The 144,179-nt window shown below is 39.4% G+C and overlaps 3 protein-coding genes across 6 annotated transcripts; 1 reads left to right on the top strand and 2 right to left on the bottom strand.

Moving 5' to 3' along the window:
* Positions 1–43,560: 43,560 nt before the first annotated feature.
* Positions 43,561–80,410, bottom strand: HTR7 (5-hydroxytryptamine receptor 7). Of its 2 annotated transcripts, XM_074830052.1 has the most exons (3): positions 79,791–80,410; positions 53,018–53,764; positions 43,561–43,665 (listed from the first exon to the last, which is right to left on the bottom strand). In XM_074830052.1, exons 1-3 carry the CDS (start codon positions 80,315–80,317, stop codon positions 43,629–43,631), a joined length of 1,311 nt encoding a protein of 436 aa, XP_074686153.1. In that variant the 5' UTR covers positions 80,318–80,410; the 3' UTR covers positions 43,561–43,628. The 2 variants fall into 2 exon arrangements, with proteins under 2 accessions (XP_074686153.1, XP_074686154.1); XM_074830053.1 differs by lacking the exon at positions 43,561–43,665 and having other exon boundaries at positions 53,014–53,764.
* Positions 80,411–87,057: 6,647 nt separating this feature from the next.
* RPP30 (ribonuclease P/MRP subunit p30) lies at positions 87,058–106,009 on the top strand. 3 transcript variants are annotated; one of them, XM_074830907.1, is made up of 11 exons: positions 87,058–87,187; positions 88,162–88,217; positions 88,535–88,591; positions 88,961–89,035; positions 89,582–89,653; positions 96,087–96,176; positions 98,290–98,406; positions 101,934–101,963; positions 102,390–102,427; positions 103,497–103,615; positions 105,554–106,009. In XM_074830907.1, the coding sequence occupies exons 1-11, from the start codon at positions 87,106–87,108 to the stop codon at positions 105,661–105,663; spliced, it is 846 nt and encodes a 281-aa protein (XP_074687008.1). In that variant the 5' UTR covers positions 87,058–87,105; the 3' UTR covers positions 105,664–106,009. The 3 variants fall into 3 exon arrangements, with proteins under 3 accessions (XP_074687008.1, XP_074687009.1, XP_074687010.1); XM_074830908.1 differs by having other exon boundaries at positions 103,536–103,615; XM_074830909.1 differs by lacking the exons at positions 103,497–103,615; positions 105,554–106,009 and having other exon boundaries at positions 102,310–102,421.
* A 3,122-nt stretch (positions 106,010–109,131) lies between these two features.
* Positions 109,132–117,324, bottom strand: ANKRD1 (ankyrin repeat domain 1). Its single transcript, XM_074830906.1, has 9 exons — positions 116,896–117,324; positions 115,099–115,278; positions 113,177–113,314; positions 112,979–113,086; positions 112,211–112,309; positions 110,987–111,085; positions 110,744–110,842; positions 110,480–110,578; positions 109,132–109,257 (listed from the first exon to the last, which is right to left on the bottom strand). Exons 1-9 carry the CDS (start codon positions 116,920–116,922, stop codon positions 109,147–109,149), a joined length of 960 nt encoding a protein of 319 aa, XP_074687007.1. The 5' UTR covers positions 116,923–117,324; the 3' UTR covers positions 109,132–109,146.
* Between the last annotated feature and the right edge of the window lie 26,855 nt (positions 117,325–144,179).

The raw sequence follows: 144,179 nt of genomic DNA on the forward strand, positions 1-144,179 counted from the left end.
CTTTGAGTACTCTTATTTTCCAGACGGGATTAGAAACTGAGGGAGGTACATTGAGGAGTATGGGGTTTTTTGAGAAAGAAAATTTCAGTTATATTGTGCTGCTGCTGTGTCAATGTTGCTCTGTCAAGAAAATGCAGAAGAAATTATTATAAACTACTTACTGAAAGAATTTTTCCTTCCTCACTTTTCACTAAGGGCTTTTTTAAAGTAATAAATTCAGGATAAAATGGCTTTGTGCATTCTGATGCAGGATTTATCACAAAATGTGTATTACATAGATTGGTACTCTTATCAGTAGCTCCATGTAGTACAGGAGTACAGAAAGAAACTGTCTAAGGAGAGCTAGTCAAAAACCAGACTCCTATTCTTCTTACTGACATATGATAATGTGATATAGTAGAATAGGAAGCTATTATCTATTTTTATAGTATTTAAAAATTATTAGAAATCACTAACTAGTTCTGATCAAAACATTTAGTCTTCCAGATCTACTTGGGCTGCAATAAAAGTAATATGGCTGCTTTAAAGTAATGTGGAAGAACCTAAAGGAAGCTTAATTTCCAATAGTCTAGTTGCAGCAGCGTAGAGATTCAGCACAGGTTCTTTCTCCACCAAAGGAATTATTATTTCAACATGAATCCAAGCTGTGAGCTATGAGGATTGCCTGTAGAGTAGATTAAATTTCAGCCACAAATTTTAGACAACAGATGAACTGTTCTGGTTTTACTCTAGAAATAAGAAGACTTTGCATTGTTGGGCTCCATGTAAAGCTAAAAAGAGATGGAGGAATTTTCTGAATAGTCCTATTTCTTCCCTAGGACATACAATTTTGTTTATGATGTACCACGTCACTGAAATGCTCGATTGCCTTTATTTGGTGAGACTTGCTGAATTGGCCGATAAGTTGTATGCCAAGTTTCATGTGTAAGAGCAATAGAGGAGAGCTATCCATCATGTACAGATGGTGTGGTTTTCTGTACTACTGCCATTAAACATTCAATAGTTTTCCAAAGGCAACTGGACGCAGATTTTATTACAAGTTTCTTAGAGCTCTTTCGGATATAAGGTTAGAAGAAGAAGAAGCTGCTGAAGCTGCAGCAGAGAAATTATAGCTTATTTAAGACAATCCAAGTTTCAGGGGAAAAAAAATAACATAATTGGACCCTGTGAAGTGAAGCCTGACATAAATGTCTAGATTGCCAACATAGATACAATGCAAAGGACCAACTTCTATCAGGAACCAGTTGAAAAGGGAAGCTTTGTGCATGTTTTAGTCCTAATACCAGGATTTTCTCAGCTGAAATAATCTAGAAAGACTCTAAAAATTATACTGATTCTTCTGTGTTACAGAGCGTGTGAATCATACTCCCAGGCTGCTTAGAGCACTCCGCTGTCTAATGTTTAACCAAGATGGAAGATTATCTAAGGCACTACCAGATGAGAATAAGGGTACTAATAGCTGGGCATCTTTCAGACTTATAAGATGCTACATTTCTTGAATCAGAGTTGAATTTCTATACAGAAAATAATAAAAAATCCAAAGCATTTAAAGGTGACAGTTTGTATGTTCCTGGCGGTTTCACTGGTTATAAATACCATTGTTTTGGAAAATATTGTCTGGGAAATGAGTGAGGAATTCTGAAATGAATTATTCTACCCATGTGGCACTTGTTTTGGTCTCTTCTGAAGAAATCCATGTATTAAACAAAAGGAAAAAAAATTATGGGGAGGAAAAAGAAGACAGGAATTAATTTGAGATCCAGATGAAGCTAGTTGGCCCCAGTGGAATAAAATAAGTAAGCAGTAAGTAAAATGCTTATGCAAGCTTTTCAGAGCTCATTACTTGCCTAAAGACACTTGAGTACTCTGAAAATCCCCCTAGTTCTTTGTCTACATCTTTAGGCAGCTAATGAGCCCTGAAAAGTCAATGTTTTATAAGGATGCATGAGAAAGAGAAACACCGTAACAGTCAGCACATGTAAAGTGCATGTGGAAAACATAATGGGAGATGTTTTAAATTAAATTTGTCCAGAATAAGTTGTGATCAAGTGCAATTCTACTAAGCAATCCTAGCATGATGCATTCTACTCAAGAGCTTATTTAAGACAATATTTTAGTGATAGAGATTTGTTTTAGTATGGATAATGAAGAGAATAAATTTATTATACTGTGCATAACTTCAGAAGCAAATGCTTGTTAAAACCGTGTTTAGTAGATAGTTAATAATGGTTGGGACTTATGTGAGCCTTTTTGAAAAGTGGCGAGAAAACAAACTAATACTTGCTGCCCATAAATTCCTGCTGTCATAACAACTTTATAGTAACTGTTTTGTAATATCCTGTCTTGCACCTCAGCATCCCTAATGCTCAAATTTATTCCTAATAAAGTAATTTTCCCCCACTGAATTTGCATTCTGCATTAAGATTAGCTGATATCTTTAGCATGCTTTACATCTAAGTATTCGACAGAATGATCTGCTTTTAATTCATCCCTATGACATTTTAAGTAGTACAATTAATGTTTTAAAAAACTACACAGGCCTTGAATACTGCCTAGAATAGTGAAACTTGTCTCATTCAATAGAAAAAACCATAAATACCCACAGAAGAACTTCTTCTATTACAACATAAACCAGGAATATTAACCTATAAATATGTTGTGACTGTTTCCAGAAAAAAAATAAAAATAAACTGTGCTAGTTATAGGTGTTATTACTCCCAACTTCCATGTTTCTGGCTTCCAGCCAGTTAGGGAACAGCAGAAATGTGGAGTATTCTGGCACAATGGGTATTTTTTGCTACCTCTATTTCAGCAGATACAAACCATTACTGAACTGAATGTGCTGCTATAGTGCAAGTGGGGAGGAGAAATAATTGAAATCAGAAATGCAGCAACAAGCCTAGGTTATTATGTAGGGTTTGTATTGCTGGTTGATGACTGTAAATGCCCAGAGCAAAACTGGCAAATGTTATTAAGTTCTTTTATTTACTTAGTTTTCTGATGGTTGGTCTTTTCCGAAGTGACTGGCAAACCATTGATGTCTATGCATTGCTCATTTGGTACGGTTGATAAGATCCAGATGCACCAAAGCTCCTTAAATTCTCATTGAAAGATTTAAGAAGAAAGGAAAACCATCCAGAAAGGAGTTTTTTCATTTGCGTTTTTTTCACTACATTAATTTTGAAACTGCTTTCTATTCTACTTTCTACTTGCTATTTATTCCAAAATCTCAGCTCAGGTCCAATCCTCAGCTCAGCAAATACCATTCATGGCACTTGGCATTCCTCAAAATATCTTCCCTTAAAATGTAGCCTTTGCATGTTCTCATTCAGCAAAGCTACCTTTCTGCTGCCCCGATACCCATCTTCATAGCAGAGCAGCCAAGAAGTTCAAACGATTCCACCATTTATCTTCAACTTGATGATGGAGACTTCAGTACAGCTTTTCTGCATAACCATAATTTAATACAGTGTTTCCACAGACATACACCTTAGCTACAGTACTGATTTTGCCAGGCAGCACTGTGAACGTCTTGGAAAGACATAGACGGAAATGGAGCACAGAAATATCTGAAATGAGCCAAAGAAACAATTGTTAAGGGTTGTTGGACAGGACGCTCAGCCAATGTAATTTCTGATTTGTGTTTTAGACTCTGCTGAGACAGCAGAGTCTACTGCTCCGATTTTAAGTTGCAAAATGACATGAAATTTTAGCTGGAACAGATTTTCAATTGTGTTGATAGAGGCTTTCATTTATCCAGTTGACTAATGAACAACGATACACCTCATAGGTGGGGCATTCTTGTGTCATTCAACTTAAGTTTTACTTTGTATTGTATTTCACCTTTTTCCTTGTAATTTGATTTCCTTATTTTTTTCTTTTGGCTTATAATTCTCCTCTCTCCTATGTGCATAGTTACTTTGTTCCCCCATCTGTATTTGTTGTTCAATTACCAAAACATAGCTGAAGACTTCAAGTGAATGGAATTTTCAGAAATAGTTTATTCCTTTAATTTTAGTTGGGGGGTTGGAACTGACTAAGAAATCATAAATAAAAACAAGTATTTCAAATATTCTACTGTTAGTTATTTACAAAAGATTACACTGTATTCATGTCTTCCTGACACTTGTATGAACAACAATCTGATTTTTACTCCCATGCTACATTTTTAACTGTGGGTTTAATAGGACCTGTTTTATCACTTCTTCCTTTGGTGTGGCCACTGTCCGGATATAATGTTCTTTACTTGTTGTGTTCCAACTCAGTTTATTTTCTGCTTTTATTTCCAGTCTTTCTAGGTCAAATTATTTTCTTCAATGATAACCTTACCCTCACACTTACCCAACATTTCCCCACCTGTTAAAGTAACTCTTCCCTGCATATTATGAATGTTAAGGTATCTAGCATGTATTTTTAGCTATTAGTTGTCTGTTAATTTTTATTTTTGATCCAGTTGTATGTGTTTCTAAAGCAACAAAAGTTTATTTTAAGGTTAAGATTTCATTATATGCTAGGAAGATTATGTGTAGCAGCTGGAAATTGTTCATAAAAGATTAGAGAGATGCAAATTAACATGTTAAACCACACTTCTGCTGCCTGCACTCTCAGCAATACTAGGCAACTGCCCTGTCTCTAACTTGGGAGAAAAATAATCATAATGGCACCCTCATTCTTTAAGCCAGGGCAACAAACAACATTTTATTAGTTCTCCATCTTTATGCCTGATGGATGCTTTAGGCCATTTCTGCCTCTTTTGCAGTGTTTCAAATCACCAGAGGAGTATCAAAGAGATAGGATGCAACAGGGAATTGTTCCTGCTATATCAAGTGTTTGACTGGAATTTAGATAGATTTACCTTATCCATCTCCTCTTCCCCCTGTGTCCCCTGATTCTCTCAAAAATAAGAAATAGGGTTGTTTAAAGGATATGTTTTTAGAAAATTGGATTGATGGTTCCATCGTCTTCAAAATATTTCATCTTCTCTGAATATTTAATTTGGTATTTTACTGGAATTTTACTAATGGTATTTTATTAATTTCTTTGCCTTCAAGTACCTGCTACTTTTTTGTTTTTCTGTGATTTAAAAATATAATTGTGTTAACATTACTCTTGTAAATCAATTCCTTTGATATGCTAAATTACTTCTCCATTCTTGACTGCTTGCATAAATTGACATTAGCATCATCTTGTTTTTATCATTATTCTTGTATTTCCTGTCTTCACAGTTTTATTTATGATACTTCCAGGATATTCTACAAAAAGTTTTAATAATTTGGTAATGTTAACATGTTCATTATCATGTTCTCCTCCCTTATCATCAGAAACATGCTTTTCTCATCTATTTTTCCCTGGCTTTTTTTGGATCTAATTTTGAACTTTTTAAATTGTAGGATTTTATTGCCACCTCCTCTTGAAGGATTTCCCCCTCACACCACCACCACCATCAAATTTAATACACTACGTGTTCTTGGTTGGTCACTTCCTCTATTTCCTACGTCTGTAATTTGCTAGCTGTTTAATTCTCATATCCTTTTTGAAGATGTGTCCTTTCTGAAGACACATACGTTGCTGTTTATTTGTTGCTTCCTTTCTTTTTGGAAGAACATTGGCAAGATTTGAGCTATTTTTCAGTTTCTTAAGTTTTCTTTCATTCATCTAACATGTATTTCTCCTGTGTCATCTTCCGTAGTTAATTTCTTCCCTTCTAAAACGTCCCCCTTGTAAAAAACAAAAACACCAAAAAACCCCCCCAAAAACCCCAAAAACCAAAAAAAAAACCCCAACAACAATAAAAACCCAAAAAAGTCAAAACAGCCATTTTGTTTAATGCTTATTTCATCAAATAGACACTTTTGTTCATATTCTACACATAGGCATACTTTGCACTCTGCTTCATGTGAAATAAAACTTTATTCATAGAACTAATGAATAAGAGTTAGTTTTGATTGAGTCTAGCTTGCCCAGTCCTGTCAAGGCTGAAGTGTTTCTAGACATACATGCCTAGGAATAAAGCTTAAGTGTAAATGAGAATGCTGAAAGTTTAAAAGCCTCTTCTGATTTTGATGGAAATGAAACTGGCATATTCAAGTTTGCAATGTTGGAGTGGTGTGACCTAAATCCGTCTTCTAGATAGTAAAGCTTTTTGTGGCATTATATCCGAGCTTCTGCTTGAAAAGGTGAAAGTTAAGCATTTGATCAACATACACATTCTTCTGCTTTTCTGTTGTTTTAGGTGACCTTCAGTGTACAATGTAGCTGATATTCCAGATTAAATTATCTTATTTTCAGAATTCCTCTCCGCTTTGTAAAACCATGGCTATTTCCCTTTCTACTCACAACAGGATGTTAATTCTTTGACTGTAGTTTGCACTCCCCTATGTTGGCTTTTTAATCTCCTGTTGAACTAGTTGCTCCCTTGATTTATTTATTCACTTAAACACTTAAGTGTTACTGAGGGATTTCAAGATTTTTTTCTGCGGGAAACTGGGAGACAACTGGTTCTGAAAATTGCAATAGTTGCCGCTCTTTGAATTTAAGGGTACAATAACCTGACTTTCAACTTGGAGCCTCCAGGGGTCAAATTCCATGTTTGATGTTAGCTTCTTTGATAATTGGCATCTTCAATTGTATAAATATTTCCTGCTATCATCAGGTTTATAGATGTGAGTTCTGGTGGATTTGTGTCTTTAGATATTTCCTTTTTCCTAGGTAGGCAAGCAAATTATACTCTTTTCAGGAATGTTTACAATAAAGTTCGTGTATATGATCTCCAGTTGTTATCTTAGTTGGGCGACTAAAAGCTCGGTTCCCAAGTATACTCTATAAGGGTTGGTGTGATAGAAACTGTTGAAAAAAGATTTTAGTTAGGTGAACTTGGTCATTCAGGTCAGACATCTGCAAGTACTGGATTGTTCCTGAAGTTTTACATGCCCCACTGATACTACGCCTATTCCACTGCATAATATGTTTTTATGTTGATATTCAACTAAAACTTTCCTGATGCAAATTTAATACCCAACCAAGTGATATGTTTCAGATATTATTGACTCATTCCCAATTCATGCAATATACTTCATATAGCTATATCTGCATCAATAAATATAGTCTTATTCTTCCATAAACAGTTTTTTTAGTAGTGATATACATTGTAGTGAGAAAAACCAGTATTTTCATACTGGAAAGCTAGTTGTGTTCGTCATCTCTTCTTTCTTTTCAGTTCTTGGGACAAATACCACCTAGTAAAACTGAAAAGAATAAAATACCACCCCCTTCACCCCACGTTTTTTCTTAACATGGTTGTTGATGACATCTCTGACATCATTATTACGAATGTTAATAGCAGGAGAACAGGTGGTTTATTTCATATCTAAAAATACCACTACTACATTACACAGCACATATGTCAAACTGTTACACTGAGAGGAAGTTTCTTGCTATGATGGTCAGTGTTCTCCTTCCTAATTTAATAATGCCTTTCCAAAGAGCACTTATTCCACTCTTCTGTTATGGGAATAAGACTCATCAGAAGACCTATAGCTAAACTGTTCCGCACTGAACTCGGTGGAAATTTTATCATTTATGATGATGAAATAATCCCATTAAAGTTAAGGGTAACAACTGTTTCTCAGCTATCCTCAAAAATAATGTATTAACAAAAATGAAAGTTTTCTGAAGCTGTTCTTTAGTTCTTAGATGAATTCTGACCTTACAAGAATTCTGTGCTGGTCCCTCTGAGACCATTGTATTGTCCAAGAATGCTTCCTACAGAAACAACAAGGTCCCACTTCAGGCATGTCACTGTTTTATTGGATTTATCTCCAATCATTTTAGAGAAAAGAATTAATTCAGCAGTGGATTTTGAACAGGGAAAACTGTGGCCTGTGTTATATGGAAGATTGAACAAGATCTGTATTATTATTATTTTAGCTTTAAAGCCTTTAGACCTATAGAATGTATTTAAACGCTTGTTATAACTTAAATAATGCTTAAGCCTGCAATTTATCTTTGCTATGGGTGCTATGCAGAAAGTCATCGTGTGATCTTATTTACTAATGTTGCAGTATATAATAACAGTGAGCATAGTAGTGGTTCATTCATTGACATGGTTCATGCCCTTCAGGCTTGTCATTGTGAATGCATTATTGTACTGATGCACAGCAAAAAGGAGGCATTCCCTGTCAGGTAACACCAGGAGAAAACGATCCCTCTCTGTTCGTGTTTAAACAGTATTTCAGGATAATGTAGCATGTGAGCTACATCCTCATTCCACTGAACAATGATAAAATATGAGAAATAATTATTACAACAAATTTTCAAATGTCTTAGGGCCAGTGATAGTCACATGGATCTAAATCCATGTACTATTTAATTTAGGTAGGTAATTAAGGGGTGAAGCATTATGAAAGCCACAAAGAAAACTAAGCAAAAGTACTAGATATGAATACAAGCAGGCTCAGTGTTGCTAAGATAGAAAGTAATAAATATTTTAGAAAGATCCTATAATGGTCAGAGAATTAGTTTCTGACTGTCAAGTTTCAGGCATGTGACCAAGAAATTACTATTTTTTTTGTAGCCTCATTTCCAGCTCTGTTGATTTCTCCCAGCTTTGGTTAAAGAATTGGTGTATTTACCTCATAACCACCATAGCAAAAATTATCAGAATTATGTTTTCTGCCCCCAGAAGTACTCATTCTTCTGATGAAGAATGAGCAGTCATATAGCAAGTAGCTAGTACATTCTTGATATTTTCAATATCGGATGCTGTTCTAAGGTGACTTGAGAACCATGGATTCTAAAATACTTTAAACCAGCTCATAAATTGTCATTAAGACAACAGTATGCTCATGTTACTGCTAGGTTTTCTGGGAATTCTGCTGAAATTGTGAATATTTTAAAATACATTAAGAGCCTCTGAACAACAGTGTATGACAATTCAATTAAGTGCAATGCTGATTTCTAATTAATATTTAATTAGAAACTGAATGTAGATTGGGAAAAGAGTGGCTTCTTTTACTAATTACAAAACAATGTTTGCTACTTTCAATTAGCATGGTGGTTTGTAATCATCTACTGTGATGTATATTTTTGATGAGGTAAGTGGGGGCCTTGTGTAGTTAAAAATTTAAGACTTGAGAGGAAAACTACCAGCAGTTAACGTGCAATATTTGTCTGCACTTAACTTAGGTGAACTAGGCTGTTCTCTCTCAGACCTGCAGGATTCTTCCCTGTGCAGACCTAGTGCCTGTGTAACAGCTATAGTCCCATCTGAGCCTGGCCCTTATAGCAACAGCTTTCCTTCAGAAGACACTATAGTACCTGGGAGCAGAAACGCTTGCTTTGGCACGGACATACAGATCCAGCCTCAAGGAATTTGATGTGCCCAGTATGTCAAACCTGTAGCTGTTTCTGTCCAGCAAGTCCAGGAGAAGGAACTTTGGGTGCTTCTCCTCACCATGCAGAGTACTCTGAGGATGAAGAGGAATTGGGTATCTGAGAACCGTGGATGTGTAGAAATTAATCTCTCTATTGGTATGTCTCAGACTTGATAGAACTATTGAACTAATTGAACTAATATTGAACAAATGAAGCATGTCTGATCATTTGGCAGTGGGGATTCAACCCAGTGACTTAGGTATGTAAGCAATGCAAATGCTGTTCAGATTTCAGCCTGGTGAGGAGTACCTTGTATCAATGAAGCAACTACAAGAATGATTAGAAATTAGTTTTCTAGCCTGAACAGGTAATAAAAAAACCCTCAAAATCAGCTGCTGAGAAAGTCTGATATAGCTGTCATAATCCATGAAATTAGAAATTTTAGAGTACTGTTTAATTTTGTTATACTTGTTAAAACTTTCTGGTTTTAGTATGCCTCAGAGATTTATGTGCAAGAAACTTTACAGAGTTAGATATTAATGTTTCTCAATATATTACTCAAAGACAAGTTTTTTAACTTTGCTTATTTAATATCTGACATGTAAATCTGGAAGAAAACAAGATGAAAACTTCATGATGATAAAAGGCAACTAAAGGTCTGAAATTCATCCATAGAAGCACCGCTCATTTTTACTACTTTGCATTTGCCAGCTCTGCATCAGGTTTCTCTAGGAAAAGCTAGAAAATTGTAATCTTGGTGGTCTCTTCATAGAAAGATATTAACAGATATTCTACAAAGCTCTTTTTAAAAATACATACGTAGAATGTGAGAATGACTTTTGGAGATATCTATTTCATTTAATTGTTGATAACGTACAGTGGATAATAACTGCAAATATGCATTCAGTCTTCCAGATGGTCTTTGAGGTTCTGACCCTTCAGTGAGCTTTGGCAATAGCCAAGGGCAGCTGTGATGAAGGTACAAAGCCTTTGTGGGCTTCTGGCTGAAATCCTGTGCCTCTTCAAGCCCAAACATCCTGTTTGTTCTTACTTCTCAGCTCTAGCCCCCTTTGAGGTTCTAGTGTGGAGGGCCTATTGGCCACAGGTGGCAAAGGATTTATGAATATCAGTTATTTGACTTGTAAAGGAGATCTAGTAAACCTGCTGGAACTTTCTTCTTGCCCTCATCTACCTCAAGAACATTTTGAAGAGGCAGAAGGTAAAGAAGGAAAACTTCACTAACATACAGTCTTCAGATTTACTGAAGAAATTACATCAGAGCAATCACACACATCCCCTTTCTTCCTAGGGATGTGTTTTCCCTTTCAGCTGATGCACTCATTGCACTGCTTTTATCTGTTAATTAAAAAGCAGTGTTTCAGCTCAGTTTCCACAAAGTACATGGGTGTTTTAGAACATGTTCTTCACAGTGAACGATGCCTTGCAAGCTAAGGGAATGTAACATTTTCTAGGGACCGTGGATTACTTGCTGCTGTTTTAAAGGGATTTGTGAGGCTTGGTTATTTTCTGAAGAATAGCTGAGAAAATTCCAAAAGCTTTTGTGAAGGAAATATGTTAATGATAACATTAGTATTTAATGCAATTTCTTAGAAGGTATTCACCAAAACCAGGAAATGTCACTGAGTAATTCTATTTATCCTTCATCTGCTAAATCCTATAAAAAAGCTCAGGTATAATTTCTAACTATGGAGGGGAGAAAAAACCTAAATTTTAAATCCCCCTTTCTTTTTTTAAAGAAACCATAATTTTGACTAATGCAGAATCAAAGAAGGACTCCTATTTAATTTGTCCTATGGCTTGTAGTGTGCAATACCTGTAATCTAAAGGTTATTTTATTGCCCACAGTACAGTTAAAATTCAATTTTCAAACTGCCTGTTCCTTTAGAGATATTAACTTGCCCTTGTCAGTTTTTCATTAAAGAAATGTCTGTGCCTCAAAATGATTTGTGGTCAACTCATGTCAGGAAATTGTCATGAGGTATATGAAGAGACCGTTAATCCATAGTACATTTTTAAATTTTATACCCAAACACTAAGAACTGGATGTAGGTCACGATTAGCCATATTTCTTTTCTATTTTATTCTGCTGTAGAAAACTGATAAATATAATATTAAATCTGGTGTATTATTGGTATCATTTTTGGCTGTTATGGGACAGAATGTAAATCCTGTTTTAATAACTAACAGCATTTTGAAAGGCATCAGAACCTTAAATAAATCATTTGAAACTGTAATCCAAACTAAATTGTTCTGTTAGAGTCTTGTGCTGTTAATGCTTAAGTTGACCTTAAGCTGAAACATCAATGGCTACTGACAGTTATGTGCATAAACCCTTAAAGGAAACAAGTTTTAGGGAAGTTAATGGTCTTCTGAAGCTGAGTTAGCTGAGAATTTGCAGTATGATTTAAAAAACCAATGTCAGGAATATGTTGATACTGAATTTGCTCTCTAAGCAAATGGGGTCCTGACTCTTCTCTCAGTTACTTTGGATCAGATCAGGAATGACTGTAGCTCCTTTGAAGATTTGAAGGTGAATTTCCCAATGCGGAGGCTGTCGCCCTAAGGTGTTTAGTACATGCAGGTGAGTTGACCTATAAGCAATATGGCCCATGGATGAAACACTAACTCCACTTCCAACAGTGCTAGGTGGTCCTAGACCAGCTCACGTTCAAGTGTGGATGATTGTGGGATGGCTGCTGTGCAGTTCAGGCTGTTGATCCTAATGAGGGTTTGTCAATGGCACTGCAAAACTTGGACTGTGCAGAACAAAATGCATTGTTGCTCTTGCTTGTTTTTAAGGTAATAGGTGATGAGAACAGACTGAGCTGAATTTATTCTGACCGTGATGAAAACAAGGAAAACATTGAAAGCTTTCTCTAACACTGATGATGGGTGCTATGGTGGCCACAGAGCTCATACCCTTGAAACTCAGATAGTCACTCCAAAGAGCTGGTGTGCCACTTAAGTACTTGTCACAAAGCAGTAATCAGGTCAATGGTGCGAAGGGATCTTCAAGCAGCCTTACTGGAGGCTCCTGCTTCCAGCCTTGGAATTGGGAGTCTAAAAGTTAGGTAAACCTCTTGTGTGCTAAGTCTTCAACTTGCCTGGAATGAGACTTTTCCACAAACACATTTTGAAAATAAACTTTTAGGTCACACAAGTACTACTGAAATTGTCCTCTATATTTAGAGTGAAAATATGGATGAAATTTTAATTTTTTTTATTAACCTTATGATATTTTAAAAATATCCTGGCACTAAAAATATCTGAATTCTTAACTATACCAGAGATGAGAGACTTGGGCAGTTAGAGTTTTATTAAATGGTAAGATGCAGCAGTGGAAATCATGTTGTGAATTCAGTTCATGAGCAAAGAAGCCATTTACTCTTTTCCTTGCTTATGAAGAGATAATTGCATTACTAATGTACTGAGCCGTATGATTTAGTAATAATATACTTACCTCTTTCATACAACAGCTTCATCAGTAGATCACAAATCACTTTACAAAGGAAGTAAATATAATTACCCTCATTTTATGCCACAAACTCTGTAAAGAAACACAGAAACTCCATGAAGAAATATTGTGCTGTAATTGTACTTAATTATAATAAAATTAATGTTATTATCAACTTTGTATTCATAAACCATCATAGTTGCTGACAGAACTAAGAATCTTATGATTTTTTTTTTAATAACCACAGAAACCAGAATTCAGGTTTCAATTTTGAATACTTTGTTTCTCTTTATTCAAACCTATTTCTACCTAATTATTTTAGCTGTATTCTCGAAGGTGGTAGTTAGGGTTCTCATAAGATTTTTGTCTGAAACTGAGGTTTCTGTGCAAGTAAAATAGGTGATATTAAGAACAAGATGATAAAGCAGAGTATAGGATTTCCATTTCATTTCAAATTTCAATATATCAAAATGCTGACATTTCCACTTCATTTTTTTTTTTTTTAGATTGAGAAATGCAAGTCCTACTATGTACCTATGTTATCCTCTCACTGTTATAAAGCACCTTGCAGTTTGTTTAGAGAGGAATATGCATTGCATTGTGAGATGATAAAGCCCTAGAACCTGAGCCCCCCAAAAAAATAAAGTCCCAATCTGCAACTGCCATAAAATACTGTGCTAATAAGATGCTGATTCATTCTTCTTTTTAAATCATTCAAAATACAATGTTTTGGGGAAGTTCAAAAAATAATAAAATATTCTACTTCAATTTCAGGCAAACCCAAAGTAATAATTTCATTGACCAAATTCTTTTCCTGTTCCTTAATTTTTCTCTCTTCCTTCTTTCTTATGATCTCAGTGTCCCCCTAAGACAATATGATGAGTTCAGGAATTTGATCTCGCTCACCTGTAAAAGCAGTACTGTTAGAGAGCATATCACAGCTACTGAAACTGAACTGGAGCAGGGAAATATTTTCTTATTTGAAAACTTGCATAGTTTTCCAATAAACTGCTCAATATCTGCTTCACCTAGGACATTTCAGCAAAGCTTTCTAATTCGTAGGGAGAGAAATCTTAACTTCATTTTGGAATCTAGACATCTTTTCTTAAAATTTTTTCATTAACACTGAAATACAGTTTTCCAACCGACCAACATTTTGGCCCAGTATTTCTAATAGGAATTGAGAATATGATATAGAGAGGTTGATCTGAAAAGTATGGTGAAATAGCAGATACAGTTGTATCTGGAACTGTGTGCAAATATAATCTCCAATTCTGTTCCTTGAAAAGATTTGCAGTTTTAATATCACTGCTGAAAGAATAATCTGAGCTGTTGAGATTTTTAAAATCAATGCATACTTCTGAGCTCCAGTGGATACTTTTACTTTGGAGTTCCATTTAACTATTCATTTCCTTAATTTATGTTCTTGAGTTCTGTAAATACCTGACAAATTAATTACACTAATATTTAGCAACTTGCACGTGTTTATAAAACCCAGCTTGTTTGCAGTTTGTTTTTCCAAATTACAATGTGTAACGGTAAAAATTTTCAGATTGGAGATAGGACTAGTCTGTTTTCTTAGGAGAGAAGGGAACTGATTAACTGAATTTTTGAGATCAGATTCTTTGTAGTGATCTTCACTCTGTTGTACAATTAATCCAAGGAACCAGATAGAAATTACAATCTAAATATAATAAAAATACTGTTTCTATGGCTCTGGGGACAATTAAACACGGGAATGGCTTGCCTGAGAAAGATAGAGAATCCTCATCATTTGGGGCTTTTAAGAACAAGATACACAAAAAATCTGTTTGGAACAAGGCAAGTAGAATTTGTGCAATAATTTGCTAGTGCTGCCTGCAATTCTGTAATTATGTGATGCAGTGACTAATAGATCATTAGAAGTAGCTAAAAACTAGTTGTTCAGTAAAAGTAAAGCAGTTTTTGCTTCACATAAAGACAAGAATATGTTCATTCCTTCCACAAATTACAGTGAAATAAATTACACTTTCCTAGCAGTATTAGTAACTAGTTTATTTTTTTCTTCTTTTTACAGCAAAAAGTACTGTAGTTCCTTATTTCTTCAAATGCTGAACCCTAAATTTCATGCTTTAATCAAAAGTAATACAGGCATTTGCAATTTTCTGTGAAGAAAAATCTCTTCTGTAATAGTTTGTTCTGCTGACATTTTGGTGGAAGTTGTTCTGTATTAGATTTATAATACATGGAAGACGCAAATTGATACAGCTCATAATAGGCAACACAGAAAATTGTAGGAAAGATCAACGTGTGATACACTTAATGACAGCCTTTATGGCAGTGTGTCCTTAATTTATTTTTTTTCTCCTTCCTTTCAGCATCATGCAACATGCATAGCTGTGCTGGTGTGTTGGTTTTGTACTTGAAACAGACTGCCTGGCTCAGGAGGAATCAGTGTATTAGCAGCTGCTACACAGCATCCAGCTGCCTGGTGCTAGTGGTTAAAAGCAGTTGAATTTTACGAGTGGGTGCAGAAAATCTGAGTGTAATGTGCTTGTTAGCTGTTAAACTCTGCCCTTTGGTGCCTTTGTGCCCTGCGATGCCAAATGGTATGATTCCTGGTACGCAAAAGCTAGAAGGTGAACTAGAAGCAGTCAGAAATGGTCTTCTTCAGTGTATTTCTTATGTGAGAAAATTAGCATCTCCACTTATTAGTACACTGAACCACCCATTCAAAACAGCTTTTACTGAAAATCTATTTGAGTCATACCATAATATCCTTTAATTAATGTACGTAACCAAAGTTATTGTTAGCAACCATCAGAAAATGCACAGCTCAGTTGCAACGTAGAAATTGAGGAATTGAACCAATGTACAGGGCCCTACTGTAAACCAAAGAGATGACAGGGAGATATATATCTCTCTATTATATATAATATGAACGCCATGGAGGAAGAAAGGAAGTGGCTTCTTCTGCCTTTTAAAAGACAATAGGCAGTAAAATTGGATGCTGGGAATGATTCAGTGCATGTGTTAGAGTGTGTGTGGGGAAGTCTGTAATTATGAATAGATTGACAGTTGTGTGCACAGTAATTCTGTTCTGATAGATAGCCAGAGTGCTAATAGTGGTGGGCTTACATGAAGAAATGCATGAAGAACAGGCCAAGAAAACCTTCTTTTCCTGGATCTGATCCCTGCAACCAGGCAAGCTTTGTGAGTTACTTCCTAAAATTAAAGCATTCACTGAATCAATTTATTTCTCCAATGGTTCTAGAATGTTTTCATTTCTTTTAAAATTAATTAATTAGTCTCTTCCAATATCAGTTACGTGACTAATTTTTAATGTATATCCTATAGAATATATCCAGGGATGAACTTTCAAGGCTTATGAATTGCTGGGCCAGAATTGGCAACACTGGTATACAGTTCTTTCATTTGGCCACAAAATCTTTATATCCTAGTTGTCACCAGTTTAAAGAGATTATTTAAAAGCAGTCAATTGGCCTTTAAATGCCTTCAGAGATCCCACATAATTACACAGATGCCAAGCTCTACCCACAGGCAATCTGCAAAATTTCCTAGTGCTCATAAATTGCCTTCATCTAGACTAAAAAAGAAACTATTATCCTTGTTAATGTATCTGATTTTAAAATGACCTGGATCTCATGATAAATCAGTTTTAACTTCCCTTCTTTGTTAATCTTTAAAATAGTAAAATTTATGAAATGTTTAAGATCTTAAATTAAAAGCATTTATCCATTAAGGTAATTTATTAAGAATGGAAGTCAACATTATATTACAGGTGTCTATCAGCTGAGAAGGACTTCTTGGGCAATGAGGAGGGCAGTAAAGACACATTATGTCAAGTGACTTCATTAGGTTTGTACAGAACAGATGGGCTCTTCTATTACAGGAATATCTGGGGAGAATGTTTTGAAACCTCCTGTAAGAACGCTTAGTCTGAATTTCCTGTTTCTTGTTTTGTGTTAATACCATCCTACTTGCTTGCTTTATAAGATGCATGGGTCAGATGTTGTCACATTTACTGTTATTTTAGAAGTCCCTTCTCTTTTATCCTCCACCTAAATGAGCAATGACTGTCCCTAACAGTAAGGAGAGTTTAAATGATGCAAGTCTATGGCTAATTAGTGAAGAGTGGAGCTTGATCCTCATCCCCAAAGCATGCAGGACTGAAAAAGGAAATAGAGAAGGTATTTGACACAGTGTGTGAGAAGTGTGGGAAAGGCTTCTGCACTAGTATAAATACAGAAGCACATAAACGCATGTACAGTTGTAAACACTAAGTACTCTATACTGTAGCTACAGAAGGGAAGGCTCCATGTCAGACCCCTATAGGTCACATTTTCCACACATGAATGTATCTGGCTTGCTAAGCAACTGTGTTGTTTACATTTATAGTAGCACTAGCACAAATCATACCACACCTATTTAATTTATCATTGTTAAATAAAAGCATTAAAGGACTGCATATTGCTTGCTGTGCTTTGGGTTCTGAGATTTTCTTCCCAAATGATGAGTTGGGGTTTTTTTTTAATAAAAAAACCCACAAAATAGATCTGGAGGAAATTCCAAAGCCAAAAGCAGGGGTAAATATGCAGATGACCATTGATGAGAAAATGCAGAACATTTGTCAAGAGGAGAAAGAACCTGACTCTCTAAGTCATCAGGTAACATGCACACTAGGTCTCTAAGTAGTTCAATTTCTATTCTGAAGAACTAAATTAAAGCTGTGGATATCTACGTCACATCCTACATTAAAATAACCACATACAACAGGTGTTCATCTTAATCTAGGAGCCAGAAGAATCCAAGTTTTCTGGGTTTGTGGTGTTACTCTTACCCTGAAAAAGACCAGTGTTGACTTGCCTGTGAAACCTGAGCTGTCTTCTTAACCACCTTCAAGGTTTCACATAGTCATCAGTTTGTGAATAAGCAGAAGCTTGATGCTGCTACTATGTGCCATTACTGGCGAATGCAAATCTCTAGCTATCAGCCTTGACTATTTCACCAGTACTAGCCACGTAGCTAAACAGTAAAATTAAGAATATAACCTGCTTTAAAAGAAAAAATCTAATTGTCAGTTGAGCCATTTAGAAGAAATTAATCATAAAAATGTTTTTAAAAGCTATAATAATGTTGTTATCTTAAACTGATAAGAACAGGAAGGAAAAATGCTAACCAGTAGCAACTTAATGTGGGAATAAAAGACGTATCACAAATATGAGCTGAAAAGGCACCACTTATTTCTAGTGATTTAGTGTATACGTATAGTACGCTCTATGAGAGAATAGGAAGGGAAAATAGTCACTATATGTTTGTTCAGTTGAGAGCTTCAAGTTGTTGAAAGGAATGATGCAACTAGTATATTATTTCATAAATCTAAACCAGGATTAGATTTTTTCAGCACTTCAGTATTTTTAAAAATCCTCTCATGATAATTTTTAAATGTTCTCTTGTATCCACTTCCTCACTGTGGGATTTATTTAGTCACCTATTTATATGTAGGATTAAAAGAGCTGAGAATTATATGCCCAAAATAACACATAAACCCATGGTTTATGCTTTTTTTGTAATCTTTTTTCCAAGAGCTGGACTCCCTGTGGCTGTAGGCTGTCAAACAGGCAGGCGTTCAGATTGCTCAACATGTTCTGGCTGATTCTCAAGAGCTGTGTTAAGGCTCTGCTGATTCATGGGCCTTTGAAGGGTTTACATCTTGGAAAAAGACAGATCTGCTCTTTGGGTTTGGGGGATGTTGGATTTGTTTGGCTGTTTTTTGTGACTATGAATGTGTGCCTGTTCTTTCCTAACAAGTGGATATAATCTCCAAATATGTGGCATGTCTCAGGACCACAGCAAGACTTTGTTCTGCTCGTTCATCTGAAGTTGCTCTATACTGATCTTTGGATTAGGCTAAAGGAGTTTTCTTTGGTCCAGTCTTTCACCTGAGAGCAAGATTTCAGCCTGATGATTCACTGTGATTTCAGCCATGAGCCAGTGAGTCTCAATGCCCAATCTATTACCAGCCTGAAAAAGAAACATACATCTTTTCTTTTTTCTCTTCTTTGCAGGTTGTCTACATGAGTCTCTATAAGTATTTGGGATTGGCAAAACTTGTAGTTTTGGAAGCAGTACAAATACTTTCAGTTCAACATTTCTATAATTTGCGGGAAGTAAAGCTTGGATTTGTAACTTACTTTCCCCACCCCTCTCCCCCCCAACCACAGAATAAATAAAGACAATAAAACATTTTGCATTTTCTAAGACTGAAGGCTACTAATCTTGCCCTATGCCTTCAAAAGTATAGGCAGTCAAGAGATGCAAACAAACTCCAAATCATTTTCTGAGTTGGCATAGCCTCATGACTTAGTTATAAAACAGTGAATCTGGAATTCGAAACAGGCTAAGCTGTCTGCTTCTGGAAGAGCTCTGTTCATTTCCTTGACTTGCTTTGGTATAAAAGTATTCTTGTTTTCTGATCTTACGGATTATAAACTGTGTAGGCTGCCAACTCAATGCACAATAGCAAAAATTGTCCATTAACCTGCATTAGCTGGAGGCTCTCTGGCAGCCAAAAGGAGCGTAGGAAAACTGATAGAATTTCTAAGAGTTTGGGTGAATTTTTAACACAGACAAAAATCATAGAAAACAGAGGGAATTAAGTGATTTAGGATTGTTTTGAAAGACTTGGATGTTGTTGATGTGTAATATTGTTACAGATTAGCATTTCTGCAGTTGTCTACCACGTGGAATGATTGCTTGAGCCTATTCCTGTAAACAGTTCTTTAAGCTCAGTTTAAAATAACATTTTTGCCATTTCTTACATAAATGTATGGTTTCCTCTTTTACTGCTGCCCACAAGGACATCTGATTATCAGTGTTCACTGCGATCTCTGTGGGAATAAAATCACAACTAACATTGTGCTCTGAATAAGCTCATTCGCTTGATTACTGTCTTTGACTTCTGATTGCAAATGAGCTTGTAACAATAAAGCCATACAAAAGAAATGAGAAAAATGTCAGGGCCAGATCCAGCAGTCCCTCCTGAGGACTGCAGGATTGACAGAATACTCAGTACAGCTGATGAAATGAGAAAAATAATACCTCATCTTTGAGCTCTGAGCTATAAACCTTTCTACTTAGCAGAGCTCACATTTACAAGGATTGTTTGTTAAAGCATCCTGTATCTCTGTGCTGTCTCTCAAATGCAGCTTAATCACATTTATTTACTTAATATTTTAGAAAGAGAAGTTCTGAATGTTAGAGAAAACTGATATGTTGTCTTTTATTTGACAGTTTAGTATATTGCAAAGGACACTGCATTTCATGGAAAGCTGACCTGGGCATGTCAATGAGTGCCTCTGAGTGCCAATTTAATGCTTCTGTAAGTGAAACTTTTCTAGTGCGGTGTTCTGATTCATCAATAGCAATTCCAGCCATGTCTCATCTAACTCTCCCTCTTTCCCCTTCCCAAATCAAATCACCTTGCAAGCCATTAACATTTTTACTTGATTTTTGAAATCTTTTAAGTGGACAGTGTGGTTCTCAGCTACTGCAAATCTTTCTATGTACCATTCCCAGAAAATGCCTTAATGTTCACTGATAGAATTGGGCTTCTCTCATAATAATATGGCAATAGCTTCTTCCTTCTCGCCTCCTTATTGCAAAATCCATTAATGTGGCATTTAGAGAGCTTAGATGTAGGAAAGAGAAGTTCAATTCTTATATAAATCAAAGAAAATTAAACTCCCTTCTTACAACATGTGAGAAGACTGTGCTAATATACTAGGTTACATACCATAGTAAGGGTGGGAGCACATCCTTTCTTCACTTTTACCTGTTCTCTTGTGCAGAAAATGATTCAATGGACAGAAAGTGCAGTCAAGTCAGATCAGAACGTTATAGACCAGCAGTTAGGGCATTCACCTTGGGGAGAAGAGCCCATGGTTCCAGTTCCTTCTTTGAGTACTTTTTTAGAAATTAACCGAAACATTCCTACAATAGAAACCATAAACTAGCACTCCTCTTCTGAAAGAGTGCCCGAACCTAGCAAGCTTCAGAGCTGTTTGCCATCATTTTCTGGTTCCACACAGGCATGCAACAAAGCATATCTATGTTTCCATAACTGGAAAACAGTTAAATGGGGTAAGATGAACAGGTTAAAACTCTATTTACATACTACATGTCATTTTGTATTAAGGCAATTTAAATTATTCTCGAGAATAGTTACGATGCTTGTCTTCTGATATCTGAGGACTTTTTTTTAAAACTTATGACTTCGTTTTGCAGTTTTGCAGACAAGAAAGTTATTTCTTTGCAGATTACTTGTTATTTCTGAAAGCATTTATTTTGAAAGTACGTTATTTTCAGTGCCAGCTTCTTAGATTCCACAGATAATGATTTAGATCAAAAGCTTCTTTAATTGTTTTGCATCGAATTTGTGTGTTTTGAGGGCTGATACTCATTCATAGACACTGCACCTATTTTGCTGTACAGGCAAGATGCCTTTAAAGGCATTTTGAGAAGCTGCAATTTTAGGTTAGAATAGTAGAATTGCTAGGCCTTCTCTATTAAAGAAATGTAGCTTTTTAATGTTGATCTAAGAAGTGCTCACATACTTTGAACAGATTATCTGATTGATTTTTTTTTTTAATTATTTGTTTGAATTAAGATATTTTCATCCAAAGAAGGTTGCTTGATAAACTTTTTGGCAATTATTTAAAAATAGAATTATTTGGTAGGATATATTCCATAGTCTGTGTTTGAAGGCAAAAAGATGATGAGCACATCTGCAAAAGTAGGAAGACAGTTTCTTAAATAGGCTTTTACTTTTTGTCCAGACATTCCTGAAGTTTCTAATTCTCATTTTGTTCCATTAATATTTTATTTTGATAATGTGTGTTATTTTGGTTTGTCCTGAGGCCAAAGTTGAAGTACTGTCACCTGGGCAAACTACTCCAGGGATGATTTAGAAATCTTTACAAAATCATACTAATTGCAGGATGATAAATTAATGAAGCTCCTCAACATTTATTCACTTGGAATAATTCCCAGATAATAACATATAGTAAAATGGGTCATTTTGCTAGAATAATTTTCTTTTGCTGAGCAGAAAAATAAATTAATGTAGGTGCTTACTGCTGGAGTATCTTTAACATAATAGTATAGATCACTGTGAATCCTGTAAATGAGCTTTGTTTTGAAAGTTCGGTGATTCGCAGGCACCATTTGAAGTCAGTCTTTCTGCAAAGACCAGAGGTCTCTAAGATAAGCAGTCTGCTGTGTGCAAAAAGCATGTTCAAACTATATATGACTCACTGTAGGTATGTTCAATACCCATAGGCCGTATAGCGGTTCCCATTTTGTACATGAGTCATAATAAAGAAGCACAAAAGGAAAACAAATTATTCAATTGCAGCCTTTTCATATTAACTTTCATTGCTATTGTTAACAAATTATTCAGTCTAATGATATGTATGCAAATAGAGGTGGAATTTAGAATTATACACGCTCAGAAGGACTATGCTTGCTTAAGTGATTAGACTTCATCTGAATTTCCTGAGTATGAAGATGAAGTCCAAACGACTTGGGTCCTCTCAGTTTCAGCATTTCCTGGTTAAATACACAACAATACAAGTACAGATGGTAGCCTCCCTTAAACAGCCTAGTTTAAGGGAAGTCTTCTGCACAGTGAAAGGGAAACCAGTTGCAGCTCCCTTGTAGTGGATTCCTATGTAGCATGCAGGGGACCTCCAGTAAGTGGAGAGCTATTTCTGTGTAGTGCTGGTCAAACATACCTTTAACTGTTATTTTTCTGGCTATCTTTCTTTCACAACAAGTGCTTCTTATTGTACATGCAAAAGGCTCCTCTGATTCTGTAAGTGTGCTGAGGTAATGCCTCGTAGGAATTGTATTTTACTTTCCTCATGACTAGGGGCTTTTTATGGCCCATGTAGCTGACATGCCTAGATAGACATTCCCAGAACTGTCATGATTCCCTCACCATGTGCATGGAAACATAACCTGGATAAAGATTTGGCACCCTCAGGACAAGAGCAGAAGGCACTCAGCTGTGTTACTTGGGAAGTACCACAGCAACATTTCTGAATTTGAATGTTTAAAGAAACAGAAGTGATCTTAAGGAATCATGGAGAAGAGCAGAAGACAGCTCTTACTCCTTCCTGCCAGGCTTAACGCATATCATGTGTTCTCCTTACATTTAGATTATGGAAAGCGGCTGGGGGGACACATGGAACAGAGCTTCCTTCTGCTCCTGTGGTTAGTAGGTGATGGAGAGGCTGCTGGTTGGCACTAACCCAATCTAGAACTGTGTTAGACAGAAAGAAGTGTATGGTTTGTTATCTGTCCTCTGCTGTGCTGAGAGAAGCTTGGGGCATTGGAATATGTGGTCCTGGTTTCAGAATGAACTGCTAGGAAAAGGGTGTAAAGGGGAAAATTTTACATTTGTGGACTGTTGTAAAGCACATGGGGATTTTTTTATTAGTGTTATGTATATTCTCTATTTTTTTCTCATATGGAATAAGTAAGTGCAAAGTTAATTACTCTTGCCTTTGTAACTTTCTCCCATGAGTCATTGTCTCTATTTTTGCCTTTTCCAGAAGTCTAATTATTTTGCAACTGTTTTTTTTTCCCCAGTTGTATTTCTTTGCATGTTCTATCCTAGCTTTGCAGTGTAGCTCTGATATATTAAACAAATGTATGCTCTAAGCATTGTGTCAAAGCTTGATGTGAGTACTTGACAAATAATCAACATTTTGTTACATTTTACATGGATCTAAAACAGAGGAACAGCCATGTGATTCCCAGTCACTGACTTTCCCAATTACTCACAATTTTTACCTCCCAAAGGAGGGGTTATCAAGGTTGGCTGAACAGAGCAGGACAAAACTAGCACTTGGTATGTCTCAAATTTCTCAACTGTTTTATCCATACAGGAGGAATTGTTGAGTTGGGAACAGAAGTGTTCCTTTACTTTTAAAATCAAAGCTGTAGCATGTTACCTACTTGCAGTCTTAATAACGTACCTTCATCAGATGGAAGCCAGCAATGTGTTCTACACTGAAACACCATGGTTTATCCACTTTAATCATATAGCAGCAGGGTCAGATTGTGCCTGAAAGTGCTCTCCAATTAAAAGAACCAGGAGGATTTTAAATAAAACCTGATATTCTTCTGAAAGCTGTGTCAGCATCAGAATAGCAACAGTTGGACTCTTTCCATCTGTACTTTTTGTTGCTGGATTAATTTTAGATGTTCTGCATATAGATTATACATAAAAATGTTATTTTCCTGGTTTTGTTGCTGCAATTAACTCCACAGTAAGTAACTCTTCTGGGACTTCATGGTCCTGCACGCAAGCCAGCTCTGACAGAACTTAGTCCTGGGAACAGGAAAGGAAGACAAATACTGAAACCTAAAAAGTATCTATACATGCGTGGAAAAAAGACATTCGTGATTCTAAAGCAACCTGTGGCTGGGAACAGGAGAGGCAGCCACCATCGTGGCTGCTGTGCTTTGTCCAGAGCTGGGCATTGTAAATGATGTGCAGGACATCCCTTCCTTCAATTGGGTGGGGCTCATGAAATTATCACACTCTGAAACTCAATTTAATTAAGATGCAAGGAGCAAATCTAGTTTAATTTGTTATACTTTATCCCTCAAATATTTTTTAATGACTTTTGCAAAGATAATAGAAACAGAAACTGATGGTTACATGGCAAAAATATATCCTCTGATAACTGTGGCCTAGTTTTTCTATGTAGATTTCCTCTGTTTTACAGCTGCTGTTTGTTTAAATAGTAATGCTGGGTCTATTGCCATTTACATTAGTCAGAAATTCCTTTATCACTGAAAATACAGCTAACAGGGAAATAGGACGTTTATTTTCTTTTAATTGGAAAAGTTGAAATCTTACTTTAGAAAGAAAAGCACCCTTTGGTGATAATGTTCACAGGAAGTTGTATAAATGAAGCCAAAGAAAGCAATATAGCCTTTTTAAACTTGGAAGCTTTTCTAGCACTGCACTATTCTTGTAAAATATGTACCCATGAAGAATAAATACTACTGATTTTTTTTTTTTTAAGGCACTTAATTAAACTTTTTTATGCATGGCCCTTTTTATTTTTAAAATGAGCTTTTACTGACGGTGACAAGAATGAACAATTTAAAGTTGTTGTTTAATTAGTGGACTAACATTAGTGTTAAAAATCTCCTTGAGTTGACTGCAGGGTGAGATTCTTCTCCTAAATATGACAGTGTGCTGTGTCCTTCTCTTAGGCACCGGTATGGGTTTTGTATGATTTCTGTGTTTCTAAAGACAAAAATGGAGATAAAACACACAGAAAGGAGTTTGTCCTTGAAAAATTACGGTATCCTTTGCTCCAACTGATGGAACTCAAAGGCAATGAGTTTAGGGTCGTTTCTTTTCCCCCTTTTTTACTCCCAGGTGGGAAACGGGATGGCTTATTCTTGTACTACTTTCTGAAACATTAAATGATGTTTACTGTGTATGCCACAGCAGAACTGCAGCAAAACAACTGGAATGAAGAGCAGACCCATGAACAAGCGTGGGAGAGGGACATAGATATTTGTCAATGCAGGTACAGGCTATGGGCGAGGGAGGTGTGCATCTACAGCACTTTGGGAGGAGGTTATTTCAGACATTTCATCAGCAAAAGTTAACACTTTGTAAAGTTGAGAGAGAGAGCAATTCAGAGTAAAAAATATGAGAATGAATGCCACATAGAAATGTTTGCTTTGGAGTTGTGTGAGACAGTGAGAGCTGATCTAACCACTCAATCCGTTGGCAGAAGGGAGGTTCTAGACCTTGCTGGATCCTGCACTCAAACAGTTCAATGACTGACTCCGTCGCAAGCCATCAACTTCCCTTGGACAGCCACACATGGAGGCAGGCTCTTCCTCCGGGCCAGGCTGGCCCTCAGCTGGCTGTTGCTGCCACTTGCAGCAAGTCCCAGCAAGCACTGGAGGGTGGCTGTGGTGCAGGGTGGGCTCTGGCTAAGAGAGGCAGGAGGGAGAAGGGGAACCCTGCGCTTGGGCAGTAACAAGCTCTTGGATCAGCTCAGCCATCTTTTGTAACTTCTTTCTAAGGTTTACTGAGCCTCTTGAAACAGAGAAATGATAAATTCTTTTTAGACAAGTAATTCCTGTGCAGAGTTTGAGGTGTGGTTGATTCAATGGATAATGCAGCTATCCACATATAGAAGGACCAAATGAGGAGGGAAAATTTGTTAACTGACTTAATTTTTGCACTGAGCAGTGTAAATTTCCCTAATAAGGGAGTCTTGTGGGAAAACAAGGGGAAAAAACCTATTTCTCCTCCTTTGAATTAGCTGTATATAATTTTGGGTCCTCTTCCAGACCTTTGTGTCCATTCAGCATCACATCCATTGCAGGCACACTTTATTTTTCTACTTATGCTTGTCATATTCTGGTGCCATCAATTCATATTGGCGTTTCAGCATAAATAGTCAGTATAGGACAGAAGAATCATGAGAAAGAGTTAAGTTTTAGTACACCTGATAAAATTTTTATTCTGTGCAACTTTTTCTCTGTATCTAAAATTCTTATTTTAAATCTAAATTTTAATTAAACATTGTAAAAAGGAACTTAAAGCCTGCTTTGCAAGGTAGCTATGCATTGAGCTGAATAACAATGAGTGGAGATAAACATTAAAGTAGTCTTTCTTTAGTGTTTCCTGTTAATGAATGCTAATGTGTCTCTTCATGCACTGTAGCATCTACAGTTGCGTCTACATGCCTTTTTGGAGCAAAGTACACATCAAAGTGGTAGTTATATGTTAAATGACAGGTGGAATAGTAATATATATTTATCATTTGCTTTCTATATAGGTTTTTTTCAAAGAAAATTAAGTTTTATGTTATGCAAATTGTAAAGTAAGGCCTGTGTCCTCATAATGAATCCTCCACTACTGCTTAAACAACACAGAATGCAGCTTTTCCTCTTGTGCTCCCCAGCTGCTTTATTAAGGATGAGGGCTGTTTGTGTAAAGCCGTTGCAAATTTAGACCCCACAGATTTCAGCTCATGCAGGACGAGATGAATGTATGAACAATGTGGTACCATTCCTACAAATACTGGGAGTAGCCAAATGTTTGTCTAGAAATCCTCATTACTCATGTTTGCAAGGTTAAATGTGTGTTTATAATACGGAATATACTGGCAATATGACATTGCAAATGCTGTAATTTTATAGGTTGCTTTCTCCATAACAAGAATCCCATATATCATAGCGTATGTCCCTACAAATGATGACTACCAATTGGTCACGTAAGGAATATTAGCATATGTTGGGGAACACCCACAGTTTCCTGGATAAGTCAGATTTTATCAGTAGGATTAATCTAGAGTGGGTAAAACATTAATGCCCAGAAGTACAGTTTGAGAGTGTTGATTATATAGGAGAGCAAGCCTTCAGTTGTCTAAGTATGCTGAAGGCTGAGTTATGGAAAATAGAAACTGATATCTTATATAATTAGACTCATTTACGTAGAAAAATTAGAAGTACAAATTGATGAAAAGTGAGCTAATGAAGAACAGCTTTGTTCTTCCTCCATTTCATTTGTTCTGTCACACTAAAATTGTTTTCCCATCTCCTTGCTGGTGCTCTGCTCTTCTCCCCAGGACACAACCTGGGCTGTCCTGTGACTCTGTGATATTGTTGTTCCAGTTTAATGGCCACCAGTTCACCTTTTGCATTGGGGCAGCATGATGAGTGTTTTAGCACTAGACTTTTGATCTTTAAAGAGAGCATCTATTTCTTCATAAGTGGACACAGAGTCCCTGAGGGAAGAAAATGAGGCACAGATTTCACCTAGCATTTTTCATGGTTGTGCTCTAAGCTGCTCCTTGCATTGCCACAGGAGATCAATCTAACAACCTCATCTTCTTGTTAAGTAGTAAATGACAGGGTTTCATCTCTACAATGTGTGTAGGTGAGCTAAGTGTAAGAGACTTCAAGTGTGTTTCTGAGGGAGCTCTTCTTGAGCAGAAGAAACATCAGGAGAAAAATCATAAAGTTTCTACTATGAGAAAAGCCAAGGGGTGAAGCTGATGAGTGGTCAATAAAGATGAAGGATGCTGCCATGGCAATGTTAAGATGACCATCACAATGGGATACTCAGTTACAACTTGGATGGACTAAATGATACAAGGTCTTAATGGGCAATGAGAAGACTTGCAGAGGCAAAAGGATAATCAGCACAGGTATTAAATGAAGGAGTGTAGAGGATCTACAAAAATCGTTTCAGTGGCATTGTATTGATTAGAGAGAAAAAAGCTGTTAGAGTCAAGGTTTAAAAAAAAAGGTACTTACCTTATGCTTAAACTTTTAAGCATAATATGTTGAGATCTTGGAGATATGAGTGGAATGACAGAAAGGATGATGAAGTCTTTTGAGATATCTAGGTAAACAAAATGAGCAAAATCTGGAAAAAGCCTAAAAATGAAGATCGAGAGGGATTGTCGAAGTTATGAATTAAGTGGAGAGCAGTTTAGAAATTCCAGGACTATTATAAAATATTTGTGAAAATAGTGAGATTTTTCTTCATCTGAACTGGTGCAGTTGGGTCACAAAATGCCCAGAGTCCATTCATGACATGTAGGCTCATTATCAGAAGAATTTTTTCTCTAAATCTGCACTTGTGACACTTATAAATTAATTTATTTGAAAGAACTAAAGGCTGTTTAGCTGAACTAATCACCTATCAGTGAAATATTAAGACTGCTGTGAGAAGAGAGGCTGTAGCTTACAAAATCAAACAAAAATTTGTTTGATTCAGTTTATCTGAAATACTTTATCTGAGGTTATTTAATTTCAGTGCATGCAGACTGACTTTGAACATATCTAATTGTGAAACATTTTTGGAAAGGTGACAATAGTAATGCATCACGTTGTCACCTTGGTTAGAAATTATTTCTCTGCAGAAATGCAAAAATCAGTTTCCCAATCATGGTTATCTCATCTTGACAGCTAGCACTATCAGTGCAAAGTAAGTTATGTCACTTGATGGTCACTCCTGCCTAAATGGCTAAATGGACATGTGGACTTCTTTGCTTTTATAATTTCCTTCATGTCTTCCTGTTTGTATATCCATTATTGTTAGATATTTGCAAAATATTTAAGACTATCACCTTTATATAATCATGCTGTTAGGATTCATGTATATGATTAAGTTCACTTTTTTTATATTGTATTTTAAATTTTTAGTTTAACTGGAGGTTAAATTATGTACAGGAATGTTACACTGCAGGTTGAATGAAAAACCTGAATAACTTAACAGTTTAAATTACAAAAAGGAAGCTTTTCTAGAGTGAACTGATATATGCAAAAAGATAACAGATAAATAAAAATATTAAAAATTATAAAAATAAACAAAAATATTTATATAAAAATATTTTTTAAAATTACTTCCTAAAAATCCACTGGTCTAGGATCAAAGCTCAAAAAAGTACATCATTAAACTGACAGTCACTCTCTTTCCCCATCTCCCATCAATACCCTTGTTACGGACACTCTGGAAGTGTAGATACTGGAAGTGCTTCTTGGAACAGAAATAGCTGCCAAACTGTTTTTTTCTCAGTTATGGTCTCACACTAATGCTTTTATTTTTATTTATGCATTTGAAATAGGATCCTCAAAGAAAATATCAAGCAAAGAGAAGTTGTCTTAGATACAGCCATATTAAATTCTTCTCTCCTTCCTCATTTTTGCCTCTGTTTCATCAGACCACTTGAGCTCCACTTAGTCTTACTGATTTGAATGAGACTGACACATGATTAAATGTGTGCTTATATGCTTTGCTCACTAATGAGGGAATTAAATGTATGTGTAAATAGTTTACTGAAGCAGAACAATGTTCTTTGCTTGCCTTTCAAATATGGGAGTGTGTATATATATATTCATATCTCTAGATATGCGCACATATGTAAATACACACATGCACAATACCACTCAGGTGCCTAGTCAGAAGAGCAATAAATGCAATCAAAAATTTCCCAGAGCCAAGTTGTCTCAGGACTGGAGTTGTACCTCACCAGGCCTTTGCAGCACTTTCCACTATGTAAAAGTGCTGCATGCCAGACCCTCTAGAGAGGAAAATTTCATAAGACTTCCTCTATCAGTCAAGCCTAATAGCAATATTGGATGAAAATTCAAAATACAGTGAGTTCTGTTGTTGCCTAGATTTTGTGGCCGTGGAAGGCACTATAATAATGGTGTCAAACTTTGCTGTGTTTGAAGCGGTAATCAGATCTCATCTCATCCTCAGGTAGATTTATTTGATGCCCAATACCTAAAGGTACTCAGTAGTCATTAGAAAATATAGGGGAGGTCCCTGGCAAGCCTGCTGTCTCCATTTTGGGAAGGACTGCAATTTTACTTTAGTTCTTTTACCTCTATATCTCCAGGTTCCTGGTGCTCTGCATCGATCTACATCATACCTTTTGCATCATTAATTTTGCCATTCTGGTTTCACCGTATGCTCCTATTTTTCAACCATAGTAATTTTTTAGTGTCCTCGTTTTAGTTCGGCTGCACTTGTTTCCTTACTTCCATCATGAGTTATAATCTTCTGTGCACATTCTTTAATTTCAAGCCTCACTTACTGTAGCCCATTGATCAATCATATATGGTACCTAAAGTACAAGCTGTAGCATACATACAGCCATCTGTAAGGCCCTATAGCATTAATATTGAAGGATTTATTACACCTTGGTAGTCTATACTGTTAACTAAATGAAGGAGGTGAATTTGATATTCAGCTTATGCCATGTTCTCTTGTTCTGTTTTACTCCAGGTGTTGCTTATTTTTCAAGAGTCCTTCAAAGTTAAGGAACCCGATGGATTTGTTTTTCTCAAATTATGTCCATGTGGACACAGCTCTGTATATATAACCCCTGAGCAGCTATGTGCAGTAACTCGGTAGAAGGAGTAAGGCACTGCTCAGCCTAGTTGAGGAGGCAGCTGAAGCTGTCCAGGAGGAGCACTGGCTTGTGCTGCGGCAGGTGAGCATGCTGGCATGGCTTTACTGTGCTACTAGTACGTGCCTTGCCAAGCAGGAATGTCGTGTTTGAGTTTTAATTGCTCGGTGATGTGTGTTGTGAGCATCTTCACAATGAACTCATTTGATTTCGCACAGATTCTCATAAAGAAAAGATTTTCTAGAAACTACTTGGTGTATTTATTATTTGCAACCTCTCTCTTTACCTGCTTTTCCCAGTCTGACCCCTTCTGCACATCTAGCCAGTCAGGAGGCATGGCACTTGGGCTGACAGTGAAGTTTGAATCTGGAATTGTCATCAAAAAAGCCCAAGAATGTGCTAAGCTGAAGGACCAACAGCCAAAGACACAACAAGCTCAATACGAGAGAAGGTGAATGATGATTTTGTTTTGTGATAATGTGCTAGAAAAGCATTTGATGTAATTGCAGTTTTGATGCAAGGAGATCTTTTTGACTGTAAGAAAAAAAGACTTAGTAATTAAGCTTGGAGATGCAAGGGGTTTGAAAATTAACCTGTAGATATTAATTTATCTATGCTAACCAGGAATTGAAGTACCCGTTATTAATGTTACTTCCTGCACCTTCACTAACAAATAACAAATAATTACCCGTTATTGAAAAATAGTTTCATAATGTGATATGAAACAGTGGAGTTAAGAAAACACCAAATGCATGTGTTAACAAACTAACCCTTTCAAAAACTGTTTTTCCAGAATGCCATTCATCCCTAAACGGAATAATTAAGAACCTTGTAGAAAATTTAATATGGTGTCATCCTTCAAAGTAACTTGTGCTATTATTGCATACCTACATTGGAGATCCTGATTTATTGCTGACATAAATTAGAAGGCTTAAGCGTAAGGCCACAGGACCCTTCTTTTGTTCCAGTAGTGCAGAAACTGCTGGAATATAGTCTTATCAGTCTGCATGGCTCTGTATTTTACTTTCAATAACAGTGGAGAGTACTGAGGCAGGTTTTGATTTATCTCTGAATTTTTTGAGTTCTACTGATTTATGTACAAATTCCATATTTTCCATTCTATTATAAATATGAAGTTTTTTGCCCCCAGGGGATGTTTCATGCAGGCAACTGAGTTTAGGTTTAACATAGCCCTCATTCACAAACTACTGCTTCCTTTGTAATGTATAACATGACTCTGTTAAATAGATGAAATCAGTGGGGGATTCATTTATGCTAGTTGTATGGCAAAAAAACAGTGAGGTAATTTGTCTGTCAGCCTCAACAGGCTGTTATATCCTAAACAACGCCTGAAACAAAAGAATGATGATGGAGTGAATCCTTTGTCTGAAACCTGCAGTGTCAGGTAAGAACATGTATTATGTAGGAACGTTCCTTTAAAATTCAAGAAATTACAATTTTATCAGTGACAGCCTGTGGTATATGTTTACTGCCACTTTCCATTACTGAGAGTCATATTATTGAGTTAGTTGAAACCTCAAAATACAAATCTGACACCACAATATTTTTAACTGCCCGGCCAGCTTTTGGTAAATATGATCTCAGAGACGATGCCCTGTTTTGAGTGTTCTCAGTTTAATTCACTGTAAAACCATGAAAAGTTCTCCTATTTGAATCCATGGAGAAAGTGTGCAATTAATTGTTACAGATGGGTTCTGAAACACTGAAGGACAGAGGGACCAGGAAACCATTAATTCAGCTCATTAAATACAGATCCTATTACCACAGGTTAATAAATGTTTTGAAATACAAAACACTTATAATCCTTTCTCCTTTGTGTTACATAACAAAACAATTATAAAATGGTGTTTTTCTTCAAGCTCATTAAATTTCAGTTTCCATTCTAGAACAGTTTGACATATAACACCATTTAAAACAGCTTTAATCTGTAGCTCAGATCTGTTTAATAAGAAATGTCATTCACCTGTTAGAAAACTTAAATTTTAAGACTCTGAATACATGTGCATTAAACTATACAACTTCTTGAACATTTACATCTTAACCTTTTGGTCAGCAAAGGCAAGTATCAAGTTTAAAGTAAAGGCTATATTTATCTGTGAATCTGTACGTGTCAATAATGTCTAATTCATGAGACTTAATTACTCCTTTTGGAAGACAGCAGAAAGTAGAAATGCAAAGACTAAAACTGATCTTTAAATCCAAGAGTTTTTCCTTGCTGGTTTAAAACTTAAGTAAAAAGGTGATTTAAGAATTTCAGTTCAACAGTAATGCACAACCACTAAAAATTGGTTTAACCGATAATTTTTAGAATCTTTTTAAAGAGGAAGTGAACTTTCAAAAGTATAATTTTTTTTGTGCTGAAACATCATCATGGTAGATCAAAGGAAGTGTAGGAGAAGAAACTTTCCTATTGTATGGTCCTTTGTGACCTTTCATAGCCAACATAAACCAAAACTTGCTAATGGCTGCTGACATGATGTACAAGATATAGGGATGCAGAGAGATGCACCCGGACTCAGGTATGCAACCCATAGCATATTTTATCAATTACAGGCCCATCATCTTGAGCTACTTATGTGCTGAAAAAAATCCATAATAAAAAAAAAAAGGGAAAAAAGCTTTCTGTAAGAGGGAGAAAATGATTCCTACATCTTATAGTAAACAACAACTACATCTCCTAGTAAACAACAACTGGAACAAGTTTGTTTCATGGGTCCTTGTGGATTCAAATTAGCAAGCCAGCAGATGTATTTGTAAGGCACCAGCAAAAGACACAGCTGTTTGTTTCCACTATAATTCACAAAAGGTTGATGTGCTCTAGTTTCTTTCAAAGCCTTTGTAAGCCAAGAAGTAAAATTCTGTACTACAAATTTAAAGATTGAAATATTTATCAAATGTCAGCTGGAGGACAGAGATACCTGTATGAATTTGTATTCCAAGTAATCTCAGTACCATTTTCTCAAATAAAGGCTTAATCTTTCTTTTCACTGTGTTTTATCAGAACTAGTCAGTCTTTTCTGCTACTGTTCACTAAACCATAGTTTAGGCTCTACAGACTGTAACTTGCAGATAAGAGTTTGAAGTCTAAATAGAAAAAGGTATATCTGTGTGAGTTGCAGTTTGTGGAACTATAGCAGATAAAGAGAAATACAGTTTTGGAGCTCATTCAGGTTATTTTTCTTCTAGGTATGCATTTTGCAACATGCTGTGCTGTGTAACCAGCTAATTACGTAGGCCAATTCATGGAAATGGAGAAAATTCAATCTATTTACAGGGTCTTCTATGTGATAATTTAACAAACTAAACAATGTTTTTTCACCCTGTCAATTATCTGGGGCAGTTCTAAAGGGAGTATTTTAAAGGCTATAGTGTTCCTTCACGGAAACAGAATAATTTTGAATAACATTTTTAAATGTGCTTTGATGTAAAAGCTTTTATGCTTACAGTCTGAAGATTTTTCACCCAGAACAGTCATATTGGAGCAGAAAAATAAGAGGCTGCATATTGTAAAAGTTGCTGTTAATTCTCAAGTTTTCAATATTATATTCTGATATTTTTGGAACTGTTATCTAGGCTTACCCTGCCAAATCCAAGCTTATACTATGTTAAATATTAATGTATGATATGTAGCAAGTACTTTGTTAGCTTCAGTTATGCTCTGTGAAAGTATTTTTGCCACATAAATTTTTGTGGATAGCTAGGAATCAGGAATAAATTCACTAGGACAAATCCAAATAATGGAGCTTGCCCAATTTCTGTTATGACTTTCAAATGCTGAGTGTTAGGATGCAGAACATTCTTCATAAGGCCTCACTGAAGCAAGTAATATCAAATCAGTATTAATGTAATGGCTGAATAAGTGTTTCTGGTCCAAAGCCCTCCCTGTAAGTTATATTTTTCAGGTTGTGCTTAGTGGTTATTCATAACACCTACTCAGTTTTTCATTAATGGGCAAAATATCAGGAGTTTCTTATTAAAGTCTTGTGAAGTTTCAGCCATCACTTAGATGTGAGGGAACTTCACTTTTGCATTTTGAGAGTGTATTTGTAAATCAGAGCAGATTTATGCTGTATTACACAATCAGAGTGCAATCATAAGGTCTAAGCCCTCTCTAAACTGGGCTTCCTTTTTGGGCTCCCTCTTTGGGTTTATTTGGCCTGCCTTCCTTTGCTACAGCACATTCACTTCCCACTCTGCCTTTTTTTAGAGGGAAATTAGCTGTCCTGTATTTTCATAAAGTGTATAGGATGAAGAAATCCCCATCTTGCTGAGGTAAAATTGAATTAATAACTAATCTTAAGTAAGATCATCTTTAAAATAATTGCATGGCTACTTTTTCATGGCAAATGTCATCTGCTGATGAAGGTCAAAGAGACAGTGATTGAATTGCACTGTAAGGGAAGATGTCCCAGCTTATAGGCTCTGGCTTTCTAGTGGCAAGGTCAGTCAGGGTATTTGGGTTGGTCTGGAAAAGAGGGCCTTGGGGATGCAAAGAGAACTTAGAAGTAAAGCATAGCAATAAATTTATATATAAATTAGGGTTTCCAGGAGAGACCTAAAAGATAGTAGACTTGGATAAGAAACATCAACATTTTACAGGGTTAGAAAATGACCTTGCAAAAACACATTGAGAAACATTGTGAAGTAATGACCTGTTAGGACAGTCAATTTTTGGAGTGGAATATACGCATCCACATAGGATGAAATTATATGAGGAAAGGCATTTATTTTCAACTGTTGGCATGCTCTGAGATGCAGAGTAATGTGTGCAGAAACAAATAGCTGCTGATTTTCTCAGCATGATTTTGAATAAATTAATTTTCTCAGTTTTTAAGTGAATAATCAATAATAGATCAAAATATCCATAATGGATCAAAACTTTTGTATCCAGTGAGTACTTTATATGAAGATCTAGTGAACATATAGTATTAAAGCCTTTGAAAAGTAAATATGAACTAGTAATTCAAGCAGCAAGATGAACATAAAATTAAAGGCTTTAGATAAATGACTTAAATAGACACATTGGCTGATTTTGGTTTTCATCTTACAGAAGGTCACTATCTATATGCAAATTACCAGTAACACTGGGGATTTTTCTTATTTACCATAACTCCAAAATGCATCAGAACAAAGGGATTACTACTGTTGCTAATAGAAACATGTCTTCAAGTACACAGAAATGAAAAGTTGCAAATGGAGGTTTAAGTCACTCTCTGGTTAGCTGTATTAATGAATATAATCATTCACTGTAAAATAACATTTTTATTCCTGTGCTAGCTGCACAGTGGCTCTATACATTTAATAATTTTCATTACATCTTAGTCGATCCGCAGAGAGAACAGTATATGTTTTCTTTTAGTTAATTAAAGCTAGTAATATAGTATCCATGACTTCATCCCCATGTTTGTGCCAGCATACTGTGAAAATAATTGTACCAAATCCAATGTAGGACTTAACTGTTTAGGTGCCTGATGCCCAAAACAAAATGCCAATGCCTGTGTTGGGTATGCAAGCTTCGTCTGCAGTGTCTGAGGAGGGGCTGGGGGTCTCAGGGTGGGATCTGAGAGCAATAAATCTTCCCTCAACTAGCCAGTATAATACTCTGTGTTATACTTGAAACTACTCTCTGGAACTGGCCTGTGTTCTTGCTTACTGTGTTTTGGGTTCATACCTAGAGATGGGCATATATGCTCTTTTATTTCAAGGATCTCAGTAAGGCGCTCTATTTTCATTGAAAGGGCAGTTATATTGTGGGCATTTTATAGAAAAAAGTGTTTTTAAGACTTGCTATGGACAGTGATCCTAAGATCACCCTAAGATAGGTGATCCTCAGTTGTCTTTTGACAAAGCACCGAATTATCACGGTCTTCTGACTTTGTGGTGGAATGATTTCCCTTTCTGCTATTGAACTAATGCTATTTTATGGAGAAAAGCATTTGAGATCTGTGGGCCAAAGACAATCTCTAGAGGTTTGATTCTGTAAGATGGAGTGCTGAAGCTCATCTGGGAAACAGTAAACTTGAGTCATGATTTCTGCTCCTAGAACTTTATTCACAGCTTTGACTGTACTTTTGCAATACATCCACTGGATAAAAACTCCTTAAATGTAAATTAACATCTTAGGTAGTAGGCTACGGAGTCATATACCCTTTCAGTTCTGTTTTGGTCCAATTAACATTGAATTACTTTCTGTGAAGGGTCTTTATGAGAAGGGACAGACAATGCTTCTGTCACTCTGAATAGCCTGCTGGCTGGAGCACTCTGGGAGTAAGGAGGTTTGGATTTGATGTGAGCATTGATGACAGATTTTCCATGTGCTGAGTAAGTGCTTTGACCATTCAATAAGAAACACTACGACTGTCACGACCATCTCTAAAAGGATGTGTAGAGCTCTGGTTCTGGTGGGTGCACAGTCCGTGTTCTCAGTTTGTGCTCTTTGGATTGGCAACTTGGGCAATCTTTGGCAGGATCTCCTGTTCCTATGGGCTGGTTCTGGCTCTGCAGTTCTCTGGCTGAGGAGCAGACTTCTGTTACTTGCAGGAGCTTATAGTCAAACAGAGAAGTGGCTGTTTAGAGATGACCGTGTTGTGGTGGAAGATAGGAGGGGTTTTATTGGACCACAGTTCTAGAAATATTTAATTCAATCCCACAAAACTTTTCCTTTAGGGTAAGTTTTTATTAGATATACTGTATTTCTATTCAAAAATTACTGTTTGTTGGACCTATCTGTGGTAAAACTAGAGCTTGGTTTCACTTTGTTATCACACTCAAATTTGAAAGCAAACTTTTCCAGTGTGGGAGGTCTTAGTGATTTGAAACAGGCAGCATCTTTTCTACTGTTTTTCTCTTTACTTTCTTCTTGTCCTTGCTGCCCTTTTCAAGAAACTGATCACTTTCCATATCTTAATCTTCACAACATTTTAGATGAGAGATAAGCTTGTAGTTGGGCATTTTTCTCCAATGATTCATCTATATATCATGATAATGAATAAAATAATTTTATTTAGCTAATTGATATACAGTTGTAAGTTGTTATTAAAATTTAGTTTCCTACTAGTAACTACTCCTCAGAAATCATATTTTATTCAATCTGTAAATGTATTGCACCATTCATAGTGCTATTATACCTGTGACATTGTAATAGCAAGAGTGAAAATCAAATCAACAAACAAATCAACATTCTGCTGACAGAATAAGAGCAGTAAATGTTAAACTAACGAATATAGAGTGGCCATATGTAAATGGCCTAGGAGAGCAGGGAAGTTCTTGGCATTTCTTGCTTTAAGCATAGATCAACCTAAGTTTCACCATGTGAAGGAAACTTACACAGGTCATCTGCCCTGGCTGTAACTGCATCTGAAATTGTTTAAGAAGGGCTTCATATTCTTCCTAAAAATTAAGTAATGGTTAATAGATGTCCAGCTTGGCAAGAATAAGTTTGTGCTTTGGGGGGCAGACACGTGCCCTGTGGTGTGCTCCAGAGCTGAGCAGAGCAGGAGGCATGTTGGCGTATGTCCCAGCTCTCTCAGTGCCCACAGACCCTGCTCCCCTTCCCATGGACACAGCAGGGGTAACAGTGTTGTGTTGGGGAGGAAATATGCACTCAAGTTTTGTGGTACACACCCTGGATATAAAAAGTAATCAAATGATCATATGTGGCTGTCTCATTTATTGGTTCATTTTGATTCAACTGGAAATAATTTCTGCATCTTTGAGTAAATACCCAAGTTTGATAAGTGGTATTTTTAACAAAAGAATTCAGGTAGATAGTCAACTGTAGGAGAAGGTGTTGGCTAAAGAAATAAGCATTGATACAACAGAGGAAAAAAGAAGAAAACACTTGCATAAACAAAACATATTATAAAACGTCTGAATATTATTTTCTGTGGATGTCTCAAGATGGATGCTTTCTGTGCATTGAACAGGTCATCTGAGGCATAATATAGATGTCACGTATGTACTCTAAAAGTCTGGTTTATCTGAAGTATGTTTGGGTTGAGGCGTCGTAGATTAGTGTTTCCTAGCCTGTGACCTTTGAACTATCAGTAAAAGTTCTGAAAGTGGTCTGCAATTATGGGAAAAAATATTTGAAGGAAAAGGACAAAACTATATAGTATTCATATATGCACCCCTGCAAGGAAACAAATAAAATAGCTGTGGATAAAAGAAAGATACAAACATTTAAAAGTTTGTGTTTGTAAATGAAAATTATTTTGACTACACTAGCCAAGGTCTGGATTTTTTTAAAAGAAATGTTAGGTCATCCATTTCTAATAAACAAGACTAATGTTAGAGGATTTCCTAGACAATATGCTATATGACTTCTTTAAATAGAACCAGAAGCAAATCCATATTTAGATTATGTTATTCAAGAAGTTGAACAAAATATCCTTTCTGGTCTGAGCAACCTTCTCTGGAATGAAACGCAACTAAATTTTTTTGAGTGTTTGCCCTTCTCTTAAAAGGCTTGAATAGATGAAATCAGCTTTTGCTTAGAAGCGATCAATCTTGGCCAGCTCAGCAGGACCTGAGTGAGTGTTCTTTGTAGCAGTGCATGTGCTGAACAAACCAAACCGCACTTTCATCAGGAGAGGCATTAAAATTTCCCATTTCTCATTCTTTCAGTTCAGTGCTATCCAACAAGTATAGGTACTTTTCTTTAACATTAATTTTGATACAGTAAGGATTTTAAATGAGTCAAGATGAAAAAAATCAGAAGTTTTTTGTAGATGAGGATGTCTTACATTAATCTAAATTAAAATCACTTAAACAAATGGATTCTCTATTTTCTGTAGCATTAGTTCAAAGAAAGCACATGACACAGGGATTAGTATTCAGTAGACTTCTTATTTTATTGTATAAAAGTAATTACCTTTTAAATACTATTCAAATTAACATTTTAATAGCTCTCTGGGCTTATACATTTTAAAAGCATAATATAACTCAATACCTACACACAAGAAGCCTAGTTCCTTTTCTACTAAATTAGTCTGCTGTATAAATTTGAATCATTTTCAATGCAAATGGCAGCAATTATTTTTTTTACAAATAAGACTCATATTACAACCAAAGACACTCCACATTTTCAGCACAGGCCACTTATAACTTGAAGAGCTTCATTTCCTTGTAGTTGTATTTCTCAGTAAACTATTTGTGGGAAATAGTCTCTTATGTTAATCATCTTTATGTTTTACAAGATCCCATCAAGGAAAAATATATGACTTAAAATATAGAGTTCCAGCTCAATCCTCTGGTGACCTTTGCATATTAAAAGTCCTGGCTGACTGAAATAATATCTAAAATTCACTTTTATCTGTTAAAATTATCAAGGACATCTGACCATTTTCCCATTACATATACATATGGGTTTTGTGCATTCATGTAACTTTTTCAACAGTACTTCTTGTGATAAAAACTTTATTCTTTTATCATTTTATTTATTTTTTGCTTAGGTCCAAAGCGAATTAATCACTTTGTCATATGAATAAAACTAGATAATTTAGCAAGAACTTTACACTAGAATCAAGGGGGCAGCTGGGAAGTTTTAAGTTTGCAATGAACAGATCAACCTGGACAAAAAACAGATGATGAGGGAAGGACAGAAGAGATATAATAAAGCTGTAGTAGGTTGGTCCACCAAATACCTCAGCTGTCTATTGACCCCAAGAGTACATATGGAGAACAAAATGGGCTGGAATGCATAGTGAAAGATCAAGGGGGTTGCAAAACTTTGGGGAAATTAATTTTATTTATTAAAATTGATAAATGCAGTGATAACTACCATAAGGCAGCCCTTTGAAAATGCAAACTGCTCACTGTCACATCCCAGAACAGGTTTGGTGACAGAGCTAGAAAGGCATCTTCTATAGATCCAGAACTGTGAGTCTGAGCTTTGTTTCTGGCATTATTCACTCTGCTAGAATTGTAGCTACAGCCTGGGGACTTGGATTATTTCAGTGTAAGGCAGGTCCGTGTGCTGCTTTTGTACTACTGGCTACAAAAACTACTGAAAGCTCAACTCAATATCCCAGTAGGCCATCTAATCTCTTGACTTCTTTTGATCAGCACTACTTTTTTTCTAATCTCCTAAAATATTATATGCATTATTTGTTAGTCTTGAATATGTACTTAGCCTTGAGTGACTCTTCTAGTTACTGTGTGGGTTTGTGCATTGGTTTGAGAGAGGTGACAGACCTGACAGTTACAGTACAAAAAAAATGAGCTTCATCTTGTATGATAAAGTGTCAGTATTCTGTAGTTCCCAATGTTCTTGGTGTCGTTTATGTGTCTGAAAACCCCTGGATGAAAAACTCTTTGTGAAAAAATCAGACAGAACTGCAATTTGATAGATCCATGATGCCACAACTTATTCTAAAATATAATTTCTGCAAGATTCTGGGAATTTAATAGATATGAAAAGAAACAAATATTTAATAAATAATAATATATTTGTTGCCTTCTTTTCATAAGGCAGTACCATTCTAAAATAGGAGGGATGGATGTGTGTCTTATATATATGTATACATATTTCTATATAGAATTGTAGATCACTAACAGCTAAAAGCTCTTTCTGACTCTCGTCCTCTGGTATATTTCTCCTAAAACAGAAATTTCACTTCAGCTTAAAATAACAGCATTAAAAAACCCCATGAATTTTCACAAGGGTGTCACTGGTAGCGTTTGTTTATTTGGGTTTTTTTAAAACCATTTTATTCATATGACATACAATTTTTCCATTCACTTGAAGTTAATGTTTTGACACAGCATCATGAACAAGGAAAGTGACAGTCTAATTCATTTAAGTAAAATTGTTTCATTGCCTTTGTAAAATGGACATGAAATTGAGACCATAAAGCTTAAAAATTAGTTTCAGTGTATGACCACTGCCCTTTATTTTAAGGTTTGGTTTTTTTTAAAAGAAGAAACAGACTTTTTTTTAAATTGTTATATTTATAGATATATCATCTCCCTTTCTCATTAAGTCCAGTTATAATATTATTTATGTATAATTTTGACTTCAGCTGAGTTTCTCTGAATGTATTCTCATGTAATTCAACTGGAAAAGGTCCATTGGCCATTGACAATAACTGTTCCATTTCCTGTTAAACACTTAAGGCTAACAAAGTAAAAAACACTGCCATGTCATTCCCTTTGGGAAATAAAGCAAATTATAAAACTCATTTTGTTTCAAATGCAGAGTTCACGGTAATTAGTTTTATCAGTGACGTACTGAAGAGTCTTGCTGACCTAGTGCAATGAAGATATGCTACTCCGGTGCGTTCTTGTATAACTACAGGGGTTAGCATAGGGTGTCAGGATAGTGAGCAGAAAATGGGTTATGCTCTCTCCAAGGTTTTATATAGGCTTAACATGGATTGATTTGCATTCCATATTTGTCTCTTGTTGATAAGTAATGAATTGGCCTGTGCTGGTATGCCTGGCTCCTTATTTAGATAACTATTGTGAACTTGTATATTAATTTAAACAAAGGAAATCAAAGCTGTAATGGCATGCGTAGTCAGTGGATGATTTACCAGCAGCATTTTGGTTAAACTGCAAGTAGGAGACTAAATTATCACAAGTCATATAGCTATGGAAATAAGGCAAGTGCTCATCAAGATGTACCTTTAAAGACAGCCTTAAGGAATGGTATATCCTGATGCATTGTGGATTGTATAACCATGCATAGTTTAGAAACACTGAGGGGAAATAAAAAAAATGTTCAAAGGCATATTTAAGGAATGATCCCTTGAATCAATTTTCCTTGGGAAAAATGGTCATTAACACTTGCCTATTTAATTTTTGTCAAGTCAAAGGGGTTTATTTTAATTATAACCAAACACTGGCAGAAATAACACTTCTTAAACACATGTAAAAAACCCAATAAATGTTGTAATTCTCAGTCTACTCTGGCTAGCCAGTAAGAAAAAAGCAAAGTGCTATGGAAATTCTCCAGCCTTTTATAGTTATTTGAGTTAAAATGAGAGAAAATTGTTTTTTATAAATTGGCAGATCGCAAAAGTTACATTAAAGCAAAGCAATCATATTTGTAAATTAACTGTGGTGTAATATGTATGCATTCTAATCCTGTCCCTTAACTTTTGTCAGAGTGTAACTGGAGGCAGCTTTTTTTAAAACATTAGGGAGAACAAGCCATGTGTATGTTAACAAGTAAACAGACATTTACTTAGTGCAACAGAATGCTTTTACAAAAATCAGTCTTTTATTGTTGCCTTTCTCAATCCCATTCCAGGTGCATAGCATCTCTTTAACACAAGCACTGAAAGCATCCACAGAGCCACCATTTGCTTGAAAACCTCTTTTTGTAGTACAACAAAATACATTCAGTATCACTGATGATCCCTGAATATTAATACCAATGTTATGATCCACAAACATGGTAAACATAAATGAGTGCTCTTCTACATTGTTGAATGTGGTGGAAACCTGTACAGTGCTTTATCTTTTGAGTTTTAGTTGCATTTCTTTTTCTCCACCCTGTGTGCCAAACTCTTATTGCTGAAATGATTTGGCTTTCTCAGGCAGAAAACTATTTTCATTTGTATATAGCAGCACTTTTCTCCATAACAAACAAGATATGACTACTTCCAATAGAAATGTATTTAATGTAATGTGTTGAGCTCATTGAGTATTTTTAGCACATTCCCATCAAAAGAAGATGAAGTACATTTCATAAATCTATCCAGTTCTTCAGAAGCCAACTCTTCATTTTTCTTCTTCCAGCTCTGCCTTGGCTTTTTCTGGCTGCTTTGATGCACATTTGGTCATGACTCTTTTTCCCTGGAGAAATCAGAACTTCTCCTGTTTTTAAAAAAGTGGATGAATTAGATGAGAAATGTCCTGGAGCAACTAAAAGTCCTGATCCAGATACCACTGAAATAAATGGAAACATTTTTTAAGAGGCAATTAGATCATGGCTAATGAGATAATTCTCAGAGGTCCCATACAAAAGAGGAAGCTAGGGGAAAGCATAGGATTCTAGTGGTTTTCAAGTCCTTTGTACTTGTCACATTTTGGGTCGCTGTGAGAACTGAAGAAATTCCCAGTCCATTTTACACAATTCAGTGGCAGAAGCCCAAAATTACTTCAGAAATTGTAGCTGGTTTTACTGAGAGCCCCACATCTGGCCCAACCTTCCAGCCTCTGACACAAACTGACACATGTCACTGCTCATGGAAGCCTAATGCAAGCAAGGAGGGAGAAAGGAGCCAGAGCGATAATGAAGACTTCTCCATCAATTTCATAAAATCATCTTTGTATGGAATATACATCTTAGCTGTAATGACATTGTACTTTATCCTACCTATAACACCATCACTCTAATTATAATTAGGGTAAATTCCTTCCTCTCTTATCGAGTTTGGTGAAGGGAAGAACCAATCCTCTACAGTAACCAGGCTGAAGTGTTGTAACAGTAAATCTGTGAGATTACAGGACAGTTTTTCAGAGCATCCCAAGTCCAGTTCTGCCTGACTAGCATGCAGAAAAGTACTCCTTTGTCTCTTTATATAGCTTTCCTGTTGAAATCACTGAAATATTCACATCAGTAAATGTGTCGGGAGCAGGCATTTTTAGAGACAAACCTGCATTCTCACTCACTTCAAATATTTAATTACATGAAAACACATGTTGGCAAAAATGGATCCAAATTAAAGGAAGGCAGGTAGGTAGGAACTTTCAAGAACTGACCAGGTAATTATATCCAAGTTCAAAACTAGATATAAAGGAAAGCAAGGGTCTTTTTAAATGTTATGTTTTAGCTAACTGTAGGTGTTTTTTAAAGCTGGAGTAGAATTCTGGACTTTATATAATTTGCCTTAGGAAATGTTATTTTATGTTCATGTATTACGTTTACTGGGGAACAACTTTAACGAAAACGTATGGGCAAAAGTTATTTCATTATTATGGCTAAAAGTTTGCTTTTATAAATCTTTGTAATTCCAAACCATTTTGGTGCTGATGATCTTTGTTGTTTTCTGGGCTGATGGGATTATTTTGGAAAGAGAAGATTAATCTTTTAAAAAATGCTTATTTTAGAGCATTACCTTTATCTGGCTAATTGAACATGTGGGGGTTTTTTGTAATTGCAAGTTAGAGGTCTTTAGTATGATTTTCACTTGCTGTATTTACTGCTTTGTTTGAAGAGAGAAATATAATTTATGGATTTGTCAAAAATATTTTCTGTATACAAGCTAAGAAAAGCTACAAGTAAAGCTGGGGGAGAGTAAGGAACAAATTCATAGTTGGTAATGAAATATCCAAAAGGTTTCAAGTTCTCTGTTTGTTTGGTTCCCATGTTACTTATTAATTATTTCTGTTATTTCTTCTCTATCAGGATAAATATTTGGGCTGCTTTAACGCTCATAAATTGGAGAGGCAATAAGTACCTTGGATAGGTCCTTGATAGTATACCAGTAAACAGAAGGTGTACATCCTCCTTACAACAAACATGTTAATGTAAAATTATTTTACTAGACTGCAAAACCACAGCAACTTGCTCCAGCATTCCTTAGTGAAAGTCTACGTTAATTAAATATGCAAGGAAAACAGTCTCTAAAATTGTTGGTAAGTAGCTCTTACTCTGTTTTAAAACACATATCATTAAGGTATTAATTTCTGTATTTCTATGAAGCAGCTGTAATATTTTGTCATTATGCTGTTTAAGTGTTGAGATTACAAAAATATCATTGGTTTTACTTATTGGGTGGGGTGGTTTTGCTTTTGCAACTATTGTTAGGAAGCACATGTTCATTTAATTTGTCTAATTTTATCTTTTCCTTGCAACCATCTTCAGGATGGTAGATTTCACTGAAGAATCTCTGCTGTTTTACCACAGACCTGCCAAAATCCTGGTTATATTAGCAAAAGATGCAACGTTTTCTGAGACATTAGTGAGTCTATGCAGAAGCATTCTGCTATATTTTTCCATGTTTTAAAACATAGATTCTCCAGACGGGCTGAACTAAGTATACTATAGTGGCTTTCTTTCTCTTCTCTTGCAGAAAGTAAAAATAAGTATACTGTAAACACAATTTTCTGGAACTAGCAAGACCACACAACTACTGAATTAATGAAATATTGTTGGTTTTGACTGAGTAGATAGAAAACTAAAAGCAAAATATTTATTCAATCTGGTATGTTGGTTTATAAAAGTGCATTGGTCTCTTCTGGAAACTTTGATACATCTGTATGCGTTTTTTGTCTGAAGTAACTTGGTTAGTTCTATGCAAAAGATTACAAATGACAGAAATAATAATTTCAATCAGTAAAGTCACAAATCATCAAAATATTATCCCCTACAGTAACCATGTATTAATGTCTTTAAGAAAACACAGTATCTCAGTGGGGTTTTTTTTTCTTGTAACAGAGAAAAATTAATCTGGGAATCATAAGCGTCTTTTGGTTTTCAGTAAGTAAAAGCCATTCTGCCCTTTTAGAAATACTACTACATGAGAAGGGGTTTTGCAATGCAGCAGGGCGGCTGAAAGGGGTGCCAGAATAGCGAGTGTGGGGAATGACAGGCCTATTTGGCAAAATGTTTAGGAAGTGGTATAGAAAACAGTATTAATTCACTTCAGACTCATGCTGAACCCACTCATTAGTGGCAATAACTACTTAAAGAGATTAAAATCAGTAAAGAGGGATAAAAGTTTGTATGTTTTGTACATTGCAAAGATTGTTCTTCTTATGCAGTGTTTCTTAGGCTATTTATTTATTTATTTACTTAAGTCCTCCTCTTAAAAAAAAGTAAAAACTCAATCTCACCATTCCTACCTCCTCACCCTTTGAAATAAGGGGTGAGTGTCTTCTGTTCTGGGATATTAATAATTTTGCATATTAAGACTATTCCCCACGTCTCTGAACTTTCTCTTCTCTCTTCCTGTGTCTTCCTGAGAACCATTATTTTAAAAGATAAGAACGGATTCATAAGCAAACTGTGAACAGAATTTGCTGATACACTGATCTTGAACATTTTCTAAGAATATTATATTTTGAATAGTTTTTTGTGAAAGATAAGAAAAATAATATGGAAAGCTAAGTTGATAGCTAGGGGAAAGCAACAGAACAAATGTTATTGCTTCAAAACATCTTCCAGTTCTGTACCTACAGCATCTCTGCCAGAGATCCCCAAACTTACCTCAATAATGTTCTAACGGTGCTGCGCTGACCCCAGTGTCTGCAGCAGGGGCTGCCTGGAAATCAGTTTTCCTGTCATAAAGCAGTGGGGAGGGAGTGAATGGATTTTGTCTGCATTATTTGTAGTATTAATTTGATAAATATTTCTCTGTGTTTCATTGTTCTAGATTTATTTCCCACTGTTTGACGTACCTTTCTGCAGGTGGTGCTAGCTCATAAATCATCTGAACAGAGCATGAAAAACATTGCTTTTCTTCTCATGAAACTGAAGTGTGAAGCAAAAGACATATAATAATGAGATATTACCATAGATTCATATGTTTTACTATGGTATTTCTATTGTTACCCAGTAAGACTCTTGCTAAACAGTCTGGAGTTTCATAAGTGCTAATACTGTGCTACAGTATTAAACCTACAGTCTGGTAGACTGCAGGAGCTGGGAGAAAATGTGAGGAATAAGGCTTCTACCACAGATGGTCTCCCTCAAAAAAGCAGTACTAAGTGAGCAAGGGGAGTACAGTTTTCACAATGTATTTATACTGCAACAAAACCTCGAGTTTTATTTGAACAAGGAGGAAAAATACCATGGGGGATGAGGTTATATGTTGTTACTGCCTGGTTCTACTGCAAATTAACTGCTACTGGCAAATGGGAGTGTGTCTTACAGTAGTCTAGCAGTACATTTACGAAGGCAGTTGTCAGCAGGAATGGCAGTGAAGAAATATGGTAATATGTGACCCTTGAGAACCTCTGAGCAAGTTACTGATTTGACTCTGGGTAATTAAAAGAAAGAAACAGAGATGGGAGAGTGCAGGGTGGACAGGGAAGGCTGCAAAACTAGCCAAATTAAACTCTTCACAAAACCGTTATCTTAAATTCTGCTTCAAGGGCATTGCTTACACTGAGGAGAATTGTTCAGTCAAGTCTATTCATCCTTACTGTAAACTGCTTTGTGCGCTGTTTATTGAGGAAAAATCACATAAATATGGTGCATCTGAGCAGGATGAGATCAGAAGGATGCAAGGAACCTCCTGGTAAAGTACAACCTGCACATTGGCTACTATATTACTATAAAGACTGTTTCAAGTAAAGGAGGCTCAACCAGGATCCTCCTCACCTAGGATCCATTTGAGAGCTAGTGTTACCTTTATGGATAAATTATAGATAGGGTATTGCAAATACCATATAATGAGCTGTATAAGGTGGTGGGGGGGAATGCGCCTTTCAGAGATTTGTTCTTTGGCTTTTATTTTGGCCACAGCTGATGTTTATCTTTAGTAGAATGTGTTTGTGATACTGAAAGGTGGGATCAGGGGAAGAATCTCTGGCACGGTGACTAAAACTTCTTTTAGGGAACTGCCTCACTCAGTCTGCTCTTGAGGATCTTTACATACACTTCAGAGGTGAACAAAGAGGCATATAAAATAAAGAAGGTCTGACTGACACCTCCTTGAGTTGATGTCTAGATAATTCTGGCAGCAATTGAAGATCTTAGGCTGCACCTGAAGACTGTGACTGAGTGGCTGTTTGTGTTGGATGAAGAGGTGTTTTGGATGCTGTCAGCACCTGCACAGCTGCTTCCTGATTTCCTCAGCTCCAAGCACAGGCTATGGTAATCACTCTGAAATTGCTGTCTGAATACTTCCCAGTATCACCTTGTTTTTCCCAGTGTTTAGGCATGGTACAGCTGAGTGATCATCCCCTGAGCCAGTATAGCCAGCTACATTTCCCCGGAAACGCCAACCAGAAAAGCAAAACAAAGCTCTAACCTAAAAAGGTATTGTGGTGACTCCTTCTCTCCCTGAATAAGGAGCGGTAAATTCCTACTCAAAAGCTATAGAGGAAGCAAAAAGGCTAAACAGCCTTTGAGCTCCTGGAAAGTAAAGACAAGTGAAACGTGCGTGAACTAAACACAACTGTTTAAAAAACTTGTCAGTCTAGTAAATGAAGAAAAATTTCTTCCCATTTTCTTGCCACCATCATCATGAGAAATCACATAGTGACTAGAAACAGATTTCAGAACTACCAGCTGGTAGAAAGATGGTCTAGGATGTACAGCAACATGACTAAGCTTTCTAATCGGAAATACTGCATGTGGGTACTGTAGCTAATAACAAATGCTACATTGAGTTTCCTCAGACAAAATATCCAGCTGGGGTAAGGCCAGTTCTGCACTACAGTTAATGGGCAATCCTATTCTCTAGGATAGCTTTTTCAATGCTTCCTTGTTTTCCAGACTGTGCTGCCCTGTGCACCTAAGGATCAACTCCAACCTTTCCTGTCAAACACTTGAACATTACACAAAGTGACAGTTACCTTCATAAAAACCCTGAGATTTCAAGTCTTTCACACTCTGTGGCTAATGTGGGACTTCTCACATATCAGACTGTGACTTAAGAATGAGATAGCTGAAATCTTCCAAACCTCCCAGGAGTGGGGTTACAGAGTTAACTGTCACCATCATCCACATCCTCCTGTGACTACAGTTTGTGGATTTAGACAACATGCGCTATTTCTTAAAAAGAAAGCAGCTTACATTTAATTGCTTTTATATCTCAACAGATCTTACCTAATGTCAAGACTCACTTCATGCTGCTATTAAAACTTTTTTTTTTTTTTAAATAGATCTTTGTTAAATCCAGAGCAGTGCTGACCTGCAGAGCCCAGCTCCCCTTTAAGCAATGAGGTAGCATTGGTCTTTTCACTGGGACTGTACAAGCATATTTCAGAAAGATTTGTGTCTTTATCCTCAAAATCTTGGATATGTACCTCATTGCCTCTACGGTTTTGCATGTTTTCCCAAAAGTAACTATCCAACCACAAGTGTGAAACTTAGAACTGCTTCTGTGACTTGCCTTCACTATCTTGCCTTTCTCTGTCTTCATTCAGTTAGTGTTACGCTGGCCTCCCTATGCCCTGGCTTGTTCTAGGAGTTTTTTATTAGTGGGTTTTTTTTTTCACAACCCTATCTATCTGATTCACACCCTTGCCTTCTCCTAGAAACATGTGAAAGGACACAGACCAAGAGTGGGATCTCTTCTAGGGTTAGTGCTAGCACGTACCAGGCTGCACACGTGGTGATGTAGACTTCTCATTCACCCATTCATATGTTACCCCTTTGTCAGATAAGTAGTGAATTATCTAATTAAAAAAAACATACTACTGCTGCAGTTAGGTATTTTGATGCAGTTCTATTTATTTATCTTTTAGAAAAGTAAAAAGTCCTGTCTTGAACTCAAGCAATTATTTCCTTGTGGTTCTTGCCTAAGCCTCTTTCAGTTAGAATTCTGTCTGAAAGCTTTCTCCTCTTCTCAACATTGTTACCCATGTGTTTCGGTAATGGGACATTCTTCTAATCTTCTCAACTTCTTTACTTTTTACCTCAAATACAGCTCCATCTAACATCAGCTTCCATTTGCCACATAGCCCTGTTTTGGCTGTATGAGAAAACTTGTTTTTCTCTTTTGTTTTTCTTTTCTTTCCTTTCCAAACACATCCAGAGATGAAAGGTGGCTGTTGATCTCTAAAAACTTCGAGGATTGACACACAGCACATAACAACTCTTGCTCTTTCCCGGTGTCTCATTACCTGAAACAGATGGTAGAAAAGAGGTGGAGTCCTGCAGGATGCCTTCCCTGAGGACTTGTAAGTCATATACAAGTGACTTGTAAGACATATACTGCATTTTTTTAAAAAAATCTTATTTAGAGGAAAGCACTTCTTAGACTGCAGAATAAAAATGGCTGAAGCTTCTGCCCAGAATTCTGAAATCAGCTTCAGAGTTTTATAATCCCACTTGGAATCTTCACAGATACATTTATTTGTATATTCTCCTATATATCCTCACATAGGGAAAAAAATTTGCAGCAGGCCTGTGAAAACTCCTCACTTGTGCTAGGAACTTAAAAAATGCTACTCTGATAGGTAACAAAGTCAGAAACATCATTAATTTCATGCCAAATATGGAAAATATGCTTGAATTAACATGAGCTCTACTCTGTACTACAGAGCTTGTGGATATCCTGGGCTAAAATATCTTCTTGTCTTTCTGTGCTGCATAACACATTTGGAATATTTAAAAGCAATCAGACTGTTCCAAATCAATACGAAACTTCCATGGAAAACTTTTTGAAGCTGGGATATAGCCTGTCTCTTACTATTAAAAAACTATGATCCTTCTCTAAAAATGAGGCCAAAAGGTACTTCCTGCTATATGTATCCCAGCGTATAAATCCATCTAAAATGGCTTAAGCTTGTTTCAGTACACATAGCTCAGCACATTGATCCAGGTCTTGTGTATCTACTGCTTAAGAAGCTCAAGTGTTTCCAGTAATGTCTGTATGCTTTGAACAAGGGATCTGGCACAAACTTCTCGCTACATAATCCAAATTAACATCACTGAATTCTTTTGCATCATTTTGGCTTCATACTTGAGAAAATGGGGACAGAAGTTAGCCTAAAGTGTGATTTGTTGCTGAGGCAATTTGATAATGAACATGTTGTCTCCTCATCGATGTCCCGATATCTGAAAAAGTAGATCAAGCTCTGAAAAAGTCTTCATTCACCCTGTGCTTCATCTGGAACGTGGTATGCAGTGCAAACTCAGTCCAGAAAAAGCATCTTGTTATTATGAGTTATTTTAAGTTTATTATTATTTTATGTTATTATAGTAATATATTACATAATCAGTGCATTTTATATTAATACATTACTAGTAATATATTAATATCATCAATGCATTTATTATTATCAAATTTTAAATACAAATATTGTTATAATATCTGACCCTGCTCCACTGAGAGAAGAGCTTTGTTACCAAAGTCAGGAGAAGTAGAATCACATACTTGGATGAGCTGCAGTGGTGGGGGAAACAACTAGAACTAGAAACAGTAAATTATCTTGATTCATACACAAAGCAAGGCTTTAAATAATTTTAAGCAGAAGTGATGACCAAAATCAGTTTGTAAGGATAAAGTCCAGATGTCTCTGAATGTCATAAAGTCTTATGTTTATTTTTTTCCTTACCAACTTCAGAAAGGAAAGAAATCCCAGGAAGCTAGAAGGCTTTCAAATAGACAATAAATTAACTACTGAGGAGGAACAAGGACAAGCCATACATCAACAGAAACAACTTGAGCACAGACAGAGTCTCCATCTAGATTAGAGAAGGGCTCAACTGATAAAGCCAAGAGAATTAATGAAAGAAAAGATGGACAAAGACCAGACAGCTCCTGAAATAAACTGTAATCAGATGTATTATGTTAGAAATATAGATCTTCACCTAATTGGCATAGCAGCACTGCAGCTAATCACGCTGCATGACTGTATGCAGCAGTAGATGTTGGTCTGTGTGACTTGACTCAAACTCTTATATTCACATTGAAAGTGTAAAGTATTCTTTCAGTGCCATAGTTGCCATGCAAAGGCAACATTAAATTTTACAAAGTATTTTATTTCTAGGCAATCTAGTAAATTAATGTTTAATGGACATATGTTTTTTTATAATAAAGAATATTTCTAAGCAATATAAGTTCTTTGATCCAGCTACTTCTTAAATGGTTTATTTTTATAATAACAAAGTGGAAAGCAATGAATTATACTGAATTTTTTACCATTCTCAGGTCTTTATTACAGCAAAAAATCTCCAGCATTCAAGATGCATCCAACATTCAGGCCTACTAAAAGTTGTTTGGGGACAAGGACTAAACAAATGGGTTAAGCCAACTTTGCTCTTTCCTCACCAGCAATCAAAACATTCTGCACCACCTTTTACCCTCCCCCTTTCTAGTATTCCTCTTGCACCCAAATTCTTTAGATGGTGGTCTTGTTTCTCCAGGCTCAGTAGGACTGGTGAGCTGTAGAAGACTTAACCTTGCTACCTTCCAGTTTCTTGATGACTGCATTAACAGTGCTCAAGAAGCCTGGTTCTTCCCATAACTCTTCTTTCAAATCTGTGGGGAAAAAAGCTAATGTGATAAAACAATAAATTATCATAGTAAAGGATGAGTGACCTTACAGAACAAATTCTGGCTTTTCTGCAAGCTTCAGAGCCTCATGCATCCCTGCAGCTGATAGTTTCCGGTTGATATTCCTATATCTGCACTGCAGGAGGTTGCGATAAGTTGTCCTCAGATCCCGATTGAAGAAGGCATATATAAAAGGGTTAATGAGAGAGTTTGCGTAACCCAACCATAGAAATGTTCTCTCAACCCACAGTGGGATACAGCTGCATGCTGTACCACAGATGAAGGGCCTGGCAGTTGAGAGGAGGAAGAAGGGCAGCCAGCAGACAGTGAAAGCCCCAACAATAATCCCAAGTGTAGTTGCAGCTTTCTGTTCTCTTTTAAAAATGGAAATGTTTTTCTTGTCGTGCTTTAGGAGTCGTGAAAAATTAGTACATTCTTCAGATTCCTTGTGCAGTTTTACAACTCCATTCATAGAAATGCCTTCCATTTCTTCTGGCCGGGGAAAACCAGCAAACTTATGTTTAGCAGCACTCCTCTTGGCAGCTTTGTAAATCTGATAGTACATGAAAAGCATCACTGACATTGGAATATAAAATGCAACTGCTGTGGAATAAATGGTGTAGCCAAAGTCTTGACTGATCAAACAAACCTTTTCATCATTTACATTCTGGGCCCAACCAAAGAGTGGAGGTATAGTGATAGAGGCAGATAAGAGCCATACACAGAGGATCATTTTGGCCATACACTTCCCATTCTGCCTTACAGGGTACGTAAGAGGTCTCGTTATTCCCAGGTACCTAGAACAATAATGTAGAGTTACTATATAGTGCAGTGGTTAACTGATAAAAGTTATTTCACATAGTCTGCCCTAAAACAAACCATCTTTGGCTAAGATTTCTATTTTACATTTTTCAATCCTCTATTTGCATGTATTTCAAACTTGTAAATTCATGTGTTGTTCATGTTAAAATGTATAGTGGTGATACTCTGTATAAAAGGTCTTTTATTCTAGAAGGAAATCTTCCATTGGCCATAACAGACTGTGATTTTAATGAATTTGTACAATCTTCATGCAGATCACTTATTTTTTGTTTTTTAAGGAAATTCAGAAACCTAAATCTTATTTGGCTAACTTATGAAATCTTGGAGTATAGACGAACACTCACGCCACAAAGCCTACCACTTTTTGTACTGAGTGCATGATTAAGTTAAAACAAGCATACATTCATCTTTATTCTTCTTACATATCCAACAGTTATGAAGATCCCTGCCACTAAACTGATGATGAGCTGTCTTTCTTACCTTCATGTTTCAGACGGGAACAACAGACTGCAAACTTATCCCAAGAGTAGATTCTTTCAGTACTAAAATAATTCTTTTTATCATCATTTAATTAGAAAGAAATTATATTTATTCAATGTTGAAACTTTTACTTGAACAAAGTAACAATCTATTACAGTATCAGTTTAAGAAGACCTGGGGAAAAAACATAGTTTTACCAGAAGCTAAGTTTAGTGTGGTAAATTGTAAACAGACAAGAAGAATGTTCACAATGGGACAAGTTTTCACAGGAGGGGAAAAAAAAAAAAAGTCTGTTGACAATTTCTACCTTTTCTAAGATGTGGTAGCTTCAACTATGTATTTTTTCCTACTAAAAAAATTATCACTACAGCCCTATATAGCTGGGCAGCAATATCCGAAGTTTGTGTTTACTTTCAGCCACAGAAAATTTCTTCGTTTTCTCTCTAACTGTAGGAAGTTTCTCCTAGATGGAATTAGATGCTTTTTTTTACACCTAACATTTTTACTTTGAAATTTGGCTTCTGCTCAACTGGAACTTAGCTATGAATTACCATTAACTTCTCAATTTGTTCTCTTTTCCTCTTCCCAAAAGAAAGAATTTTGAGAAAATCAGTGTGATTCACTTTGTTACTTGTAAAAGAAATGGTTTCAAATCAGGTTTCAGAACAATATTTTGGTTTCAGGAAGTGCCAGTGTTTAGTTACACAGTGAAGGTTTCGGAGGGTTACAAACAAGAAATATAGTAACATGATTAAAAATATTTTGGGGGAGCATTTTTTTCTCTCTCTATTCACCTAGCAAATCAAATATGAGTATTTGCCTGGCTCTGCAGAATGCTGCATTGTTGATTTTACTGCAATGCAGTAAATTATGGCCAGTGCTGCTGCTTTATACAAGCACCCAGGTATGCTACAGTTCTGGAAGTAAAAAGAAGCATCATTTCATGATCCATTCTGATGAGTAACAACAATCCCCTTCAACAGTGTCACTGATTGTATATTACTGCTATGGTAAGTGTTTCACAAAGGGCAGAACTGGTTTATTGTGCCTTATTCTCAACAGCACACATAAGTGAATTACAGCAGGCCAGTATTTTGCCAGTGAAGCTCTGCCTGGTGGGCTGTGAGATAACAGTTATTAAGATTGTCTGGGATTAGAGCAGTGTAATACATGGACCACACTATTAAAAAAGGCTGTTTCTTGTGCCTCTCACCATCAGCATTAGTTGATGATCAGGACCAGCTCTGGTGGCCATGGGCATACTATAGAGTTCACAAAGATTTCTGTTTTACAGCATCATGACTTAAATTGTTTGCGCTCCCAAGGAGCTGAGAGTTTTCCAAGGCACTCCAAGATGTAGAAGAGCACGGTTAATGCAGGGAAGTTTTGAATTTTAACTACCTAATGGATACATTGTACTGCTTTAAGTAATGTAACTGCAGCAAGGCTAAGTTATTAGCTGCAGCTCTTCTGAGACAAGAGTGGCACACACTTAAAATTTGTCTGAGAATAGCACAATTTAGCTACAAAACAGTTAAACACATCCTTTGTGCAGAAAGATTGCTTGTCATTTACAACGTGTTGTTTTAAAAAAATCTTTAAAAAGTTGGTCCACCTTCCTGAAGTATGTATTTTTCTAGCTGTTACCCAACTGGTCATTACACACTTATGAGGTGAGCTTTATTGTGTAGCTAAAAAAGTTAAACTGGATTTCTGTAAAAATCAGATCTGTGGGCTGCATGCTCTGAGTTCCTACTGATGCATTCTCATGCATCAAAATATAACAAAAAGAATTCATGAAAGTAAAAGTATACTGAAAAGAATTAAAATTCATTAGTTTTGCCGTGGCATCACTTTTTTGGAAGCTATCTGAGCTTCAAAACTGCTATTTGAAATTAAGATACATTAATTAACATAAAAATACACCAGCATCCTTTCTGCCTTATCCATTTTGCTAAACACAGTATGATAGGGAAAAGAAGTCAGCAGGCATAAATGAAAGAACCTTATCTTTTTATCTCTATATATGAAATCCATTACCCTTAAAAACTTACTTGCATCTTCAAAATAATGTAAATCACTACTGTTATCTAATACACTAGAGAGTGTCCAAGACTTAATAGATTCATGAACTTCAAAAGTATTGTGTCGAATTCATTGCAAAAATATTCTTTGTAATGCTCAATTTTTAATTACTACCTTCCGAAGGAAAAAAAAATAAAAAAGACTAAAGGTAAATCAACTGAACTTAATATCTCATTCAAAAATATGTAATACCTTGAGGCCTTACTGCTGGGAAAGAATAAAGTCAAATTCCCTAAAAAGCCCATTTCATGTATCTCAGCTATCCCCCATAAGAAAGAAGTGTGTCAGACTCGTTATTCTGAGATTTGTTTCTTTTACATGCCACAGATGTTCATTTTGATCTTGGTGGGGAAGAAACTGCACCTCAGTTCTCACTTGTAAAAGAAGGGCAATGCTATTTTCCTATTCCTCCTCTGACTATATCGTTCTGCCAGACAGGGCATCTATCTATATTACACCCAGCACAGTGATGACTATATCTAGGTTACTCCCCAAAAGCACAGTATTTCAAATGCGTGGCCCTTATTTCTTATAAACTGGTCATGGCATTTCTCATCCAGCGTTGCCTGATGCTGCATGCAGAACACCAAAGTGCAGGATGCTACAGCAAATGACTGTCGGGCAACGCTATAAGAAGCACAATGTGTACTCCAGTCATGGCCCTGCTGCCTTTCCAGGAAGAAAGGCTGCTGGATGGGTGGAGAAAAGTGAGAGGGAGAACCTGGCACTAGTATTTAGTGGATACAACAACAAAAAAATATGATGGGAACATTTTTTATACTACACCACCGAAATTTGGAAAACAGCCCCTTGCTTGAAGAGCTCAAAATAAGAGCAGATAACATAGACCAAAAAGAAGGCAAATGGTGAGGGACAGAGTAAATTTCTTATTAAATGAATGTATGCAAGCACACAACCACATCCTTATTCTGGGTTGGCTTCTCATGATTTCTTCAGTGTCTCCTCTTTCCCGTTGGAGGTACTGATGAAACTGGCTCCTGTGCTGCAGTCCCATTCAAGCATGAGGCACGCTCAGGATGCCCAGCTCTAAGGAGAAAAAATTATCCTTTGCCATCCTCTTTCTGGAGCTCTGTTCAAACGTAGGTGGGGGTAAAGAGCTCCCTCCTTCATGGGGTGCTATCATCAGCTATCATACATAATTGCTATTTGCCATATTCACCCAATGAACACCAACAATGGAAAAGGTAAATGAGTAAGTCCTTTCTTTCCTTTTGCTTAATAAAAATCTGTCTCCCTGTGATCCAGTATTATTTCCCACTACCTCTAAATTGTTACCATTTAATGACAGGCAATCATTAGAGACAATTTAATGTAAAACCATTATAACTGTATAGGACTGCTCCTGAGATCACTCAGTTTTTTCATTCTGGCTTTTTTGATACTGATGCATTACAACCACACAGAATAGTTTTTACCTTACAGGGCTAAAAAAGTCTCCATTGTTGCTTGAACTGTAGATCACACAGGCATTTCTTATTACAGTATGCTTGATATATTACATGTTACAGCAAGTGTTAAGATATAACGTATATGGAAAGTAAAATGATATATGATGGAGGGAACAGACAACCACAGACTCTGGTGTCTGTTTCTGGCACAACATTTTAGCTCTCTATGACTCTTTGTATTTCTTCTTCCCATTTATGTTTGTTTTAGCTATTTGCTTGTTATGACAGCTGTCATACGTTACTACTTGCACAGTGATTATCAAACTGGAAATTGGACTGCTAGTGTCCCATTAGATGTTACTACATTTAAAAATATGAAAGGTTCAATATGGTTTCTTTTCTTGTGAATATATTTATTTCACTCCCTAATCTAGGCAATTTTGAAAAGTAGTTTGCTTTATCTGCACTACCATGAAACGAGTTCATATAGCTATCTACTAGAAGAACTTTTTGGGAAGATCTCTCTCATCACCTTCACGTGAATAACTCTCCATTTGTGGCTGAATTGATTAGTAATGCTATAAACGTAGAAGAAGATACCAATTTTTTCCCTAAGAAGAAAAAATCAGCAGTGACAGGTATGGTAGCATTTCAGGTTAACCAGGCATGACTACTTTTGTGTGTGTGGTGTGAACCTGATTATTTCAGCAGTAGAAAAACTTGTTTCTTTTTCTTTGTATTTTTTTCCACAGGAAGCTGAATATAGCTGTAATATTTAAGCTGTATAAATGGTGAATTGTTCATAGCTACACTGGAAACTTTGAGATGGGTCTAGTCCTCACACCTTTTGAAATATCCAGAAAGCAAACTGAGACTTAACAGCTACATCAGCTTCAACAATAGAAATAAAATAGTAATAGGATGGTCCAATTTTGGGATCCTGTGTCCAAAATCTTTCTTTATTACCTCTGTTATATGGCTAAAAGGTAAAGAAGAAAAGTAAAAGGACTTGCTTCTTACTGTGAGCAAAGTCACAGAGTAATAGAAAATCTAACAGCTAAAAGCATGAAAACTTTTGAAGCACCCTGCCCAACCCAATAATAAATTGAATGCACTGTGATATCAGCACCACTTATGCCACTTTTGAAGCACACACATGTAATTCCTTTGTCTCTGGTCTCCCTGTACTTTATAGGCAGATGGCATTCCATTCATTAGTCCACATCCGTTTCTCAGAATTCACTGACCTGATCCAACAGATGATGATTCCAGAATCAGATTAGCATCTTTCACTGTCTGACTTTGCTTTTATGAAGCAGACTGGATTACCATGGAATAGAACTAGAAACGTTGTACTGGAAATTATATAGATATGTATTGTATTGATTTCTACTAGGAATCTCAATATATTGTTCTGTTACCACTTACCATTTGGCTAGGAGTTGCGTTTAACCTGAGGTTCTTTCAGTTCTTCCTACTTCTGTATTTTAAAAGAGTCATAAAACTGTTTTATTTCAAAGACGCAAAAATGCTTATTTCTTTGCTTTTGTGCTCTTTTTCTCATACAGTAGCTTTCTGGCTTCAATACATATCTCCTTGTATTAGTTTCTTTGCCAACCCACAGCTATAGAATCCTGTCTAATGATTCACCTGCAATACCTTATTCTGAAAAATAATGCTGATCTACTGATCTTCCTTTGGTGGCTGTGATTCTCTCATGATCCTTCATAATTTTTCTGTTTAATTCAGTGCAACTTTAAGAGACACTTCACAAGAATAGGAGCACAATGCCATTCTTAAAAGCTATCGAGTGTTCAGAAATATTCTCCCTAGTATAGTGATTGATCTAGGTGTTTTTTCTTATACTTTGATACATTAAACAGTAAATTAAATGTGAATGTAACAAGTTGAAGCAATGACCAAATCTATTATTTCTGTTACAGCTATGTCAAACCACCTAACAGAAATTGTTCTCTTCTTTTCAAGGATACTGTGTTTATACTAAGCAAGAGATGCTGTCCCACAGACCTGCTTTTAAATAGAATAAGGTATACAAACTAATCAAGGAAATACTATTCCCGTCACATATTTAAGTAATTGAGATGGAAGTAAAGGGATAGAAACATAAAAAGAATTAAGTGTTAAGACTAGAGTATTATGGTGCACAACTATGCGGTTATAATGTGAAAAGTAACCTTGTTGATTATTGTATGACAGTATTGATACCTGCCTTCTGCAATACAGATTGGCCTCATAATCACATCACGGTAACAGTCAGTTTATTGTCTGGGAAGAGGAGGATATTTCAGGGTCAGTAAAATACATTTCTCCTTCCCAGAAGTGAACAAAGTTACTAATTTCATTGCATATATGATAGCTTTCAGAATATGAATTAGATCACTTTAAACCCTAACATTAAACATTGTGCAATGTTAGAGTAAGACAGCAGAACTAACAAAATCAAACCATTACTCAGTGGAGAAAAAAAGGCTTTGTTCAACTAGTGCTGTGCACCATCTAGTCAAAAATTGTATCTTTTCTACGTAGTGAACTAGTACATAGTTTATAAAAAGTCTTAGCCCAGTGGCCAGCTTCAACATGTTAACTGTATTTGCTAGGAATGGTTAAAGCTCAACTTTGTCCTTCTCAGCTGATGTTGAACACAGTAAAATGAAAGATCTTAGATGTATGTTTTGGTATCTATTGTTTTAGATGCTTATGCTTCATGTTTCATACAATTTCAACATTATTCTTATTATTGAAACAGTGATACTCTATTTTTGATGCTTGGAAGAATGAGAATGAAATATTTGTTTTGCTTTCAGCGAGGTTAACACTTTCCATTATTCCCTTTCTTTCTCTCAATTAAATGTATTTCCTTAAATTCTCTGTAAGAGGAAGACACTCGTTCCCACTGTTAGAGTGGGTACATATTGAATACAGTACTATACTTTTACTGTACAGAGTAAATGTTCTGAATTGATTTTTCTTTTTCTCAGAAATCATTTTTGATGGAACTCAAGAAGTGTAGGCTTTCCTGGCAGTGGGGGAGGATTAAGTCAATCAAAATTAAATATCTGTTCATTCTAAAGGAATGTAATTTGCATAGTAGAAGATTATGTTCTCCTCTCTTACATTTCTTTCAGTTTCTCTGTACTTTCATGGACTTTCTTTCTCTTATATTGCATAATTTTACAGCTTCATATTTTTCTTATTTATTTTAGCTCATTTTTCATTCTTTTATTTCACTCATTCTATTTTTACTTCACTTTCTTGCCCTGCCTTGTTTCTATTTCTCTCTTAGCTCTGCATTTTTCCCTCTTCATTTTTGTCTGCTGATCCATACCATAGATGGGGGGATGTATTCTGCTCTCATTCTAAGAAATACATAAAAACTATATTGCTAGAAAGAGCTGTGTAATGTGTTTCTGTTCAACTTCTATTATTTTAGTCATAATTTCTGAAACCATATTCTTCTTTTCTTTCAGACCTTGGCAATTTTTTTTTACCTGTTCTCACCCTTTGCCTTCATTTTCCTGCTGCGTGACTGTCGAAGTATTGGTCACCAGTCACTGCCTTGTTCTTAGCTTCCTGACAAAATAGTGCGGTAGCCTTTGGTTTTCCACTGCAAATAATATGTTGTTTGGAAGAAAAGGTCCCAACATGTAGTTGCTGATGTTTATCTTGCAACACTGCCTGAATGTTAGATAATAGGTATTTTCTAGCCAATACTTTGCAATTACCAAATAAATATTTTATATTATAGACTAAACACTCTTATTATTTGAAGAAAACAGTACGTGTATATTTTCCTTTATTCTGTCTTCACTAATGATGTAAAAGTAGGAGACGTAAGAAGGGAAATGGATTTCAGCCCACTCCATCCTTCACCAGCCTCCTAGAATCTAGATGCATTTGAAAACTGAAAAGGTTTTGGCAACAAATATTTAGAATTGAGATGCACACTGTAATGGAAGACTTCCTATTTTTAAATTTTTTCAAAATGTCTGAACTCCAACTTTGTGGTTTTCATCATCTCTGGTTTCCTGTATATAAGTGTGGTTTGCTTACTGAGTGCAATAGGATTAATCATATACAGAGCTCAAAAGTGCTTCTCACCCCACTTCTTGATAGATAATATGTAACACTTCAAAAGCTCTCTAAATCTGGGCAAGTCACACATAGGAAGAATCCATTTTTCTTTATAATGTTCTACAATGTGCAAGGTTTAGGGAAAATAAAAAATAATTTCATGCTTTTCTAAAAGAAAATGTATAATTGTGTCAGGGGACACACTACCCACTTCTGCCCTTTCACCTCCCCATAGATTTGCAAGTTCCCTTTATTCTACATTTAATTTTTTTATGGAAGTAGTTAGAAAAGACTCAAAAGGCTCTTCCTAATTTTTTCTTCTTTTTCAAAAGTAAAAAAATGTATTAATCAAAATACAGGATAAAGTGCAATTCACTACACATATTACTAACATTTCAGGAATATTCCCTAGAGAAGGGCTTCTTGGGTTTTTTAAGCAATGTCTCACCTCACTGAAAAATTCTTCATGGAATTCATCATAGTATACACACAAACTGTTTCACAAGTGCGGAAGGCCAGGCCCTTGTACACTGTTACAGCTTCATACCCTATGGTATAATTTACACCAGTTATTAAGTCATTTTATCAATCAAGAAGAAAAAGGAAAAGCAAAACATCTTCAAAAATGGCTGTTTGTTGCTATTTCAATAAGGTGATTTATATCAGAAAACTGTTTTGTTTAAAATTCACATTTCAGTTTATTCTACCTCTAGTGCCTTTTTATTATTCCAAAATATTTTCGATTCATAGGAACAAACGTGCTGTATTTGCATCACATCAACTGTTGTACCTGAGTATCTAATTACATGTAGACTGATGTGAGTCTTATGTGACCGTTTTTTCATCTTTATGTGTATGATGCTGTATCTAATTTTATTAAGTTATTACAAGATGCCAGGCCTCTTTTTGAGGGGGCTAAGAAGATATTTTGGCCTTCTGATACTATCTGAGAAGACTAAGATAGGAAAAGCTTTGTTCTAGAAAAGAATTAGAAAAATCACATTCTTATTTTTTTCTGTCTGGTTGTGTTGCGATGTTTGTTTGAGATTGGGTGTGCAGTAAACAAGTTCAGGTTGGAAGAAAGCTAGGAAAGAGGTTTTATCTCATATGGCCTTTTGTAAAGTGGAGGAGAACTCGTTAAATGTGAAAAGGGAAAATGAATCTGAGGATGACAAGTTAATGATTTGCCATGACTGGAGGGAGGTGGCGCTGGCAGTGAGCTTGAGGAGCAGCAGAGGAGATCTTGGGCATGAATGCATATAGTTCAAAAGCTACTGAGAAGGGATGAGGCTTGACTTGAAATATTGATTAATGGTGTTCCATAGGACTAAAGAGAGAAAAAGAGAAAAAGATGTACTGGGAGTTACTTATGTTTGTTCTCCTTTTATCAGTCTAGAGAATCTGAAACAGCAAGTGAATGGATTGGATGAAGGACTGGACCACTGGATGCTGGTAAGGCACTGGAGGAGAAATGACATAGCTCTATTCCTTATTATTTATAATAAAGAAAATGCGGAGGAATGCTTTAGCACTAGAAGTCATCTTTATGATGGCCTTAGTTCCTGAGGAGTTAATCCCATGTTCTGATCCTTACTCCCAAGCAATTCTACCTCCTGTCCTGGCAATTACATTCTGTCAGAAGACAGGCATTAACCATGATCTTTTGCTGAATGCCTGTATGTTTAGAGGACCTAAAGCCTTAGATGATTAATTTGCTCATTGGCCTGAGCCACCTATATAACTGCAGGTAAGGTTCAAGTCCCTGAACTTAATTTGATCCTATGGGCTAACCAGTATAGAAATACATGAGAGTTGGATTTCATCAGAATAACCCAAGTTGCCCAGGCAGAAGCACTCCATACAGTTGATATTTGCTGACACGGAAAGGTTTATTTGATGCTTTCTCTTTAAGCAAAGATGTGGTTTCTTTAAACACCAGCTGAGATAAAATCCCTACTCTGTTAAACAGAGGCAGTTCCTGAACAAAAGAAAACAGAGGAATGGAAAAGAATACATTTTGCAGATTAGGAACTGGAAAATCCTAATTTTCCTCTTTTGGGTTCCCCCCCATTTTACACCTCTTGTCCCTCACACCAGAGGTATTCTCAAAGCCAATGAAGATTTCAGTTTTTTGTCAGTCTGCAGTACTTCTAACATGCTAATTTTTTTCCCCCTTACTGCCTTCAGAGAAGGTCTTAGTTCTCAAACTCACAACTTATTAACAGAGCTCAGATCTCTCACCCTTCCATATCCTGACTGGGGGTGTCCTGTGGCAAAGATGAACACTCATGATTCCAGGCCAGCCTGCTGGCTTCAGCCAGGCCAGAGGAGACGTGCCAGGAGACAACCACCAGACATGCCTCAGTCTTGGGATCATCCTGTTCTGTGCAAGCATTCAGGTAGGCTGTAATAAAAATTGCAATGTGTTTTCTCTCAGTTGTGCACTGTGCCAGACATCAGCACAAACATCCCTTAGCTGAGCAATGAGGCAGGCTGATAGCCCACAGGATCTATGTCTATATTTTGGCCAATGTATCAGTCTACCAGCTTCTTCTCCTATGTGTGTGCAGGCACATACACCCACACACACAACAGATGACCCCTTTGTATCTGGCAGCAAGGTAGATCCCAGGATGTATGTGCTACAAACAAGTTGAAACGAGAGCAAACTCTAGGAGGACCTTCAGAGAGGGTAGTGAAGCGCCTGCAGATGCACATGGGAGGGTGCCTTGGTGGATGCATGTTGTGGTTTATGCTCAGAGGGAAACTGAGCACCGGGCAGATGCTCACTCCCCCCTTCCCTACCAGCACTGGGAAGGAGAAAGTAAAACAAAGGGTCAGGAATTGAGATAAGGTACGGGAGGGATGACTCACCTATTATGGTCAAGGGCAAAAGACAGACTCGTTAGGGGAAATAAAAAAAGAACATAAATTTAATACAGACATTAACAACAACAACACTCAATAGATAGAGTAGGACCGTGAGAAGTATTACCGCATCTTGAAAACACCTTCCCCCACCCCTTCCTTCTTCCCAGGCTCAGCTTTGCTCACAATATCCTTACCTCCTCCCTCCCCAGCAGTGCAGGGTGCAGTTGGTTCTGCTACTTCTTCCATGCTGGGGGGGGGAGGGGGTGACTTCTGGCATTCTTCCCCTGTTCCAGCCTGGTCCCTCTCTCATGGGAGACAGTCCTCCACAAACCAAATCTGACATCAGTCATTCCCACAGGCGTGTGGGTCACCCCTACACGTTGCAGTCCTCCCAGCACTGAATTACCACAGCCTGGGCTTCTTCCCATGGGGTACTGGCTTTCTTCAGGCGCAGTCACCTGCTCCAGCGTGGGTTCCTCCACAGGCTGCAGGTCGGCATCTGCTCCACTGGTGACCTCCAGGAGTGGCAGGGGGGCAGCCTCACCATGGGATACAGGGGATTCTCTGCTCTGGCGCACCTCCCTCCCTTATCCTTTTTTCCACTGACCTCAGTGTTCGCACAGATGTCCTCCTTGCAACCCCTCCTCACAACTCCAACTCCTCCTCCCAGATTCCCCTTCTTAAATACGTTATCACAGAGGCACTGTCACTGTTGCTAATTGGCTCAGCCTTGGCCACAGGCAGGTCCGACTTGGAACCAAGAGAGCTTTGAGAAGGTTCTCACAGGGGCCACTGCTGTAGTCCCCTCCCCCACTACCAAAACCCCTCCTACTCACACAAACTCAGGACAATGCAGCTGAGACAGCCTAGAGAGTTTCTCAGGACAAGTGGTGGAGACTCAGATTTGGGATGGGACACCAGGCCTGTAGACGGTTCTCAGGAGGAGGAGGTTGCCAAAACAGTACAGGGATGTCCAGTTCAACACCACAAAAATGCAGAATTTGCAAGTCCCTGCACCCAGCTGAGCACTCCAGCTGTTCCCTGGCACCATACTGGCATAAGACCTGGGCCTCCTGTGCCCCTTGCTTTTTGCAGGAGAAAGACTAAACACACAGGGAGCTGCAGAGAGCTCTGCTCTGGGTGATCAGGGAACCTGAATATCAGGGTTTGCCTTGAGCATACCAGGCTGTCACTTTAGATGCAGCTTAAGTGGTCTGCCCAGAACCATAAAATAAATCTATAGACCCTGATCGCTGAGTCATCACAAGCCAAGGTTGGTGCTCTAGTTGCATAACCAGGTTTTTTCGTGTTGCTTGAGTTAAGATAAAAGATACCTTCAACTAAAATGTGTGGGGGCTTGGTTTCAGAGCTATGAAAAACTGTCTCTCTTAAAAAGAAAACCCTCGTCAGACTCCCATAAAGTAGAAATGGCTAAGGTGATTTTCTCCAACTTCACTACATGAGTCACACTTGGATTGACACTAAACATCAGCTTAAAAGGAATTATTTTGAAAGTTATAATGGTGTTTCAAAATGAAAGCCTCCTACAACTTTAAGTAGAAAATCATGACTGATGTCTTTAGTGCAATTAAATGAGGCATTTCAGAAACTTCCACAGTATAAGTGATGAATGAAATGAAAAATCACAGCCCATTGAACTGATAATACCACTGTATTAAAACAAAGTATCTTCAGGGAATAGCTATTTAAATGTGCTGATATTTATGTCCCCTCTCTTCCCTCCTTGAATACAAACAATTTAAACATAATATCTCCAGATAAAGCACTTAAGGAACAACCCCCTCTAAATTACTTCTTCCCTCCTCCTCCTTCTTTCTCTTCCACTCTCTGAAGAGACAGGAAAAATACTGGAAGGACCTGGTCCAAATTCAACTCTTTGCTTCTCCATGACAGTAACTTTGCAAGAGCCCTTGTAAAGAACACCTATATAGTCATTATGGGTGAATCTCAATACAGAACTAATCTACTTGGACATTTTTGGCTTTGTCCATAGCTGTACGGGACTGAAGGCGTATCTGCATTTGTCAAAAATCACACAAAGATTTTGCTATGTTCCACTGGATCAGGTATGTAAAAATTGTAAATGTTCACCTCAAGTTTTACTTTTTTGCCCAAGCTCAGCAAGAAAAAAACCACAGTATATCAATAAACTCTGTTAGATACACAGGAAAATCTAAGTCTAAAGCAGGTTTAATCAGAAGTCTTATTTCTAAAACTTTGGGACGTGCAAAGCATCTTGTATAGTGTCTGCATAGAGTTTGGGTTTCTCTACAATATTACCTGTGGAAATGTCAGCCACAGGTAGCTACTGTTCCTAGAAAGTGAGCACTGTGGGTCTTCTTTCCTGCAAAATATTTTTTAAATAACGTCATTGTAGTTCAGCAAAAATTATACTTTTCACTAATGTAGTCCTCTCACAAAGGAACTCTCAATGCAAATAGGTCTGAAAGTAGGAAGAAAACCTGCTAACAGAATAAAAGTGAGAAATGGCTACTTTGGGGTTGTAACTGAGGTACTGAAGCAACCAAAGCATGTAAGTAATTGTTTCATAAAAAATTCCAAGATGAAAAAGAACACTGTATCTTCTCAAACACCAATATATTCTGGTTGCCTAACTTAGATCAGTGATGCTTTACTTGAGAATAGCAGTAAGCAATGCAAAGAATTTTTGTAAGGCTGAGTCAACTAAAAAAAAACTCCAAACAACCAAACTACCCAAAACAGGAGGTAGGGAGTTTGTGATAAATTTCCAGAGTACTAGCAACTATGTCAACTCTAGTCAAAGCACTAGAAGAATAACCTACCTCTGTTCAAAGTCACATACTGACAGATATCTAGCAGTGCTGTGTGAAGAACTAAAAGAGCCACGCTGTGTTTCAGGGAAGCTTTAAAATTGGCCTTCATTCTGAATTTTATGAAGGAAAAATCCAAAGTTTTTTTTATCGTGCACTGACTTGTTATAAACACAATGGTGCATTGAACCCTGCTTTTCATATACAAGCAAATGAACTGAATAAGCTTGTTCTGAAACATCAAAAGAGGACATCATCAGAAAATAACTCTAATTGTGTTACTTTAAAACAATACATTCTAGCAAAATCATCTCGATTTCATAAAATATTTTGATAAGAGAAGGTCCCATTCTGATCCCCAACAATACCAGTAGTTTTTTAAAGATGCAGACTCTGGAGCTGCTTGTCCCCTGCAGTAGTAAAAGCATGTCTTGCTTCCTAATATGAATAGGTCCTCTCATAGGAAGAAATTATATCCTGTATTGGAAGGGGAGGCAGTGGGTTGGAGAGAGCACAGCATGAAGGGAAGATATCAAGGAAGGAAGGCAGGAGGTTAGATCAAATTGTGTACCCTCAATTCAAGAACCTTTCAGAAAACTGCTATTCACAGTCCTTTCCAACAGAAGCTTCTGGAACAGGGACTTATGAGAAGATAATGAGGTGATTCCTTCCTTGTAACTTATGCAAATAGCTATCTATTTGCCATTTCTTGATATTTTAGTTGTATATTGTCTGCTCAGTATGTGGTACAGAATGGGGTTATCATGTCCCATCTCTTTCATGTCAATGAATGTGAGGTCTACTGCAGCTACCACATCTCTCAACTATGTCATTTATTTCCTTGGCACTCATTTTAACTAACATATTTATTTACAGTATACTTATACACCAGATCCCAAGTTCTCCTTTCACATGTAGTTCTCCTGCCTACTGTAATTTTCCTCAGAAAATGTCTCATTCAGTGATATTTTGTAATTTAATTTCAATAAATAAATTGGTCAGATCAAGGTCTCCTCTACAAACTGGAAACAGAAAATTGGTAGGAATTTAATATTACTTTACAAATATTTCTTCCCCTTGAAATCACTCAGAATCCTTATATACACAGCCCCAGGTGCCCTTTAACTGAAGGAGAAGTTTGAATGGGAGAAACATCTAGTGATGAAAAATAACCACTGTAAAACCCAAATTGCAGTGTGTAAAACTGTATGTTCAGCCCTTCATAACCACGGTATTTAATAGTTCATTTGTCATAATATTTATTCATTTTTATGAGCAAGTTTGGGAATGAAGAAAGTAATGGCCAAATGGACACTACTTCTTTCTAGCTAACCCGTCCTCCACTCTAATGAACTGCGAACCTTCTGGGTCTTGCCCAGACCTGTCAGGCTGCGGTTCCACGTAGCTGGCTTTTTCCACCTTGCTGCTTCAGTAACATTTAATCTAAATCCAGAAGTCCGTACTCCCCATTTCAGATGTCACCAGGTCTACTTTTGCAAAGGCAGCTCCAAGTAAGCTTAGACATCAATAGATGGGAAACCTGAAAAAAGGAGATTAGCCAGGATAACATGTCCTCTTTGTCTTGTTGAATAAGGACCTGCCCACAAGTTTCCACTACAGTATATTCTTCAGCAACATCTTTCATAATTTTCCTCCTTTTTAAAATCATGCAAAATCTACAACACTAAATATTTTTAAGATATAGAACAAATTTCAACACAACACAAACTGCTACCACCAACTTCACAGGCATGAAAACACAATACATCCAATCTACAGAATAAACCTTTTGCTTTTCTCCTGTCAAGAAGGGAGCTTCTGGCCCTATTCCCCTGGGCTTTCTGCACAGAGTGACAAAATTTGAGGCTAGATTCAACTTCTGGTTATTCACAAATGACCATTTGTCTAGCTCAGTGTTTGGGGGGTGGGTCACAACTCTTTCACAACGCCTTTTTTTGTTCCCCAGAATATACCTTTTCCCCTGTTATACCTTTATGTTAAAACAGAAGTCGATACAGCTGATGACAGACCATCTCCTCCTCCAGAATCTTTAAAGATAGCAGGATTTGGAGATTATTAAGGATCCAAGACATCTCTTCTCTGTTCATTTTATAGATGCTATACCACACATAAAAGCAGTGAAATAAGTGGGATCAGTAGAACGAAGCCCTTCTTCTCGTCTCTCAGTGAGTATGTCTTTGCTTTTCTCAGCAGCAAGTTGGCAACTCTTAAGGTTCTTCTGAGACGTGGTGGCATCAACTTTGTGTGGATAAAGACTAAAATACCTAAGGTTTATTGCTGTGCCTACAGCTTCCAATAATATCAGTTCTCATTGCCAGGCTGACAACTTCAAACATGCATTTGAATTTAGGAGCAGAACTTTGGCATCAGGGTGGGATGAATCATCACAGCTAGCCTCTGTACATCTCAGGCAGCTCACTGCAAACTGCAGGTGTTTGGGATATTTGATAAGGTGTTCCCTTCATTTCAACACTTAGGCAGCAGTGCAGAAGCTTCGTGTTAAGTAACAGGCTTTGGAAATGTTAAGCTCCTTCTTGTGTTGTTCAATTCACAGGCAAACAGTTTACTATGCTATTCTGACTTCAGTTATTTTTGAAAAAATGAAGATTGTGTTCTGCTAAGGACCAAACTCATTTAGCAAAAATAGCTTTTTAATATGGGACAATACACTCTTGAGAGACTACAATTGGTATTGTTGTTAAAACTGCTTATGCTAAGAAGTAGGTCTCTGAATGCAGACTCTTAAGGTAAAAGGGAAACTGCAGTACATAACAATGCAAAAATTAAGTCTTTAGAGCCAAAGCTGTACTATTTTTAGCATCAAAACATCTTATTAGACGATTAAAGAAAAGCTTTGCATCTTGTCAGCAGCTGTTTTGGGTCATGGGTATAAATCTTTCCAAGTAATTTGTGGCCAGACAACACACTCTGACTTTGTTCAGGGATTTAGTATTTCAACTATTCATTAAATGTTGAATTCTACAGCAAATAAACAAAATTTAACAATCCACATGGAGAACTGCTTACAGAAAATTATGCTGGCAAATGGTACTGTGTATCTGAAATATTTCATGACAATCACAACAGAATTTCATGGTTTGTATTCATGATGACAGTTACATTGCAAATTCTACAATAACTTTAGGTAATAGCATATACTTCTGTTATCTGTGCTCATGCCTTCCATTTCCACCTTCTAATTTTTATGATATTGTGAATTTCTAAATACCTGTTACTAGAGTAAATTTTCTAGGCTACTATACTTTGATTCAAAAATCCCTACATTTTCTATTATGGGAGCAGTTCTCTAACTAGTAAACAGGCACTACTGACAACAGACTTGGCTTTTTTGCCTTTACCTTTTGTGTCCCTCTCTGGAGATCTGTAAGCTGTATATTGAAATACATTGTCCCTAGTCTCTAACACATCTCTCATGAAAAGCAAATGGTTTATAAATAATGTACTTAAAAAAAGGTCTGTATCTGCAGCTCAATTTAACTTGCAGCAGCAATAGCCCATATTTCTGATTGCAGGTACTTGTATGGCTGATGAGAAGTGATGATTCCAATGCTGGCAAGGTTACTGATCAGTATTCTTCAGTGGGAGTGACAGTGGCACAGCTGCATGCCAGGTTATTGGGAGGAGACCTCATGATGTGTCTGCCTAGATCTCCAATAACAAGCTCTCCCTAAAAGACTCCCTAAAAGTCAAAGTTTGTTTAAATGAAAACTAGAAATTTGATCTGTTTAAATACAGAAAACTCATCACACGGTGAGTTAGAAGTAAAAAGGTTTGTACACAATTCTCCCACAGAAATGGTGCCCTTGCAGGCAAGTCTTTGCTTCCAGTTCTGATTTTACCCAACTCAGTGAAGATACAACAAACTGAGATACAGACAACTCTGCCCAGTCTCCCTTCATCCCTAAGCAGTTTTTCCACTACCATTAATATGTGGCAAGCTGCTGCTTGCTCCTCAACCTGCTACACTCTGCGGGACAAATAGGTCCCAATGTGAGAAAAGTGTTACCCTTCATATGGCTCTACCTCCACTTCCCACAGTCTCCTTAAAGAAATATAAAATACTGTAAACAAAAATGGATAACCAACTTTCCTTGTGGTTATATTTTTAACTTACGCTTCCACAAGCTAAAAAACTTGGTTTCAAGTTTTTGACAGTACCAAAAAAACACCCATTTCCTTGATATATATCAGGAAAAAGCTTTGCTGCCAGCTTTTTCATCAAGACACAATGTACCTCTAAGAATAGACTTCACCCTGGTTTCTCCTTACTTTAAAAAAAGTTAATTTTGTAATGTCCCTCCTTGTTTTTGCGTTTTGGGTTGGCTTTTTTAAATAATCATGACCATTTTGCATTGAAATAGCTGTCCACAATGATGTTAACCCCCATCAGAGGTCTCTTGTGCTAGCTCACAATTTGATAGTAGAGGCCATGATAAAGACGGAAAGAATATACTCAATACTGACTTGATTTCCCTGCACATCGCAGTTCTGCATGTTATTAGAACAGCTGGTACTATGAGAAATTTCATTCTTGTCTGTACATTACCCAAAAAACTTGTTTACTGTTAGAGGTGAATCACTACATGATTTGCATACATGCTAATATGTACAGAACCACCCATATGTACCAGATAATCTAGATGTTCTATATAAAGCCTCCTGAGTAAACAGCAAGGTACAAGAAGAAAATCAAAGCTGCTGCACTCTTTAATTTTGTTATGTCAGTTCAAACAGAATAGAAATGAATTTTCCCTATGAAATATTTAATTACTGGAGTCTTTGGACAAAACTTAACCTTTGTAGTAAGAATTTGCTCAAAAAAAAAATCTGTTTTTTCTGTTTTCAGCATACATAGAAATAGATACACTATGAATCAATCCTTTAGAAATAGATGGCTATCCAGTACAACATGATCCAGTAAAACTTGTCAGCTTTCCAGCTGAAAGAAATTATCCCCACCTTACAAACAGTACTGACCATTAGGATAAAACTGCAGTGAACATTGCTTTATGATGCTCGTGCTCTGTACACTCAGAACTTGTAATTTCGCTCCACAGTCTTTCTTCCATGACAACTACACCTTGGCAGACTCAACTGTTTCTCACGCTCTTTTATGTTCATGCAAGACCTACAATGGCCAGCTCTTTCTTCAGATTTCCTAGTCCACAGAGGAAGGACCAGACTTTTGTGTGATATACTGAGAGAGAAAAAAGAAGAGGTGTTTGTAGCTGAAAGACAGTGCCATGTGTACAATATCAACTGCAGATGAAATGGGATGTTCACTTTCAAAAGTTGCCACAAATGTTTCCGGTAAAATGTTTCAAACTCAAAAATATTAAAAGTAATACCAGATTTCTTTAACGAAATAAGATATTCTCTGTATATAATTTACAGGGATTTTTATAAGTAAGTTTCAGAGAAAGTAATTCCATAAAATTCAAAGAATATTCCTTGATTAATTTCTGTTCCTCTAAAAGGTTGTGAGAGCATACTGCAAGTGATATAGCAATCTTGCTTCACACACGGTATAATGACTACAAATGCTTTGGTTTCATTTTATGATACTCATTCAGTTCAAGAGAAACACTCTAGGAAAATATAGTTTGATACCACCATACACAGGTTACACTACACCATCATGCCAGTATGATATCTATTTGCATTTTTGTGATTTATATTAGGAGATATCGCGGAAAGCTCCCTTCAAAAGCTAAAAGTGTTTCTAGAATTGTATTTTTCCTGTGAATCTTGAAGCAAATCCAAGCTCACTTACAGAAACTATTTTTGTGACCCTGATGGGGAAAAAATCACTTTTTAAATGTCTTTGTCTAAAGAAAGCCCTGCCTGGCAGAAATGTGAATTAATGTTCCCTTACCTCTGATTATCAGGCTCCTTTGAAATGTCTGGATGAACCCCCAAGAATTAGAGACCCCAAAATCACTTCTGAAAACTTATCCAGTGTTAAATACTGGTAGGAGCAAACAGAAGATAGTTTCAAATGTGGGGGAAAAAATGCAACATCCAACTTCAAGAAAAGGCATTCACACAAACGTGGTGTAATTGAAAATCTCCTGGTACTGACTGAACTATAATTCCCCATTTATGCATACCTTGGAACACTACTGCAGTAACCTTTTCACTGCCACCTCTAGATTACCTTGCATCTCCGCATTTCGTGACTTCCTTTGAGTAACTACTTAAACACATCTAGTACATAACAGCAGTAAAATAATCAATCTACAGATTTTCTTCTGTAACATCTTCTAGCTTCCCAAACTTTGTCAGCTTCTACTATACAGCCACAAGGCACACCTACCAAACTTCAGGTCTTATGCCTGTTCCCACTGCAGAGGGATGAAATTTCCACTCAGTATGGTGGTGGAAGAACCCCCTTTACTCCCGAGTTGTTAAGTCTTCACAAAACAGTTCATCTGTTTGATAAAATATCTTTTATTTGCTACCTCCCATCTTACTTATTGTGCATCTGGCAGTCTAGTCATGAAGCATAATGTCTCTGCAAAGACATAACAAAACAATTCCTATGGCCAAGACCAGGTTACAGTGTAAAAGTAACTGCATCTCTTGAAGGCTGTCTACATGACATGTGAAAAGACACCTGAGGATGCCACAGAAAGGTACCTAAAGAAGCGTGATCATGTTAGTACAGCAAAACACCCTGGCTTTGTTTACTCTTTTGGAGCTGGCTCTCAGTGAGAGATATACATAGCACTGCCTTATACTACTTAATGCATCCAACTTCCAATTCAACTTCTTCATCTCTGGATTTGGGAGCAAAAAATTATGTTGTACCTCTTTTCAATGTAAATAATAAAACAGAGGTTGCAGAAGTGTTTGGCAAGAAATTCTCTGCAAAAAGAAACTACAACTTGAGGAACATTCTTTAAGTGGACTAAATTAGAAAAACTACATGGAAAGAAATAAAAACAAATCTATTTTTTTCCACTTCAGTGTATTAATGCTGTCTGTATCTTTCATAAGCTAGACAAGTTATTTACAGACTCAGAAAGAATACAGTTGTTTATCAGGCTGAAAAGTGGAAAGAATGGCTCTTGGGGTGGTGGTGGTGGTTAGGAATTAGCTGCCATATTGTTCCCAAAACTTTCTTCTGCAATACAGACCTTAATTGCAGTAACTCCATCACACACTTTTCCTACAGTTCCTTTTAGGTTTTTCCTGATTCCTCAGTTATTTCTGTGTAAATATATACAATGAACAAAATCTCATGGAGGGGGGCACTGCTGGTGGGTGCCTATATTTATTCTAGATTCAAAATGTATTACATACAGGACTTTTTCATATCTGTTCCTACACATATATTCTACATGTATTTTCTGAAGGAAATGAGCAGGGCTGGCAGAACAGACTGCAGCCTTTTCCAGGCGTGGCCTGAAGGCAGAAGAGTTTCATAACAAACGGGAAGCCACGCAGCACTCTTAGGTCCATTAGGCTTCAGAAATCACTGGCAAGGTTTTCAGGTCACGTTATCAGTTCTGGATGTAGGCTCCTTCAGTTCTCAGACACGCACCAAGGATGCTGGAAATGGGTGAGCTTTTAGGGACTGACATATTCTAAGTGCTCATACTTACCTGGAGTATGGCAAGAGATACCAAACACAGAGGGAGAGAGAACTGATCCTTGTGTATAGGATCCTTGTGTCAGGATCAACAAAAAGGCCCACTTTGGTATCATTTGCATACAAATTCTAAATCCTCATCAATTTAATGGAAGTCTGGAATACTCATGAATTGTTGGCTAAGATACAGACTGGAAGAGTTCCCCAAAAAGTGTTTCATTACTTGTGTGGGTGTGGGGAAAGTGTTATAATTCATCAACTGTATCTGAGTAGTTATGTTACTTTATCACTTTCTAAGCCAAAGAGCTATTTTTAAATTGTATTAAAAATTGCTACCCATGCAGTTATCCAGTGGATACTCTCCAAAACAGGATTTCTGTAGCTGTCTTGGGTCAGAAGAACATGATGAATCAGCATGCAAACACCACCAGTTTAAATTCAATTAATTCCCTTTATATGTTCATTCACCCACTAAGATGTGGATTGCATCCGTCCCTCATAATTCACTCCCAATGTTTGCTCACCCTTAAATATAAAAGAATCTAAATATGGTATAATTTAGTTAATTCAGAACCAGAAAAGTGGAGCCTTAGGAGAAAAAAAAAAAACAACAAACACACTAATAAGAAATGCTTAAAGGAGGCTACTATTCACTGGGGCACAATTACCCTGCCGAAGTCTCGGTAACTTCTGCCTTTCTCCAGAGCTACCCCTCATGTCATGGATGGCAAGTACAGTGAAGGTAATATCGATTATCTGGGTAGCAACCTGTCTTGCCTGTTTAATCCTTATGAAATTTGAAAAGGTAGAAATACTCTTGTCTCTCCATCATATCTGTTTTAGTTCTGACAGACCTGCCTGTAAGCAGATAGCCTTCTTCCAAAGCAGGGGCTTAAATAAGATAGATACCTCAAAAATAACATGCTTATCTCAGCTCACCCTGATAAAGATCTGTGAAGGTTTTCATGTTGTGAAATAAAAGGGAAGATATAATCTGAAGAAAAGCATAATAGTCCAAATCTTGGTACCATTAAGGACATTATCCCACAATCTCCACAAATTTAGTTCTTTGTGGATAATAAAATTACCTTTTCAGACTATCTTCTTTCTTGTGCACCCTGTACAAAGTTAGAGATCCCCATAATAGCACGCTAACATCTACTTTGCAGTCTTAATGTTTATACAACTTAGAGTAGAAGCAACTTCAGAAGTATAAGCAGTGCTTGATGTGTCTGATTAGGAAAAAATGATCGGTTTTTTTTCAACAGAATGAAACCAGCCCATTTGTAGACTCCATGCTAATGTGCACCTTTCAGAGCTTTTCAGCTGATAAATTCAGCTGAAAAATGCATCCGCCACTAAGGGCTGTGCAGCAAAATATCTGCGTGCAATAGGCCTGCCAGCTGCTGGCATTTCAGGGCTCTCAGTGGCATGAGCTGAGTAGCACATATTTGTGCAAGGGAAACAGATCAAAAAGCCTCTCCAATCTACTCATTTTATCCTGTTTGGAAGGGCCTCAAATCCTCTTTTTTACCAGCTGTATTTGTCTAATAAAAGATACTACCTCTCGTTACAAACCTTGCCTAACAGTTTGTAACAAACTCTTATTTTTTTTAAAAAAAAAAAAAAGATTGATTCAGTAGCAACATTCTTTCAGCTATTTACCTTCAACTGATTCTCATACCTGCTTCAAGAAGAACCTAGAGGTTTAACAATGAAAATTTTAAAATATCCAGCTTATTTGCTGTCTCTGCACTGCCTGTGACAGCCTCATCTCTCCTTCAGGAAAGACTTTACTGAATTACAACAAAGGCTTCCTAAACTGTCCTGAAGAGCCAGGTGGCAGTGCAATTCACAATTATTCTTCAAAAATGTTCCTTTTTGCCTTATCTTAACCCTTCTCCCTAAACAAACGTCTCCTGTGTGACCCCAGGACACCTAATTGTGGTACAAGGCTTAAGCATATCTAAATGGCACCAAGGATAGCGGCCAAGTTGAAGGACGGTGAATTTCATTCACTCCTTCCCTGCTTCTGGATTTCCTCGTTCGTCTTGTATTCTTTGAACTGAGATAATAAGGGCTGTATCATTGGAGATCTTCTCCACCTGCCACACATGCAAGTGTTTCCATCGAACCCATGGAAAAATGTCCTTGTGAAAATGGTCTGACCCTCTAATGCACTATATACACTGTGATTTGCAAGCTCCTGCACCACACACACCACTTTATCTGGAGGTACTAATTTTTCCAGAGAGAAATCTCCCTCACTGATCATTCAAGGCTTTCCTAACTACATAAGTGTAAGAACAACTGCCAGTAAGGTAGCACCATTAAAATCAATGCTACACTGGCAACATTTCATCATTAACATTTAATTTTCATCATTTCTTCCTGGTTTGTGTATTTTGTACATATTAACTATTCAAAGATTAGCTAACATCCCAAGGTAATCTTTGGCCTGCCTGAGCAGTGCTAAAACAGTGTAAGATTATTTAATTTTAAATAGGATTACAAATCATAGACATTTCTTAATTCTTTATTGTCAAGTGGTAGAGACATTTTGCTAATGAATTGCTGGCTTGTGTCCTTTTATTTATATTACCTATCTTAACTATATAATTTGGGTGACAGAGGTTAAAGCATCATAATTCACAGAACTTTGATTTCAAGTAGGGAGTAGACAACAGTATAATGAATTATGAAAAGATCATGTTCAATATTCAGTGATAGAAGTAAGAATGCAGAGACAAGAGAATAGTTCTGGTTTAACCCAGCACTTGTTAATGAAGATCAGTCATTCATAATAGGTTATATTCTGTTCTAAATACATAGCTGTATCTCTTGTTGACACTTTGGAGGGAGAGGGGAGTGGAGGGAGAATGAAAAGAAGACAGCGTGAGATGCAATCATCACTGTGACTAGTTCAGTCAAAGCCCCTGTTCAGCATACAACAGTCACCTGTTAAGCTAAGAAATGAAAAAGATTAAAACTAAATTACTCAGTGCTACAGTGTGAAACCAGTCACACATCCTGACTTGGGTAAGAAAGCATTGGGTAAGAAAACATATGTTAACCTGTCTTTAAAAGGTTATTAGAAATGGAGATGGAGAGCTCAGAGATGGACATAAAGAACAATCAAAGAATGGAAATACTTTAGGTGGAGAGAGTGGAAAAATGAAATCACCTATCTTAAAAATAGGTAGGATAGGAAAACCGAGAATAACACTGGGAAGGTAGATAAGCCTATTCATATTTTCTTACAATACTGGAATTAAGTTAAAAGCAAATTTCAAGGCAACAAAACAAAAAAAAAAAAACCACCCCACCCTTTGACACTCAGTCAAAGTCCGTAAGTGGATTTCATCACTACAAGATGCTCTGCAGCATTCAGGTAACTGCTAACCATTCTAGAAGTCACAAAATAAAGAGCATTGGATCAGGGGATGTATATACAAAAAAAAAAAGTTTTGAAATTAATATAACATGACATTCCTCAGTAGGAAACAACCTCCAGTTATTGTGGGAAACCCTGTTGAAAGACTGTTTCTTTGCAGACACCTAATACAGAGTTCTTTCCAAAAACTTTCTGAAGTAGACAGTGAAGGCTACTGTTGTCGGATATTGGATTTAATAAACTACTTCCACAGTCTGGTTAGGAAGTTTTTCAATTACTATTAATTGTGTTAAGTTGTAATGAAAACAGTCTCCCTCTGGATACTAAAGTTCTTGGCAAGGGATTTAGGCTGTTGAAGAGGGAAGTTACAAGCTGTAACTTAGTTTAGAATGGGACCTGCATGAAATAAAGGACTCTGTTAGCCTTCCTCTGCAGAGGAGAGCTTAGACATGAGCAAATGTGAGAACTTAGTTATGGCCTTAACATCAGAAATGAAAGCCTGAGATCCTCTTCTGCAGTCTGCATGCACCTCCTTAATGCTCCAGTGCCTGTATCTTTTGGAAGAAGCTAAATGTCAATAAGCATAGCTTGGTTTTTAAGAGGGCAGTAGAATTTTTTAAACAGCAAATTCTGGAAAACAATTTTTCCTTCAAACAAAACGTTATTTGTCCAAAATGGTTCTGTTAGTTGAAACGGAGCTCTTCTGGGATTGTCCTAGAATAATGATAAAACCCTAATAAGATGTAATTCCTGCGCTTTCTCTGATCTGGTAAAACTCCACTGAACTCGGTGAGGTTATGCTGTCACCAGCTTCGGAAGCATCAGCTCAAATCTAGCTGTGGTATAAAGCAGTTTAAAGACCTGTGTTGCAAATTTTAAAGCCTCTGCGAATGTCCCATGACTTGTACAGAGCCACAGTCTGACTCCGGTTTTGTTCCGACCCTGGACCCTGTCAGGATAGCAGTTTCCCGGGGGATAACTCGGCACCTGGGCTGGGGGGCGGGAGGCAGCGCGCACGGCTCCGGCGGGCTCCTTCGAACAGGAGAGGCTGCTGCGAGGCTCGCCCTCGCCTCCCTCCCTGCTTTTAGCATGTCTGCAGCTCATTTCCGAGGGACCCGGAGGAGGCAAGAGACCCCCGGTGGACCGGCTCACGGCGGGCCCCTCACGCCGGCGGCCCCCCTCGGTCCCCGGGGCGGTGCCGGTCCCCCCCGGGCGTCTCACCTGTCGATGCTGATCACGCAGAGAGTCATGATGGAGGCCGTGCAGCACATGACGTCCATGGCGATGAAGACGTTGCAGAAGAGGCGCCCGAAGATCCACTCGCCGCCGATGAGGTCGGTCACGCTGACGAAGGGCATGACGGCCAGGGCCACCGAGAGGTCGGCCAGGGCCAGCGAGACGATGAGATAGTTGGAGGGCTGCCGCAGCTTCTTCACGAAGCAGACGGAGATGACCACCAGGCAGTTGCCGGCGATGGTCAGCAGGGTGATGAGGGAGAGGACGGCCCCGATGACAACTTTCTCCACGTTGCCGTAGCTGAGGATCTGCTCCCCGCACTGGGAGTCGTTGGCGGGGAGGGGGCTCGCCGTGGGCAGCGCCGACGGGGGGAGCGACGGGCCGAGCTTCGCCAAGCTGCGCGGGGGCCAGGAGCCGGCGATCATCCTGCCGCCGCTCAGCGCCCGCGGGTCCTCCAGGACCAGGGGCCGGAGGTTACCGTAGAGGTGACTGCCGTTGACGGCGAGGACCATGCTGGCCTGAGCTGCCCATGAAGCCCCGCCGCCCGGGATGCTCGGGCTCCTCCTCGGGCACCCGCCACCGCCCGCCCCCTCGCAGCCGGCGGAGCGGCCCGCCGGGGGGCTCAGCCTTCAACTTCCCCCGGAGCAGCCGGGCTCGCCCACGGCGCTCCCCGGGCGGCCGGGGGGTGGGCACGGCGCCATCGCCCCCAGCCCGCGGGGAGAGGGAGGGGCGGGCGGGCGGGGGTGGCGGCCGCTCCCCGCCCACCCGCGCCCACCCGCGCCCACCGCCCGCTCCCACCCGCGGCAGCTTTTCCTCCGACGGCGGCGGCGGCGGGGGCCGGGGCGGGAGCTGCTCCGCCCCCCGCTCCCTCCTCCCGCTCTGAGCGGCAGGTGGGGGGAGCGCCCCTTCACCGCAGCCCCTCCGCGCCGCGGCCCCGGGCGCCGGCCTCTCCTCCGGCCTCTCCTCTGCGGCCGCCCCAGGCGGGGAGCGCTTCGGGAGCCCCCCTATACATGTGGATCTGTATGTATAGATATAGGGGGCACCCGAGAAGCTGCGGGCGAGTGGCCGCGCCTGGAGCAGAAGCGGCCGCAGGCTGAGCCGCCCCGGCGGGGACCCGGTGACGGCGGCCCGGTGAGGGGGGCCCGGTGGCGGCCTCCCGGCGTGCTTGCTCCCTGCAGCCCCGCATCTCCATCGGCTGGTTCGGAGGTGCCCCTGGGTCCACTCTGGAAATGTGCATGCTGAAGGTTCGGGTCCGGCAGGACCCTGGCTGCTGCTCGGAGGGTTAATAGTGGCCGACCTTGTAAGATCTACCCCCAACACCATAGCCATCTCTGAAGTATTTCTTTGCATCTTCAAGCTTACAGATTCTCCTTCCTACTAAATTAATGTCAACCCCATTACCTGTATTTTCTCTTTTATTAATATTTATATAGCATTTTCAATTTATTCACTGTTCCATGTGTAATCCTTTCAGTGAACAGCAACTGCTTTTCCTGCAGATTCCTTGTACTCTTGGATACTAGCCCATTTCTGGGACTCACTAGCTTTCCCCGTTCTTTAAGTCATATTCTTGCCTCCAAGTCAGGTGAAAACTGTTTGAATTGTCAGTTACCCTTGGGATGCTAGCAGAAGATTATACTTCTTGGTATAGCAACATGCTAGACAGTAAGGATTAAAACCAGGAAAAACCTGCTCCTGAGTGTCCCATTATATTTCCAACAAGAAACAGAAGCCAGATGAACTAGAGAAAGAAAGGAAAAGAAAGGAGGACTGTTGAACCCAGATGGATCAGTAACCATTGGTCAATGTCAGTGATACCTGAATGAGGGGAGGTCTTGCAGGTAGCAACACCACAGCGAGTATGGACCAGACATAGGGAAGAACTGTGTGTGTGGCCTGGCAGTAAGAGAGGCTGCAGTATGAGCTCACAAGAAAGATCTAGGAAGTACCCAGCTATAGGAAAAACCCTCATCTGACACTCATAGACACTACTGAAGCATTAATCCATAGCAATTGAGGCTTCCATACTTGGCTCACAGAATTTCTTGGTTTTAATGAAATCTTCCATTCAGTCAGCATCACCTCTTCTTGAAAGCAGGCTTTCCATCATACGTCACTCTGCATTGGCCCAGCGCCCCCATGAACATGCACGGGACTGAGGGCTTGGGGTCAGATGTGCCAGGCACAACCTGAGCACAGGCAGAGTCCCCTGCAGTCAGAAATGCAGCAGGCAGTGAGCAGGGTTTGGGAGTTCGGTTGCTTGCTTTCCCTTCCACCTCCACATCCTGATTTGACTAAGATAATTAAATAAGCAAGTTTCACATGGTAAGGATGAGATCTAGTTGGGCAGCTCTTTGACCATTATCAAGCTGAAAGTGTTTTCCTACACTTTGTTAGTTGCCTCACAATAAAGGCTTTCCCTGTTTAACCACCCAGAATATGTTCATAAGCCTTGAGCTTCAGGTGACTTACACCTCCAGGGTGATGAAGCAAGTCCTTTGTCCCTCCTCCCCAGCTAAGTAGATATTAGGAAGAAAAAGATCTTTAGAAATGGTAAGGGTACATCCAAATGAGTTAAAGCATTAAGGCAAAATGTGGAGAAAGGAGAATATTTCCTTGTTGAGTGAATACATTTTTAAAAAATAGTGTCTGAAGTACAGCTAAAGAGATAGGAACTGGGTAAATTTTGTTCAAAATAGATTCATATCATAAAAGCTGATAACATTGTACAGTTTAATACTCACTGTAAAAGCAATTTTTCAGTTGCTTAAAATGTCACTAAGGCAGAGCAAATTATAATCTGGTGCTTCCTGCAAATGTGTTGACACAGTTCATTAAATCAGTCATTCTTCTTGACAGCTTTTCAATACATTTCTGGAACGTGACTCTCTAACTGTACTCAGTGGATGATACGCAGGATTATTTGCATGTTACTCTTACCCATTCCAACCTGAAAGGAGGATTTAACCTCATCTTTTGTTCTGTACATGAAATTCCCATACAGTTCATTAGAGGTTAATCAGCTGATTTCTTTCCTTCTCAAAGGTCTTATTCTTTGTATTGACTCTCATAATCTTATCTTTGAAGAGACAAACCAATTTAAGTCAATTTATGTACCGTATAGAAAGGGGTTTACATACTATCACAGAGAAAACATGAAACCTTGGCAAGATGAAGCAGCTGATACTTCTATAAAATCTTTTCCTTGAAAGCTTTTCACTAGGACACACCTAGAATAACATTCCAGTTTCCAGGACTGGGCTGAATCTGATGGGGTGCTTTCCTTGAGGGCTTTAGAGGCTTCACATCCCCAGTATTTGGGAAAGCAGAATATCCACCACTCCATGAGACTACAGCTATTCTATGTATTTAAAATAGTGATTCATGAAGGTAGGAGTTGATCCTTCTAAGTGTACTTTTGTTTTCAGTGACCCTATTTACAAATTCTAACAAATTCCAGACAGCATATACAAATGAAACAAGTGGCTGATTGGGTGTCAAGAATAACAAGTTGACATTTGTTCTCCCCCTGCCCCCCTCAGATATTACCTTTTCACCTGCCATTAGGCTTCAATAAATACCATCAAATCAGTTTTCCAGCTGAGCTTAGCAACATCCTGTCCCTTGAGTAATTTAGGCTATGTGTGAAAGCCTCTTCATATTTCTGTATACCTCTGACTCTGTGCTAAGGCCCTCATCCCTCATTCTTCATGCACTTATTGAAGTTAAATTATTTTGTTCACACCTGACAATGTACTTTATTTGCATCTCATCTTTGATAGTGCATTTTTGTTATATAGAAATGTTCCAGATTTTTTTTTAAAAAGGCAATGGAACCTTTTTCTTTGATTTTTTTTCTTCTCTTCAAAAGTAATTCTCTGTTTGATTTTTCCCCTCCTCCAGAAACAGTGTTAATCATGTAACATCTTCTGCATCTGTGATTCATACTAAGTGTATAATATAACAGTGGGTATTGGTATCAATTCTTTGCCCCTGTGTTAATGAGGTGAGGTCAGACATCATCAGAGCTAGCTAAGGAAATACAATTTCCCCAGCACATGTTGATTTAGCGAGGCCAGACTGTATCTATCAAAGTGTTTGTGTTGAGAGAACTTGCACTAAATCCTGGACCTGCTTCCCTCTCTGGAGGACTTAATGCTTGCAGAGTCTGTTGACACAGCAGGTCTTTGCTCACTTAGAGCACCCTGACTGAAAGGGGTCAAGGAGTACAGTGCAACAACTTCACCAGTGGAGGACAAAGTGTTGACAGCCCAGCATGGTAACTCTTTCCCCCACGCAGCCACCTCTAGAAAACCACAGCTGTGCTCATCTTAGCATAAAAGCTTAAAGGTGCTGCTACATTCCCCTTCTTAAACAATTCAATTTTAGATGCATGGCAGGAAGGTAACACAAGTATGCAACGTAGTAAGTAAACAGATATTCCCTTTTTTGTCCTTACTTGCCTGAGCCAGTCTAATTCCATAAGCTGTTGTTTTCATTTATCTGTTGTATTTTTTTTTCTTTCCTTTTGTTTTCATCTTCTTTTCTTGGAAACCAATATAAGACTGGTGAGGACCTGCTGTTGGGAACAGTAAGTAAAAGTAGAGGTATATGTTTCTTCTGCCTTGGGGAAATAAATTGTCAAAATGTTTAGAATATTTTACAGAGACTGATTAGAATTTCATGGACAAATATTACACAAACCTTAATTTTTATTCCCAGCATGTACTGTTTAGCAAATAACACACTTGTCCAACTTCTAGCAAAGATGTTGCAGCTGCAGTTTTCCTTTCTGTCTTTTCTTGTCTTTGTGAAAATAAATCATCACCACTCTGTGGCAGTAAAACAGAGAGGTATCTCTTCTTATCTTTGGCATTTCTTATAATTGTCAAAATAAATACTCACATCTGTGCAACTTAAATGTGAAATTATGTCTTCCCTTTTTGGAACCAGCAAATACTGACAACAGCAAGCTGTCATCTGAAAAGAAAACAAACAAGGTGAAATTTATGCTAAAAATTCTGTATCACTCAGAAAAACAGAGCTACCATCCCTGAAACTCAATCTGCACCTTTACAAAGGAGGCTACTGAGGTTTTGAAGTTATGATAAAAGTGACCATGACATTCATGTTACTGAGTTGCTGAGACAGATAGTACCAAATAATATCTTAGCTCCCTAAAAGCGCTAAACGCAGACCTAAAGCAAAAAAATCTAATAGTTGCCACCATGGGCTGCCCACTGAAAACATATTAGAATTGTTAGGGTTTCTGCATAAAAATTTACAGAAAGGACTGCCTTGAGATCTAAGTGTATTGATAAAGAAAACACCTGGAGGGAGGAGATCTGGCTCCACCAGGAGGGGTTCAGGACACCTGTGAAAGAAAGCACATTGGAAACTTGTGGCTTAACAATGAAGACGACAAAGAAGTTTTCAGTAGATCACTGGGGCTGGCCTAAACAAAAGTATTAAGATCTGAGTAATTAGTGTAGGAAATAAAGTTGTACACTGGTCTGAGTACATGATTCATAGTACTTGATGGTGAAAGTGCTTCATACTCAGATTCTTACACCATTACAGCAAATAGGGTTCTGCAGATCTTCTGCACAAAGATCTGTTTAAATGTTATCCATTTTAAATGCCTCAAGGAAGGGTTTGTTTTGCTTGTATATTGCTAGATGCAAAACTGCTTAATCCTGTTTGATGTCTCTGAACACTGCTGCAGTAAGGCCATTCAAAAATAATTGATACGTGTTTATGGATTGCTTCTTACATTCATTAAGACTTTCACACATTCATTTTCACACACATCAAAGAAAAGCCTTGACAATACCGTTCAGGCTACACTGCTTGTTCGAATGACTGGCAGAGAAGCGGTACTGGCTGATCTAATATAATAGGCAAGCACCTTACACACACAGATAGGCCAAAACAGAGCTCATTTACTGAAATATCTTGACCCACTATTGTCAAGAACAGAATGCTGCCATTGATGTGGCAAGAACAAAGATGGTTTACCAGCTGTTTATTTTTTTTCCCTTTCAGAGTGATGCGTCTTTTCCATGTCACAGAGATGTGGCAGGCTGTTGTCTACCAGCCCTCAAAGCTGCCCTGAGCTCCTCGTCCAGTCTCTGCAGCCCCACAAGTAGCTTCTCTGTCACCACCACCCCAGGTCTTTGTAACTCATCAGATAGCAAGGCCAGAAACATGCCGAGAAGGCATTATTGTATCTCGGTCATCCATTGTAAACCATGTGATCTCTTTGGTAGAAATAAGCCACAAATCCCCAGACACACCTGGCACAAGCTGCACCAGGGGCAGACCCTGTAAGCAGGGATGTACCAGGAGTTGGCAGCATCAATGCCTTGGCCTTGGTTAGAGCATTTTTGCCTCATTAAGAATTCAGGGCTCCACATACCCCACAGATTTCCCTTTGTGAACGTTTAGCCCAGTTTGAAGAAAGAGAAAGCAGAGGACTCCCAGCCCAGCCGAGGCCCTGGAGTGCCACCCGAAGTTGGATGGGAATCGCAGACCTGCTGTTTTATAAGTCCCTGGACAGAAAAAACCCTCGTGGTAATTACCACCTGTAATTTACAAATTCTGTGCTATTTATCAATGGTAGAATGGCATTTGTGCTTTTTTTAACAGCTCTACACAATGAATATGTATTTGGTTACTGGTCTGTTACGATTCCTCAGACCTTTTGCATGTTGGGGGTATTTCTGGCATGGCAGCTCGGGGCTTTATTTCACATTTTTTTAGCTAACAGAGGAAAGAGAAGACCTTTCAATAACTAGAAAGGGTTCCTTTTTTTTTTTTTTTTTTTTTTTTTTTTTATTGACAGTGTTCAGATGGAGCTCAACTAGTTTAACGGTAGTGCTTCAGTCCAGCAAGGTTACTGCTCCACCTGGTGGGTACAATCCGGGGCTCTGCGCAGAGCGGTGTGCCGCGGCCTGCTCTGCTTCGGCTGGGTAGAGTGGCAAAGAGCCGGGTTTGATCTTCCTCAGAACTAGGTTTGAGCTTCCTCAGAGCCCCGCCTGAGACCTGAGCAATTCACCACAGAGCCGTTCCCCTGGCTCACCGCAGCCCTCTGGTGCAGCACCTCCGACCGAGGAGTGCCCGCGGGGATGTGAAACACGCTCCTCGCGGGCTGCTGCCGTTCTGGAGATGCAGCTGGCGCGTACCGCCGGGCCCGGCCGGCCCGGGACGGCTGGGGACTACAAGCCCCAGGCTGCCGCGGGCCGCCGGGGCGGGGCGGGTGCCGTGCCCGGCTGCGGCCCGCCCCGCCGCTGCGCACAGCATGGCCGGCTTCGCCGACCTGAACCTCCCGCAGGGGCCGGACAAGAAGGCCCTGCAGAGCCTGCTGGAGGCCGCGGCGCACTGTGAGTCGGTGTCCCGGGCGCGGGGAGGGCGGCAGGGCCGGCCCGGGGCTCGGGCTGCGGTGCGGAGCCGGTGGGCCTGAGCTGGGAAGGGCTGGGCCCGGCCGGGAGGGCAGCGGGACGCGAGCGGCAGCCCCGCCGGGCCGGCGTGGGCACGGCGTGAGTCTCCGGGCGGAGGTGTCCCTCCCTGGGGGCGAAACCTCGCCGGCGGCTTCCCCGGCGGGTCGCGTTCCCCTCGCTCCTCTCCGCTCTCCCCGCTCGACTTGCGCTTTCCTGCGAGTGGGGTGACCAGGACCGAGGTCTTCCCAGTGCTGAGCAGCAAGGAGAGCTCCTGTTGCGTCCTGTGGGCTCTGCCTCTGCCCCTTTATTCCAGTGTAACAGGGGTTTTTTTCCCAACGTGGACACACTTTTCCAGCTGCAGTTTCTTACGGCCTAAGTCTTTTCTCTGCAGCACTGCTGTACAGCCAGGTGCTGCCCGTCCAGTGTTGGGGCGTGATTTCTCTTTGGCAAGTGCACCATCTTCCTCTGATCCCTGCGGGACCAGACCTTTTTGTCGGCATCATTTTGAATGCTCACCTTGCCTTCTATAGCAGTATCTCTCCCAGCTCTGTGTTGTCTGCTGTTTTAACAACTGTCCTGAATGCCCTTAACCATATTCTCTAAAGAAAGTCATCAACAGGACCAAACTAGGGCAAAATGTCTGGGGACCCCAACCCTGAGCATTCATGCTCATAAAGCTCTGCCATCAAGTAAATGTTGTCAGAGCTGGGTGTATTAAGAGGCAAATGGAACTTTTTTTATTTTAAGGTATTTTTTTGGTGAACTAATCTTCAGAAAAAAATAATGTGAAAAGTAAATATGCATGTGGTTATTAATGTTGAGACATTTAGGTGATAAGTGTTTAAGAGGTTTCTGTTTGGATTTGTTTCCATTTGTTTACTGGACAAGATATTCTTACTATGTGTTTACTTTTTCAGTGGGATATTCTGCAGTTGCTCTTAATCATGTCATCGATTTTAAAGAAAAGAAACAGGTAATTTTTGTTGAGGTTATTTGTTCTTAGAGTGTTTTCTCTTGTAAACCTACATGCCTTATTACATGTTCCCAGATAGCTTTATCTGCAGAATGTCCAACTAGACGCAAGTACAAATGTCTGCATTTGTAATGGATCTCCTGTTTTATAGTTCAGTATAATTGCCCCAGAGTTAACTTTTAATATGGTCTGTGTATTGTCCCTGGGAAATATTTTATTAGCATGGCAAATGTCTTTAGGATTGGAACACAGCTTTTGTTTACAATATAAACTTAATCCTTGACATTTTGAGTAACTTTGTTTTGTTCTCTTTTAAGGAAATTGTCAAGCCAGTATCTCCTTCAGAGTTGTTTCCATCTTTGCCTATTGTACAAGTATGTCTATGTACATGATATATATTATTATTCTGAGTTTTTTAGCTTGGTGTGTATGTATATGTGATTTTGTGTATTCCATGTTAATCAAAAAAGATAAATTTGTCCATTGTTTGATTGTGAAAACTCCCAGCATCAGAACAATACACTCGCATTAGAGTAGGCTCTATTCATTATTTTAGAAATTATTAAATCGCTTCATGTGAATTTCAAATCTTCTTGTAGTTGAATAATTACAGTATAAATACATGTAGTTGAATAATTAGAGGAGCAAGGCACCATTTTCTTTTTATAGCGGACAGAGTAAAAGTCACCACAATTTTTTGCTCTGGAGCTTTTTAAGTCTTTTGTATTACTTCTTTTTTGTAGGGGACATCTAAAAGAATTAAAGTCTTAACCCGACTAACACTTGTTGTTTCTGATCCTTCCCACTGTAATCTCTTGGTAAGTACTTTTAGTATATTAATTTTCCAATTTCTATTTCCTTTTCTCAATGAACAAATGAAACTTGGGAAATTGTATGGGGAGAACTTTGTGGATTTTATAGGACTCTCAGCAGTGGTTTCTCAGGTCATATCTTTAGCAAACAACGTGATTGTGAAGAGATACAGACTTATAAGACTGGATATGGCTTCTGTTAATCACTTGTCAATGTGGGACAACAGTTCTGTTCCTCTGTTCTTTTCTTTGATTTCTGGACTTCTGTGCGTAAACCAGAAGACCATGAACAAGCCCTGTGTCTGTTTTAGTGCTATGTGATCGAAGCAAAAGGTGTAAGTGGGTGTGTGGGACAAGCCTCAAAATGAGAATGAATGACTTCCCAGTGTGGCTCACAGCAGAGACAACCTATGTAACTGGGTGATTATTAGCTTTGTTCTAGTACTTTAAAGTGAAAAAGGGATTTTATTCTCATTATTTTGGTCGTAATCATTGTGTATAGCTTTGGTGTCTGTCAGAATTTAAGTTAGTAATTGTTTCCTCCTTTTGTAGAGATCAACATCTGCAAATATAAGGTTATATGACATCATAGCAGTGTTTCCGAAGACTGAGAAACTATTCCATGTAAGTATAATCATCTGATCTGTAATGCTCATTCAGTAACTTTTATTGCCTTGGGCTAGTTTGAGTACATACTTTGTTTTGCTTTATTTCCCATTTTTTACAGGCCTGCAGGTCATGGGGATAATTAAGCAACATAGGCTGCCTGGTCAGTTGATAAACTGAGAAGGCTGGGAGGGATTAAAGGAGGCTGCAAGGCCTTGAGGTGACTGGTTAAAGTCTGAAACATCTACTTGATGAATGGACTTGTGTGCCCCTGCACTGTGGTTTCCTTTGTGTGTCTTGTACTCTACTGAGTACTTCTCTCTAGTGAGAAGAAACAACATCTATCTTTTTTCTAATATATATGTATATATACATATATACATACGCACACTATTAGCATGTAGAAAACTTCTGTCTTGAACTTCAACTTCTCAAAGTGACAGCTTTCCCAAAACACGTTTGCTATGTTCTGTTAGCACTAATTGTTCCTGGTCTCTGAAATGCCAGGGAAAGTGGGAGGATTTTAAAGCAGAACTAACATGGTTCTGAGAGTTACCGTCTTCCTTTTAGTATTAGGTCTCTTGGAAATTCACCCAAATTAATAGCTGATATCTCTTTCTTCATTTTTTCCTTTTATTTCTTTATTTGAAATCAAAAGAGGAGCAAGAGCTTACAAGACAGCTAGTTCTGTTGTCATAGCATCTTGTGAACAGATAAAGTAAACTTTGTGTGGTTTGAGCCCAGAGTCTTAAAAGCCCATGGCTTAAAAACACCTTCTCCCACCCCTCCCTTCCTCCCAGGCTCACTTTTGCTCCTGATTTCTCTACCTTCTCCCTGCCTCAGCAGTGCAGGGCACAGGGAATGGGGTTACATTCAGTCCTGCTGCTCCTTCCTCCTCGGGGAGGACTCCTCACATTCTTCCTCTGCTCCAGCGTGGCGTCCCTCTCATGGGAGACAGTCCTCCACAAACTTTCTCTGACGTTTGTCCTTCCCAAAGGATGCATTCTTTCCAAGATGCTCCAGTGTGGGTCCCCCCCAACATGTTGCAATCTTCTCGGCACCAAACTACAACAGCGGGGGCTGGTTCTTCCCACAAAGTCCTGTCCTTCTACGGGCGCAGCCACCTGCTCCGGTGTGGGATCCTCCATGAGCTGCAGGTGGGCGTCTGCTCCACCAGTGACCTCCACGAGTGGCAGGGTGCGGCCCTGCTGTCTCACACAGGCAGCAGGGCGGGTCTCTGCTCTGGCGCACCTCTCCCTCCCCCTTCCTACTCCTTTCTTCCACTGATTTTTGGTGTTGGTATAGGTGTCCTTCTTGTAACTCCCTCTCACAACTCTCACTCCTCCTTTCAGGTTCCCCTTCTTAAATACGTTATTGCAGAGGCACAGCCATCATCACTAATTGGCTTGGCCTTGGCCAGAGGCAGGTCTGACTTGGAGCTAGGGGTGTGTTGAGAAGCTTCTCACAGGGGACCACCACTGCAGCCCCCTCCCCTGCTACCAAAACCCACGTACACAAAAGCCCAGCACAAATTTCCAAAATTAAACATGCCTGCTTAAACATAACAGCCCTTGCTCCATTGCTGGATTTCTGGTTTTGTTTTGTTTTGAGTGTTTTGGATGCTCAAGTTGAGTGAAAGAAGCTGCACTTCTGTGACTTCATGATATGTTTGTTACTTTGCCTGCCGAGAAAACCATTGAGGCTGTAGAAAAGTAGAGCAGCCTCAGGGGAAATACTTGAAGGGCAGACAGTCATTTTCTCACTCTAAGATTTTATCCTGGCTGTTCAGAGCAAACTTGCAACTGAAAACTGCCTCCACAAAATTTGTGTTACTGAACAGATGCTGATGTTTGTAGCAGTGGTACTACTCTGAGTATGCTAGTGAGAGAAAATAGTGGGTGTGAATCATTTCCAAAACCTTAGTTAGGACTCATTTGTGACCTTAGCCCAATGCTGTTGTTTCTCATGTTGTTTTAGCTTAGTAGAAATACAAAAACCCCAATACTTTGTCACTTCTATGATTTTAGAAAAACAAGGTGTTGCAACTGTGTTTGACCATGAACTGGCTTGGTCCGTTTCTGGTGTTTGACTGAAGAAGACATTTATTATTTAGAGGTGATACCTACAGTGATGTGCAGTAATTCTTCAGCTGTTAACTAACAGCACCAAGTATCATATTGTCTTTCGACTTTTATCCATAGCTGCTATATCTTGAATAGACCCTTTCTACCAGAAAAATGCCTAGTTTTAAAACACCATCCGAGGCAGTATGATCTCAGCTTGGCTTGTTGGGTCATAAGTGTTCGTTATCTCTGTCTCTCTTGTACTTGAGAAGAATTTAATCAAAAATACTTGGTAACAGCTGATGTGAGTGGTCTGATCAAGTGGAGCATCTGGAAGTAAGTTATCTTTTTGTCAGGATGTTTTTCTTACAAAACGCAAAATTGTGATGTCTGACCTGTTGCAAGCTCATAAAAAATAACATTAACTCTGAACTGGAAGGGTAGGTGAAAGCATCGCATCTCTGTTAGCCTTGGTAGGCAGCAAACAGGCATGGAGTTTAAAGCAGTGTGAAGAAGGCACAGGGACACCAAAAGCAAATGTGACTCTTTGGAGGAATGCCAGAATTTACTTTCAAAGAGAGCTTGTCAGTATAAAACTGAGTCTGTTTTGGGTTTTTTTTAAATAAGTTAAAGCTGTTTTCTAGTATTGCTGAGTACCTGGTTTGACACATTAAAATGATATGCTTCTGTTTTGTTTTTCTAAATTATTTCTCCTCCTTTTGGAAAACTTTTCCAAGCAAAGTACAAAGCAAGAGGCTGTAGAAGAAGGTGAACTTCAAAGAATTTTTTTAGCAGAAGATTTCAAGCATTAATTATAACAGTTGCAGCTTAATGAAGCTCGTTTCTGACTGCTTTATTTCCCTTGTAAGATTTTAGGACTCTTGGGGGTGTGAGAGAGGCAAATAGTTGTAAAATACTTTTGAGGGCCACTCTCCACCTCTTTCTTTTGGTCTCTGGCAACAATGTAAAATCTCAGTTCTCAAGTGAGGTCAATTCATTTATCATGTGTTAAACAAGCATCTGAAGCCAGGTAATCAGCAGGGGCATGCTGTTGTTTTGGGGGAAAGGGGCTCTCCCTGATTTAAGGGTGGGTATTTTTTTATTTTCAGCCATTATTGTGAGTTCTGCTGCAGTTGGAAATCCAGTTGTGACAGTGTTTAAACTGGCATAAACAGGCATTCGTTTCTGCAGGTCTCTGCTCTGCTGGAGGAGCTGCTTGCTTAGCTGCATGGCAGTTTGGTTTGAGGAATACACCTTTGGCTGAAAAGTAATCAGAGTTTGTGCCAAGTTATTTTGCAGGCAGATCTGCTCCCCTGCTCTGATTCAGCATTCAGCCACGCAGATAGTTGTGCCAACACAAAGAGGATGGCTGTGCTCTAGACAGGCCAATGCAGACAGTGACACTCTAGCAGTTGATGGACAGTCTTTTAGGATGGAAGCACGATTGTCGATGAGACCATGTTCATTGCTTCCATGCTGGCAGCACTTTGAGCTGGGGAGGGAACCCAAACATGTTTCTTGCAAACAGCATGAGGTGAAAGACTTCATCCTTACATGTTCACGTTCAGGGCATATTTGTATGTTTGTCTTTCGTGTAAAGATTTTAGGTTTTCTACCTCTGTGGAGAGTTGTGTCAATTTTGTAGAGGTATCAACAGGGAGTCTGGCACAAGTGATGTTACATGTGGAGTTTCAGCGTATACCTCTGGCTTTTACAACTTGTGGATCTTTTATTGTTAAGGATAAAGCCTTTTAGGGTGGATCTTGCACCACAAATTAACTTTATATTTTAAAATTGGCTGTTGGTAACTCATCGCTATCTCGAGAGCATCATCTTTCTTACCAACAATTTGGCACTTGGATTATTCTTCATAGAACAGGTTTTGTCATCTTTTTGTAAAAGAAATACATGACCATTGGAGATGTGCTCTAATTTTACCATGGCCCAAAACCAGTCTGTGCACTCTTGTCATGAGCCAGAGAAGCTTTTCTGTGACTGAGTGTGGCAGTGATATGTACTGAAAAATGTACTCAGATCCTCCAAATAATTCGTCTTCAGGGGTATGAGGAAGCTGTGCTTGCCAAGATAATTGTAGAGCATGCTCCTCCTTTAAGTCTCCCAAGAGGATTGTTTTGGGCTGCAACAGGAATATCCTCTTTGTGCCAGTAATAAGGTCTGTGCCTGTTGCTTTTCAAAAATTTTGCTTTTTAAGATTTCTGTTTTAATGATATTAGTTAGTTCTGCCTGCTGTTTGTAAGCAATTAACAGATGACCAGTATCTAAAAAACACTTGCTTATATAAGTCTGAGGATGTAGTGCAAAGCCAAATTTCAATGTTTATTCCTAAAATGCTTGCAGGCCATCCAAGCAGTGGCAAATTTATTTATTTCTGGCTGTTTGGAGTTTCCCAGTAGATGGGGCTCTTGCCTGCGGTGCGGCCGGGCAGGCGCTGGGCTGTGCAACTGCTGCATATCATTTTCTGTATGAAGTTTTTGCACTTCAGATACTTTCAGCAGGCAGGCTAACCTTAACTTGCCTGCGTGTGTGACTTGTCCAGGAGCCAAAGCTAGGCTGTACATTGGAGTGTTTGGAGAAATCTCCTCTCCAACTTTCCATGCAGTGCAGGAATTCCTCCTGATGGGGAAGTATGACTCTTGATTTTGCTTTTCCTCGGTGGTGTTGTCTGGAATGTTCTTGTCGCTGTAATCTTGTAGATACCCTGCCATTTGGGTCACTCCCTTTCACACTGTGCTTAATTTGCAGAATGGAAAAGAGTTTTCCAGTGTTTCTGAAGCTGATAGGAAGGCATGTTATCACATAGGGCAACTTGCATGTTTCTGATGTGTATTCTTGCTTTCCTTCATTTTCAGCTTTTTCTCTTCCTGAATTTCCTATGGCCTCACTGACATCTTTTCTAGGACATGATTCAGCACTATTTGCTCTGTGGATGCTCCCATAAATCACCTCTGTCTAGATGGTAGCTTGACTCCATGTAAGAAAAGGAGTAAAACTGACTGTAGTAGGGCTAAACTTACACATGCAAGTCTAATTCAATGCAATAGATTCCAGCTCTGTCCTGCCTAACAGAGTTGGTAGGGCATGAAGATAAGTTTAGTCTGAATGGCTTGGTAGAGACATTTTAACATCAAAAACCTTGTGGTTTGCTGGATCTTTGAATTGCCTGCATGTGTGCTGTGGCTCACCTGTCTAGGAGGGGGTGCTATCAATAGCTAAGAAACATTCCTAAAGCTGGGCCTCTGCTCTCATCTCCATCCAAATTTCCTGTGAACAGACTAGTAGAAGACTGGTTTACAAAGCAATAGCCTGCCCTGCGTTAGAGTAGCCCAGCCCTGGGACTCCCCACAACCCCCACTGCTTTTGTGCCGGTACGAGGAGGAATGAATGGTTGGCGCCTGGCCCAGGTGTATTTGGTGCTGTTGCTGGCAGGTTTCTGAATGCAGAGAGTTCCCCTATGTTAAAATTCCTTTTAAACTTCTTCAGCCTATTTTATCTTCCTTGTTACAACACTGCTTACAGACATTAATCTGGCCCTGTGTAATCATCTTTATGGGGTAGGCATATACAATTCTTATATACGTTGTGTGCGTGAGATTACATATAAATCAAGGGCTCCCTTTTATGTGCACTTGATTTTCTCTATGTCAGTGTGGAGATTCTCCGCCCTTTGTTCATTCCTTCCATCTTTCAATTCAAGCTGTAAATTGTGGTGTGAGTTCAAAGCTAAACTTTTAAACTATAACCTTCAGTGCCGTCTTCAGACTCCACCAGAGACATGGCTTTCAGGAAGGACTGCACATTCTCCACCCAGCCAAAAAAGTGAGGCCCTGAGGATCAGCCTCCAGTACTGGGCATGAGGCACCACCAGTTACTGTCTAACATTCTGCTTTTCTTTCAGTCTTTTCTCAGTTGCTTCTGGTAAAAATAATTAATCCTGAAAACAGTTGCTACACTGGAATTAAAGAGTGGTGGGGTAAGGGGCTGTTCCTGGGCTGTTCCAGTTGTAAACAGAGGTTGTCCTTCATTAGCTGCAAGTTCTTTTGCCAAAAGCCAGCATTGCTTCTGCATGTCCTGTGTCGGATAAAAACAAAGCAGTAAGTCTTGCCTTTGGGTTGGTCATTATTTTATTGGAAAAGTAGTTCTGTAAGTGAGAGACAGCTTGGATTTTAATCCCACAATGCTCAAGCTGTGCACCTGTAGGCCTGCTGTTTTACTGATAGGCAAGGCATAGCACCTCTTCATTTTAAAACTGAACTCACCCTGGAGAGACATTTGTTGCATTAAGAAATGAGGGAGAATATTAGTGCACCTAAAGTTGGTTATGCATTTTTTGGCATATTTAATAATCTGTTCCTGTTTCATTGCTGTAGATCGCTTGCACAACTCTAGATGTGGATCTGGTATGCATAAATGTAACAGAAAAGCTGCCATTCTACTTCCGAAGGCCCCCTGTGAATATGGTAAATTTACATCTAAATTGTTTTCTTGCTGTTAAACTCTGTATTTAATACCAGTCTGAGTTGAATTCCCTACCATTTCCCTCCTACCATTCCCATCCAAGTGGTTCTTTTATTTTCTTGCATGATGTATAGTGTTGTTTCAGATGTCCTTCACTTCAAGGCCTCCACTGCAGTATTTAATGCACAGTGATGTATTCTTTTTCTCCTTCCTGTCCTCTACTTAAGAAGGCAGAAATGGTGTTTCCAAGGAATGGAAACAGAGCCTTAAGGCCACTACTATGATAAGCAGTGAGATGTGGTGTGGTTGCTGACTAAGCTGCTTCCCAAACCAAAAGTGGTACAGCTGTGTCAGAATAGATAAACAGCCCTGTGATTTAAAAGACAGGAGAATGTGAGTGACAGTGTTAATTTGGGAAAAGGATGTCATGCCAGCTATTTGGAGGACAACTGTATTGGATCCATACTTAGACAAAGGAATGTCTTGGTAAATGAACTAAATATGGAATTGCTAAATATCTGGGACACAAGATGACTATCAGCATGGATCAAATATTTTGCTAATACAATTCTGCCCACTGTTAGTGGTTTGCCAGAAAGCTTAATCTGAACATGCTCTTAGGTGAACAATTTTTTTCCTCTGAGTATATGTCAAGGTTTATTCCACATGGGCATTCTTGGTTGATGTAGTCCTTAGTGCATAAAAATTTAAATTTAGAATTTGCTAGAAATCCTTCCTGTTCTACAGAAAGTTTGTCCTAGAATGAAAATTAAAAATTAATTAGAATGAATCCTGAAACAGAATGAAAGTAATACTTTGGAATTTACTATAGATTTGGAATTCCAGCATTCCATTTGGAATAACAATTTTTTATAAAGTGTTGTTTGAAAGTACCCTAGCTGCCTAAAACTCCAGCAGCCTGACCCAGCTGAGGAGCTGGGTGGCTCTTGGAGCCCTGTGTTTGGAGACATTTTCCTTACAAGCTACTTCACAGCTTCCACACTCACAGCTTCAAGGTAGTCTGTCAGTCAGACTGGTTTTGTGCATCCTGGGGCAGTCAGTTTTGGTTGTTGTGATGCCAGACAGGCAGATTGGCAGGCAGCTGAAGTGGTGGGCATGAGGTTAAAAATCTGCTTGACTGGAAGTTGATGTATTGCCATCACCTGCTTTGGTTTTGATAAATTCAGGCTTCTCTTCTTGTTTGCAGGTGTCGGACAAGTTCTGTGTAAAACATTTGATGTGTACATAGCTTCTGTTGTGCTTGCATGCAGAGGTCATGCATGGGTGGGAGCTGGATTAATTCCATCTGTATTTAGTTACTCGACTCTCTTACAGTATTAACATTGCAGCATTTTTAAATAATATATGTATAAAGCATAGAGTGACATTTCAGGTGAATGTAGTATAGGCCATGGAACAAAGAGCTCCTAGCTTTGAATTGTGTCTTTATGACTAGCTCACTGTGTCCTATAGCAAGTTGCTTAACCTTTCTCAGTGTGTTTGCAAAAACAAGAATACTAGGCTTTTGGTGAGGTACTTTGACAGGTAGTAAAGGATTTTAAAGCAGCTGAAAATACAATCAGTGTTGCTATTTGGAACCTCTTCTGTGACTCATTGTTACTTAACATTGTCACAAATACCAGAGTGTGCTGTGAGACAGGAGAGAAGGGTCTTCATTGCTGTTTTTATGCAAGAACAGGTTTTTCATCTGCAAGATGTGGGTACTGTGGGAAGTGATGATCTTCCTTACAGCAGGCTGTGGGGCTAGGGGAGGAGAGTCCTCAAAATTTCAAGACTTGTTTCTGACCAGCAGCAGTTACCTGTCTCCTCAACTCTGTGATAATGGAAAGCCAATTATAAATAAGAAGTGGCTGATTTTGTTAAACTTCATTTATCTCTCATCCCAAGATTCCAGTACACATATTTGGTATACAGTGAAACCTTCCCTCCCGCCCCTTTCATGCTATGCTGTGTTCTTGCTGGAACAATTCCGCCTTAATTTTTTCATATATAACACAGTTAAGCTGAGAATAAGCTACATCAATAATAGACAGCAGTTGTTAGATTGTTATGCTTCTCTCCTTTTGATTTTTGATCACTCTCTTTCATGTGAAGGCAATAGATCGAGGCATTTACTTTGAACTTCTTTACACGCCTGCCATCAAAGACTCCACAATGAGAAGATACACAATTTCAAATGCGATCAGCCTGATGCAGATCTGCAAAGGGAAGGTAAGCTCTCAAAGTGAAAGCAGCTAATTAAGTCAGTTCAAATTCTTCTGGAGTTGTACAGACTGAGCCATTTTAAATGAGTTTGATGCTGGGGTTTCTGAAGCTGTGACACAATCTTTGCCTACTAATACAAGGACACAATTATTCTAGCTCCAGATACTTCCAGCCATGCACCACTGCATGCTTTCTTCTTAAGTTGTCAAACTGTTAGATTCTTTTTTCAGAACAACCTAGCTGCCGTTATGATATGCAATACCCAAAACAAAAAGGAGGGGGGGGTGGGGGAAGTGCTAGAGATCTAAGGTTTGCATTAGAACTGAAGTCCATGCATATCTTTACCCCATTTCATATTTCTGATTGACCAAAATCTCTTTTTTGATAGTATACCTTGAATATGGGGGATAGAAAATAATAAGAAAAAAGTAGAAATCTTGTTTTGTTAAACAGTTAGTAAATTCCTAGCGTACAAAACAAACCCAACAGCTACCTGGCTATCAGCCAGGACTGCAGTCAGATCAACTGCATTCTTCCCTGCTACTGAAACCCAAGGAAGAAGTAATGCTTGCAGCTGAGATGCCTGTAATCCATTGCTTTCATACCTTACCTCCTTCCAGGCTACCAGGCTAAGCTGCCTGTCATGCTGGGTCCTCTCAGGCCATGTTTTTTTTAACAGGGAAGCATATCATAATATATATCCAAGTTAAAAGAGATTGTGGCTCCCACCACCTTTATTGGAAATGGCCTTTGCCACACTTAACTAGTCCAGAGAAGCCAAAATTGACATTACCCTGCAAATCTAGTCTGAAGTGGGATATACAGCTTGGAAGGCCAATTAAAAGCAGATCAGTCTTTATCTCAGTTCCCCTCAGACATGGCAGCCTATTTTATAGGACAGCAGAGCGGGTCAGACAGATTAATTCCCTTGGTGCTACAGAAGAAAGTGAGTATTTGCACAGCCTTTCCTGAGAAGTCCAGCTCTGGGAGTTAATTGCACAAAATACTAACTTGGAGCAGATGTACAAACACACAAACCCCCTTTCCTTTGGGATTCTGTTTTACCAGTGCTCCTCTTTCCTCTGTGCAGTTAAAGATATGTTTCTCATGTGGTTGTTGATTTGGAGAACACTAGTTGAGTTGGCGTCACAAACAGTGAGATGTTTGGGCACTCAGTCTGTGCACAGTGCCTTTTCTTTCTGCATCTGTCAATCTAGTGCATCGTCTGTGCCTGGAAGGTAAATCAGCTGGAGCTGGGCATGACAAGTTGTTGTTAGGCACTGGACGAGCTGGGAGAGGACTGCTAGTTTGTCTTTACTTCTTGCCATTATTTTTTGCCTCCAGGCTCAGTACATGGTGGTCTAGCAGAGATGGTTATTAGCCCTCACTGGCAGTTCGCCTCCATCAGTTATGTAAAGGCCTTTCTTCAGCGAGACATGGGATGGCTGGTCCATAGGCTGCTTGCTTGGCACCTGGCACGCAGCTCTCCCCTTCTGTAACCTATAGTTGCTGAACTTGTAGCAGCTTTTGGATCCTTTTGTTCCTCCTCTGTTGTAGTAGAGCAGAGAAACTTCTAGAAATTTACTGGTGTCCTCAGAGCTGGCATTGAGCAGAGTCCTTAAGACATGTTAAAATGTGCAGGGAATGAGGGAGGGACACACCTGCCTTGCCAGACAGAAGGTGTGCATTAGCCACAGTCCCTCACCTCCCATGTTTTGGTAACTGAGTGTGGGTACTGTGCCTGGAGCAGTGTAGTGAACAGCTGCTGCTTCTTTACCTGGGGAGATAATGTTTTGCCTTTGGGTTCTTTCCTTTAGCCCTTCCCTTGGATTTGCCTTTGCCTGTCTCTCCTTCACTTGTTAGCAGTGCTTTTCTTGTCTGCTCTTGTCTCCTCCCATCTTACCCATCCCCTAACTGCAAGTCAGTTGCCTTTGAACCAGACGGAGCATATCTCCAGTGCACAGCAGTGAACCACGATCCCGCACTGGTTCAAGATGGCTCACACAGCTGCTCTGGGACCTTCTCCAAGCCTGGGAGACAGGCATTGGTTGCTACAGCTCAGAGCAGGAGATGAATTTTCCCAGCAAACTCTTGCAGTCAGCACCACTGAAGCTGAAAAGCCCCCTTGGGATCTGTAGTGCAGTCATTTTAAAGGTGAACTATGCAGAAAGAAATATCCTAGGCTCCATCATAACGTGTGCTGTTAAGTCACTTTGATGTATGTATTGCTCCTGCTTCTGGCTTTCCTTATGCTAAGGCAGAGTTGTCTGTTCCATCCTTTCCTCCTCAGCACATGAGGAAACCTTGGGCACAGTGTGAACATGCAGTCATTTCCATGCAAATAGCTCTTTTATGTGTTGAGTTCCAGCTGCACAGAGCACTTTCTTCCAGTGTCAGCCCTGCTCTTTGTGCCGGGGAGGTGGCAGGACAAGCAAAGCAGTGTGGGAAGGGATCAAAAGCCCCACCTCATAACCGAAGGTGGTGAGATGTGTTGATGGTACTGATGTCAGAGAGGGAAAGTCTTTTGCTGCCTCGGTACAATTCTCATTCCCACCCCCTCAAGCAGGAATTCCCAAAGCCTTTTATTCAGTATAATGAAAGGTGCAAGAAATCTTTGCTGCTGCAAAGTTTCCACCTGTGCAAAACAGTCTCCCCCTGGGTGAGCATCCTTGGAGGTTTAACATCAGAATGCTGGCAGCTGAGCTGTGGTATCTGCCAGCCCCAAGCAGTCACGTACCTGTTATGCAGAAACCTTTGGGAGAGAAGGAAGAAGGATGTGTCTCTGCCTGGTGATTTTCATGGGGGTGCCAGTATTACGGGAAGTGAGTGTATAGCATGCATTGGCAGCCACTGCCTAGCTGCAGACAGATTTCCAGAACCAGTGTGTGTTTAAGGCCGACATGAATGCTGAGGTTGGGGTTGAGTTGTACCGCAACACAGAGTAGGCTGAAAATTTGGGAGCACCAGACTGTCTAAAGGCACTATCTGTAAGCTGCTTCTGGGGTATCCTGGAGTCTAAGTCCATTTCGGTTACAGCTCAGGCCATGTTGTCATTTGTGTGGGGTCTCTTTCAGCTAGTGTAAATAAAGGAGGGTGCTTCTTAACAGTCTGTGCAACTCTGCATTTCTTCTTTACCCTAAGGTCCCTTTAAAGTCCACTATGAGAGATACAGGCTGATAGGTGCTTGCTTAATGCCATCGCTCTGACATACCACTTAGCCTATCCCTCCAAAAGATGCAGTGCTTATTCAACTCACATCTGTATGAGAGGTTTGTAACTGTGAGGGAGCACTTGTCCCTGTGCCCCTCTCTCTCTAGGGGGCAGGGAGATGACTTGGGTTTATTCATGTCCCCAAATTAAGATCCACACACTGCTAGAGTTCACTTCATCTGAGGGCATCAGATACTCTGATGTTTAATTGGGCTTTGAGCCTGAACTTAGTTAATGCTTATGAAGTCTTTGCTGCTTGCTGATTTTTTTTCATTTCTTGATGCTGTCTGACAGATGAACGTTTGTTCTCTTTTGTTTTCCAGAACATTGTTATATCTAGTGGAGCTGAAAGGGTAAGTCTCAGATTTTTTTTGAAGTCAGAACAATTTGAGGATTTATCTGTGGCTGAAAATACAGCTTTAATTATATATTAAACATACAAAAATTGTAATTTTAAATATGATTGCCATCTTGTGAGTTTTTTAAATCAGTTTTACCAAAGAATTGTATTATGGGGTTTGGGGCTTTTTTTTTTTTTTGTTTGATTGGGTGGGGGTTTTTTTGCTGCTGTGGTATTTTCCAAGACAGTTTTCTCCCAAATGGGGACTCTGTTTTCCAAAATAATAGTATTTACTTGATTTCCTAGTGCATCTTCAGTAGCTTGCTGTTATACAGCATTTAATCTTGCTTTTCTGATAGCCCTGTCCTGCCTGCTCACACTCTTGTCAGCCCGTGAGAGAAGTGCATGCACGTGTCCAACCTTCTTTGTTTTGTTTTAGCCTCTAGAACTACGAGGTCCGTACGATGTGGCTAATCTGTATCCTTTTTCCAAGTCAAAGACAGCAGTTAATAGTAACACATGAAAGTTCAAAGTGGTTTTGAAATACTTCCATCCTTTACACTCCTTGAACTTTACACGGTGATGCTTGTTGGCAACCAATTCAGTGACAGGGCTCTGAGTAGGTGCAGAAGGAGCAACAGATCTTGGTCATGGGGTGGCATGAGCAATCACTGTAAATAATAATGCCTGTGTTCAGCTACAGGTATGTTTTGTTGTGCTATGCATTGATACTGTGTGGGTGTAAGCGGAGAAATTAATAAAACCCATACAAATTCTATGGACACTGTGAACTGAACCAGAAAATATGATCTCCAAGGTGCCACATCTTTGGTAGAAGAAGGGATAAAATTATATTAAGAAAGAAAAAGTTCCTATCTTAGTGCTGGTTGCTTCTGGTCTGAATTTTCCAGTCCTTAGTTACATATCTACTGTTAAGTAAGTGGCTGTGTTTTAGAAACCAAGGAGAGTACCTTTTCTCCCCTTTTAGGAATTCAGATACATTTTCACTATTGCCCCCTCCCCACCCCACAAGCACGTATCTGGACTGTCCATTGAAGGGGAGGAGTGTGCTCTGAGTGGTGAGAACTGTGTGGGAGGGTGTGTGGCCTGGGAGGATTTTATGTGCAGTGTTTCCTTCCCTTTTAAAAAGAGCAGTCAGGCTCAACCCCAATTAACATACGTAATCTGGTGTCATCCCTGTCAAGGTGGCTGGGAACTTTCCAGCGTAATGCTTTTGTTTCAGCCAGTGTCATTTCCCTAAAACTGAAATTTTCAATGGGGTATTTTTTTTGCTTGATTATGCATATAAAAATGTTCCCGTGTTGACAGACTTTTATTTTCAAAAGTACAGCTTCTTGCCTGGAAAAAGCAACATTGCCAGGAGCTTTCCAGGAGGGCTGGGAAATTGCAGCCAGGAGAATTGAGTGCCTCAGTGCCCTGCCTCTGGGTAACCTTATGCAAAATGTCACTGTGAGTTACAGCTTTGCTAATTCCCAGTTACTTGTAAGCAAACCTAACATGCAGACAGATTTTCCTATTCTGTTTGTTCCTTTCTGTGCATTTTGATCCTGAGCAAAGGTGACAGAGGTTTGCTGTTTGGCCTGTCAGAAGGCGAAGCCAAGGCAGCTGTGTCTACCAACTGCAGAGCCACCATGCTTCATGGAGGTAAGTGAAAAGCACATGCAAACTCGTCTACATAACACGTGCATTGGTTAAACTAAGTTTGTGTTAATGCATATTTTCCAAAAGGTCTGAGACCTTATAGAGCAAGTCAGCTTAGGGTTTTAGCTCCCATTGTTGCCATGTTAGCAAATGAACTGATGGTGCTGTTTGTACTGGAGTACTTGCTTAACCACATTAACAAGGCAAAAACTGTTTAGCCAAAACACAGATCTGCCCATTGTGCTTTGTAATGAAACTGTCCCTTGTTTCAAAAAGGGTTGAATGCTGATCTCGGTGACACCAGTAGAAACTACATCATTGACTTCAAGAAAATCAGGATCTATGTGTTTTGTGTTTACCCTCTTGCAGCATGATTGCAGAAGGAACCTTTGCCACATCCCTTTCTGATGCTTCATTATGTGGTCTATTTCTGACCTGCTCTTCAATGTGGACCATTTCAAACGATGCAAAATCAAGTACCCTGAGTGCTTGCTGCTTAGAAAAAAAAAGTTTCATGTAGTGTACAATGGCTTGAAGTGTTTTGGTGAAGCAAAACTTGCTTCCTTATTCTCTCAGCAGAGACAGCTTACAGTAGCTGTCTTCTACTTGCCTGTTTTTAATATTAAGAAAGTGGAAATTTAACTTGTGGCCCCTTGCACTGGAAATCAAAAGCTTTCCTGGTGTCAGTGCAGCAAAGAGATGACACAGTTTGTGTTCCAGCAATCAGTTTAGGCCTTTGCTTTCCACTGTAGCACCAATTTCTACATCTCTACCCTCCCTTTCACATGATTATTTATTGGTTCTTAGTGTTTCTTGATTTTTGTTATTTATTCTGATGGCAGTTTAACTTTGTGACTGAGCAGTCGCATCTAGCTCTTAATTTCTGCCTCTGTCAAGATTTGTTGGGTAGGTATGATTTCTGGACACCTCCCAACAACCTGAGTTGCTTTAAGTTTCAAACACACAGTATGATTTGGTTTGCATTTCTTGTTTTAGCAGAGGTGAGGCTTGAACCTGCTATAATTCACAGCAAGTAGCTTTGATCTCTTGGAGAGGGCATTTCTGCGAACAGGGTCCTCCCTCAGCCTGCTACTTATCTACATAGAGACAGTGTGTTGGAAGAGTTTTTGTCAAGTTTATGTGGAATTTCTTGACTGTCGTCTGTCTGTCTTGTGAAATTAAATAACAGATGTCATTTCCCTGTCCTGCAAAGAATACTAGCCCAGAATAAGTCAATATATTTTGGCAAAGTTCTTGCTGAGCCTCTTTGCTAACAGAGTATTTGTATGGAATCTCTTCTACCTCAAATTTTGTAGTGAAGCCTCCCACCAGTAGTTGTGAAGTTGGATTGGGCTCACTAGGTTGTTTGGCAAACATGTGAGGAGTTTGATAACATCACACGGTAGTATTTTATGGTAATGCTGAGGGTTCTGTAAATAAAATATTTTTAATACCATAAAGCCACTTACGTGGTATGTATAGGGGAGCCTCTGCCAACATAGCTGTGCCAGCATAGTCTGTTTAAGAATCCTGGGGTATGTGAATACATTTTTAATATATTTAAGAACAGTATGTTTTGCTCAGAAGTGCTTTTGACAGTGCTTCAAGAATGTGGCCTTCTGTGACTACAGAACTGATTAAACCTGGTTTCCTATGGTTTTGTGTGTCTGTAACCCCTCAACCTCTGCTGACTTCAATTTTCCTAATGTTTGCTGTAATTCTACACCCACCATCAGATTTCCCTTTAGTTTTCCCACTCCATAATGCAGTGTATCTCCAGCTCCTGCCCATGCAGGTTGCTTACCTGCTACATATAATAACTGGCTGGCTGCTAAACATGTTGAACTGTGCTTTGGGGCATGGACATCTGAAATGAGTATGCATTAAATGCATTAGTGTCACTTTATTTGAGGTACTGCAGCTTCTACTTGTATATTCCAGAAACTCGGAAGAGTGCCTGTGGGGTAGTGTACACAGTGAAGAAGCCTCGGAAGGTTGAGGAGGAAGAAACAACACTGCCAGCCTGCAAAAAAGCTAAGACTCAAGCTTGAGGACTGAACCAGTTGTCAACAGGAGCCTCCATCCCATCTTTACCCAGTGTTGAGTCTTCCACCATGCTCCAGCCAGCCCAGTTTCTCCCTTACTACTTTATTTAGCCTGGAGAAAAATTATTTTTCTGGTGTTCAAGTGGGGAAGCTGTGGGAATGAGACTGCCGAGTGGTAGTTCACCATATCTGAAAGGTCGTGCTGGGCTTCTGACCAAGGTCAGGAGACTGTCTGTCCACCCTGTCTTAGGTCTTCTGGAGTTAGTGCAAATTTAACACAATGTTTCTAACATATGGAAATTTTCAGTTGTACAAACGCATTCCTTTTTTATTAAAAATGGTTTTAAGAACACATGCCTTCAAAATCTAGCTCTCATGGTTTCTCAAGTTCTAAACACATCCCTGTACTAAACCTTACAACCGCAAGCCAGTAGATGAAGCTTACCTTCAGTGGCCTGTGAAGAATAATAGTGCAGTAAAAAAACCAACTCTGTTTCCCATTCTGTTTCATCATCAATAGTTATAAAGAAGATCCCAGGATCTGTCACTTGCTAGGAGATATCTTGGATTTATGTTACAGTAGGACTGACTGACCTGACCTGGCAGACGCACATCCCAAAGGCCATCCCTGTCCTGCAGTTCTTAAAACCAAACAGTAACATGAGATTGTTACTGCAGATGGGAAGGAAGAGCCCAAGGTTACTCTGAATGTGTGCTCAGCATGCTATGTTGCAGTTGCAGCATAACAGCTGTCTCACCTAGGCCTGAGCAGTCTCCACGTCACATCATTTTTACTGCATCATTTTCTTCTTTATGTCCTGGTCTGGCAGTGTTGTCTATGAAAGTGTTCATTTTGCTGTCTCCTGCCTTTCCATTTGCCTTCCTGTTAATGCCTCAATAAACCTAATCTGGCTGCCAAAAAAGCAATCATAACAGATCTATAATCAGCAGAGCATTTTCAGAGCTCTTTCAAATGTTAGCTGAAGTTTGGTTTTTTTGATTAAACTGATATAAAAATTATGTAAGCTAGTATATTCAAGATACTCTTGAGCCAGCTTTACTGTGAATATTTCAGTTCTCTATTTGCATCTGACAATAGGTTGAGAAGTGGAAGTTACAGCATGTGAAATATTGCAGAAATCTTGCAGTGGGTCATCTCGGAGCTCTTGGTAATGGGACTGAGCAGAATAGATGAAGTTCTCAGTGGACTAACAGTTCTGTATAATGCTGGTGTCTCAACAACTTTTGCTTCATTCAACAAATAATGAAATATTTTTCCTTTGTTATTACTTGTTGACTGTGATTTGAGTCTGGTTTTATATATAATTATACACACGGCAGTTTATAATTTATGGACTTGCCTCCAAAACAGTGCTCTAACCAGAGAAGAAGCAAAATGTGTTTGTCTGGTGCAATTTTCTGAATGACACATTATCTTGCCTTGGCCGGAGAGTAACCTACTTTGAGCATGGCAGAAGTTGTTTGGAAACTAGCATATGGAAAGAGGCTTTTGAATCCTAGAGACCCTTCTTGCTGTTTGTTTGACTTGATTTAAAAAATTTACAGTCTGCATGTTTGCCCTTTAGGTAGATACAGTGCTTCAGGAACTGATTGAAAAGCTGCTTCTCCCCAAGATTCCTGAAGCACATTGTTCTGGCCACTTTGGTACCTGAACAATTGAACTGCTTCTCGATGAGGATGACAAACAGACTGAGTTAGCCAGCACTGATGTCATTTCTGTTTCCTGCAAGGCATCCTCTCACTGTCCAGGTAATTGTGCAGAAACAAGTTTTGAAGTAGTGGCTTGCAGAGAAGGGCAGTGAGCGGAGGTGTGCCATAATTTTTATGGAGGAGAATGTGTTCACAAATAAAGCCTATGGCTGGCAAGGTGACACTTGCGAGGTATGGTCCTTGTGTGAGAAAAGTCTCATTTGTCTAAAGCTGTTGGCCTCAGTCTAGGATAGTTGGCTGCAGACAGAACAGACGTTTCTTTGGCTTGCTCCTATGTGGTATTACTGTAAATTCACTTAGTCTTCAGAATTGGCACTCCAATAACAACTCTTCATTGCTGCCCACTCCTGACCCCACCTCATTGCCCAGGACACTGCTTTGGCCAGACTGTAGAACCTGCTAGCTAGAAGGTCGCTGACATGGGTTGGTGGAGGTGTGTGGGAGCCTTTGGCATATTTGGCTGGGAGGCCGTGCTGTGGGGCATTAGGATTTTAACTGTCTGCAGCTTGTAATGTCCCAGTGAAATCGGACATTGATGCCCCTGCTGATGGCACTGTTGAGATTGTTCTGCTTCTGCTAAAGCAAAGGGAGAGGTGCCTGCCTTTCTTAGCAGGACTCGGCATCTCCCTTGGCTTGGATAACTGAAGCTGTCTCATGTGCTCCACATAGCTGAGATTTTAAATCAAACTCAGTAATAAAACACTAACTTTGTTTTACTGACTACTCAAGTACTGTCCTTCTGCTTTTGTATATGTGTTTCCATTTAACAAAGTAAGAGATGGCATTTATGTAACAGTGGCAGGGAGGTAGCTCAAGGGCTGACTGCTCTAGGCAGCTGAGACTATTTTTGAGATTTTTAAGAATTTTACAGAGGCCAAGATGTGAACTTAAAGAGAGACAGAATTACTCTGTGCATGCTCACCACTCCATAATCCACTCCAGCAAATAAAAAGAAACATCGTTTATTTAATCTGAAATAGATCAGTACAAAATGTACAGAAAAAGCAGTACAAATTTACAAATATACATAATCTGGTTTTGCATTCTTCAGTCATCAGACTTTGTAGTAGTCTAGCTTAAAACAAAATTCACATTCCTGATCCTGTCTCCTTTCACCTTCATAACACTGCCTCTGAATCCCACAGTCCAAACCGTTAGGTGATGGTTGGAGCTCTGTCCTCGAGCTCTTTATCAACCGTGATTGCCAAACCCTGTGTAAACCCCAATTACTCAACTGCTTCTTTAAATCCACTTCGCACCTCAGTACACCTTCCATTGCTCTTCCACATACACCACTCATTTAATATTTTAATAGTGAGAATTTGGCAGAGATGAGGCAACAGTTACAAGTATTTGCTATTTAGCCCTATTGGAAGGCTTGAGGGAAGTTGCTGATATGGTTGGAAACTCTGCCATCTAAGACAAAAGGATTTATGTTGCTGGCAAAGATTTCATTAGGATGTAAAGCTCTATAAAAAAAAAGCTACAAATAATATTAGGAATCATTAAAAGTTACATTTTAAATAAATAATAAATAGTAATAAATAAAGCCATTTTAGAACCAGTGGAATTTTAACACTCAACCTGCCTCTTAAAATATTTTTTTTGCCTGTTTGTTTTGCAGTTTTCAGTGAAGGTACCTCAACTAATCCAGTACCATGAATATTTTCAGTAAAAGTACTATGTTCAGGGCTATTTTCCTCCAGGTTCATATGAAGCATTTAAAAGCAGCAAAAAGAGAGTGATCTGTTTTCTCTTTCAGAACTTGCTTAGATGGACACTCTTATAGGAATTGTCTTTCAGGCTGTTGAATATCTCTTTGGTGCCATTCTGCCACTGAAGAACAAGATCCATAGGGGTTTTCCCTTGCTGGTTAGAAAGACAGAGGAAGCAAGATTTAATTTCAGACAGTGATTATAAAGTCCTTTGTTCTTCCATAAATATATGTACAGTGCATCTGCCCGATGGGTGACTCTTCAGCATGCACGGGGCCAGGCTTACTCTCACCTCCCTAAGATCAGAGTCCTTTTGCCCTACAGATCTAGTCCCAGTCCTGGTCAGACTCATGAAATCTCCCTGGGTTTCAGTGGGCCTAAGCCATATTAGCAAATACCATGACTAGCAGAGCATGCAGGTGTTTCTTTTGATCTAGTTTAAACTGATTAGAAGTGCATTTAGATGAAACCTCAATAAGACACTCTTCTGTTTAACTGAGAATTCAGATAAGAGTTTGTGCTGGTTTAATTAGGTTATGAACCACATCTAAATTAAACAGGAGCAACTTCTGTGTGCAGACAAAGCCTGAGAGTGTCTTTGGCCTTTGGGGCTGTACATTTCATTGTTTTCATACCCTGATGAGGGAGAGTGTGGGCAGAGAGTAGGGAGTGCAAAGCGCTGCAGTGACTGGTTTCTTCCTTGTGCCCTTAAGTTTTGACTGATTGCAAATCAAAAACATCGACTGGCAGTGGTAAAAGACACTTGTCCGTACTGCTGCTGCTTGGTTTGGGTTTGGGAGAAAGTGTTGGTGATGTACTGTATTTTAACAAGTGGCCACAAAGCTCCACCAATGTACCTGCTGCTGCAGTGGCTATGAGTAAAGAGTCAGGTGGGATTCTTAAACTGAAGCTCTGCTGAGCCACAGGGATTTGTTGCCCGGTGGTCAGGCTAACAGCCTGATCCAGAGGTAGTGCTGGGGCTCGCCATCAGCTGTGGGCTTAACAGCACGGAGATTCTCTGACAAGCTAACATCTTTGTTGTCTCAATGGTGGTTGAAGCCCGGGAGTTGTGCAGAAAGCAAGCGTCTGTACGTTGTATCTTTTCAATATACGATATGCGTAATTAAAATAAATCATAGATGTGATGTTGTTCTAAGTCGCAGCTGACAGTTTTAGAAGAGGTACTAGTTTTTCCTCTTTTCTGTGACCTCCCCCAAGTTATACTTTCCCTGTGTCAGCTCTGCTTTAATTAACTCTGAAGTGATCTAATTAAGTCTGTTCGCAATAGTCTCTCCTGGCCTTGAAACCTATGAAACTGCTCTGAAGGGAAACTTATTCTAAAGCAGTTTGAATTACATTTTTTTGCCATTACTTACGCAGTTCTTTATAGTTAGATCCGCTCCATACAGAATCAGAAGCCTGATCATTTTGTAGCGGTTCAGTCTCACGGCATCGTGCATCGGTGTGTCTCCTTCCTAGAGGCACGAGACACAGACCACAGCGTCAGTCCCACTGGTGTAATGCTGTGGTCCAGCCCGAACCGTGTAGCTGGGGATTTTTACAGGCAAGTGGAACTATCGAGGCAGACAGCAGCTTGATGCTACCTGATAGCTGATGGGTAAGAAGTTGTTGGTACTTACTCTGTCTCTGGCATTGAGATCTGCTTCACAGGCGATGAGGTGCTCCCCGCAGTCGTACTGACCCGTTCTTACAGCCACGTGCAAAGGGGTGCTGAGCAGCTGAGAGGTGGGAAGAGGAAGCAGTCAGTGGCATGGAACAGGTAAAGTCGGCTTTAAGAACAGCTGCCAAAAGTTATCTACTTGGAGTAAGGGTTAGCCTTTCATCTCCAATTTAAATGGCTGCAGAGTCCCAGAAGTACATACCTTGTCTCTTGCATTTCTGTTTATCCCTTTGTCCAGTAAGAATTTCAGAACATCCAGGTTCCCCCCCCGGCACGCCCAGTGCAGGGCTGTAGATTCAAGCTGCAGCAGGAAAAACAAATGGAAAGTAGTTTAATTCATCATTCTATTTTAAAAAAAATTAAACCATTTTGATCAAATTTCTAAATTAATCCAAAATCATTTTCATGCAATTTAACCTCAAGCACTTCACTGTGATCACTGAGTTGTTTCTAGTAACAGCTTTTCTTATTTTGCCCTAATATCTTCAATACTGTGAGTTTCTCATTCTTCACACTCACTGCATATTGCTCTTAAAGACAGAGATTGTGGCAATGCTGCTGTGAGAGAGGGTGTGGTTTGTCTATTCTGTGAACTTGGAAGTTGTCTTTAGCCAGGTATGAGGTTGGTATGTGCTAGTTAATATTTTTCATTCAATGCCTTTTGGGTTCTAAAATGAGAAGAAAATGAAGCTCAAGGGAAAGAATAGTTTTCTTTTTTTAAAAAAAAAAATTAATATAGGCATGTCCACAAAGTGAATTTTGCTCTACAAGATTCAGGTTCTCTGCCCACAGCTCTGCTGTGAGAAGTGGAATGTCACTTGAAGGTCTTGCTCTGCCTGTTGTTCCTCCTGTTTCTTACGCTCTTCATGAGCATTGCTGGGTTAAGTGAGGGGCAGCAAGGCTGCCCAGTTCCAACGGTTTAGCAGAGAGACAAAGACCTAGGAGCAGAGAAGCAAAAACACAGCTGCAGAAGCCGTTGATACTCAGCTACCCTTGTGGCTGGCGTTCGGAGGAGCAGGGATCTCTGCCGAGCAGAGCCTTGAAATCCCAGTGGAGAACGTACACGCTGTGCTGAGCCCTGGATACATGTGTGGGACAGCGGTATCTCCACCACCTGCTAGCAGGCTGAAGCAGTAGCCTGACCTCAGCTCTCTTACCCTATGTTAGGCTTTGTTGTTTGTGGCAGTCTACTGGCCAATGTGTTCCTCCACTTCCTGTGTTTTACAGCAACCATTTTGGCAAAAGGAGGCAGATACCCCCTCCTGAAACCTCTTCTCAACAGTGTTATTTTAAGGATAAACTTACAAGACATTGTAAGGCCTTTTAATAATCCTCTTCTATAAGAAGCACTTTTATAAGTGCTTCTCTTGGCACTTATAAAACAATGAGCAGTTTTTTAAAAGAAGTGTTGAGTTGATGTGCATACCATGTCTTTCTGTTCAAGCTGAGCTCCAGCTTCCACCAACTTTTTCACCACCTCTAGATGTCCTTCAGAGCATGCCCTGTGCAATGCAGTGCGTTTGTACTGGCAATTAAAACAGTGCAAAGTCAGATATTAAATATGGCACAAAGAGATATCTTTAAATCTTTTCTCCCCTCCTCCTTAGGATGATGGCAAATACATACTTTGTGCTGATTCATTTTCAAGAGCTAATACTTTTGAGACCTGAAATCTGCTAAATTTTAATAGCATCCTGATAGCTGAGAGCTGCCTACCCAGCATTTTAAAGGGTGTGAGAAATATCTGCAGTATGGCATTCAATTTTAAAATGATGCCTGTTGAGTTTCCCCATCCAACATGCTACGCTGCATTTTGCAAATGCAGCTTATGCATTATGGAGTATGAGGGCAGGCAGCATCACTTTTTTTGTCATTCTGCAGACAAATTTTTTACCTCTTCATCTGCAGCATTGGAAGATCACATGTTACAGAAAATGAGGGTCTCCTGGGCACCAACAGCTTGCTTTTAAATATAAAGATTCTTCTGATGTAATGCTACTTTGAAGAGTCCCAGTGGCCCCTTTATCACTGGAAAACTTGATATACAAAACTTCCAGTGTTTATTTACTTACACCCCCACCCCCCCCTTTTTTTCTCCTCATGTGTGGAAGCTACAAAACCTAGTGGTAAAAGTTATTTTTGCTCTGTAATAACCTCTCTTATGTAGAGACGTTAGTAAGAAGGAAGATTGTACCTCATCACAGACATTTGGATCCCCTTTGTCTGACAGGTATTTTTCAATTACTGGCATCTTATTCTGCAGTGCAGCTCTGAAGAATGTGGGTATATCCACTGGTCCTGTCTGATGGAAAGAAATATACAGGGCATAAGTGTGTGTGGTGTAAAACCCTATCAATGCTTTCCCAGAAGAAGGTACTTTGAAATAACTTACAATAACTTCTGGTTCAGGTTCCTTTAAAACAGGGACTTTCACTTTCTTGCATTTTTTCTTCTTCTTCAGCTGAATAATTTTTTCAAGATCCTCCAAGTTTTCAAGTTTTGACCTCTCCTCTAATTTCTTCTTCTTCAGCTGAAACAAATCAGGGAAGCCAACAAGTTGAGCTGAGTGTGACCACCTCTGCCTTTCAGAGTGGCAGGACAGCATGTGATACTATTCAGGTTAATTCAGTTAAGACTAGATCAACTTTGAAATAAGTTGTCTTTTTTTTACTACTATGGTTAATTGACATCTAGAATAAGTTACTAAGTGTGTGAGGAATTCTACATCTATAGTTTTTCATACACCATTGGACCTCTTCCAAAATGCTGCTTCAGCCATATGTTGTGGGCTAGATAGCATGAATTTTTGGTCCATGTTAAGCCAGGAGTCAGAGCAGCACTGCAGTCCCTTCTGGCCCAACAATTTTAAGAAATCTCATGTGCAGTTTATGAGAGCTGGGAAGCTGCTGCAGTTTCAGCTGACTTCCACCAAGCGTTTTTTCTTCAACCACTTTTATGAAGCAGCCCCTGATTTATTGTAACTTAATCCTCTTTGCTGAAAAATAAGTGAAGAGCAAGGTTTGTACCCGTCTTAGCATTTCAGTCAGCAAGTGTTACATTTTGGTAAGCTACAAAGAATGTCCTCAGTATCCTTGGAGGGGCCATTCAATAAATGTTTAAGACTTTTTCAAGCTTGCTTGTAAAAAGCATCCCTGCATGGAGTCAGTATGGGACACTACTAACATCAAGGGCAAATGTGTTGCCTGAACTGAGATCCTAAGTAGCATGAGGTGTCCTTGACTTCAGAAGGGGGATTCACAAACAAGGGGTAACTCAGGGTGAATACAGATGACAGATTCTGTCCCATGGTAGCATTAAGGGTAAATACATTGGTGAGACCCTGTCATATGGTATACATTTTTTTCAACTGAATTCTTATTCAAGTTATTTCCACCCTTTCTTTTTATTGTTCTCTGCATTTAGGGTTTGATCTGTAGATCACTGAATTAATGGAAAATAATTATGTTGGCTGAGTGGACTGTGGATCAACTGGAAACCTAAAAAGTTCTTAGAACCCTGTTTTGAAGGAACTCAAAAATCCTCTGTGGCAAGTAATGATCATTCTGTTGAAGGTGAAGGTGTTTATTTTAATATTTCTGAGGTTTACTTTCCCACCCTTCTTTTTTTTAGAACAAAGTCTTTTGCCCCCTGCTAGATAAACTTTTTCATTCAGTTGCTTATTTTTTAAGCAATCTAAGATGTTACAGCTACTATAATTTTTTGGGGAAAAAAAAGCATCAGTTCTTAGGGATATAGGGAGAATTGTCATGCCCAGGAATACAAAATGGTACTTTCCTGTAGTCCAGTATCACTTTCATTTGTAATTGTTTTTCCCAAATGTGCTACTAAGCATAATACAGTGTTTTCATAAAAAGAACATTTTCATGGTGGACATGGCTTCTGGCTTCAGAAATGCACTCATGTCTTTCTTGGGTTAGTTATTTTTGGTGGCAGTCATTAGGTGTGCAAGCTGTAGGTGTTTTATGGGCTATGATTGCTCCCCGCCTCACTGACAGCTGGCAGCAGGTGACTGTGGGCAGGTGGGAGCCCCCAGGGTTTCAGTCAAACGTTATAGGGGGAGTTTGGGATTCTGCTTCACAGTGTTGCTGCCTGCATCCATAGGCTATAGGAGTCAGCAGATCTTCATGGCCTTCAGAGGACTTTAGACCAACCTTGTTTGGTGGTGATCTCCCAAGGGTTTATCTAGCTCATCATGCTTGTATTTCTATCTTAGAAAGAGGCAAAGCTTCAGGGGCTGCAGCAGAAAGTGCACACAGCATGATAAAAAGCCAAGCACAAAACCCAAGAGCCTACCTCTGCTTCTATTTTTTTCTCCTTCTCATAAGCCAGATCACCTCGGGTCAGTGAGTGTTCAGAGACTGTCTTTAGGTCCTCCTGCTTCTCCAGTCTTACAGCAGCTTCATATTCTCCATTTTTGAAGTCCTCAGGGAGGAAGCTGCCAGTCTCTTTATCGTCGACTTTCTTCCCAGTCACCTGTAAAAGCAAATATCATACAATATATGTAGCAGTTTCACAACTGCAGTAGCCACCCCCTGGGAACATGGATTACCTAGGGGCTAATCACATGTCATTCCTGTCCTACTCTAGGAGTGTGTGACAGACAGAGTGCAGACCTCATTGAGCCTGTGCCTGGATTAACTGTGTATATGAATGGCTAGAGCCATCTTGCTTGCAGGCAGATCTCCCACATCCATGCAGCAACCCCCCCTTGGCATCTTCAGGGCTTGGATCAAGATCCATGAGGCCAACTCACAGTCTAACTCCCCACCTGGCTGGGGCTGAGGTGCTGCTGTACTGACAAAAGCCAGAGAGTTGGGAAGAGCATTGTTTTTGCTCAGGGTTTTTGTTGTTTGTTCACTCAGCAGCATGTATCAGACTCATCAGAAGGCTGTAAAAGGCTGTGGTGGAAAGAGCCACCCTGACCAGCCACCAGCACCCTGCAAGTGTTGAGCAGGGGAACTGAGCAGGTAGAGTGGGAGGAGAGGCTTTCTCCCTTGGGACCTTACAGTTTTATTGAAACACATCCAATGCAGTTAAATCGGGTTGCTGAGTAACTTCAAAGCTAGTTTTACCCATCGCTGTTAGTACCAAAGTCCCCATTTATAGCACTCAGCAAAATAGCAGAAGGTAGTTCTTGCGCAGAAGCTATGTGATGCTGTGCGACAGCACAGCTTTCAGTAGCTTTCAGAAATATTTATGATGTTCAATTAAGTATGTACAAAGGGATAATTTGTTAAACTTGGTAGAGGTTGTTGTGCACTTTGAGAGTGGTTCAGTAAATTCACGTGGCCTAGACTGCCTTTCCATTCAATCACCTTGTAAAATTGTGTTTGTTACAGAGTTTAACACTAGAGAAACTGTCAGGGCCTTGCCAAAGAATTTAAGACAGTTTTAACTAGTTAGGCTATATGGCAGTTGCATCTTAACATAGCCATCTGGGAGAAAAAGCAGTTTCTGCACAACGTTCCAGTGTTTTACTGAATCATTCCTGTTTCCCCATTTTATTGATCAAATCAGGCATTCTTAGTCTGAACCCTGCAGTGGGATGTCCTATTACTTGTGATCTGGTTTAGACTACTTTTTAAAGGCTTGTTGCACCATGAATAGCAGTGAGTGTAGGAACCGTTAGTTTTATTATTAGAAAATAATGCTATTACTAAACTGTTTGTTTAGTATTAGAAAACACTTCAGTTTTCCTGCATTGATACCTTCTCCCAGTCCCTTACTAGACTGGAATTACTCAGTGTGATCATAAACTTCATAGATTCCAAAAAAATAAAAATGAAAATCAAGGTCAAAGGAAATTACATAGCTAAATTTTGGTCAGTCTCTTCTTCCTGGTGAACCATGTTCTGATGCAAAATCCAAACAGCTATGTTGTTGTATGAGTGGTAAGCCCCCTTCCCAAGGAAAAGTTGAAGTGAGAACATAATAGAATAACATACACTATATACAGGGCTTGCACCTAGAGCACAGCAGTGCTGGTAACCTGATAAATCACAATTCATAAAGGTTGTCTCTCTCTGCCTGGTATAATGACAGTCTAAAAAGAAAAAAAATTATGAATAAATGAAAGAAGGTTGTACCTACCAGCTCTTCTACTTTCATCATCATCATATTTGCTGGTGTTTGAAGGTTGTACTCCTGTATGACTGAAACTCCCTCCCAAGTGCTCAGGCCAGCTCTGCAGGGACCACCACGCTAGCTTTGCTTATATATCTTTGGGAGAACTGTGCTTGAATGAGATAATCTTCCAACCTGGGAATCCAAGTATGTCCCTTGGGCTTGCCAGCTGAGAGGTAGGCTTGAGCTCATTCCAGACATGTTAATGAGCCAGATCTGGTGTCGAGGCAGGGAGGGGGGCGTCAGTTGGGCGAGGAAGGGTGAGCCTCACAGTCTAACCACACCGAGTATGTGAATCGGAATGAAATGTGAGCTCATCATTCCTTTGGCAATGACTGCATGGCTCAGCAATGTGAGTCATTCTGTGTTCCCGGTGCCCACTAGGACAGCTGTCTGTTGATATAGCATTATAACTTCATCTTCTTTTTTTTAATTTTTTTTTTTTTTTAACTGACATTCAGATGACTGTAAGACACTGGAAAGGGTAAGTGGCTTGCATACAATACTTGTAGTAATACCTTCCTGATAAATGGATGTGACCCCTTAAGTCTCGGAAAGCCATTCTTTTCATTGCTATTTATTCTTGGATGATAAACAGTTTTAGGGGAAAGGATTTTTCTCATCATGATGGCAGTCTTCTATATTTGTTGGAACGAATTCTCTGAAGGGATTACTAAGCCAGAATGATGTCTCTGGTGCTAAAAGGGCCTATGACATGATAAGTTACAATCAGTGTAACATCTCAAAACAGCAAGCTTTGCATTTTTCTGGGACTTTGTCAGTGATCATAAGCAGAATAATAAATTATGTCCTATTGTAAAAAAAAAATAAAACTAATACTGTTTTCTCAGGCAATATTTTCCTTTTGGATATCAGAAAATAGAAGAAGTGATTTGTTCATTTTTGGAGATAAGATGGGATACAGACAAATATATACAGATGATGTGTGTGTTTTGGGGAAAAGAAATTATTGAGTCCTTTGGAAAAGCTTTTCTTGTGCCATGAATCAGAGTAGCCTGGAAGCAGGAGAAAGAACACCAGCAGAAGGCAATTTTATAAAATGAAGATGCATTAATTTTTGCATTTAAAGAGTGGATAAATGTCAAGAAAAATCAGTTCTGTCATTCTGCAATGCTTGGAGCTCCTGTCTGGTGAGGTATAAGCCTGGCTGTAGGCATCCAGGTCACCTGGCTGAAATAAATACATCTGCTCAGGTGCTTCAAGTATGACATGTACATAAGTGCTTCACCAAATCAAGACCTAACTATCTTGGGTGTTGTTTATATCATTAGCATCATTAGCATGCTGCGTTCCTGACACTGACCTTTCAAGGTGTCTCTCCTCTGAACTATCTCCCAGTAATCTGAGTACATCCAAACTTGTCTTCTAGTGCCCATCATACCTATGCCCTCCCTTTCCCTGAAATGAAGCTGTACATCAGGTGGTTCCTTTACTACTCAGAATATATATGACATTAGAAGATGAGCCCCAGAACTAAAATAGAGTATGTGGCAGCAAGAGAACCTTTCAGAACATTTTTTTCCAAACCTAAGTACAGCCAGGCTACCATTCCCCCCAAGTGGTATGTCCTGAATCACACCGCTGCGCATTTTTTCACAGCAGTTTTGTACTCCTGCTATATGTCTCTATGATAAGACGCAGCTCAGTTTGGATTTTTCTTAGAATCATAGAATCATTGAGGTTGGAAAAGACCATTAATATCATTAAGTCCAACTGTTAACCTAGCACTGCCAAGTCCACCACTAAACCACATCCCTAAGTGCCACATCTACAGGTCTTTTAAATACCTCCAGGGATGGTGACTCAACCACTTCCCTGGGCAGCCTGTTCCAATGCTTGACAACCCCTTTGGTGAAGAATTTTTTTCCTAATATCCAATCTAGACCTCCCCTGGTGCAACTTGAGGCCATTTCCTCTTGTTCTATCACTTGTTACTTGGGAGAAGAGACCAACACCCATCTCGCTACAACCTCCTTTCAGGTAATTGTAGAGAGCAATAAGGTCTCCCCTGAGCCTCCTTTTCTCCAGGCTAAACAACCCCAATTTCCTCAGCTGCTCCTCATAAGACTTGTTCTATAGACCCTTCACCAGCTTTGTTGCCCTTCTTTGGACATGCTCCAGCATCTCAGTATCTTTCTTGTAGTGAGGGGCCCAAAACTGAACACAGTATTCAAGGCGTAGCCTCACCAGTGCTGAGTACAGGGGGACAATCCCTTCCCTAGTCCTGCTGGCCATACTACTTCTGATACAAGCCAGGATGTTATTTGCCTTCTTGGCTACCTGGGCACACTGCTGGCTCATATTCAGTGGCTGTCAACCAACACCCCCAGGTCCTTTACCACTGGGCAGCTTTCCAGCCACTCTTCCTCAAGCTTGTGATGTTGCATGAGGTTGTTGTGACCTAAGTGCAGGACCTGTCACTTAGCCTTGTCGAACCTCAAACAAGCGGTCTCAGCCCATCCAGCCAGCTTGTCTAGATCCTCCTACCTAGGTCCAGAGTCTTCTTACCCTGAAGCAGACCAACACTCCTGCCCAACTTCGTGTCATCTGCACACTTACTGAGGGTGCAGTTGATCCCCCCATCCAGATCATTGATAAAGATATTAAACAGAACTGGCCCCAATACTGAGTCCTAGGGAACACCACTTGTGACCAGCTGTCAACCGGCCATGAGCAGCCAGTTTCTCCAGGAGAATGCTGTGGGAAATGGTGTCAAAAGCTTTACTAGACAATATCCACAGCCTTTCTCTCATCCACTAAGCAGGTCACCTTGTCATAGAAGGAGAATAAGTTAGTCAAACAGGACCTGCCTTTCATAAACCCATGCTGACTGGGCCTGATCACCTGGTTGTCCTGTACGTGCCATATGATGATGCTCAAATGATCTGCTCTATAACTTTCCCTGGCTCTAGTTTCCTGGATCCTCCTTCTGGCCCTTCTTGTAGATGGGCATCACATTTGATAACCTCCAGTCAACTGGGATCTCCCCAGTTAGACAGGATTGCTGATAAATGATTGAAAGTGGCTTACTGAACACTTCTGCCAGCTCCCTCAGCTCCTTGGGTGGATCCCATCCGGCCCCATAGACTCCTTGGATTATGGGGGTTTCATTCTGCTCCCAGTCTCTGTCTTCCAGCTCAGGGGTCTGGGTACCCTGAGAACAACTGGTTTTACTCTTAAAGACTGGGAAAAAGAACGCCTTAGCCTTTTCCACAGCCTTTGTCACTATTGTTTCCTCCATCATCCAATAAAGGATGAAGATTGTCCTCAGCCCTCCTTTTACTGCTAATGTATTTATATATATGTAAGCATATATATAACAAGAATATATACATTCTTGTTTACAAATGTGCTGTAACAGCTTATCTCAGCCTGTTTTGCTCTGTGATGCTTATTTGGGAAATTGTCTTGAAATCCACAGCCCTAACAGGACAACTGCAAAGACAGCTTTTGGTTTAGTGGAAACAGATCACAGCAGAGACATGATGTGGGAAGAGACATGTAGGGGTTTGCTTTAAGGCCAAAAACTGTTTAAGAAGCTGTGAACTACCTCTGGACCCATTGTATTTGAAGTTTACTTCTTTTTTTTAAAAAACAGCTTTTACTTTTCTTTTTTTTTTTTTTTTTTTTTTTTTTAAACAGCCTGATATATAAAACTTACTCAGCAAAACTTGTACTGGAAGGTTTAAGTGGATAGATCTTCATCTGCAAATGATACATAAATCCAGAGCTAGAGTAGCTTTACAGGAAACCTCAGTGCTCTGAGGGGAAACACAAACCTACTTCTCACATCATGAGTGCTACCAAAAAAACCCAGTTTATTTAGAGATGATTTAGTAATTATCTTTAAAACATCCCATCCCTGATGACTAAAAGAATAATAAAGAATAGAAAAAGTCTTTCTTGATTGTCCTGAGTTTCTTGTGAAAAGGGTGGCACAAAGAAACACACTTTAACCAAAGGCTGGAATCTGAATTAACCTAAATGCTTTTAAGCTAAATGTCATGTAAACCAAGGTAACCATATTGAAATAGTACAAATGCAGAGATTCATATCAGCTCAGACTCTTGGCCAGATGCTTATTGTTATTGCTTAATATTGGAGGGGGAAGTAGTATAATTAGCTTGCTACCTTGTGCTGGACTGTAACCACTTAATCACCTTTCAACAAGTGATTTCTCATTAAGGTGGTAATAGCAGATGGTCAGTGGGAGATGTGTAATGGGAATCTGAAAAACTCTTGCCATTCTGCTAAAGGATAAGGGCAGAGCAATGATCTGCAAGGTGTAAGGCAATCAGATATTGCCACAAAAAAACTTCACAGAGAAAAACACAAAAGGGCAGTAGACTCAACATGACAGAGATAAAATTATATGGCACACCCTGTTCCCTGCTGTCAAAAGAGAAGTTGTCTGAATAGTGTAAAGAATTTTTGCAATTAATTTTTTAAAGAGGTTAATGGTAGAGTGAAAGCATTATGTGTGATACAGATGATATTGCCACCTCCTGTCAAGTGTATTACCATCATGTTTTCAATGCCGTCACTGCTGTACTCTGCTAACTTACATTTTCCAGCACTCTGTCCTTGGCTCTGTCCTTGCGTCTGAAGATGTTGCCCTTTGGAATGCCCTTGTGCCTGGCTGTCTCTGTCTGTCTCCTGCTGCTAAATAAGTAAAGGTATGAAGAAATCAGTTGCTGGGGAGTGGTTATGCACCTGAGAGGGTATTAGTCCAGCAAACTATGTTCCATGTGTGTGCAACAAGGATAAATTCACACCCAAGGTACACGCAAGAAGCCGTAACCCATAGCGTACTCCCCCTGGATTAGTGATGTGTTGGTGTGTAATGGCTTGTTTATTTCTCAGTATGCGTGAGCATCCAGCATGCCTTACATATATCCACATACAACAGAGCAAGCAAGTAATAGTATATTGCAAGAACTGTATTTGTTTCCTCCTCTTTTTTAGCTGTTTGTTTTCCATGAAAGGCAGGAAACACTTTTATTTGTCTAACATACACTTTGATATTTATTGTCAAAAAGCAGTTTGGGTATGAGTTAACTATAATATGCAAATTATACCACTCATGCTCTAGCTTTTTCAACATAGTGATATATACATCTGCTTTTTCTAAAGTGATCAGGGAATTGCTACATCATCTGTTTAAAACAACTTGGGGACTTCTTATCAATGTATATTTTTGTGCATAAAACTGCTAGAGAAACACATTGTCTCTTAGGGGAAAAAAAACCCAAAACTATTTCACCTAGCAATATAAAGTTAGTTTTAAGTACAAAATTATAGTATAAGAAATTATTAAGTTAAAGGATGCGGTTATAATTCCATTTCTTCAGATCAGTTGTTATTGAAGAATCAAAGTCATAGTCTGACAGTTTGCTGGTCTGGCCAGCACAGTCCTCTGGTGTCAAAACTCAAACCAGCAATGAGTCAATAGTTGCATCACTTACTGTAGGCCTTAAAAAAAACCTTCCTCAGATTCCTCCCACATTAGTGTTGGGGATTTCACATAATAAGAAAAAAACCCCTGTGATTTCTATTTAAAAACAAGGGATCTGAATTTATCTGAAGCCCTGAGCTTTATCGTGATGGCATTTGTAAGACACATGAATCTGGCTAATTTATCTTAATAGGTCTCAATTAACAAGCAAGTGCAGCAAAACACCAGAAGGGTTGTTATCTGTGGTCAAATGAGTTTATCTACTGGATACTTGGCCTTCCTAGTCAGCAATACAGGTCAAGGTCCTGCTGCTCCAGCACACCTGTGCCTATGTTCACATAACCTTTGATTACATTTCTGTGTGGTCAAGGAATTACAATATTCCCTCAGCTGCTGCAAAAAGGCTCTCTGTATCAATGTGGACTTGTCTTAAAAGTTTCTGCCATTCATAAATACTCCAGAACAACTCCAAGTCAGTCAGGAAAGGAAAAGTGCTTAGAGAACTGCAGAAGAAGTTATCCTTACTGTGAGAGCATGCCTGCAAACCCTGGTCACTTGAGTCATGATCCAACAGGTACCTCTGCGCTGGCCAACTGCTCTGCAGTAAAGCATGGCCAGTGCTTTTGCCTAGCAGCAAGTGAGAATTCAGCTTCACTCCAATAAGCTGTGACTATTTTTTATTTCATTTTTATTTTGAATTTCACATTGTCTAACTTAAAGATTCCAGTTATTCAATCTTGCTGTACCTTTGCCTGAAAGCTCCTAAATGCTCCCTCTCATCCCAGTAGTGCATGGCCTTTTTGCTGTGTAAATGTAAGGGGATGCTATAGTTTTGAGTGATACAAACATCCCTCTGAAATGCTGCATAGCATGCGCAGGTCTGTTCCTTGTTTATGCAGAAAAAATCTAGATCCTAGCTGTCCTTCTCTCCACTTAAATAGCAAAAGTAGAAGCTCAGGAGACATAGGAGGGCTCCCTTGGGCAGCAGTGCCAGTCTTCATGGGCTGTTCATGAGGGAGGAATGGTCACTTACAACTGGCTGCTTCAATTTTGGGAATTCCACTCTGAAAAGGTGGCAAGTTTTGTGTGGAGCTGCTTACCAGGAGTGGCCAAATAACATCCAATCATTGCTTTTCCCTGTCGTGTTACATTACAGCACATGTTGAAGTAGTTATCTAACAGGATTCCTAAATCACTCTCCAGGCAGAATTGACGAAATCACAGTCATAACATGCAATAACAAGGAGGACCTTGGGAGGTCGTCTAGTACAAGTTTCTGCTCAAAACAATGTCAAAATTTAATTCAGGTTCAGGGCTTCATCCAGTCAGATCTTGAAAACCTCCAAGGACAGAGATTTCATAACTTCCCTAGCCATCTTGATTCAATGCCTAAGTATCCTCATAGTGATTCTTTTTTTCCTTATATACAGTTGAAACTTTCCCTGTTTCAATTTATGATCATGGTCTCTCATTCTCTTCCTATATACCTCTGTAAAGAGCCTGGCTCTGCTTTCTTTGTTAACGTACTCGTAGGCTGCTCTTAGTTTTCCTGAAACCTTGTCTTCTTCAGTCTGAACAAGTCTAGTTCACTTATCTTACACGATATGTGCTCCAGCCCCCAACCATCTTGGGACTCATTTTACATCATTGTTTGGACACATGATGAAAATACTAAACGATGTTGTACCAGGAACTGATCCTTGTGGGAATCTGCTGGAAATAGTTCCACTCATTTCTCTCACCACTTTGCGATCTGTCAGTGAGCCAGCTTTTAGTTCTTCCAAAGTGCATCCTTTTAATTCCATATAATGCATGCTTTTTAATCGTACCAACATATGCCATGAAATGAAATGCTTTGGCAAGACCCAGGTAAACTGCATTAACATGAATGCTACTCTCAACCAGACCTTTCATCCTGTGGAAAGAGACTTGTTTAAAAAGATCTGCTTTGCATTCAGCCACATGGATTGGCATTCGCTGCATGTAACATGTCCGATTCTTTCTTGATAAAGCTTTGGTTAACCCTTCCCCCTGTTTTCCTGGCACAGAGTCAGGTCAGCCTGCTTGTTATACTCTTTCATCATTATCAGCCAGTTGAAATATCTTGGGAGCTAAGGCAAAGAAAAAAAAACATTTAAAAAATTTAAAAAAAAAAAGGAGCTTCTTTACTGGCACTGAGACTGGCCTGTGAGCTCTTTGGATGCAACCCAAGCGGATGCTCTCTCTCAGGGAGGTTCCTGCATCCTGTGCATAAAAGAGAGCTGAGGGAATCAAGGTGAGAAAGAAATGGATGGATTTTGCTTAAAAATATGAGAATGTTTTCATAGAACATTGATTTTGTAATCTCTTTGCAAAACAATAGTATGTCACAACACTGGTATAATATGTGCACTCAGGCATAGCAGCCTCTCTTATTTATTGAAACCGTATCCTCTCTAATGTTAGAAACAGGTTGAGGAGATTTTGAAAATTGCTATTACCTGGAAAAAACAACACTTTTATGGGTTTTTTTTGCTTTTAACATATTGCAATTAAAATGTAAATGCATAAATCTGCTTCACGTTAAATTTGCTGAAAAGCTTTTCCCCCCCTTTCATGAGATGAGGTTTCATTGAAAATGAGATATTACTGGATTTGCATCCAAGCTATTTTTAACAAATATCTCCTTTGATTGCCATAATACCAGTAAGGGTGAAAAAACATTGATGCATCTTTGGAATTACATTACATCATGTTATGTTGGTCATCCTCTTGGGGCTAGAGGATATTTCTGTGACTTCAAACACAGATGGAAAAATCAATTTTCTCTTTTTTATCAATTTGTTACAGGTACAGTACATATACTAAAAAGGCAATTTGAGTTTAATCTTAGAGAAGAAAGTAATTGAAAACCAACAGAAAACAAACATAAAAAAACCCAACCCTACTTTTCCTCCAAAGTCATAATCAGAGGCAAATTTATGTCAGATGATGAACTTGGAAAAAACCTTGTGCTCTTCTGTAACACACAGAAGTTTTACAGGAGTCCATTACGACGCTTTGGCATGGGATTTCTGTATCCCGTTTTATTTCAGGAGAAAAATGTAGGGAATGCATGAAAAAGGAGGAAAGAGGAATGAATGATCTAAATTGGTTTCTCTGGGCCTGCAAACTGCAGTGTATTCATTTGCAGGCACTATTTTTAGTAAGTTGTTATTTCACAAGAGAAAATACCAAAAATCTCCCCCATAGCTATTTTCTCTCAGCAAAGGCATCTTCACACCAGAGCCAGTTGGATAAGGAGACCATGGGGTAGGCCTTTTCCCTAAAAAATCTGTTCTTAGCCAAACTAAGGAGCTAGAAAGGTGACTAGGTTGTGACTAGCCAGTTCTTACTGAGGCTGTACTAAGCCCATACTCTACCCATGTCTAACTCACATACTCTGTAAGAAATTTTCTATGAGCTTTGCTTTTTTTTCATGTCTTTTTAGACCATCTGTGTGTCAAAGCCAGTGTAGGGGTAGACTGTTCTCATTATAACATGATAGAAACACCAGGGAGAGCCTTCTTTTTCCTCCCCTCAGGGCACTGAGGAGGCAGATACAGGACAACATTAATTCAAATGAAACACTGAATTGCATGGTGAAGAAATATAAAAACAGACACATATGTTCCTTTTTCTGATGGATGCAAGAAAAAAATCAAGAAGCTGAGAGTACTGAAGGGCATTCTCATTTATCTATGCCCAACTTTTCAGATGGCCAAGGGTTCTCGCTAGGCAACCGCAGAGGTGATTACATTCACTAATGTTCCCATTTGAATGGAACGAAGAGGCTGCTGCCTTCTCTGACACTCTTACTCAGACCACTGTGTTGTCTTTATTTCAAGTGATGGCCATTCGATTCAGTTGAGAAACCTTATGCTTTTGTATCACGTTGCATGATGAGGAAGGGGAAAGGGCATTGCTTCCCTGCTTTGCAGTACAAGTGGGAGAACTGGTCTGGAGGAAATAAGAAATCACCAGGATCTTTGCCAAGAAACTGCAGCTTGTGAAACATAGCACAGTTTGGGTGAGTTATTTTGTCTTCTTCTTAAAGTCTCTGCAATTCTTAGTTTTGGCAGAAAGTGGAAGAGAAATATTGAAACATTGCACGTCCATCTAAATTCCATGGGGCTCCCAGCTTTCCTGAAGCAAGGAAGTATAGGACATCTCAGGCTGACAACAACTTTTCCTGATTTCCAGCCCCAACAGGTCTAGAAAATCTTTTTCCTTTCTTTTTCAATGTTCTTGAGCCTTATCTGTCAGAGGTCAAACTCACGGTCACAGTCAAACTCTTATATTTGCACATGCTGGCTTAGCATGCTAGACTGCTGAGTTTGTAGCCAAGTGTAGATGAATTTGTGGTCATCCTTGCAACTTCCTATTGGGGTTTCCTCTTTTAGTGTTTGATCATAGAAATCAGGAGACATTTTTTCCCTCTCTTTTGAGGGGAAAAAAGTAATTCACTTGAGAGGTATATGACGTTTGTCACCTCCTATCAGAAATCCCTACTAGGTGACCTAGAGACATGCACAGATGGAAGATATAAGAATTGTTGCTTTGATCAAAAGTTAGTCAACCAACACATCAGCAACAAGAGAAAAAATATATTCTGAAAGAAGCCAAAATAAATCACTACCACATCCTTTGGATATCTACCCAGCAATAAGAACACTATTGGTGTATTCTACATCCTACAGTGGTCATTTAATTTTCGAGGGCTACTGCCATGTGCAGCCTCTTTCCCAGAAGCACAAACACAGGGACTTCAAACACTGAATTTGTGAAACCACCTCTAGTAAAACTTGAAGAAATGAATCCCAAGAGTATGCATCCATGCTTCCATCAGCTTAATGCCTCAGATTTAATGGAAAATTGTATAGCTTAGTGCTGATGAGGTTGGAAATGATGCTGCTTTCGCTAGGGATTTTTAAAGGAGGAAGAGCACCACATTCTATATCACCCATAAATTGCTGATGAGAGGACGAAAGCATCTTGACATAGGAAATGAATGTTTGGAAGAATGAGCTCTCAAGGCATTACAGTATCATTCACAGGCACACATATAGCAATGAAGCAGACCTCCAGGCTGTCGAACCAAATAAATTAATTCCAAGTAAAATATTAGACCTGTCAGTATCAGTTGATTGAGAAAGTCAAGTCAACTGCTAAATGCACTTTGCAAGTGCAGAGGACTTTCTACTTATGAATTGCACAACCAGGAACTAGTGGGAGAAAATGGTAAATTTTACCTTCAGATGAAAAATGTGCAGATGAAGCAGTTCCTGGATATGAAATCATAAGGCTGTAGTACTAGATTTGACTTTTACTGTCTGAACATTTTTTTCAGAAATGAGGAATAGTCATGTGAAGGTGATTTTTCCAAAGACAGAAATTCTAGACAACTGCAGCAGTAAAATGCTCAGATTTGGAGAAGTCCTACCCTTTCTGCTCTGAAGTTAGCATCAAGCACCTGCAAATACTTCTGCAGTCCAAGAGCCACTGAAGAAAGTGTCTTACATTTCCCACTTTTCTAATGCTGAAAGAAAACAGTCAGAGTGCATCTTCCCATGTTAGGTGTAAGTGTAACAAAAAAAGAAGCGACTTTTACATTTCATACAAGATGATGGAAGGATATTCACATTTGTAATAACTTATGACTTTACTGCTTAATTTTCCACTGACCTTTCAAAGAACTACTTTTTTTACTGAGCTGAGTGAGCAATAGTGTGCATGTGTTCATTATGTTCTAGGGCAAGAAATGGTTCTAGAAAATAGACAAAAGAAAATCCAGTTTTGCTTTTCTTTATTACAAGTTGGTAAATACTTAGCTAATTCAAGGAAAACAGCAGTCTTGCTGTCTGATTATCTCTTTACCATTTTGATGCAATATGTCACATAGTCTTTCTAAAATTGACACCATCACCACCCCAAGCCCATGTCCTGTATCAGAACTCTTGGTGCATGCATAAAAATAATGATTGCATGTTTATTTGGTGGCTGGTTGTAACAGAATGAAGACATCGAAAAAGCTGTCTTTATTCCTGGGTACCAGTAGTCATTCATAAATAAAACTAGACAAAAACATAGTATCTTGAGTAAGGGGTTAAAATATAATTTTTTTTTTTAAATTACAGCTGTACATTTGAGAATGGCACTCATTAATCTCTTATCAAAGCATTCTATTTTTCTTTGATCTGACTATAATATATTGAGAGCAGTTGCCACAGGCATCTGTAATCCTGCTTTAAATCCCTCTATGCATTCCACTCTGTTCCAGGCCGGCCTTTGTCCATCCAGCATGGTGAATGTATTCACCCTTTTGTTTGTATGTGCATCTCTCATTTGCCTTCGTTGGAGTTACAGGCACTCACATACACATGAACAATATCTTTGAGTATATGTTCTCTCTATTTTGTTTCACGTGTTCATTAATCAATATGATTACTTGCTACTCAGGAAGATCTCAGTTGTCTATATTAATGAAGCCTTCAGAATGTGGGGAAAAGATAAACATTTTCTTGCTTGTTATTGTCTAAGAATAATGACAGGGACATGTGGTAGCAGTGTTCACAGAGTGATAGTATTTCATTGACATCTACATGACATTTTTATAAAAAAAAGATTAAAAGGGAAGGTTTTGAACGTCAGACTGAGCTGGGAAATGGTGTAACCTCTGCCGTCTGTAAATGCCAAGGTAAGTGGCCTGGACGATTTTGCAGCAAAAAAGTCATTCTGTACTTGCAGTGAAGTGCTGCTCTTCCTTACACACATAAGGCATTTTGCATTGATGGACTGTCCCAAAGCCATTGGCTCAGCACAGAAGTACTGCAGTGAAAATATACACTTCTGAAAATGGTATCTAATACATTCAGAGATTAATGTACCCATTTCTTACTGAAAATGAACCCAAGCACAGTGGCTTGTGGCAATTGCTTAGCCATCAGAAATCACGAGGGACTTGGGTGCCAACTTGGAAACAGATTCATGTAACTTGCAGATTCTTGGCCTGAGTGCATCTCCATGTTCATAATAAAGTTACAGTTGGGTGGAATCAGTCCATGTGGTGTCTATAGATTTTTTTTGAAAGTATAAACCTACAAATTCATAACCGAACAGATGAATATTCAAGCAATTCTATGACTAAGATAAATTACTGCACCACATTAACCTAGTCACGGTGGACATAGGTATCCCTAGGACACCAGTGTCAGGCAGACCAATGTGTTATTTTATACTGTGACCTCTCCTTGCTCCTCAGGACCCCACAGTGAATCACCATACAAAGATATGCACATTAGCTTAGCTTAAAGAAACATTGCCATGCAGGAGTTTTTCTTATTTCACCCTTTCCATGGTAACACATTCTTTCCAGAGTTACAACATACAGGTGACTGATAAAGTATACACAGCAGATTTTGAAATCCAGTGAAGTCTCCTTGCTATCCTAGTGATGAGTCAGTGTTTATCCTTAAGTTATTTAAAACTGTTATCACATCATTGCAGGTGAATCAATAAAAACTTGAAAAATAGGTAGTGGTGTCCAGATGTTGAAAAAAGTAGCATTTGAACTTCTGTTTCATCTTTGGCACTTCTATCTCACATGATTGTTGCTGTTTCTTATCAGTGTTGTAGAGTGGAGGCTTGGTCAAGGCTGGAACTTGTGACAACAGGTGACTCACCTTGTTCACCTGCTTTTCACTCAGGTGGCTTCTCTGTGAAGGGCACTTACATGTGGCTTCAGCTCACATTAGTAGTTTTAAGAGCCAGAGGAAGAGGTGTACTTCAGGTCTTGCAGAAAGATCACTTTTCATTTGCTTTGTGTAGAGACTGCCTTTTCGGATTTACAGGCCAAGTGCCACTCCACAGTTCTGCATTATCAGCCTCATCCTGTTCTTTCAACACAGGCACTTGTTTGAGGAAAAACCAGGCCAACCAGTGAGCATGACCAGTTGACTTTTCCATACATATGAAAGCAAGCAATATGGGAGACAACTGTCAAGAAAATAGAGCTTGAGAAGATAGAGTGAGGTAGTGGATGATCCGACCTCAGCAGAAATAATCTTGTATTGAAAAAAAGCAACCAACAATGAATAGCCTAATGAGTACTTTCTCTTAGGCATGCTTTTTCTTTAAAGCAGTTACTTCAGTGATCACAGCATTTCTTGACACAAAACTGGGGACTAATACATGCTCATGCTATGTTCTGTTGACTTTTGGTCTGAAAACATGCACTGTTCACATTAAATGTTTACTTCCAGGCTGAACTCAAATCTGGACTCATGTTCTCCCCAGAATTGCTAAGGAATAAAATCTGTTCTATGTTTGTTTTTTTAACAATTTGTGCTACAAGTTTGTTGTTTTGTCAGGTGCCAGTTCCTAATTCTTTTTTAGTCTTCTTTTGCAAGCACACTTTCAGACAGACCATCACATGCCTCTCTTAGGGTTTGTTTACATGAGTTATTTATTGTGCTGGAGGGGTTCTTTTTGGTAAATTTCCCCTTCATCTATACTTGGAGTCCTGCAGTCCCTCCCTTGGTGGGGTCAGAGTCAAGTCACACACCAGGGAGCCCTGGAGAGGGGTTCACTGCCTGCATGGGTCCTCCAGCAGTCACCACACTAACCATGCACGCTGTGACAAGACAGGCAGCCTCATTACTGGTAAAGGTGTGATGTGGTCATATAGCCCCAGAGCCATAACACATTGCAGCAACTTGTACCCCAGCCCTTCCCCATGCTTGTTACACCAAGTGGGCAGTGTAACTGTACCCAGAGAGACCTCAAGAACACATAGGGGTAGGACATACATGCTTGCCACCAGCTGAGAGAGTTAGGTAGGGGAGAACCCACTCTGCACATAGGAATTACTTTGTTTCTATGGTTATTATGAGTTTGGTGTTGCAAATCACAAGTCATGTCCTTGTGCAAGAGCCAGTAACAGAGGCAGACCTTTATGAGCTGATAGTTTTGACTGCCTGCTGGCAGATATTTGAAATACAGAACACTAATCACAGTGTAAGGATCTGCCAATTTCTTCTTGACAGAAATAGCCACGAGCACAAATTACATAAATTCAATCTGTGTATAGAGTCTATAAAATGTAAATGAATTAATGGGATATAGGTTATTGAAACATAACAAGACCTAATGAACTATTCACTGTGGAGAAAAGTGTTATCCCAGGCATAGCCTGTGTTTTATTTTACATTATTATGCTATAGATACTGAATATCTAATGGCTGTAGACCTGCTGAAAGGAGCTATAATTCTATACTTGTCAGAGTAGTCAAAAACATCTTGTTTAAAAGTTACTTCAAACCCAGAAATTACAAATGTATTTGATTGGACAATTCAACTTATTTTAAATTGTACTTCCAACATTTCATTCAAGCAAATAATTCATAGTTTTTAGAATGAACTGGTAAGTTTTGCCCATGCATTATCTGTATTTCAGGATATTCTCTCTATTTCTCTTTCCAGGTAGTAAGGTCTTCAGTTTCATAACTTAATATGAGTTGAAGGCTATGGCCTAAAATCCATAGTCTCCTGAGATGCCATAGATGAGTTTGAAGCTTCCCCCATAATCAGCTCTTACCTTAAACTGGCTAAAAACCAGCTGGCTGAAGCTAATATGTCCCAAACAGAGATTATGTTAATAGAAGCCCTTGATCTACTCCATTGCTACCTAAGAGCACCATCAGTTAAAAGCAGAAATCCCAAAATCATAAATTAGTCTACAATGCCTCCTGAAAACCCAGTAACCACAAAATAGGTATTACCTTCAGCATCTTTGCAGAAGGTTGTGCCATAGGTATACCGGACTTGACCCTGGTTGCCCCAGTTCACTTAGGATAACAGCCATTTTACCCTCTCTTTGACCAGAACACAGCAAATTTATCTCACTTACGTCATACGGGCTGTGTGCTGTCAGCCAGTGAGATGGCTCATGAAGAACTGTCACACAAAGCAGAGCATCCATATGCAAGGCATTGCTAGATGCAATAAAATGACCACAAACATTACCATGTTGAAGTGCACCGCTTGTCTCTGTGTCAAGGCTTTTCACCTCTCTTTCAGGACAATATTTGTCTGAAGTCAACGAAACATAAAAACTCAACCCCTAGACTTCCCGGCTGACAGGAACAAGTTATTAATACCAGTTCTGCTCACAGGAGAGAAGTGGAAACAGCTTCACTGAAAAATTAACCAAGTGCTGCTTGTTCTGAGAATAGATGAGTTTCCACAGTCATCTCTTCCCAGCTTGCAAGGACAGTTATCTGCAAGATTATTGCTAGGCTGAACTAGTGTAGTGAACTCTTCGAGCTTAGCATACTTCCTACCTCATTAAGATGGTTTGAGCATGAGGGATGAAAGGGAGTAGCTGCTAATAGTATCTTTAAAAAATGACATGAGGTATTTATCAGTCATAATAGTCCCAAGTGAGAAAGAAGAATCAAGTAACTGTTAGAAGGATCAGGCAGAAGTGGACAAACTCAGCTACTCTGAGGAGCTGAACATGGAGCTGTGAACATACTTCCCTATCAGATCAAGTGCAAAACACACCTTTGCAGCTTCTGCAGCTGCATGTTCATGGAGCCACCAAGTCCAGGGAAAACATGGGGGGTCAGAAACTTGCAGAGTTTTGGCTGAGGACTAATAACCTCAGCAGCTGCTGACTCTCCCTTCTACTCTCTCTGTACAGAGAACGCAAGCCCTTCACACTAGAAACTATTCCCAGCTGCAGCTGCTAGATATTCATAACAAATGTCTAATGGCTAAAATTGTGTGCTGTGGACAGTGTCACCTTTCATGTCACATGGGGACAATTGTGTGTTCCTCACTGCAGTTGGGATACTGAGCTGTCATCCTAACATCATTTGGAGCCGTCCTCCTAGACCAGGAACTGCCGTTGCTGAGCAGTAAGTTCTGACCATTGCTGACGCCTTCTTTGTATCAAGTTACTGTTTTCTAACATTATGGATATACCAGAACCAGGTAGCTGCCATTGTGTCTCACTGCAAGAGAGGAAATGTAACTATAGTAGCCCTGTCTATGGCTTGCATTTTAATCAGGTTTGGTTCCAAGTTACAGCAAGACAAGGGACATGCACATCCCCTTCCAGAGTCCCTGCAAGTCTGTGCTTCCTAAGGCAGCGTGCCTTTTGTGCTGATGTTTGGTATCATAGGGAGAAAACTCAAGGAGGATTTATTCTGCTGATGAATGAGGGGAGCTGAGCTGCTGCTGACCAAAGTGAAGTTTCTGCTGGATTGCTCTGAAATTACTTTCTTCAAGTAATTCCTAATCAGTTTTCTGGGAAGAACATGTCTTTCTACAGATTTACACTGTAGAACTAATCTGAAAGAGTATTTCCATGAATCAATCAATATTCCAAACCCCAGAATTCTGCAAACTTACAAAAATCTGCTTTTTGTTAGAAATAGTTTTGTTAAGATACAAAATGCCACAAACAGCCTGATGAGCTGTGAAGCACACAGAGAAACTGCTACTCTGTGTAGGGATGGCAGTGCAAGCCAGAAAGGGCAATGTATCCCACGCATTGCACCAGCGCTGTGTGGCTCCCAGCGCCTTCAGGTCACTTCTGTCCAAACAGAAGTGGGTGGCACAGTTGACCTGATCATGTATCGTGTTCAGACACATCCTGGATGTGTTGGACTTAGTGAAAATATTTAGAACAACTTCATTGTGTGCACAGCAAAACTTGGCTCGGATCTCCTGATGTTCAGCAGCCAAATAACTGGGAGGTTTCCTCCTGAAGTGGCAGGTTGCATATTGCCAGTATCAGTAATATCAGTAGAACTGGTGCATCTGATAATCATATATGATTGTCTGTCTTTCTCCAGCTCTAAATCTAGACTTGATGGATGGAGATTGGAACTCAGAGCCAAAGGCTCATACAGAAGAGAAGGAAATATCTCTTGCTTTCTTTGCTTTATAACAGAAAAAAAACACTAGAGCCCAGTTCTGCTCCTGTGAAAGGACAGGATATGTTTCATTAAACGCTATCAACCTTTAAAAGGTTCTGGGATTATTTTTAAAATTACAAGAACAACCACATGATTTCTTTCTTGTTTACAGGACAAATGTTCTCACAAAATAAATCTAGCAACAAAGGGGAGTGGTGGGGAAAGCTGAATAGCATTTGGTTTCACTAACAGTCTAGTCAGATGAAAATATCCTTCCTATATCTGTATCTCAGGGTGTGTTGCTGGTCAAGTGAAGCCAAGTTGCATAATGTTCAGCCAAGAGAGCACCAATTTTGATCTGATGTATCGATGATGAGATTTACTAGAGTCTATTTATGTGTAAGAATCAGTATGAAGAGTCACTGCAATCTTTGTTATCAAGAAGGGAAATGGCCTCCTGAAAATGCAGAAATCCTTTGCCTGGTGCTGAGCCACTAGACTCCTGCGGGAGTTAATAGGAGCTGAGAGCTTTTGATATCTTAGGGTGCACCTCATGCGGAGGGTGATGTACAGGATCCTGCTTCTCAAATGCCTGACAAGCCCTCCTTCTTCCCTGCAGTTTATTTCTAGAATTTGGCACTGGCATGTATATTTTGTGTCCCCTTTTGTCATCACACACATAAATTAAGGTGCAATTGTGATTGAGAGATGAGAGGTAAAAGTCCTTTTTGGGTAATTTTGCCATAGCTGAAATAACTTTTTCTGATGCAAAGCAGGAAAATAGTGTCTGTCCCAAGGGAAAACTGAAAGTTAGCACAACTTTGAGTCAGTACCACCTCTTCTCCTCTCTCTGATGTGCATCCTCCCTTCATGTACTAGTTTAATATATCATTTCATAATGAAGCCATCCCTGCAAAGTGTAAGGTTTCTTAACATTTGCAAGAATCTGGTCTCTGAGTTTGACCTGGGTTTTAGATTGGGTTTTTGTTGTTGAAGAAATGATCTTAGAAAACTATTGAAGCCAATCTATCACTTGATTGATCTGGATTGCTAAATTCACTTACACCTTTTACAGAACAGTATTAAATATTTTTAAGGAGTGTTTTAGCTCAAACTGACCTTCTGAACTGCATGCGAAGAAACAAGGAGTTTACATTAAATGATGCAGCTGGGAAGGAAGAAATAACCCTAATGGATTAGCAAATCCAAGAACTTGTTCAGAGTTTAAATTTATAGAGGATCTGAGGTTTTGGCTTTCATGTACTTGAGAAGAATCCTTCCCAGTCACTCTGGTAATGGCATTGTTTCTGCACTTATGAATGTCATAAACAGATTGTACCAAATCCATTCACAATTACTTTTCTTAAATTTACACTCATATTACGATTCATTGTGAATACCATTATACTAAAAATAAAAGAAATGGTGATTAATTACAATAAATACAAATGTATGCATTGCTCTCTGCTATTCCTCTACTATTGCTTCACTGTTTCTTTTACATCCTTTCTAACAAGACAGTGAAAGTGGATCTCTAATCTATAACCTATGATCTCTGATACTATATTCTAGCATACTAAGCTGTTCCTGAAATAAAACCCTTTAGTTTCTTATGCCATTTGTATTCTCCAACTCCCACCCACGTTTGGAAGCTTTTGAGGCATAGTATGTGTGTTTATACCATGACACAAAAGACATCTATCCACAGGGCTGCAGAATTGTGTGGTGTTAATTTACATATGGTAGGTACTTATAAATCACAAGATACTTCTCTATGACAGCATGATTTAATGTAATTTATTCACATTCTTACCATATCTTCTTAAAGCAATGGGAAACACTGCCATTTGCATATTATTGTATTTCATAAAATAATGTAACAATTTGTTAGAATGCTAGCATGGTATTGATCAAGTCTGAATGCAGTTGCTTTTAATCAGAAAGATAACAATGATATATAACAATCAGAAATATAAAAATGCCCATTACAGCTTATAGATAGTTAGAATTACAACAAACTTTATAAAGAATCATTAACTGTATTCTTTTGTGTTAAATCCCAGCCATCCCTGCACTCTGCTAACAAGCTGTGATGAACTAGCAGGTGTTTTGAGGGACCACTGACTGGCTGACCTCCTGGCAGGTAGCTAATAAGAGAGAAGAGGAGAGCAGACTGGTCCCACATAGAAAAGCAAGCTGGAGTGGAGCAACTTTGGGTGATAGTGGTCCCTTTTCTAGCCCTGAACTGAAGTAAGTGCTACCTTTATTTTGGACTACAGTTGAGGGAGATCTGCTTGCTTTGATTGCAGTAATATGCTGTAGCCTGTTTACTGTGTTTTGTTGCCACATACAATGGTGCCTCAAAGGGCTTGTGCTTTGAGATTATTGCCCATGTGATCTGAGATGTTTTGTAGATGTTCAGATTTTGTTTGGGTGTTTGGAATCTGTTCATCAACTAGCTGCCTTTCCCCAGGGTGACTGATTAAAAAAAAAAAAAAAAAAAGTCAGGTAAAAACTTCATTAACTTCTGTGACTGTAACGCCAAGCTACTTTTAAGAGTTTCTTAAGGTCTAGGACAGAAAACAGTTAAGAAGAGAGGATGGGTTTGATACCTGTGTTTCTTGTGGAACAGTGAGAAAGGGGATAAGATATGAATTGAATCCTTCAGCTTGTGTGATGGACCACTTGCTAATCTTTTGCAGGAACAGTTTTTTCAATGGGGTGGAGGAAAAAAAATCCCATCTTTGGTTTTTTGATGAATCCGCCTTTCTCTGCTACAGCCTTCTAGTTCCTCATTTGAAGAAAAAAACAACTGAACTTTCAGATGGCCATTCTCATATTTGTCAAAAAAACCCATTGCCCCCCTTAAAAACCCCCTATAAATCTGAGTGCCTTATACCCCTTGTTCCCTCCCTGATGCCAGTTCCCCACCCAGGCTGCAGAAGGGCTGTAGGATACTGAACTAGGAAACCAGCAAGGCATGAGAGCTGCCCTGAGACATACTACTTGCTGCAGTACATCTATGAAAAGTACTATCAGGTATTCCAGGGCAGGGTGAAAGAAATGAGTGGGGGATGTTCATGTCTGCTCTGGAAGCTGAAATGTTCACGTGAACTCCCACATGCAGAGAGGTGCTTGTGTCTGGCTGGAGTGGGGCATGGAGGAGCTCTGCAGCTGGCTACCCACAGCCTCCGCTCTAAGGGCTTCATCCCCACTGATGGGAAAGGGTTGCTTAGTCCTGGAGGCAGCAGATTCCTCTGTTTCTGTCACACTGTGGGAGGGCAGAGGTTGTTACTGAAAAGTGCCTGCTGATATCAAGCTCTGTTTTGACTGGGAGTGCTCCAATATTCACCTTAGTACTTATTCATAGGTCTCAAGGAGTGCAAAAACCATGTTTAGAAGAGTTGCCAAACACAGTGGATGCAAAGGAGTTTGGTTTTTGTAGGTGTTTCTCCATTTTGGTCTTGTGGCTTCACTAGAGTGGATGGCTCTCCAGGCAGTTCTGTAGTCTCTGTCTCTCTGTAGCCAACAGCAGGTCCTTGTCAAAAGCCTAATTTGATCATTGACCTTTCCAAGTAGCTACAGATCTATAGACAGGGAAGGATACTGTCTGCCTTGTTTCCACGATGGTGCATTGTGACTTACTTTCCCCCTCAAATGTTTGAAAAAGCCATGAATGATGCTTTGTACCTCCTGTGTCTGAATCCTGTCACTTCCATTACATCCAGAGCAGGTGAGCTGGATGACTAAATTGTGCTTGGCTGCAGTTCTCAGCCAGACCCTTTCTGTGACTATCTAGTATTGCTAAATACCCTGCTAACTCTCTCCAGAGCTCCTTGTTACAGGTTCTCTCATTACAGACACTAATTGTTCCTCCCCCTGTCCCCCAGCAGCAGCGAGGCTGCAGAGGAATAATGCACAGCAAATAGTTTGACTCGTGCACACCTTTAGCCTCTGTACTCAGCAATGAGACCTGCATTTGCACATCAGCTTACAGAGGAATGATTTCCATAGCAACAGCAAGGATATGTGGGATAGTATGAACACTGCCTCAGAGAGCATATAAAGCACCTTCTTAAGAAATAAGACTATGCAGGCTCTGAAAAAACACTCACAACCGGTTATGTGGAGAAAGTGTTGTGTAATGCTATTTTTTGGTGGCAAAGAATATTATATTCATGTTTTGGTTTAGACAACACCACTTTTTGTAAAACAAATTTCTGTGTATAAAGAATGGGAGACTTCTGCTTTACATAAATTGTTAGTGAATGCAGACAGCATGGAAAGATCTGCGGTGATTCTTCTGCAGCACAGTGAATTAATACTCTTAGTGAAGATCTAAAGGGGAGTTACCTGAGGCAAGCATCAAGGGGGAGGGGAGAATGACAGCTTAGTTGATTGAGGGGGGAGGGAAGGAGGATCAGCAGGTAGTCTGTTGAAATGACAGGTTTTATGATTATTACTGGGGGGCAGACTTTTTGCTATCAGAAGACAGGGAGATGATGCTCTAGTACTTGGGGATGCAGAGAAACAAGACAGAAAATGTGAAGGAGTGAAAACATTTGATTATTGTTTACATGCATATATCTGTGTTTCCCCTTGCTGCTGTTGTCCTCCTGCTTCTCTTGCTGGGTTTTTTTTGTTGCCTAGCTCCATATATACACAAAGCAGTCCAATATCTGGACACCCTCACCAGGCTTCTCTGGGGAAGACAGGCAGACAAGCATGTTGGCTTCTGTATGTTCAGGTGTGTTACCACTTCAGAAGGGTTGGCCCCTTCTTTCTTGGTCCTTTCATGAGCTCCAGGGAGATGTGTCCCTGGGCACGCATCTGCAGCGAGCTCTGCAGTGCCAGCAGTGGTTACCTGGATACACATGGCTGCGTCTTTCTGAATGGCATGAGAGTGGGAGGAATTGCTTCAACTCATTATAGGTGGAATGAATAAAAGTAACAATGCTGATTTCATCACTTCCTTAGTAAGGTGGTATCTAATGAACTCAGTGTGCTGCACTGCAGCACAAGTATCTTAAAAATAAGCAGTTTTAGAAGGGGAAAATTTCTTCATGTTTCAGATATTTGATTTAATGTGTTAAACTTATTAATGTTGGGGACAGCTAAAACCACTGGAAATCTTGAATCCCATGCTTGAGCTGGATGCTGCAAAACTGCTGCATGTACTATGGAATTCCTGTGCCTTTCACGCCCAGAAACCTGGAAGAGTTTGCACAGCCCATCTTCCTAGACCTTTTTCCCACCTTTTGATAAATGGTTACTGTTCCTGACCAGACTTATTTGCTGACTTACACAACCAGCCAAATTTTTTTTAATTCTTCCCCAGTCTGAAGGTTGCGTGCTGTAACTTTTATGTGTGCATGCAAAGTTAGCAGTGAGAGATTTAGGAACATCCAGCATGGGGTGGTAAAAGACAACATGCCTTTTTTTGTCTGTTTGGCACTTTAATAGTGAGAAGGCCAGTGTGGGGTCAGTGACAACTGGCTGTTGGCTCTGTACAGGTTCTGTGTATGCTCTGTGTGCTGCCCATAAGGCAGCAGCTGGAGGACTAGCTGGGCTCTTGTATCTGCAAATCACCTTTAGAAATACATGTGCTTTAGCTCTGGCACTTGTGCTGTGTAAGGATCCTAGACCTGTGTCTTCATATGGGAGCAAAGATCAGGGCTGTGGGATTTCTCCAGGTGGTGAAACTGGGAATGGCAAGCCCTGCCTGCAGAGATCGATAATTGTGGGCTATCCCACAGTGTCTGCTGCCGTGGGGTTTAGATCTCGGGAACAAAGCAAGCTATTTTTTTAAATGAGTATCATGTACTCCAAATTTATGCTTTAACAGGATTAAACAGTCTCAGCATGGCCTTGGCAGGGTTGCACATACCCTAGGGCAGGAGAGTCTAGACTCACTGTCTGCCCCAGGCATCTTCTCCCTCGATGCTGGCATGTGAGGAGCATGGCTCTGAGGGCACCTTGGCAGGTGCAGTGTGGCTGAATCCAGCCCTAACACAGGCTGCCTTAGTCTAGGATCAGGTTATTGTCCTGTAAGCATGTATTTACCTGCTAACTTGAATTTAAAAAAGGCAAAAGATGAGCTGGAATACTGTATGCAACCATACAAGTATTGTACTGAGGGATGTATTTCTCTCTGAAAAGAATTGGGCAAGAACCATTAGGAGTTCAATGTCATCTCCCTCTGCAGGAATCTTTCCCTCCTCCCTCTCTTGTCATCTTCCATTCTCTCTTCTGCATAGACTTGTTCACATAGAGACATGTAATGTCTAACACAGCATGATCATCTGAAGGTGTCCTTGTTCATAGGGTTGCTTATTCTAAACTGATCTATTGCAGAGCAGAGGAGGTTGAGAGTCTGAATCAGAATAGGATGACAGCCAGGTCTAGACTGGTGTATGCTGGGAGCAGGGGGTCTTGTGAAGTGAGACATGAGTGCCTTCTCTTCACTCTTCCTTCTCTACAAAGAAAGTACAATTTTTAATTTACTCTGTCCAAGCTACATCTGCTCTGTTCATATGCCAGCTCTCCTGGCAGGTCTGAGATATGGCAGTTGTGGACCCATGTTTCAGTGCCTGCCCAGCAAACATTGCAGAGGAAGAGCATGTGCAATTCCAGGATGGAGATCTCCTCTTGCTGGTGCTTCTGAAGGCAGCTCTGTGAAGGAAGTTCCAATTAAAATCAATGACTTTAGAAGACCAGTGCTGGAAGCTGTTTCGTTTTATCCTGTGCATCAGTTTTCTTCACAGAAATGCAATGTGTCTGTGTCAAGGCTATAAAATAAAATACCTCTTATCCAGAAATGAATAAATTAATTGTGAATACATCAGATGGCATTGCCACATATGCTGAACAGAGAACAAAAAGGCAACAGCAGCTTGTAATAAAATTCCTTTTTATTGAAGCAGTAAAGATTCACATGATCTTCCACCTACCCTTTAAGATAGTAATAAAAGTGACTCAGCTTGGCAGCACTGGTAACAAGTGGTAGATGGCTTTAGAGTTGTTTTGTTAGAGTAAAAACTCACATTAAACACAGCCTTACACTGATCAGGTATTGGATCCTGAAATAAGTGTGAAGGGGAGGATCTGCCTTTACTGCTCTAAGGCTTATGTTCAACATGCCTCGTGAAAAGAAAGCATCCTCTGCTGCTAACGCTAACTCTCTGCCATTTTTCTGGGGTGGCACATGTAAAGCAGAGCTGAACAAGAAAACTAAAAAGTTCAGAGTCTTCCTAGAGGTTGCAGGGTGAGGCTGTGGCAGAACTAGGAAGATGAGGCTTTCTGTTACCTTAACTGAGTTCTCACCTCACTAACTCAAAATCACTGCTTGGAGGTCTTGCAATGGAAAACTCTGTAGCAGAGTGGGATATTGAACTCTGTTACATAAATGGCCTCAGGAAATGGTGAACCCCCTCAACCCATTTTCATTCAGCTACATCTCTATCATCATTTCCAAACATGGCATATCTGTAGGAGCCTCCGTAAGAATGATCTGGTGATTTGCTTACATAAAACAATCAGGAAAAGGCCATTTACAAGGCACTGGAGTAGATGCAGCAAGATGAGCAGGGGATTGAACTGGAAGCACTTATGAGATAAGCAAGGAAGTCCAGTGCTTCCATAATGGTGAATGCAAAGGGAGGGATGGTGAGGGAGAAAGGAATGTGACAGGCTGCAGAAATAATGATGTAACTAGTCAGGGATCCTTGTGAATAATGAGAGGTAAGAAATATCTGCAGGAGTGTGCTTAAGCTGCAGAGGAGAACAAAAAATGCTGCTCTGGATGTTTGTTTCTTGTGCAGGCTGGCAGATGTTCATGCCAGCTGATGTACTCTGCTCGGGGGAAGCTGATTTGACAGACCAGCATGTCCCTCTGAAATGAGCCATCTTGGTCTGACTGCAGTCCTTTAGGGGTCTGCCTTCCTGAAGGCAAACCACTGGCCTACAAACAAGTTTGCATTGTGTGTAGCATCTTTGATAGCTCCCTTGGTAGGAAGATCAGGTGCAGTTCTAAGGTCCTGGTGGGACTTCATCGAAGTCATGACCTGCTTTCAGGATTTGGGGGTGAAGAGACGTCAGAGAAACTCTTGTGGCGTACCTTCTGTACCTTCTAACAGGTAGAACAAGAGGAAAGAGAGGGAAAGGAATCTGTTTTGCTTTTACTTATTAAGTAAATTTGCCCAGAGGCTCTGGGGGAGAGAGCATCTATTGGTGCAACTGGTTGTACATCTTGGAGGCTTGTAGAGAGTGAATTGGTTATCTCACTTCTGCAAAAGGGTAGCTGGGGGGTTATGGGACTGATTCTTAGTGGTCTGTGTCTTGGGTAGGTACTTGCCTCTTGAGTATGCCTACTGGGAACATACTCATTTCATGGCAACATGGTGGTGGTATTCCTCTTGTTTCCCTACTAGAAACTGGACTTTTACTTTTTAAACGGTCTCTGATTCCAACCTCAGCTTTGACCACTGAGCGCATAAACTTCTGCTTTCATCTTTGACAGGGCCTACACAGCTTTGGCTTTAGGCCAGGAAATCCTGCAGGTCTGTACTCAAACCCGTACAGTATTGCTTGGTAGTTTAATTATCTGCCACTGTAGGTTGTGCCTGCAGACATCTGGAGTTCAGATTCAATCATCTGCAGGAAGATGCCTTAAAGGGTATCTTAAAAGAGCAGAGCTGAGCTGGTGCCCTGTGGTGCTGCTGTGTGAAGTAGAAAGACTTCATGGATGGCTTTGGGAGGGGAGAGACAGTTCAGTTTAATTTGAAAACACTTTGGCAAGTGAAAACTTTGTTATTACCTCAATGCAAGGAAAAAATGATGAAAGCTGAGGAGTTGAGGAGGAAAGAGGATTTTAGCTGTTGTGCTGAAAATGCTCTTGTTTCTCAGTGTTGGGGAGTGGGTGAGGTCTGCTGGTGTTAACTTCCTGGTGCAGAAAAATTGAAGTTCTGTCCCTGCTGGGCTCTGCAGAGCTTTTCAGGAGAGAAGAGCATGGGCAGGAGGGCCCTGCATCCCAACCAGCAGTGAAAGAGGAAGAGGAACTCCTGTTAATAGCCCGCTGGAGAAAATGGCTCAGGCTTTCACCAAGCAGCACTAAACTGTAACAGAGCTCAGTTAGCAATGTCTGGGGATGAGAAGTTATTCGACCTTGTCATCTGGTACAGCAACAATCCTATTAAATGGGCCCCTCATGAATAAAATATCTCAATGCACTGCATAGCAAGTGAGACCTCTCCAACACCAGCTTGCTGAGGGTGGCAGTGATCCTCTTGCTGCACCCACATTTTACATGGCGATGCTTCTGCAGACCCTCATTGTAACATGCAAAACTCCTAGTAGTTCCTCCTCTGAGTGTTTCAGAAATTGAATGGGGGTCACGTTTTGTGATGGGAACAGATGAAGATACCCTTCTTTTGTCCTCAAAGGGTATGTCTGCTTCATGCAAGAGTGCACAGTTAACTCTCTCACATGCTCAGCTATCACTGACTATGCTCTGGACTTTATATGGGGCAGCTCTGTGCAGCATGACCATTCCCCTGGACTCCAAAAGTAGTGGAGCTGTTGGAGGGCTGCAAGCAGCACACCAGCTGATCTGGGAGCTGCCCTGCATGAATATTGCTTCAGTTGTGAAGCTCATCTGGCTCTGTGCATCTACACTGTCCCACAGCACTGGAGGCACCAGCAGAGCTGTCACAGAGGTAGCTCCTGTGTCCTGCCACAGAGCAGCTGTGCCCGTAGCACCTTTAGCAACAGTAGCACTGGACAGGGATTTCAGTCTTAGACTCTTTCAATTAACCTATTGCCCACTGCTACACTGG

This window comes from Strix aluco, chromosome 7 (genome assembly GCF_031877795.1).
Source record: "Strix aluco isolate bStrAlu1 chromosome 7, bStrAlu1.hap1, whole genome shotgun sequence".
Classification (NCBI taxonomy): domain Eukaryota; kingdom Metazoa; phylum Chordata; class Aves; order Strigiformes; family Strigidae; genus Strix; species Strix aluco.

Excerpts from the sequence above, each read along its gene's own strand:
- HTR7 (XM_074830052.1), bottom strand. The coding sequence starts at position 80,317 with ATGGTCCTCGCCGTCAACGGCAGTCACCTCTACGGTAACCTCCGGCCC. Across the intron at positions 53,765-79,790 it reads TGCGTGATCAGCATCGACAG|GTACCTGGGAATAACGAGAC; the intron begins GTGAGACGCCCG and ends TTATTGTTCTAG. Across the intron at positions 43,666-53,017 it reads GAAAAGCCAGAATTTGTTCT|GAGAAGTTCTGATTTCTCCA; the intron begins GTAAGGTCACTC and ends TTTTAAAAACAG.
- RPP30 (XM_074830907.1), top strand. The coding sequence starts at position 87,106 with ATGGCCGGCTTCGCCGACCTGAACCTCCCGCAGGGGCCGGACAAGAAG. Across the intron at positions 87,188-88,161 it reads GCTGGAGGCCGCGGCGCACT|TGGGATATTCTGCAGTTGCT; the intron begins GTGAGTCGGTGT and ends TTACTTTTTCAG. Across the intron at positions 89,036-89,581 it reads CTTCCCACTGTAATCTCTTG|AGATCAACATCTGCAAATAT; the intron begins GTAAGTACTTTT and ends CTCCTTTTGTAG.
- ANKRD1 (XM_074830906.1), bottom strand. The coding sequence starts at position 116,922 with ATGATGATGATGAAAGTAGAAGAGCTG. Across the intron at positions 115,279-116,895 it reads TGATGAAAGTAGAAGAGCTG|GTGACTGGGAAGAAAGTCGA; the intron begins GTAGGTACAACC and ends TTGCTTTTACAG. Across the intron at positions 112,310-112,978 it reads ATCCAAATGTCTGTGATGAG|TACAAACGCACTGCATTGCA; the intron begins GTACAATCTTCC and ends TTTAATTGCCAG.